Below are 144,179 nucleotides of genomic sequence, written 5' to 3'. Positions count from 1 at the left end.
TATCAGGGACACATGCAGCTGGATGCACCTCTTTCTGGTGTAATTATCAGGGTCACTTGCAGCTGGATGAACCTCTTGCCGGTATAATTATCAGGGACACGTGCAGCTGGATTCACCTCTTGCCAGTGTAATTATCAGGGTCACTTGCAGCTGGATACACCTCTTGCCGGAGTAATTATCAGGGTCCTGTGCAGCTGGATGCACCACTTGTCTTTGTAATTATCAGGGACACGTGCAGCTGGATGCACCTCTTGCCGGAGTAATTATCAGGGACGCATGCAGCTGGATGCACCTCTTGCCCGAGTAATTATGAGGGACACGTACAGCTGGATGCATCTCTTGGCGGAATAATTATCAGGGACACATGCAGCTGGATGCAACTCTTGCCGGAGTAATTATCAGGGTCACTTGCAGCTGGATGTAACCCTTGCCGCTGTAATTATAAGGTTCACTTGAAGCTGGATGCACCTCTGGCCAGGGTAATTATCAGGGTCACCTGCAGCTGGATGCACCATAGTAATGATCAGGGACAAGTGCAGCTGGATGCACTTCTTGCCAGAGTAATTATCAGGGACACGTGGAGATGGATGCAGCTCTTGTGTTTTTAATTATCAGGGACACGTGGAGCTGGATGTACCTCTTGCCAGTGTAATTATCATGGACACATACTGATGGATGCAACTCTTGCCAGTGTAATTATCAGCGATACTTGTAGTTGGATGCACCTCTTATCCAGAGTAATTATCAGGGACACATGCAGCTGGACGCACCTCTGGCTGATGTAATTATCAGGGTCACCTGCAGTGGATGCACCTCTTGCCAGAGTAATTATCAGGGACACTTGCAGCTGGATGCACCTCTTTCCGGAGTCATTATCAGGGACACGTGGAGCTGGATGCACCTCTTGCCACTGTAATTATCAGGGACACGTACAGCTGGATGCATCTCTTGCCGGAATAATTATCAGGGACACATGCAGCTGGATGCACCTCTTGCCGGAGTAATTATCAGGGTCACTTGCAGCTGGATGTAACTCTTGCCGCTGTAATTATAAGGTTCACTTGCAGCTGGATGCACCTCTGGCCAGTGCAATTATCAGGGTCACCTGCAGCTGGATGCACCTCTTACCATAGTAATGATCAGGGACACGTGCAGCTGGATGCACCTCTTGCCAGAGTAATTATCAGGAACACGTGCAGATTGATGCACCTCTTGTCTTTTTAATTATCAGGGACACGTGGAGCTGGATGCACCTCTTGCCAGTGTAATTATCATGGACACATACAGCTTCATTCAACTCTTGCCAGTGTAATTATCAGCGATACTTGAAGTTGGATGCACCTCTTATCCAGAGTAATTATCAGGGACACATGCAACTGGATGCACCTCTGGCTGATGTAATTATCAGGGTCACCTGCAGCTGGATGCACCTCTTGCCAGTGTAATTATCAGGGACACATGCAGCTAGATGCACCTCTTGCCGGAGTAATTATCAGGGAGACGTGCAGCTGGATGCAACTCTGGCCGGTGTAATTATATTGTTGACTTGCAGCTGGATGCACCTCTTGCCAGTGTAATTATCAGGGACACATGCAGCTAGATGCACCTCTTGCCGGAGTAATTATCAGGGACACATGCAGCTGGATGCACCTCTGGCCGGTGTAATTGTCAGGGTGGAGTAATTATCAGGGACAAGTGTAGGTGGATTCACCTCTTGCCAGTGTAATTATCAGGGTCACTTGCAGCTGGATGCACCTCTTGCCGGAGTAATTATCAGGGAACCGTGCAGCTCGATGCACCTCTTGCCAGAGTACTTATCAGGGATACGTGCAGCTGGATGCACCTCTTGCCAGTGTAATTATCATGGACACATACAGCTGGATACAACTCTTGCCAGTGTAATTATCAGCGATACTTGAAGTTGGATGCATCTCTTGCCAGAGTAATTATCAGGGACACATGCAGCTGGATGCACCTCTGGCTGATGTAATTATCTGGGTCACCTGCAGCTGGATGCAAATCTTGCCAGTGTAATTATCAGGGACACATGCAGCTGGATGCACCTCTGGCCGGTGTAATTATCAGGGCGGAGTAATTATCAGGGACACGTGTAGATGGATGCACCTCTTGCCGGAGTAATTATCAGGGACATGTGCAGCTGGATGCACCTCTTGCCACTGTAATTATCAGGGACACGTGTAGCTGGATGCACCTCTTGCCGGAGTAATTATCAGGGACATGTGCAGCTGGATGCATCTCTTGCCGGAATAATTATCAGGGACACATGTAGCTGGATGCACCTCTTGCCGGAGTAATTCTCAGGGTCACTTGCAGCTGGATGTAACTCTTGCCGCTGCAATTATAAGGTTCACTTGCAGCTGGATGCACCTCTGGCCAGTGTAATTATCAGGGTCACCTGCAGCTGGATGCACTTCTTTCCATAGTAATGATCAGGGACACGTGCAGCTGGATGCACCTCTTGCTAGAGTAATTATCAGGGACACGTGCAGATGGATGCACCTCTTTCCGGAGTAATTATCAGGGACACGTTCAGCTGGATGCAAATATTGCCAGATTAATTATCAGGGACACATGCAGCTGGATGCACCTCTGGCCGGTGTAATTATCAGGGTCACTTGCAGCTGGATGCACCTCTTGCCAGAGTAATTATCAGGTTCCCGTGCAGCTGGATGCACCTCTTGCCGGAGTAATTATCAGGGACACGTGCAGCTGGATCCACCTCTTGCCGGAGTAATTATCAGGGACACGTTCAGCTGGATGCAAATCTTGCCAGATTAATTATCAGGGACACATGCAGCTGGATGCACCTCTGGCCGGTGTAATTATCAGGGTCACTTGCAGCTGGATGTAATTCTTGCCAGAGTAATTATCTGGGAATCGTGTAGCTGGATGTTCCTCTTGCCGGAGTAATTATCAGGGACACGTGCAGCTGGATACACCTCTTGCCAGAGTACTTATCAGGGATACGTGCAGCTGGATGCACCTCTTGCCAGTGTAATTATCATGGACACATACAGCTGGATACAACTCTTGCCAATGTAATTATCAGCAATACTTGAAGTTGGATGCACCTCTTGCCACTGTAAATATCAGGGACACATGCAGCTGGATGCACCTCTTTCTGGTGTAATTATCAGGGTCACTTGCAGCTGGATGAACCTCTTGCCGGTATAATTATCAGGGACACGTGCAGCTGGATTCACCTCTTGCCAGTGTAATTATCAGGGTCACTTGCAGCTGGATACACCTCTTGCCGGAGTAATTATCAGGGTCCTGTGCAGCTGGATGCACCACTTGTCTTTGTAATTATCAGGGACACGTGCAGCTGGATGCACCTCTTGCCGGAGTAATTATCAGGGACGCATGCAGCTGGATGCACCTCTTGCCCGAGTAATTATGAGGGACCATTACAGCTGGATGCATCTCTTGGCGGAATAATTATCAGGGACACATGCAGCTGGATGCAACTCTTGCCGGAGTAATTATCAGGGTCACTTGCAGCTGGATGTAACCCTTGCCGCTGTAATTATAAGGTTCACTTGAAGCTGGATGCACCTCTGGCCAGGGTAATTATCAGGGTCACCTGCAGCTGGATGCACCATAGTAATGATCAGGGACAAGTGCAGCTGGATGCACTTCTTGCCAGAGTAATTATCAGGGACACGTGGAGATGGATGCAGCTCTTGTGTTTTTAATTATCAGGGACACGTGGAGCTGGATGTACCTCTTGCCAGTGTAATTATCATGGACACATACTGATGGATGCAACTCTTGCCAGTGTAATTATCAGCGATACTTGTAGTTGGATGCACCTCTTATCCAGAGTAATTATCAGGGACACATGCAGCTGGACGCACCTCTGGCTGATGTAATTATCAGGGTCACCTGCAGTGGATGCACCTCTTGCCAGAGTAATTATCAGGGACACTTGCAGCTGGATGCACCTCTTTCCGGAGTCATTATCAGGGACACGTGGAGCTGGATGCACCTCTTGCCACTGTAATTATCAGGGACACGTACAGCTGGATGCATCTCTTGCCGGAATAATTATCAGGGACACATGCAGCTGGATGCACCTCTTGCCGGAGTAATTATCAGGGTCACTTGCAGCTGGATGTAACTCTTGCCGCTGTAATTATAAGGTTCACTTGCAGCTGGATGCGCCTCTGGCCAGTGTAATTATCAGGGTCACCTGCAGCTGGATGCACCTCTTACCATAGTAATGATCAGGGACACGTGCAGATTGATGCACCTCTTGTCTTTTTAATTATCAGGGACACGTGGAGCTGGATGCACCTCTTGCCAGTGTAATTATCATGGACACATACAGCTTCATTCAACTCTTGCCAGTGTAATTATCAGCGATACTTGAAGTTGGATGCACCTCTTATCCAGAGTAATTATCAGGGACACATGCAACTGGATGCACCTCTGGCTGATGTAATTATCAGGGTCACCTGCAGCTGGATGCACCTCTTGCCAGTGTAATTATCAGGGACACATGCAGCTAGATGCACCTCTTGCCGGAGTAATTATCAGGGACACGTGCAGCTGGATGCAACTCTGGCCGGTGTAATTATATTGTTGACTTGCAGCTGGATGCACCTCTTGCCAGTGTAATTATCAGGGACACATGCAGCTAGATGCACCTCTTGCCGGAGCAATTATCAGGGACACATGCAGCTGGATGCACCTCTGGCCGGTGTAATTGTCAGGGTGGAGTAATTATCAGGGACAAGTGTAGGTGGATTCACCTCTTGCCAGTGTAATTATCAGGGTCACTTGCAGCTGGATGCACCTCTTGCCGGAGTAATTATCAGGGAACCGTGCAGCTCGATGCACCTCTTGCCAGAGTACTTATCAGGGATACGTGCAGCTGGATGCACCTCTTGCCAGTGTAATTATCATTGACACATACAGCTGGATACAACTCTTGCCAGTGTAATTATCAGCGATACTTGAAGTTGGATGCATCTCTTGCCAGAGTAATTATCAGGGACACATGCAGCTGGATGCACCTCTGGCTGATGTAATTATCTGGGTCACCTGCAGCTGGATGCAAATCTTGCCAGTGTAATTATCAGGGACACATGCAGCTGGATGCACCTCTGGCCGGTGTAATTATCAGGGCGGAGTAATTATCAGGGACACGTGTAGATGGATGCACCTCTTGCCGGAGTAATTATCAGGGACATGTGCAGCTGGATGCACCTCTTGCCACTGTAATTATCAGGGACACGTGTAGCTGGATGCACCTCTTGCCGGAGTAATTATCAGGGACATGTGCAGCTGGATGCATCTCTTGCCGGAATAATTATCAGGGACACATGTAGCTGGATGCACCTCTTGCCGGAGTAATTCTCAGGGTCACTTGCAGCTGGATGTAACTCTTGCCGCTGCAATTATAAGGTTCACTTGCAGCTGGATGCACCTCTGGCCAGTGTAATTATCAGGGTCACCTGCAGCTGGATGCACTTCTTACCATAGTAATGATCAGGGACACGTGCAGCTGGATGCACCTCTTGCTAGAGTAATTATCAGGGACACGTGCAGATGGAAGCACCTCTTTCCGGAGTAATTATCAGGGACACGTTCAGCTGGATGCAAATATTGCCAGATTAATTATCAGGGACACATGCAGCTGGATGCACCTCTGGCCGGTGTAATTATCAGGGTCACTTGCAGCTGGATGAACCTCTTGCCAGAGTAATTATCAGGGACCCGTGCAGCTGGATGCACCTCTTGCCGGAGTAATTATCAGGGACACATGCAGCTGGATCCACCTCTTGCCGGAGTAATTATCAGGGAAACGTTCAGCTGGATGAAAATCTTGCCAGATTAATTATCAGGGACACATGCAGCTGGATGCACCTCTGGCCGGTGTAATTTCTGGGTCACTTGCAGCTGGATGTAATTCTTGCCAGAGTAATTATCTGGGACACGTGTAGCTGGATTCACCTCTTGCCAGTGTAATTATCAGGGTCACTTGCAGCTGGATACACCTCTTGCCGGAGTAATTATCAGGGACATGTGCAGCTGTATACACCTCTTGTCTTTGTATTTATCAGGGACACGTGCAGCTGGATGCACCTCTTGCCGGAGTAATTATCAGGGTCACTTGCAGCCTGATGCAGCTCTGGCTGACGTAATTATCAGGGTCACCTGCAGCTGGATGCACCTCTTGCCACTGTAATTATCAGGGACACATGCAGCTGGATGCTCCTCTTGCTGGTGTAATTATCAGGGTCACTTGCAGCTGGATGAACCTCTTGCCGGTATAATTATCAGGGACACGTGCAGCTGGATTCACCTCTTGCCAGTGTAATTATCAGGGTCACTTGCAGCTGGATACACTTCTTGCCGGAGTAATTATCAGGGACATGTGCAGCTGGATGCACCTCTTGTCTTTGTAATTATCAGGGACACGTGCAGCTGGATGCACCTCTTGCCGGAGTAATTATCAGGGTCACTTGCAGCTGGATGCACCTCTTGCCAGTGTAATTATCATGGACACATACAGCTTCATGCAACTCTTGCCAGTGTAATTATCAGCGATACTTGAAGTTGGATGCACCTCTTATCAAGAGTAATTATCAGGGACACATGCAGCTGGATGCACCTCTGGCTGATGTAATTATCAGGGTCACCTGCAGCTGGATGCACCTCTTGCCAGTGTAATTATCAGGGACACATGCAGCTGGATGCACCTCTGGCCGGTGTAATTATCAGGGTCACTTGCAGCTGGATGCACCTCTTGCCAGAGTAATTATCAGGGACCCGTGCAGCTGGATGCACCTCTTGCCAGAGTAATTATCAGGGACACGTTCAGCTGGATGCAAATCTTGCCAGATTAATTATCAGGGACACATGCAGCTGGATGCACCTCTGCCCGGTGTAATTATCAGGGTCACTTGCAGCTGGATGTAATTCTTGCCAGTGTAATTATCTGCGACACGTGTAGCTGAATGTTCCTCTTGCCGGAGTAATTATCAGGGATACGTGCAGCTGGATACACCTTTTGCCAGAGTACTTATCAGGGATACGTGCAGCTGGATGCACCTCTTGCCAGTGTAATTATCATGGACACATACAGCTGGATACAACTCTTGCCAATGCAATTATCAGCAATACTTGAAGTTGGATGCACCTCTTGCCAGAGTAATTATCAGGGACACATGCAGCTGGATGCACCTCTGGCCGGTGTAATTATCAGGGTCACTTGCAGCTGGATGAACCTCTTGCCAGAGTAATTATCAGGGACCCGTGCAGCTGGATGCACCTCTTGCCGGAGTAATTATCAGGGACACGTGCAGCTGGATCCACCTCTTGCCGGAGTAATTATCAGGGAAACGTTCAGCTGGATGAAAATCTTGCCAGATTAATTATCAGGGACACATGCAGCTGGATGCACCTCTGGCCGGTGTAATTTCTGGGTCACTTGCAGCTGGATGTAATTTTTGCCAGAGTAATTATCTGGGACACGTGTAGCTGGATTCACCTCTTGCCAGTGTAATTATCAGGGTCACTTGCAGCTGGATACACCTCTTGCCGGAGTAATTATCAGGGACATGTGCAGCTGTATACACCTCTTGTCTTTGTATTTATCAGGGACACGTGCAGCTGTATGCACCTCTTTCCGGAGTAATTATCAGGGTCACTTGCAGCTGGATGCAGCTCTGGCTGACGTAATTATCAGGGTCACCTGCAGCTGGATGCACCTCTTGCCACTGTAATTATCAGGGACACATGCAGCTGGATGCTCCTCTTGCTGGTGTAATTATCAGGGTCACTTGCAGCTGGATGAACCTCTTGCCGGTATAATTATCAGGGACACGTGCAGCTGGATTCACCTCTTGCCAGTGTAATTATCAGGGTCACTTGCAGCTGGATACACTTCTTGCCGGAGTAATTATCAGGGACATGTGCAGCTGGATGCACCTCTTGTCTTTGTAATTATCAGGGACACGTGCAGCTGGATGCACCTCTTGCCGGAGTAATTATCAGGGTCACTTGCAGCTGGATGCACCTCTTGCCAGTGTAATTATCATGGACACATACAGCTTCATGCAACTCTTGCCAGTGTAATTATCAGCGATACTTGAAGTTGGATGCACCTCTTATCAAGAGTAATTATCAGGGACACATGCAGCTGGATGCACCTCTGGCTGATGTAATTATCAGGGTCACCTGCAGCTGGATGCACCTCTTGCCAGTGTAATTATCAGGGACACATGCAGCTGGATGCACCTCTGGCCGGTGTAATTATCAGGGTCACTTGCAGCTGGATGCACCTCTTGCCAGAGTAATTATCAGGGACCCGTGCAGCTGGATGCACCTCTTGCCAGAGTAATTATCAGGGACACGTTCAGCTGGATGCAAATCTTGCCAGATTAATTATCAGGGACACATGCAGCTGGATGCACCTCTGGCCGGTGTAATTATCAGGGTCACTTGCAGCTGGATGTAATTCTTGCCAGTGTAATTATCTGCGACACGTGTAGCTGAATGTTCCTCTTGCCGGAGTAATTATCAGGGATACGTTCAGCTGGATACACCTTTTGCCAGAGTACTTATCAGGGATACGTGCAGCTGGATGCACCTCTTGCCAGTGTAATTATCATGGACACATACAGCTGGATACAACTCTTGCCAATGCAATTATCAGCAATACTTGAAGTTGGATGCAACTCTTGCCAGAGTAATTATCAGGGACACATGCAGCTGGATGCACCTCTGGCCGGTGTAATTATCAGGGTCACTTGCAGCTGGATGAACCTCTTGCCAGAGTAATTATCAGGGACCCGTGCAGCTGGATGCACCTCTTGCCGGAGTAATTATCAGGGACACGTGCAGCTGGATCCACCTCTTGCCGGAGTAATTATCAGGGAAACGTTCAGCTGGATGAAAATCTTGCCAGATTAATTATCAGGGACACATGCAGCTGGATGCACCTCTGGCCGGTGTAATTTCTGGGTCACTTGCAGCTGGATGTAATTCTTGCCAGAGTAATTATCTTGGACACGTGTAGCTGGATTCACCTCTTGCCAGTGTATTTATCAGGGACACGTGCAGCTGGATCCACCTCTTGCCGGAGTAATTATCAGGGACACGTTCAGCTGGATGCAAATCTTGCCAGATTAATTATCAGGGGCACATGCAGCTGGATGCACCTCTGGCCGGTGTAATTATCAGGGTCACTTGCAGCTGGATGTAATTCTTGCCAGAGTAATTATCTGGGACACGTGTAGCTGGATGTTCCTCTTGCCGGAGTAATTATCAGGGACACGTGCAGCTGGATACACCTCTTGCCAGAGTAATTATCAGGGAAACGTTCAGCTGGATGAAAATCTTGCCAGATTAATTATCAGGGACACATGCAGCTGGATGCACCTCTGGCCGGTGTAATTTCTGGGTCACTTGCAGCTGGATGTAATTTTTGCCAGAGTAATTATCTGGGACACGTGTAGCTGGATTCACCTCTTGCCAGTGTAATTATCAGGGTCACTTGCAGCTGGATACACCTCTTGCCGGAGTAATTATCAGGGACATGTGCAGCTGTATACACCTCTTGTCTTTGTATTTATCAGGGACACGTGCAGCTGTATGCACCTCTTGCCGGAGTAATTATCAGGGTCACTTGCAGCTGGATGCAGCTCTGGCTGACGTAATTATCAGGGTCACCTGCAGCTGGATGCACCTCTTGCCACTGTAATTATCAGGGACACATGCAGCTGGATGCTCCTCTTGCTGGTGTAATTATCAGGGTCACTTGCAGCTGGATGAACCTCTTGCCGGTATAATTATCAGGGACACGTGCAGCTGGATTCACCTCTTGCCAGTGTAATTATCAGGGTCACTTGCAGCTGGATACACTTCTTGCCGGAGTAATTATCAGGGACATGTGCAGCTGGATGCACCTCTTGTCTTTGTAATTATCAGGGACACGTGCAGCTGGATGCACCTCTTGCCGGAGTAATTATCAGGGTCACTTGCAGCTGGATGCACCTCTTGCCAGTGTAATTATCATGGACACATACAGCTTCATGCAACTCTTGCCAGTGTAATTATCAGCGATACTTGAAGTTGGATGCACCTCTTATCAAGAGTAATTATCAGGGACACATGCAGCTGGATGCACCTCTGGCTGATGTAATTATCAGGGTCACCTGCAGCTGGATGCACCTCTTGCCAGTGTAATTATCAGGGACACATGCAGCTGGATGCACCTCTGGCCGGTGTAATTATCAGGGTCACTTGCAGCTGGATGCACCTCTTGCCAGAGTAATTATCAGGGACCCGTGCAGCTGGATGCACCTCTTGCCAGAGTAATTATCAGGGACACGTTCAGCTGGATGCAAATCTTGCCAGATTAATTATCAGGGACACATGCAGCTGGATGCACCTCTGGCCGGTGTAATTATCAGGGTCACTTGCAGCTGGATGTAATTCTTGCCAGTGTAATTATCTGCGACACGTGTAGCTGAATGTTCCCCTTGCCGGAGTAATTATCAGGGATACGTGCAGCTGGATACACCTTTTGCCAGAGTACTTATCAGGGATACGTGCAGCTGGGTGCACCTCTTGCCAGTGTAATTATCATGGACACATACAGCTGGATACAACTCTTGCCAATGCAATTATCAGCAATACTTGAAGTTGGATGCAACTCTTGCCAGAGTAATTATCAGGGACACATGCAGCTGGATGCACCTCTGGCCGGTGTAATTATCAGGGTCACTTGCAGCTGGATGAACCTCTTGCCAGAGTAATTATCAGGGACCCGTGCAGCTGGATGCACCTCTTGCCGGAGTAATTATCAGGGACACGTGCAGCTGGATCCACCTCTTGCCGGAGTAATTATCAGGGAAACGTTCAGCTGGATGAAAATCTTGCCAGATTAATTATCAGGGACACATGCAGCTGGATGCACCTCTGGCCGGTGTAATTTCTGGGTCACTTGCAGCTGGATGTAATTCTTGCCAGAGTAATTATCTTGGACACGTGTAGCTGGATTCACCTCTTGCCAGTGTATTTATCAGGGACACGTGCAGCTGGATCCACCTCTTGCCGGAGTAATTATCAGGGACACGTTCAGCTGGATGCAAATCTTGCCAGATTAATTATCAGGGACACATGCAGCTGGATGCACCTCTGGCCGGTGTAATTATCAGGGTCACTTGCAGCTGGATGTAATTCTTGCCAGAGTAATTATCTGGGACACATGCAGCTGGATGCACCTCTTTCTGGTGTAATTATCAGGGTCACTTGCAGCTGGATGAACCTCTTGCCGGTATAATTATCAGGGACACGTGCAGCTGGATTCACCTCTTGCCAGTGTAATTATCAGGGTCACTTGCAGCTGGATAAACCTCTTGCCGGAGTAATTATCAGGGTCCTGTGCAGCTGGATGCACCACTTGTCTTTGTAATTATCAGGGACACGTGCAGCTGGATGCACCTCTTGCCGGAGTAATTATCAGGGACGCATGCAGCTGGATGCACCTCTTGCCCGAGTAATTATGAGGGACACGTACAGCTGGATGCATCTCTTGGCGGAATAATTATCAGGGACACATGCAGCTGGATGCAACTCTTGCCGGAGTAATTATCAGGGTCACTTGCAGCTGGATGTAACTCTTGCCGCTGTAATTATAAGGTTCACTTGAAGCTGGATGCACCTCTGGCCAGGGTAATTATCAGGGTCACCTGCAGCTGGATGCACCATAGTAATGATCAGGGACAAGTGCAGCTGGATGCACCTCTTGCCAGAGTAATTATCAGGGACACGTGGATATGGATGCAGCTCTTGTGTTTTTAATTATCAGGGACACGTGGAGCTGGATGTACCTCTTGCCAGTGTAATTATCATGGACACATACTGATGGATGCAACTCTTGCCAGTGTAATTATCAGCGATACTTGTAGTTGGATGCACCTCTTATCCAGAGTAATTATCAGGGACACATGCAGCTGGACGCACCTCTGGCTGATGTAATTATCAGGGTCACCTGCAGTGGATGCACCTCTTGCCAGAGTAATTATCAGGGACACTTGCAGCTGGATGCACCTCTTTCCGGAGTCATTATCAGGGACACGTGGAGATGGATGCACCTCTTGCCACTGTAATTATCAGGGACACGTACAGCTGGATGCATCTCTTGCCGGAATAATTATCAGGGACACATGCAGCTGGATGCACCTCTTGCCGGAGTAATTATCAGGGTCACTTGCAGCTGGATGTAACTCTTGCCGCTGTAATTATAAGGTTCACTTGCAGCTGGATGCACCTCTGGCCAGTGTAATTATCAGGGTCACCTGCAGCTGGATGCACCTCTTACCATAGTAATGATCAGGGACACGTGCAGCTGGATGCACCTCTTGCCAGAGTAATTATCAGGAACACGTGCAGATTGATGCACCTCTTGTCTTTTTAATTATCAGGGACACGTGGAGCTGGATGCACCTCTTGCCAGTGTAATTATCATGGACACATACAGCTTCATTCAACTCTTGCCAGTGTAATTATCAGCGATACTTGAAGTTGGATGCACCTCTTATCCAGAGTAATTATCAGGGACACATGCAACTGGATGCACCTCTGGCTGATGTAATTATCAGGGTCACCTGCAGCTGGATGCACCTCTTGCCAGTGTAATTATCAGGGACACATGCAGCTAGATGCACCTCTTGCCGGAGTAATTATCAGGGACACGTGCAGCTGGATGCAACTCTGGCCGGTGTAATTATATTGTTGACTTGCAGCTGGATGCACCTCTTGCCAGTGTAATTATCAGGGACACATGCAGCTAGATGCACCTCTTGCCGGAGTAATTATCAGGGACACATGCAGCTGGATGCACCTCTGGCCGGTGTAATTATCAGGGTGGAGTAATTATCAGGGACAAGTGTAGGTGGATTCACCTCTTGCCAGTGTAATTATCAGGGTCACTTGCAGCTGGATGCACCTCTTGCCGGAGTAATTATCAGGGAACCGTGCAGCTCGATGCACCTCTTGCCAGAGTACTTATCAGGGATACGTGCAGCTGGATGCACCTCTTGCCAGTGTAATTATCATGGACACATACAGCTGGATACAACTCTTGCCAGTGTAATTATCAGCGATACTTGAAGTTGGATGCATCTCTTGCCAGAGTAATTATCAGGGACACATGCAGCTGGATGCACCTCTGGCTGATGTAATTATCTGGGTCACCTGCAGCTGGATGCAAATCTTGCCAGTGTAATTATCAGGGACACATGCAGCTGGATGCACCTCTGGCCGGTGTAATTATCAGGGCGGAGTAATTATCAGGGACACGTGTAGCTGGATGCACCTCTTGCCGGAGTAATTATCAGGGACATGTGCAGCTGGATGCACCTCTTGCCACTGTAATTATCAGGGACACGTGTAGCTGGATGCATCTCTTGCCGGAATAATTATCAGGGACACATGTAGCTGGATGCACCTCTTGCCGGAGTAATTCTCAGGGTCACTTGCAGCTGGATGTAACTCTTGCCGCTGCAATTATAAGGTTCACTTGCAGCTGGATGCACCTCTGGCCAGTGTAATTATCAGGGTCACCTGCAGCTGGATGCACTTCTTACCATAGTAATGATCAGGGACACGTGCAGCTGGATGCACCTCTTGCTAGAGTAATTATCAGGGACACGTGCAGATGGATGCACCTCTTTCCGGAGTAATTATCAGGGACACGTTCAGCTGGATGCAAATATTGCCAGATTAATTATCAGGGACACATGCAGCTGGATGCACCTCTGGCCGGTGTAATTATCAGGGTCACTTGCAGCTGGATGAATCTCTTGCCAGAGTAATTATCAGGGACCCGTGCAGCTGGATTCACCTCTTGCCGGAGTAATTATCAGGGACACGTGCAGCTGGATCCACCTCTTGCCGGAGTAATTATCAGGGAAACGTTCAGCTGGATGAAAATCTTGCCAGATTAATTATCAGGGACACATGCAGCTGGATGCACCTCTGGCCGGTGTAATTTCTGTGTCACTTGCAGCTGGATGTAATTCTTGCCAGAGTAATTATCTGGGACACGTGTAGCTGGATTCACCTCTTGCCAGTGTAATTATCAGGGTCACTTGCAGCTGGATACACCTCTTGCCGGAGTAATTATCAGGGACATGTGCAGCTGTATACACCTCTTGTCTTTGTATTTATCAGGGACACGTGCAGCTGGATGCACCTCTTGCCGGAGTAATTATCAGGGTCACTTGCAGCTGGATGCAGCTCTGGCTGACGTAATTATCAGGGTCACTTGCAGCTGGATGCACCTCTTGCCACTGTAATTATCAGGGACACATGCAGCTGGATGCTCCTCTTGCTGGTGTAATTATCAGGGTCACTTGCAGCTGGATGCACCTCTTGCCACTGTAATTATCAGGGACACGTGCAGCTGGATTCACCTCTTGCCAGTGTAATTATCAGGGTCACTTGCAGCTGGATACACTTCTTGCCGGAGTAATTATCAGGGACATGTGCAGCTGGATGCACCTCTTGTCTTTGTAATTATCAGGGACACGTGCAGCTGGATGCACCTCTTGCCGGAGTAATTATCAGGGTCACTTGCAGCTGGATGCACCTCTTGCCAGTGTAATTATCATGGACACATACAGCTTCATGCAATTCTTGCCAGTGTAATTATCAGCGATACTTGAAGTTGGATGCACCTCTTATCAAGAGTAATTATCAGGGACACATGCAGCTGGATGCACCTCTGGCTGATGTAATTATCAGGGTCACCTGCAGCTGGATGCACCTCTTGCCAGTGTAATTATCAGGGACACATGCAGCTGGATGCACCTCTGGCCGGTGTAATTATCAGGGTCACTTGCAGCTGGATGCACCTCTTGCCAGAGTAATTATCAGGGACCCGTGCAGCTGGATGCACCTCTTGCCAGAGTAATTATCAGGGACACGTTCAGCTGGATGCAAATCTTGCCAGATTAATTATCAGGGACACATGCAGCTGGATGCACCTCTGGCCGGTGTAATTATCAGGGTCACTTGCAGCTGGATGTAATTCTTGCCAGTGTAATTATCTGCGACACGTGTAGCTGACTGTTCCTCTTGCCGGAGTAATTATCAGGGATACGTGCAGCTGGATACACCTTTTGCCAGAGTACTTATCAGGGATACGTGCAGCTGGATGCACCTCTTGCCAGTGTAATTATCATGGACACATACAGCTGGATACAACTCTTGCCAATGCAATTATCAGCAATACTTGAAGTTGGATGCACCTCTTGCCAGAGTAATTATCAGGGACACATGCAGCTGGATGCACCTCTGGCCGGTGTAATTATCAGGGTCACTTGCAGCTGGATGAACCTCTTGCCAGAGTAATTATCAGGGACCCGTGCAGCTGGATGCACCTCTTGCCGGAGTAATTATCAGGGGCACGTGCAGCTGGATCCACCTCTTGCCGGAGTAATTATCAGGGAAACGTTCAGCTGGATGAAAATCTTGCCAGATTAATTATCAGGGACACATGCAGCTGGATGCACCTCTGGCCGGTGTAATTTCTGGGTCACTTGCAGCTGGATGTAATTCTTGCCAGAGTAATTATCTGGGACACGTGTAGCTGGATTCACCTCTTGCCAGTGTAATTATCAGGGTCACTTGCAGCTGGATACACCTCTTGCCGGAGTAATTATCAGGGACATGTGCAGCTGTATACACCTCTTGTCTTTGTATTTATCAGGGACACGTGCAGCTGGATGCACCTCTTGCCGGAGTAATTATCAGGGTCACTTGCAGCTGGATGCAGCTCTGGCTGACGTAATTATCAGGGTCACCTGCAGCTGGATGCACCTCTTGCCACTGTAATTATCAGGGACACATGCAGCTGGATGCTCCTCTTGCTGGTGTAATTATCAGGGTCACTTGCAGCTGGATGAACCTCTTGCCGGTATAATTATCAGGGACACGTGCAGCTGGATTCACCTCTTGCCAGTGTAATTATCAGGGTCACTTGGAGCTGGATACACTTCTTGCCGGAGTAATTATCAGGGACATGTGCAGCTGGATGCACCTCTTGTCTTTGTAATTATCAGGGACACGTGCAGCTGGATGCACCTCTTGCCGGAGTAATTATCAGGGTCACTTGCAGCTGGATGCACCTCTTGCCAGTGTAATTATCATGGACACATACAGCTTCATGCAACTCTTGCAAGTGTAATTATCAGCGATACTTGAAGTTGGATGCACCTCTTATCAAGAGTAATTATCAGGGACACATGCAGCTGGATGCACCTCTGGCTGATGTAATTATCAGGGTCACCTGCAGCTGAATGCACCTCTTGCCAGTGTAATTATCAGGGACACATGCAGCTGGATGCACCTCTGGCCGGTGTAATTATCAGGGTCACTTGCAGCTGGATGCACCTCTTGCCAGAGTAATTATCAGGGACACATGCAGCTGGATGCACCTCTGGCCGGTGTAATTATCAGGGTCACTTGCAGCTGGATGAATCTCTTGCCAGAGTAATTATCAGGGACCCGTGCAGCTGGATTCACCTCTTGCCGGAGTAATTATCAGGGACACGTGCAGCTGGATCCACCTCTTGCCGGAGTAATTATCAGGGAAACGTTCAGCTGGATGAAAATCTTGCCAGATTAATTATCAGGGACACATGCAGCTGGATGCACCTCTGGCCGGTGTAATTTCTGGGTCACTTGCAGCTGGATGTAATTCTTGCCAGAGTAATTATCTGGGACACGTGTAGCTGGATTCACCTCTTGCCAGTGTAATTATCAGGGTCACTTGCAGCTGGATACACCTCTTGCCGGAGTAATTATCAGGGACATGTGCAGCTGTATACACCTCTTGTCTTTGTATTTATCAGGGACACGTGCAGCTGGATGCACCTCTTGCCGGAGTAATTATCAGGGTCACTTGCAGCTGGATGCAGCTCTGGCTGACGTAATTATCAGGGTCACCTGCAGCTGGATGCACCTCTTGCCACTGTAATTATCAGGGACACATGCAGCTGGATGCTCCTCTTGCTGGTGTAATTATCAGGGTCACTTGCAGCTGGATGCACCTCTTGCCACTGTAATTATCAGGGACACGTGCAGCTGGATTCACCTCTTGCCAGTGTAATTATCAGGGTCACTTGCAGCTGGATACACTTCTTGCCGGAGTAATTATCAGGGACATGTGCAGCTGGATGCACCTCTTGTCTTTGTAATTATCAGGGACACGTGCAGCTGGATGCACCTCTTGCCGGAGTAATTATCCGGGTCACTTGCAGCTGGATGCACCTCTTGCCAGTGTAATTATCATGGACACATACAGCTTCATGCAATTCTTGCCAGTGTAATTATCAGCGATACTTGAAGTTGGATGCACCTCTTATCAAGAGTAATTATCAGGGACACATGCAGCTGGATGCACCTCTGGCTGATGTAATTATCAGGGTCACCTGCAGCTGGATGCACCTCTTGCCAGTGTAATTATCAGGGACACATGCAGCTGGATGCACCTCTGGCCGGTGTAATTATCAGAGTCACTTGCAGCTGGATGCACCTCTTGCCAGAGTAATTATCAGGGACCCGTGCAGCTGGATGCACCTCTTGCCAGAGTAATTATCAGGGACACGTTCAGCTGGATGCAAATCTTGCCAGATTAATTATCAGGGACACATGCAGCTGGATGCACCTCTGGCCGGTGTAATTATCAGGGTCACTTGCAGCTGGATGTAATTCTTGCCAGTGTAATTATCTGCGACACGTGTAGCTGAATGTTCCTCTTGCCGGAGTAATTATCAGGGATACGTGCAGCTGGATACACCTTTTGCCAGAGTACTTATCAGGGATACGTGCAGCTGGATGCACCTCTTGCCAGTGTAATTATCATGGACACATACAGCTGGATACAACTCTTGCCAATGCAATTATCAGCAATACTTGAAGTTGGATGCACCTCTTGCCAGAGTAATTATCAGGGACACATGCAGCTGGATGCACCTCTGGCCGGTGTAATTATCAGGGTCACTTGCAGCTGGATGAACCTCTTGCCAGAGTAATTATCAGGGACCCGTGCAGCTGGATGCACCTCTTGCCGGAGTAATTATCAGGGGCACGTGCAGCTGGATCCACCTCTTGCCGGAGTAATTATCAGGGAAACGTTCAGCTGGATGAAAATCTTGCCAGATTAATTATCAGGGACACATGCAGCTGGATGCACCTCTGGCCGGTGTAATTTCTGGGTCACTTGCAGCTGGATGTAATTCTTGCCAGAGTAATTATCTGGGACACGTGTAGCTGGATTCACCTCTTGCCAGTGTAATTATCAGGGTCACTTGCAGCTGGATACACCTCTTGCCGGAGTAATTATCAGGGACATGTGCAGCTGTATACACCTCTTGTCTTTGTATTTATCAGGGACACGTGCAGCTGGATGCACCTCTTGCCGGAGTAATTATCAGGGTCACTTGCAGCTGGATGCAGCTCTGGCTCACGTAATTATCAGGGTCACCTGCAGCTGGATGCACCTCTTGCCACTGTAATTATCAGGGACACATGCAGCTGGATGCTCCTCTTGCTGGTGTAATTATCAGGGTCACTTGCAGCTGGATGAACCTCTTGCCGGTATAATTATCAGGGACACGTGCAGCTGGATTCACCTCTTGCCAGTGTAATTATCAGGGTCACTTGGAGCTGGATACACTTCTTGCCGGAGTAATTATCAGGGACATGTGCAGCTGGATGCACCTCTTGTCTTTGTAATTATCAGGGACACGTGCAGCTGGATGCACCTCTTGCCGGAGTAATTATCAGGGTCACTTGCAGCTGGATGCACCTCTTGCCAGTGTAATTATCATGGACACATACAGCTTCATGCAACTCTTGCAAGTGTAATTATCAGCGATACTTGAAGTTGGATGCACCTCTTATCAAGAGTAATTATCAGGGACACATGCAGCTGGATGCACCTCTGGCTGATGTAATTATCAGGGTCACCTGCAGCTGAATGCACCTCTTGCCAGTGTAATTATCAGGGACACATGCAGCTTGATGCACCTCTGGCCGGTGTAATTATCAGGGTCACTTGCAGCTGGATGCACCTCTTGCCAGAGTAATTATCAGGGACCCGTGCAGCTGGATGCACCTCTTGCCTGAGTAATTATCAGGGACACGTTCAGCTGGATGCAAATCTTGCCAGATTAATTATCAGGGACACATGCAGCTGGATGCACCTCTGGCCGGTGTAATTATCAGGGTCACTTGCAGCTGGATGTAATTCTTGCCAGTGTAATTATCTGCGACACGTGTAGCTGAATGTTCCTCTTGCCGGAGTAATTATCAGGGATACGTGCAGCTGGATACACCTTTTGCCAGAGTACTTATCAGGGATACGTGCAGCTGGATGCACCTCTTGCCAGTGTAATTATCATGGACACATACAGCTGGATACAACTCTTGCCAATGCAATTATCAGCAATACTTGAAGTTGGATGCACCTCTTGCCAGAGTAATTATCAGGGACACATGCAGCTGGATGCACCTCTGGCTGATGTAATTATCAGGGTCACCTGCAGCTGGATGAACCTCTTGCCGGTATAATTATCAGGGACACGTGCAGCTGGATTCACCTCTTGCCAGTGTAATTATCAGGGTCACTTGCAGCTAGATGCACCTCTTGCCGGAGTAATTATCAGGGACATGTGCAGCTGGATGCACCTCTTCTCTTTGTAATTATCAGGGACACGTGCAGCTGGATGCACCTCTTGCCGGAGTAATTATCAGGGTCACTTGCAGCTGGATGCACCTCTATCTGGTGTAATTATCAGGATCACCTGCAGCTGGATGCACCTCTTGCCAGAGTAATTATCAGGGACACTTGCAGCTGGATGCACCTCTTGCCGGAGTAATTATCAGGGACACGTTCAGCTGGATGCAAATCTTGCCAGTGTAATTATCAGGGACACATGTAGCTGGATGCACCTCTGGCCGGTGTAATTATCAGGGTGGAGTAATTATCAGGGACACGTGTAGCTGGATGCTCCTCTTGCCGGAGTAATTATCAGGGACACATGCAGCTGGATGCACCTCTTGCCGAGTAATTATCAGGGACACGTACAGCTGGATGTATCTCTTGCCGGAATAATTATCAGGGACACATGCAGCTGGATGCACCTCTTGCCGGAGTAATTATCAGGGTCACTTGCAGCTGGATGTAACTCTTGCCGCTGTAATTATAAGGTTCACTTGAAGCTGGATGCACCTCTGGCCAGGGTAATTATCAGGGTCACCTGCAGCTGGATGCACCTCTTACCATAGTAATGATCAGGGACACGTGCATCTGGATGCACCTCTTGCCAGAGTAATTATCAGGGACATGTGGAGATGGATGCAGCTCTTGTCTTTTTAATTATCAGGGACACGTGGAGCTGGATGTACCTCTTGCCAGTGTAATTATCATGGACACATACAGCTGGATGCAACTCTTGCCAGTGTAATTATCAGCGATACTTGTAGTTTGATGCACCTCTTATCCAGAGTAATTATCAGGGACACATGCAGCTGGACGCACCTCTGGCTGATGTAATTATAAGGGTCATCTGCAGTGGATGCACCTCTTGCCAGAGTAATTATCAGGGACACTTGCAGCTGGATGCACCTCTTGCCGGAGTCATTATCAGGGACACGTGGAGCTGGATGCACCTCTTGCCACTGTAATTATCATGGACACGTACAGCTGGATGCATCTCTTGCCGGAATAATTATCAGGGACACATGCAGCTGGATGCACCTCTTGCCAGAGTAATTATCAGGGTCACTTGCAGCTGGATGTAACTCTTGCCGCTGTAATTATAAGGTTCACTTGCAGCTGGATGCACCTCTGGCCAGTGTAATTATCAGGGTCACCTGCAGCTGGATGCACCTCTTACCATAGTAATGATCAGGGACACGTGCATCTGGATGCACCTCTTGCCAGAGTAATTATCAGGAACACGTGCAGATTGATGCACCTCTTGTCTTTTTTAATTATCAGGGACACGTGGAGCTGGATGCACCTCTTGCCAGTGTAATTATCATGGACACATACAGCTTCATGCAACTCTTGCCAGTGTAATTATCAGCGATACTTGAAGTTGGATGCACCTCTTATCCAGAGTAATTATCAGCGACACATGCAACTGGATGCACCTCTGGCTGATGTAATTATCAGGGTCACGTGCAGCTGGATGCACCTCTTGCCAGTGTAATTATCAGGGACACATGCAGCTAGATGCACCTCTTGCCGGAATAATTATCAGGGACACGTGCAGCTGGATGCAACTCTGGCCGGTGTAATTATAATGTTCACTTGCAGCTGGATGCACCTCTTACCAGAGTAATTATCAGGGACACTTGCAGCTGGATGCACCTTTTGCCGGAGTCATTATCAGGGACACGTGCAGCTGGATGCACCTCTTGCCGGAGTAATTATCAGGGTCACTTGCAGCTGGATGCAGCTCTGGCTGATGTAATTATCAGGGTCACCTGCAGCTGGATGCACCTCTTGCCACTGTAATTATCAGGGACACATGCAGCTGGATGCACCTCTTGCTGGTGTAATTATCAGGGTCACTTGCAGCTGGATGAACCTCTTGCCGGTATAATTATCAGGGACACGTTCAGCTGGATTCACCTCTTGCCAGTGTAATTATCAGGGTCACTTGCAGCTGGATACACCTCTTGCCGGAGTAATTATCAGGGACATCTGCAGCTGGATGCACCTCTTGTCTTTGTAATTATCAGGGACACGTGCAGCTGGATGCACCTCTTGCCGGAGTAATTATCAGGGTCACTTGCAGCTGGATGCACCTCTTGCCAGTGTAATTATCATGGACACATACAGATTCATGCAACTCTTGCCAGTGTAATTATCAGCGATACTTGAAGTTGGATGCACCTCTTATCAAGAGTAATTATCAGGGACACATGCAGCTGGATGCACCTCTGGCTGATGTAATTATCAGGGTCACCTGCAGCTGGATGCACCTCTTGCCAGTGTAATTATCAGGGACACATGCAGCTGGATGCCCCTCTGGCCGGTGTAATTATCAGGGTCACTTGCAGCTGGATGCACCTCTTGCCAGAGTAATTATCAGGGACCCGTGCAGCTGGATGCACCTCTTGCCAGAGTAATTATGAGGGACACGTTCAGCTGGATGCAAATCTTGCCAGATTAATTATCAGGGACACATGCAGCTGGATGCACCTCTGGCCGGTGTAATTATCAGGGTCACTTGCAGCTGGATGTAATACTTGCCAGTGTAATTATCTGCGACACGTGTAGCTGGATGTTCCTCTTGCCGGAGTAATTATCAGGGATACGTGCAGTGGATACACCTTTTGCCAGAGTACTTATCAGGGATACGTGCAGCTGGATGCACCTCTTGCCAGTGTAATTATCATGGACACATACAGCTGGATACAACTCTTGCCAATGCAATTATCAGCAATACTTGAATTTGGATGCACCTCTTGCCAGAGTAATTATCAGGGACACATGCAGCTGGATGCACCTCTGGCTGATGTAATTATCAGGGTCACCTGCAGCTGGATGCACCTCTTGCCACTGTAATTATCAGGGACACATGCAGCTGGATGCACCTTTTGCTGGTGTAATTATCAGGGTCACTTGCAGCTGGATGAACCTCTTGCCGGTATAATTATCAGGGACACGTGCAGCTGGATTCACCTCTTGCCAATGTAATTATCAGGGTCACTTGCAGCTGGATGCACCTCTTGCCGGAGTAATTATCAGGGACATGTGCAGCTGGACGCACCTCGTGTCTTTGTAATTATCAGGGACACGTGCAGCTGGATGCACCTCTTGCCGGAGTAATTATCAGGGTCACTTGCAGCTGGATGCACCTCTGTCTGGTGTAATTATCAGGATCACCTGCAGCTGGATGCACCTCTTGCCAGAGTAATTATCAGGGATACTTGCAGCTGGATGCACCTCTGGCCGGTGTAATTATCAGGGTGGAGTAATTATCAGGGACACGTGTAGCTGGATGCTCCTCTTGCCGGAGTAATTATCAGGGACACATGCAGCTGGATGCACCTCTTGCCGAGTAATTATCAGGGACACGTACAGCTGGATGCATCTCTTGCCGGAATAATTATCAGGGACACATGCAGCTGGATGCACCTCTTGCCGGAGTAATTATCAGGGTCACTTGCAGCTGGATGTAACTCTTGCCGCTGTAATTATAAGGTTCACTTGAAGCTGGATGCACCTCTGGCCAGGGTAATGATCAGGGTCACCTGCAGCTGGATGCACCTCTTACCATAGTAATGATCAGGGACACGTGCAGCTGGATGCACCTCTTGCCAGAGTAATTATCAGGGACACGTGGAGATGGATGCAGCTCTTGTCTTTTTAATTATCAGGGACACGTGGAGCTGGATGTACCTCTTGCCAGTGTAATTATCATGGACACATACAGCTGGATGCAACTCTTGCCAGTGTAATTATCAGCGATACTTGTAGTTTGATGCACCTCTTATCCAGAGTAATTATCAGGGACACATGCAGCTGGACGCACCTCTGGCTGATGTAATTATCAGGGTCACGTGCAGCTGGATGCACCTCTTGCCGGAGTAATTATCAGGGACATGTGCAGCTGGATGCACCTCTTGTCTTTGTAATTATCAGGGACACGTGCAGCTGGATGCACCTCTTGCCGGAGTAATTATCAGGGTCACTTGCAGCTGGATGCACCTCTGTCTGGTGTAATTATCAGGATCACCTGCAGTGGATGCACCTCTTGCCAGAGTAATTATCAGGGACACTTGCAGCTGGATGCACCTCTTGCCGGAGTCATTATCAGGGAAACGTGGAGCTGGATGCACCTCTTGCCACTGTAATTATCAGGGACACGTACAGCTGGATGCATCTCTTGCCGGAATAATTATCAGGGACACATGCAGCTGGATGCACCTCTTGCCGGAGTAATTATCAGGGTCACTTGCAGCTGGATGTAACTCTTGCCGCTGTAATTATAAGGTTCACTTGCAGCTGGATGCACCTCTGGCCAGTGTAATTATCAGGGTCACCTGCAGCTGGATGCACCTCTTACCATAGTAATGATCAGGGACACGTGCAGCTGGATGCACCTCTTGCCAGAGTAATTATCAGGAACACGTGCAGATTGATGCACCTCTTGTCTTTTTAATTATCAGGGACACGTGGAGCTGGATGCACCTCTTGCCAGTGTAATTATCATGGACACATACAGCTTCATGCAACTCTTGCCAGTGTAATTATCAGCGATACTTGAAGTTGGATGCACCTCTTATCCAGAGTAATTATCAGGGACACATGCAACTGGATGCACCTCTGGCTGATGTAATTATCAGGGTCACGTGCAGCTGGATGCACCTCTTGCCAGTGTAATTATCAGGGACACATGCAGCTAGATGCACCTCTTGCCGGAGTAATTATCAGGGACACGTGCAGCTGGATGCAACTCTGGCCGTTGTAATTATAATGTTCACTTGCAGCTGGATGCACCTCTTACCAGAGTAATTATCAGGGACACATGCAGCTGGATGCACCTCTTGCCGGAGTCATTATCAGGGACACGTGCAGCTGGATGCAATTCTTGCCAGTGTAATTATCAAGGACACATGCAGCTGGATGCACGCGTGGCCGGTGTAATTATCAGGGTGGAGTAATTATCAGGGACAAGTGTAGGTGGAAGCTCCTCTTGCCGGAGTAATTATCAGGGATACATGCAGCTGGATGCACCTCTTGCTGGTGTAATTATCAGGGTCACTTGCAGCTGGATGCACCTCTTGCCGGAGTAATTATCAGGGACACGTGCAGCTCGATGCACCTCTTGCCAGAGTACTTATCAGGGATACGTGCAGCTGGATGCACCTCTTGCCAGTGTAATTATCATGGACACATACAGCTGGATACAACTCTTGCCAGTGTAATTATCAGCGATACTTGAAGTTGGATGCATCTCTTGCCAGAGTAATTATCAGGGACACATGCAGCTGGATGCACCTCTGGCTGATGTAATTATCAGGGTCACCTGCAGCTGGATGCAAATCTTGCCAGTGTAATTTTCAGGGACACATGCAGCTGGATGCACCTCTGCCCGGTGTAATTATCAGGGTGGAATAATTATCAGGGACACGTGTAGCTGTATGCACCTCTTGCCGGAGTAATTATCAGGGACATGTGCAGCTGGATGCATCTCTTGCCGGAATAATTATCAGGGACACATGTAGCTGGATGCACCTCTTGCCGGAGTAATTCTCAGGGTCACTTGCAGCTGGATGTAACTCTTGCCGCTGTAATTATCAGGGTCACCTGCAGCTGGATGCACCTCTTACCATAGTAATGATCAGGGACACGTGCAGCTGGATGCACCTCTTGCCAGAGTAATTATCAGGGACACGTGCAGATGGATGCACCTCTTGCCGGAGTAATTATCAGGGACACGTTGAGCTGGATGCAAATATTGCCAGATTAATTATCAGTGACACATGCAGCTGGATGCACCTCTGGCCGGTGTAATTATCAGGGTCACTTGCAGCTGGATGCACCTCTTGCCAGAGTAATTATCACGGACCCATGCAGCTGGATGCACCTCTTGCCGGAGTAATTATCAGGGACACGTGCAGCTGGATCCACCTCTTGCCGGAGTAATTATCAGGGAAACGTTCAGCTGGATGCAAATCTTGCCAGATTAATTATCAGGGACACATGCAGCTGGATGCATCTCTGGCCGGTGTAATTATCAGGGTCACTTGCAGCTGGATGTAATTCTTGCCAGAGTAATTATCTGGGACACGTGTAGCTGGATTCACCTCTGGCCGGTGTAATTATCAGGGTGGAGTAATTATCAGGGACACGTGTAGCTGGATGCTCCTCTTGCCGGAGTAATTATCAGGGACACATGCAGCTGGATGCACCTCTTGCCGAGTAATTATCAGGGACACGTACAGCTGGATGCATCTCTTGCCGGAATAATTATCAGGGACACATGCAGCTGGATGGACCTCTTGCCGGAGTAATTATCAGGGTCACTTGCAGCTGGATGTAACTCTTGCCGCTGTAAATATAAGGTTCACTTGAAGCTGGATGCACCTCTGGCCAGGGTAATGATCAGGGTCACCTGCAGCTGGATGCACCTCTTACCATAGTAATGATCAGGGACACGTGCAGCTGGATGCACCTCTTGCCAGAGTAATTATCAGGGACACGTGGAGATGGATGCAGCTCTTGTCTTTTTAATTATCAGGGACACGTGGTGCTGGATGTACCTCTTGCCAGTGTAATTATCATGGACACATACAGCTGGATGCAACTCTTGCCAGTGTAATTATCAGCGATACTTGTAGTTTGATGCACCTCTTATCCAGAGTAATTATCAGGGACACATGCAGCTGGACGCACCTCTGGCTGATGTAATTATCAGGGTCACGTGCAGCTGGATGCACCTCTTGCCGGAGTAATTATCAGGGACATGTGCAGCTGGATGCACCTCTTGTCTTTGTAATTATCAGGGACACGTGCAGCTGGATGCACCTCTTGCCGGAGTAATTATCAGGGTCACTTGCAGCTGGATGCACCTCTGTCTGGTCTAATTATCAGGATCACCTGCAGTGGATGCACCTCTTGCCAGAGTAATTATCAGGGACACTTGCAGCTGGATGCACCTCTTGCCGGAGTCATTATCAGGGAAACGTGGAGCTGGATGCACCTCTTGCCACTGTAATTATCAGGGACACGTACAGCTGGATGCATCTCTTGCCGGAATAATTATCAGGGACACATGCAGCTGGATGCACCTCTTGCCGGAGTAATTATCAGGGTCACTTGCAGCTGGATGTAACTCTTGCCGCTGTAATTATAAGGTTCACTTGCAGCTGGATGCACCTCTGGCCAGTGTAATTATCAGGGTCACCTGCAGCTGGATGCACCTCTTACCATAGTAATGATCAGGGACACGTGCAGCTGGATGCACCTCTTGCCAGAGTAATTATCAGGAACACGTGCAGATTGATGCACCTCTTGTCTTTTTAATTATCAGGGACACGTTGAGCTGGATGCACCTCTTGCCAGTGTAATTATCATGGACACATACAGCTTCATGCAACTCTTGCCAGTGTAATTATCAGCGATACTTGAAGTTGGATGCACCTCTTATCCAGAGTAATTATCAGGGACACATGCAACTGGATGCACCTCTGGCTGATGTAATTATCAGGGTCACGTGCAGCTGGATGCACCTCTTGCCAGTGTAATTATCAGGGACACATGCAGCTAGATGCACCTCTTGCCGGAGTAATTATCAGGGACACGTGCAGCTGGATGCAACTCTGGCCGTTGTAATTATAATGTTCACTTGCAGCTGGATGCACCTCTTACCAGAGTAATTATCAGGGACACTTGCAGCTGGATGCACCTCTTGCCGGAGTCATTATCAGGGACACGTGCAGCTGGATGCAATTCTTGCCAGTGTAATTATCAAGGACACATGCAGCTGGATGCACCTCTGGCCGGTGTAATTATCAGGATGGAGTAATTATCAGGGACAAGTGTAGGTGGAAGCTCCTCTTGCCGGAGTAATTATCAGGGACACATGCAGCTGGATGCACCTCTTGCTGGTGTAATTATCAGGGTCACTTGCAGCTGGATGAACCTCTTGCCGGAGTAATTATCAGGGACACATGTAGGTGGATTCACCTCTTGCCAGTGTAATTATCAGGGTCACTTGCAGCTGGATGCACCTCTTGCCGGAGTAATTATCAGGGACACGTGCAGCTCGATGCACCTCTTGCCAGAGTACTTATCAGGGATACGTGCAGCTGGATGCACCTCTTGCCAGTGTAATTATCATGGACACATACAGCTGGATACAACTCTTGCCAGTGTAATTATCAGCGATACTTGAAGTTGGATGCATCTCTTGCCAGAGTAATTATCAGGGACACATGCAGCTGGATGCACCTCTGGCTGATGTAATTACCAGGGTCACCTGCAGCTGGATGCAAATCTTGCCAGTGTAATTATCAGGGACACATGCAGCTGGATGCACCTCTGCCCGGTGTAATTATCAGGGTGGAATAATTATCAGGGACACGTGTAGCTGTATGCACCTCTTGCCGGAGTAATTATCAGGGACATGTGCAGCTGGATGCATCTCTTGCCGGAATAATTATCAGGGACACATGTAGCTGGATGCACCTCTTGCCGGAGTAATTCTCAGCGTCACTTGCAGCTGGATGTAACTCTTGCCGCTGTAATTATCAGGGTCACGTGCAGCTGGATGCACCTCTTACCATAGTAATGATCAGGGACACGTGCAGCTGGATGCACCTCTTGCCAGAGTAATTATCAGGGACACGTGCAGATGGATGCACCCCTTGCCGGTGTTATTATCAGGGACACGTTGAGCTGGATGCAAATATTGCCAGATTAATTATCAGTGACACATGCAGCTGGATGCACCTCTGGCCGGTGTAATTATCAGGGTCACTTGCAGCTGGATGCACCTCTTGCCAGAGTAATTATCACGGACCCATGCAGCTGGATGCACCTCTTGCCGGAGTAATTATCAGGGACACGTGCAGCTGGATCCACCTCTTGCCGGAGTAATTATCAGGGAAACGTTCAGCTGGATGCAAATCTTGCCAGATTAATTATCAGGGACACATGCAGCTGGATGCATCTCTGGCCGGTGTAATTATCAGGGTCACTTGCAGCTGGATGTAATTCTTGCCAGAGTAATTATCTGGGACACGTGTAGCTGGATTCACCTCTTGCCAGTGTAATTATCAGGGTCACTTGCAGCTGGATACACCTCTTGCCGGAGTAATTATCAGGGACATGTGCAGCTGTATACACCTCTTGTCTTTGTAATTATCAGGGACACGTGCAGCTGGATGCAGCTCTGGCTGATGTAATTATCAGGGTCACCTGCAGCTGGATGCTCCTCTTGCCAGAGTAATTATCAGGGACACGTTCAGCTGGATGCAAATCTTGCCAGTGTAATTATCAGGGACACATGCAGCTGGATGCTCCTCTGGCCAGTGTAATTATCAGGGTGGAGTAATTATCAGGGACACGTGGAGCTGGATGCTCCTCTTGCCGGAGTAATTATCAGGGACACATGCAGGTGGATGCACCTCTTGCCGGAGTAATTATCAGGGACATGTGCAGCTGGATGCAACTCTTGCCGGAGTAATTATCAGGGATACATGCAGCTGGATGCACCTCTTGCCGGAGTAATTATCAGGGTCACGTACAGCTGGATGCATCTCTTGCCGGAATAATTAACAGGGATAAATGCAGCTGGATGCACCTCTTGCCGGAGTAATTATCAGGGTCACTTGCAGCTGGATCCACCTCTTGCCGGAGTAATTATCAGGGACACGTTCAGCTGGATGCAAATCTTGCCAGATTAATTATCAGGGACACATGCAGCTGGATGCACCTCTGGCCGGTGTAATTATCAGTGTCACTTGCAGCTGGATGTAATTCTTGCCAGAGTAATTATCTGGGACACGTGTAGCTGGATGTTCCTCTTGCCGGAGTAATTATCAGGGACACGTGCAGCTGGATACACCTCTTGCCAGAGTACTTATCAGGGATACGTGCAGCTGGATGCACCTCTTGCCAGTGTAATTATCATGGACACATACAGCTGGATACAACGCTTGCCAATGTAATTATCAGCAATACTTGAAGTTGGATGCACCTCTTGCCAGAGTAATTATCAGGGACACATGCAGCTGGATGCACCTCTGGCTGATGTAATTATCAGGGTCACCTGCAGCTGGATGCACCTCTTGCCACTGTAATTATCTGGGACACATGCAGCTGGATGCACCTCTTGCTGGTGTAATTATCAGGGTCACTTGCAGCTAGATGAACTCTTGCCGGTATAATTATCAGGGACACGTGCAGCTGGATTCACCTCTTGCCAGTGTAATTATCAGGGTCACTTGCAGCTGGATACACCTCTTGCCGGAGTAATTATCAGGGACATGTGCAGCTGGATGCACCTCTTGTCTTTGTAATTATCAGGGACACGTGCAGCTGGATGCACCTCTTGCCGGAGTAATTATCAGGGTCACTTGCAGCTGGATGCACCTCTGGCCGGTGTAATTATCAGGGTGGAGTAATTATCAGGGACAAGTGTAGGTGGAAGCTCCTCTTGCCGGAGTAATTATCAGGGACACATGCAGCTGGATGCACCTCTTGCTGGTGTAATTATCAGGGTCACTTGCAGCTGGATAAACCTCTTGCCGGTGTAATTATCAGGGACACATGTAGGTGGATTCACCTCTTGCCAGTGTAATTATCAGGGTCACTTGCAGCTGGATGCACCTCTTGCCGGAGTAATTATCAGGGACACGTGCAGCTCGATGCACCTCTTGCCAGAGTACTTATCAGGGATACGTGCAGCTGGATGCACCTCTTGCCAGTGTAATTATCATGGACACATACAGCTGGATACAACACTTGCCAGTGTAATTATCAGCGATACTTGAAGTTGGATGCATCTCTTGCCAGAGTAATTATCAGGGACACATGCAGCTGGATGCACCTCTGGCTGATGTAATTATCAGGGTCACCTGCAGCTGGATGCAAATCTTGCCAGTGTAATTATCAGGGACACATGCAGCTGGATGCACCTCTGCCCGGTGTAATTATCAGGGTGGAATAATTATCAGGGACACGTGTAGCTGTATGCACCTCTTGCCGGAGTAATTATCAGGGACATGTGCAGCTGGATGCATCTCTTGCCGGAATAATTATCAGGGACACATGTAGCTGGATGCACCTCTTGCCGGAGTAATTCTCAGGGTCACTTGCAGCTGGATGTAACTCTTGCCGCTGTAATTATCAGGGTCACCTGCAGCTGGATGCACCTCTTACGATAGTAATGATCAGGGACACGTGCAGCTGGATGCACCTCTTGCCAGAGTAATTATCATGGACACGTGCAGATGGATGCACCTCTTGCCGGAGTAATTATCAGGGACACGTTGAGCTGGATGCAAATATTGCCAGATTAATTATCAGTGACACATGCAGCTGGATGCACCTCTGGCCGGTGTAATTATCAGGGTCACTTGCAGCTGGATGCACCTCTTGCCAGAGTAATCATCACGGACCCATGCAGCTGGATGCACCTCTTGCCGGAGTAATTATCAGGGACACGTGCAGCTGGATCCACCTCTTGCCGGAGTAATTATCAGGGAAACGTTCAGCTGGATGCAAATCTTGCCAGATTAATTATCAGGGACACATGCAGCTGGATGCATCTCTGGCCGGTGTAATTATCAGGGTCACTTGCAGCTGGATGTAATTCTTGCCAGAGTAATTATCTGGGACACGTGTAGCTGGATTCACCTCTTGCCAGTGTAATTATCAGGGTCACTTGCAGCTGGATACACCTCTTGCCGGAGTAATTATCAGGGACATGTGCAGCTGTATACACCTCTTGTCTTTGTAATTATCAGGGACACGTGCAGCTGGATGCACCTCTTGCCGTAGTAATTATCAGGGTCACTTGCAGCTGGATGCAGCTCTGGCTGATGTAATTATCAGGGTCACCTGCAGCTGGATGCACCTCTTGCCAGAGTAATTATCAGGGTCACTTGCAGCTGGATGCACCTCTTGCCGGAGTAATTATCAGGGACACGTGCAGCTCGATGCACCTCTTGCCAGAGTACTTATCAGGGATACGTGCAGCTGGATGCACCTCTTGCCAGTGTAATTATCATGGACACATACAGCTGGATACAACACTTGCCAGTGTAATTATCAGCGATACTTGAAGTTGGATGCATCTCTTGCCAGAGTAATTATCAGGGACACATGCAGCTGGATGCACCTCTGGCTGATGTAATTATCAGGGTCACCTGCAGCTGGATGCAAATCTTGCCAGTGTAATTATCAGGGACACATGCAGCTGGATGCACCTCTGCCCGGTGTAATTATCAGGGTGGAATAATTATCAGGGACACGTGTAGCTGTATGCACCTCTTGCCGGAGTAATTATCAGGGACATGTGCAGCTGGATGCATCTCTTGCCGGAATAATTATCAGGGACACATGTAGCTGGATGCACCTCTTGCCGGAGTAATTCTCAGGGTCACTTGCAGCTGGATGTAACTCTTGCCGCTGTAATTATCAGGGTCACCTGCAGCTGGATGCACCTCTTACGATAGTAATGATCAGGGACACGTGCAGCTGGATGCACCTCTTGCCAGAGTAATTATCATGGACACGTGCAGATGGATGCACCTCTTGCCGGAGTAATTATCAGGGACACGTTGAGCTGGATGCAAATATTGCCAGATTAATTATCAGTGACACATGCAGCTGGATGCACCTCTGGCCGGTGTAATTATCAGGGTCACTTGCAGCTGGATGCACCTCTTGCCAGAGTAATCATCACGGACCCATGCAGCTGGATGCACCTCTTGCCGGAGTAATTATCAGGGACACGTGCAGCTGGATCCACCTCTTGCCGGAGTAATTATCAGGGAAACGTTCAGCTGGATGCAAATCTTGCCAGATTAATTATCAGGGACACATGCAGCTGGATGCATCTCTGGCCGGTGTAATTATCAGGGTCACTTGCAGCTGGATGTAATTCTTGCCAGAGTAATTATCTGGGACACGTGTAGCTGGATTCACCTCTTGCCAGTGTAATTATCAGGGTCACTTGCAGCTGGATACACCTCTTGCCGGAGTAATTATCAGGGACATGTGCAGCTGTATACACCTCTTGTCTTTGTAATTATCAGGGACACGTGCAGCTGGATGCACCTCTTGCCGTAGTAATTATCAGGGTCACTTGCAGCTGGATGCAGCTCTGGCTGATGTAATTATCAGGGTCACCTGCAGCTGGATGCACCTCTTGCCAGAGTAATTATCAGGGACACGTTCAGCTGGATGCAAATCTTGCCAGTGTAATTATCAGGGACACATGCAGCTGGATGCTCCTCTGGCCAGTGTAATTATCAGGGTGGAGTAATTATCAGGGACACGTGGAGCTGGATGCTCCTCTTGCCGGAGTAATTATCAGGGACACATGCAGGTGGATGCACCTCTTGCCGGAGTAATTATCAGGGACATGTGCAGCTGGATGCAACTCTTGCCGGAGTAATTATCAGGGATACATGCAGCTGGATGCACCTCTTGCCGCAGTAATTATCAGGGTCACGTACAGCTGGATGCATCTCTTGCCGGAATAATTAACAGGGATAAATGCAGCTGGATGCACCTCTTGCTGGAGTAATTATCAGGGTCACTTGCAGCTGGATCCACCTCTTGCCGGAGTAATTATCAGGGACACGTTCAGCTGGATGCAAATCTTGCCAGATTAATTATCAGGGATACATGCAGCTGGATGCACCTCTGGCCGGTGTAATTATCAGGGTCACTTGCAGCTGGATGTAATTCTTGCCAGAGTAATTATCTGGGACACGTGTAGCTGGATGTTCCTCTTGCCGGAGTAATTATCAGGGACACGTGCAGCTGGATACACCTCTTGCCAGAGTACTTATCAGGGATACGTGCAGCTGGATGCACCTCTTGCCAGTGTAATTATCATGGACACATACAGCTGGATACAACGCTTGCCAATGTAATTATCAGCAATACTTGAAGTTGGATGCACCTCTTGCCAGAGTAATTATCAGGGACACATGCAGCTGGATGCACCTCTGGCTGATGTAATTATCAGGGTCACCTGCAGCTGGATGCACCTCATGCCACTGTAATTATCTGGGACACATGCAGCTGGATGCACCTCTTGCTGGTGTAATTATCAGGGTCACTTGCAGCTGGATGAACTCTTGCCGGTATAATTATCAGGGACACGTGCAGCTGGATTCACCTCTTTCCAGTGTAATTATCAGGGTCACTTGCAGCTGGATACACCTCTTGCCGGAGTAATTATCAGGGACATGTGCAGCTGGATGCACCTCTTGTCTTTGTAATTATCAGGGACACGTGCAGCTGGATGCACCTCTTGCCGGAGTAATTATCAGGGTCACTTGCAGCTGGATGCACCTCTGGCCGGTGTAATTATCAGGGTGGAGTAATTATCAGGGACAAGTGTAGGTGGAAGCTCCTCTTGCCGGAGTAATTATCAGGGACACATGCAGCTGGATGCACCTCTTGCTGGTATAATTATCAGGGTCACTTGCAGCTGGATAAACCTCTTGCCGGTGTAATTATCAGGGACACATGTAGGTGGATTCACCTCTTGCCAGTGTAATTATCAGGGTCACTTGCAGCTGGATGCACCTCTTGCCGGAGTAATTATCAGGGACACGTGCAGCTCGATGCACCTCTTGCCAGAGTACTTATCAGGGATACGTGCAGCTGGATGCACCTCTTGCCAGTGTAATTATCATGGACATATACAGCTGGATACAACTCTTGCCAATGTAATTATCAGCAATACTTGAAGTTGGATGCACCTATTGCCAGAGTAATTATCAGGGACACATGCAGCTGGATGCACCTCTGGCTGATGTAATTATCAGGGTCACCTGCAGCTGGATGCAAATCTTGCCAGTGTAATTATCAGGGACACATGCAGCTGGATGCACCTCTGCCCGGTGTAATTATCAGGGTGGAATAATTATCAGGGACACATGTAGCTGTATGCACCTCTTGCCGGAGTAATTATCAGGGACATGTGCAGCTGGATGCATCTCTTGCCGGAATAATTATCAGGGACACATGTAGCTGGATGCACCTCTTGCCGGAGTAATTCTCAGGGTCACTTGCAGCTGGATGTAACTCTTGCCGCTGTAATTATCAGGGTCACCTGCAGCTGGATGCACCTCTTACGATAGTAATGATCAGGGACACGTGCAGCTGGATGCACCTCTTGCCAGAGTAATTATCAGGTACACGTGCAGATGGATGCACCTCTTGCCGGAGTAATTATCAGGGACACGTTGAGCTGGATGCAAATATTGCCAGATTAATTATCAGTGACACATGCAGCTGGATGCACCTCTGGCCGGTGTAATTATCAGGGTCACTTGCAGCTGGATGCACCTCTTGCCAGAGTAATTATCACGGACCCATGCAGCTGGATGCACCTCTTGCCGGAGTAATTATCAGGGACACGTGCAGCTGGATCCACCTCTTGCCGGAGTAATTATCAGGGAAACGTTCAGCTGGATGCAAATCTTGCCAGATTAATTATCAGGGACACATGCAGCTGGATGCATCTCTGGCCGGTGTAATTATCAGGGTCACTTGCAGCTGGATGTAATTCTTGCCAGAGTAATTATCAGGGACACTTGCAGATGGATGCACCTCTTGTCTTTTTAATTATCAGGGACACGTGGTGCTGGATGCACCTCTTGCCAGTGTAATTATCATGGACACATACAGCTTCATGCAACTCTTGCCAGTGTAATTATCAGCGATACTTGAAGTTGGATGCACCTCTTATCCAGAGTAATTATCAGGGACACATGCAGCTGGATGCACCTCTGGCTGATGTAATTATCAGGGTCACCTGCAGCTGGATGCACCTCTTGCCAGTGTAATTATCAGGGACACATGCAGCTAGATGCACCTCTTGCCGCAGTAATTATCAGGGACACGTGCAGCTGGATGCACCTCCGGCCGGTGTAATTATAATGTTCACTTGCAGCTGGATGCACCTCTTCTCAGAGTAATTATCAGGGACACTTGCAGCTGGATGCACCTCTTGCCGGAGTCATTATCAGGGACACGTTCAGCTGGATGCAAATCTTGCCAGTGTAATTATCAAGGACACATGCAACTGGATGCAGCTCTGGCCGGTGTAATTATCAGGGTGGAGTAATTATAAGCGACAAGTGTAGGTGGATGCTCCTCTTGCCGGAGTAATTATCAGGGACGCATGCAGCTGGATGCACCTCTTGCCGGAGTAATTATCAGGGACACGTGCAGCTCGATGCACATCTTGCCAGAGGACTTATCAGGGATACGTGCAGCTGGATGCACCTCCTGCCAGTGTAATTATCATGGACACATACAGCTGGATACAACTCTTGCCAGTGTAATTATCAGCGATACTTGAAGTTGGATGCACCTCTTGCCAGAGTAATTATCAGGGACACATGCAGCTGGATGCACCTCTGGCTGATGTAATTATCAGGGTCACCTGCAGCTGGATGCAAATCTTGCCAGTGTAATTTTCAGGGACACATGCAGCTGGATGCACCTCTGGCCGTTGTAATTATCAGGGTGGAGTAATTATCAGGGACACGTGTAGCTGGTTGCTCCTCTTGCCTGAGGAATTATCAGGGACGCATGCAGCTGGATGCACCTCTTGCCGGAGTAATTATCAGGGACATGTGCAGCTGGATGCACCTCTTGCCACTGTAATTATCAGGGACACGCACAGCTGGATGCATCTCTTGCCGGAATAATTAACAGGGATAAATGCAGCTGGATGGACCTCTTGCCGGAGTAATTATCAGGGACACTTGCAGCTGGATGCACCTCTTTCCGGAGTCATTATCAGGGACACGTGGAGCTGGATGCACCTCTTGCCACTGTAATTATCAGGGACACGTACAGCTGGATGCATCTCTTGCCGGAATAATTATCAGGGATACATGCAGCTGGATGCACCTCTTGCCGGAGTAATTATCAGGGACACTTGCAGCTGGATGTAACTCTTGCCGCTGTAATTATAAGGTTCACTTGCAGCTGGATGCACCTCTGGCCAGTGTAATTATCAGGGTCACCTGCAGCTGGATGCACCTCTTACCATAGTAATGATCAGGGACACGTGCAGCTGGATGCACCTCTTGCCAGAGTAATTATCAGGAACACGTGCAGATTGATGCACCTCTTGTCTTTTTAATTATCAGGGACACGTGGAGCTGGATGCACCTCTTGCCAGTGTAATTATCATGGACACATACAGCTTCATGCAACTCTTGCCAGTGTAATTATCAGCGATACTTGAAGTTGGATGCACCTCTTATCCAGAGTAATTATCAGGGACACATGCAACTGGATGCACCTCTGGCTGATGTAATTATCAGGGTCACCTGCAGCTGGATGCACCTCTTGCCAGTGTAATTATCAGGGACACATGCAGCTAGATGCACCTCTTGCCGGAGTAATTATCAGGAACACGTGCAGCTGGATGCAACTCTGGCCGGTGTAATTATAATGTTCACTTGCAGCTGGATGCACCTCTTACCAGAGTAATTATCAGGGACACTTGCAGCTGGATGCACCTCTTGCCGGAATCATTATCAGGGACACGTGCAGCTGGATGCAAATCTTGCCAGTGTAATTATCAAGGACACATGCAGCTGGATGCACCTCTGGCCGGTGTAATTATCAGGGTGGACTAATTATCAGGGACAAGTGTAGGTGGATGCTCCTCTTGCCGGAGTAATTATCAGGGACACATGCAGCTGGATGCACTTGCCGGTGTAATTATCAGGGACACGTGTAGTTGGATTCACCTCTTGCCAGTGTAATTATCAGGGTCACTTGCAGCTGGATGCACCTCTTGCCGGAGTAATTATCAGGGAAACGTGCAGCTCGATGCACCTCTTGCCAGAGTACTTATCAGGGATACGTGCAGCTGGATGCACCTCTTGCCAGTGTAATTATCATGGACACATACAGCTGGATACAACTCTTGCCAGTGTAATTATCAGCGATACTTGAAGTTGGATGCATCTCTTGCCAGAGTAATTATCAGGGACACATGCAGCTGGATGCACCTCTGGCTGATGTAATTATCTGCGTCACCTGCAGCTCGATGCAAATCTTGCCAGTGTAATTATCAGGGACACATGCAGCTGGATGCACCTCTGGCCGGTGTAATTATCAGGTCGGAGTAATTATCAGGGACACGTGTAGCTGGATGCACCTCTTGCCGGAGTAATTATCAGGGACATGTGCAGCTGGATGCACCTCTTGCCACTGTAATTTTCAGGGTGGACTAATTATCAGGGACACGTGTAGCTGGATGCACCTCTCGCCGGAGTATTATCAGGGACATGTGCGGCTGGATGCATCTCTTGCCGGAATAATTATCAGGGACACATGTAGCTGGATGCACCTCTTGCCGGAGTAATTCTCAGGGTCACTTGCAGCTGGATGTAACTCTTGTCGCTGCAATTATAAGGTTCACTTGCAGCTGGATGCACCTCTGGCCAGTGTAATTATCAGGGTCACCTGCAGCTGGATGCACTTCTTACCATAGTAATGAGCAGAGACAAGTGCAGCTGGATGCACCTCTTGCCAGAGTAATTATCAGGGACACATGCAGCTGGACGCACCTCTGGCTGATGTAATTATCAGGGTCACCTGCAGTGGATGCACCTCTTGCCACTGTAATTATCAGGGACACGTACAGCTGGATGCATCTCTTGCCGGAATAATTATCAGGGACACATGCAGATGGATGCACCTCTTGCCGGAGTAATTATCAGGGTCACTTGCAGCTGGATGTAACTCTTGCCGCTGTAATTATAAGGTTCACTTGCAGCTGGACGCACCTCTGGCCAGTGTAATTATCAGGGTCACTTGCAGCTGGATGCACCTCTGGCCAGTGTAATTATCAGGGTCACCTGCAGCTGGATGCACCTCTTACCATAGTAATGATCAGGGACACGTGCAGCTGGATGCACCTCTTGCCAGAGTAATTATCAGGGACACGTGCAGCTGGATGCACCTCTTGCCGGAGTAATTATCAGCGACACGTTCAGCTGGATGCAAATCTTGCCAGATTAATTATCAGGGACACATGCAGCTGGATGCACCTCTGGCCGGTGTAATTATCAGGGTCACTTGCAGCTGGATGTAATTCTTGCCAGTGTAATTATCTGCGACACGTGTAGCTGGATGTTCCTCTTGCCGGAGTAATTATCAGGGATACGTGCAGTGGATACACCTTTTGCCAGAGTACTTATCAGGGATACGTGCAGCTGGATGCACCTCTTGCCAGTGTAATTATCATGGACACATACAGCTGGATACAACTCTTGCCAATGCAATTATCAGCAATACTTGAATTTGGATGCACCTCTTGCCAGAGTAATTATCAGGGACACATGCAGCTGGATGCACCTCTGGCTGATGTAATTATCAGGGTCACCTGCAGCTGGATGCACCTCTTGCCACTGTAATTATCAGGGACACATGCAACTGGATGCACCTTTTGCTGGTGTAATTATCAGGGTCACTTGCAGCTGGATGAACCTCTTGCCGGTATAATTATCAGGGACACGTGCAGCTGGATTCACCTCTTGCCAGTGTAATTATCAGGGTCACTTGCAGATGGATGCACCTCTTGCCGGAGTAATTATCAGGGACATGTGCAGCTGGACGCACCTCGTGTCTTTGTAATTATCAGGGACACGTGCAGCTGGATGCACCTCTTGCCGGAGTAATTATCAGGGTCACTTGCAGCTGGATGCACCTCTGTCTGGTGTAATTATCAGGATCACCTGCAGCTGGATGCACCTCTTCAAGAGTAATTATCAGGGACACTTGCAGCTGGATGCACCTCTGGCCGGTGTAATTATCAGGGTGGAGTAATTATCAGGGACACGTGCAGCTGGATGCTCCTCTTGCCGGAGTAATTATCAGGGACACATGCAGCTGGATGCACCTCTTGCCGAGTAATTATCAGGGACACGTACAGCTGGATGCATCTCTTGCCGGAATAATTATCAGGGACACATGCAGCTGGATGCACCTCTTGCCGGAGTAATTATCAGGGTCACTTGCAGCTGGATGTAACCCTTGCCGCTGTAATTATAAGGTTCACTTGAAGCTGGATGCACCTCTGGCCAGGGTAATGATCAGGGTCACCTGCAGCTGGATGCACCTCTTACCATAGTAATGATCAGGGACACGTGCAGCTGGATGCACCTCTTGCAAGAGTAATTATCAGGGACACGTGGAGATGGATGCAGCTCTTGTCTTTTTAATTATCAGGGACACGTGGAGCTGGATGTACCTCTTGCCAGTGTAATTATCATGGACACATACAGCTGGATGCAACTCTTGCCAGTGTAATTATCAGCGATACTTGTAGTTTGATGCACCTCTTATCCAGAGTAATTATCAGGGACACATGCAGCTGGACGCACCTCTGGCTGATGTAATTATCAGGGTCACGTGCAGCTGGATGCACCTCTTGCCGGAGTAATTATCAGGGACATGTGCAGCTGGATGCACCTCTTGTCTTTGTAATTATCAGGGACACGTGCAGCTGGATGCACCTCTTGCCGGAGTAATTATCAGGGTCACTTGCAGCTGGATGCACCTCTGTCTGGTGTAATTATCAGGATCACCTGCAGTGGATGCACCTCTTGCCAGAGTAATTATCAGGGACACTTGCAGCTGGATGCACCTCTTGCCGGAGTCATTATCAGGGAAACGTGGAGCTGGATGCACCTCTTGCCACTGTAATTATCAGGGACACGTACAGCTGGATGCATCTCTTGCCGGAATAATTATCAGGGACACATGCAGCTGGATGCACCTCTTGCCGGAGTAATTATCAGGGTCACTTGCAGCTGGATGTAACTCTTGCCGCTGTAATTATAAGGTTCACTTGCAGCTGGATGCACCTCTGGCCAGTGTAATTATCAGGGTCACCTGCAGCTGGATGCACCTCTTACCATAGTAATGATCAGGGACACGTGCAGCTGGATGCACCTCTTGCCAGAGTAATTATCAGGAACACGTGCAGATTGATGCACCTCTTGTCTTTTTAATTATCAGGGACACGTGGAGCTGGATGCACCTCTTGCCAGTGTAATTATCATGGACACATACAGCTTCATGCAACTCTTGCCAGTGTAATTATCAGCGATACTTGAAGTTGGATGCACCTCTTATCCAGAGTAATTATCAGGGACACATGCAACTGGATGCACCTCTGGCTGATGTAATTATCAGGGTCACGTGCAGCTGGATGCACCTCTTGCCAGTGTAATTATCAGGGACACATGCAGCTAGATGCACCTCTTGCCGGAGTAATTATCAGGGACACGTGCAGCTGGATGCAACTCTGGCCGTTGTAATTATAATGTTCACTTGCAGCTGGATGCACCTCTTACCAGAGTAATTATCAGGGACACTTGCAGCTGGATGCACCTCTTGCCGGAGTCATTATCAGGGACACGTGCAGCTGGATGCAATTCTTGCCAGTGTAATTATCAAGGACACATGCAGCTGGATGCACCTCAGGCCGGTGTAATTATCAGGGTGGAGTAATTATCAGGGACAAGTGTAGGTGGAAGCTCCTCTTGCCGGAGTAATTATCAGGGATACATGCAGCTGGATGCACCTCTTGCTGGTGTAATTATCAGGGTCACTTGCAGCTGGATAAACCTCTTGCCGGTGTAATTATCAGGGACACATGTAGGTGGATTCACCTCTTGCCAGTGTAATTATCGGGGTCACTTGCAGCTGGATGCACCTCTTGCCGGAGTAATTATCAGGGACACGTGCAGCTCGATGCACCTCTTGCCAGAGTACTTATCAGGGATACGTGCAGCTGGATGCACCTCTTGCCAGTGTAATTATCATGGACACATACAGCTGGATACAACTCTTGCCAGTGTAATTATCAGCGATACTTGAAGTTGGATGCATCTCTTGCCAGAGTAATTATCAGGGACACATGCAGCTGGATGCACCTCTGGCTGATTAATTATCAGGGTCACCTGCAGCTGGATGCAAATCTTGCCAGTGTAATTATCAGGGACACATGCAGCTGGATGCACCTCTGCCCGGTGTAATTATCAGGGTGGAATAATTATCAGGGACACGTGTAGCTGTATGCACCTCTTGCCGGAGTAATTATCAGGGACATGTGCAGCTGGATGCATCTCTTGCCGGAATAATTATCAGGGACACATGTAGCTGGATGCACCTCTTGCCGGAGTAATTCTCAGGGTCACTTGCAGCTGAATGTAACTCTTGCCGCTGTAATTATCAGGGTCACCTGCAGCTGGATGCACCTCTTACCATAGTAATGATCAGGGACACGTGCAGCTGGATGCACCTCTTGCCAGAGTAATTATCAGGGACACGTGCAGATGGATGCACCTCTTGCCGGAGTAATTATCAGGGACACGTTGAGCTGGATGCAAATATTGCCAGATTAATTATCAGTGACACATGCAGCTGGATGCACCTCTGGCCGGTGTAATTATCAGGGTCACTTGCAGCTGGATGCACCTCTTGCCAGAGTAATTATCACGGACCCATGCAGCTGGATGCACCTCTTGCCGGAGTAATTATCAGGGACACGTGCAGCTGGATCCACCTCTTGCCGGAGTAATTATCAGGGAAACGTTCAGCTGGATGCAAATCTTGCCAGATTAATTATCAGGGACACATGCAGCTGGATGCATCTCTGGCCGGTGTAATTATCAGGGTCACTTGCAGCTGGATGTAATTCTTGCCAGAGTAATTATCTGGGACACGTGTAGCTGGATTCACCTCTGGCCGGTGTAATTATCAGGGTGGAGTAATTATCAGGGACACGTGTAGCTGGATGCTCCTCTTGCCGGAGTAATTATCAGGGACACATGCAGCTGGATGCACCTCTTGCCGAGTAATTATCAGGGACACGTACAGCTGGATGCATCTCTTGCCGGAATAATTATCAGGGACACATGCAGCTGGATGGACCTCTTGCCGGAGTAATTATCAGGGTCACTTGCAGCTGGATGTAACTCTTGCCGCTGTAATTATAAGGTTCACTTGAAGCTGGATGCACCTCTGGCCAGGGTAATGATCAGGGTCACCTGCAGCTGGATGCACCTCTTACCATAGTAATGATCAGGGACACGTGCAGCTGGATGCACCTCTTGCCAGAGTAATTATCAGGGACACGTGGAGATGGATGCAGCTCTTGTCTTTTTAATTATCAGGGACACGTGTAGCTGGATGTACCTCTTGCCAGTGTAATTATCATGGACACATACAGCTGGATGCAACTCTTGCCAGTGTAATTATCAGCGATACTTGTAGTTTGATGCACCTCTTATCCAGAGTAATTATCAGGGACACATGCAGCTGGACGCACCTCTGGCTGATGTAATTATCAGGGTCACGTGCAGCTGGATGCACCTCTTGCCGGAGTAATTATCAGGGACATGTGCAGCTGGATGCACCTCTTGTCTTTGTAATTATCAGGGACACGTGCAGCTGGATGCACCTCTTGCCGGAGTAATTATCAGGGTCACTTGCAGCTGGATGCACCTCTGTCTGGTGTAATTATCAGGATCACCTGCAGTGGATGCACCTCTTGCCAGAGTAATTATCAGGGAGACTAGCAGCTGGATGCACCTCTTGCCGGAGTCATTATCAGGGAAACGTGGAGCTGGATGCACCTCTTGCCACTGTAATTATGAGGGACACGTACAGCTGGATGCATCTCTTGCCGGAATAATTATCAGGGACACATGCAGCTGGATGCACCTCTTGCCGGAGTAATTATCAGGGTCACTTGCAGCTGGATGTAACTCTTGCCGCTGTAATTATAAGGTTCACTTGCAGCTGGATGCACCTCTGGCCAGTGTAATTATCAGGGTCACCTGCAGCTGGATGCACCTCTTACCATAGTAATGATCAGGGACACGTGCAGCTGGAGGCACCTCTTGCCAGAGTAATTATCAGGAACACGTGCAGATTGATGCACCTCTTGTCTTTTTAATTATCAGGGACACGTGGAGCTGGATGCACCTCTTGCCAGTGTAATTATCATGGACACATACAGCTTCATGCAACTCTTGCCAGTGTAATTATCAGCGATACTTGAAGTTGGATGCACCTCTTATCCAGAGTAATTATCAGGGACACATGCAACTGGATGCACCTCTGGCTGATATAATTATCAGGGTCACGTGCAGCTGGATGCACCTCTTGCCAGTGTAATTATCAGGGACACATGCAGCTAGATGCACCTCTTGCCGGAGTAATTATCAGGGACACGTGCAGCTGGATGCAACTCTGGCCGTTGTAATTATAATGTTCACTTGAAGCTGGATGCACCTCTGGCCAGGGTAATGATCAGGGTCACCTGCAGCTGGATGCACCTCTTACCAGAGTAATTATCAGGGACACGTGCAGCTGGATGCACCTCTTGCCAGAGTAATTATCAGGGACACGTGGAGATGGATGCAGCTCTTGTATTTTTAATTATCAGGGACACGTGGAGCTGGATGTACCTCTTGCCAGTGTAATTATCATGGACACATACAGCTGGATGCAACTCTTGCCAGTGTAATTATCAGCGATACTTGTAGTTTGATGCACCTCTTATCCAGAGTAATTATCAGGGACACATGCAGCTGGACGCACCTCTGGCTGATGTAATTATCAGGGTCACGTGCAACTGGATGCACCTCTTGCCAGAGTAATTATCAGGGACACATGCAGCTGGATGCACCTCTGGCCGGTGTAATTATCAGGGTCACTTGCAGCTGGATGCACCTCTTGCCAGAGTAATTATCAGGGACACGTTCAGCTGGATGCAAATCTTGCCAGATTAATTATCAGGGACACATGCAGCTGGATGCACCTCTGGCCGGTGTAATTATCAGGGTCACTTGCAGCTGGATGTAATTCTTGCCAGTGTAATTATCTGCGACACGTGTAGCTGGATGTTCCTCTTGCCGGAGTAATTATCAGGGATACGTGCAGTGGATACACCTTTTGCCAGAGTACTTATCAGGGATACGTGCAGCTGGATGCACCTCTTGCCAGTGTAATTATCATGGACACATACAGCTGGATACAACTCTTGCCAATGCAATTATCAGCAATACTTGAATTTGGATGCACCTCTTGCCAGAGTAATTATCAGGGACACATGCAGCTGGATGCACCTCTGGCTGATGTAATTATCAGGGTCACCTGCAGCTGGATGCACCTCTTGACACTGTAATTATCAGGGACACATGCAGCTGGATGCACCTTTTGCTGGTGTAATTATCAGGGTCACTTGCAGCTGGATGAACCTCTTGCCGGTATAATTATCAGGGACACGTGCAGCTGGATTCACCTCTTGCCAGTGTAATTATCAGGGTCACTTGCAGCTGGATGCACCTCTTGCCGGAGTAATTATCAGGGACATGTGCAGCTGGACGCACCTCGTGTCTTTGTAATTATCAGGAACACGTGCAGCTGGATGCACCTCTTGCCGGAGTAATTATCAGGGTCACTTGCAGCTGGATGCACCTCTGTCTGGTGTAATTATCAGGATCACCTGCAGCTGGATGCACCTCTTGCCAGAGTAATTATCAGGGACACTTGCAGCTGGATGCACCTCTGGCCGGTGTAATTATCAGGGTGGAGTAATTATCAGCGACACGTGTAGCTGGATGCTCCTCTTGCCGGAGTAATTATCAGGGACACATGCAGCTGGATGCACCTCTTGCCGAGTAATTATCAGGGACACGTACAGCTGGATGCATCTCTTGCCAGAATAATTATCAGGGACACATGCAGCTGGATGCACCTCTTGCCGGAGTAATTATCAGGGTCACTTGCAGCTGGATGTAACTCTTGCCGCTGTAATTATAAGGTTCACTTGAAGCTGGATGCACCTCTGGCCAGGGTAATGATCAGGGTCACCTGCAGCTGGATGCACCTCTTACCATAGTAATGATCAGGGACACGTGCAGCTGGATGCACCTCTTGCCAGAGTAATTATCAGGGACACGTGGAGATGGATGCAGCTCTTGTCTTTTTAATTATCAGGGACACGTGGAGCTGGATGTACCTCTTGCCAGTGTAATTATCATGGACACATACAGCTGGATGCAACTCTTGCCAGTGTAATTATCAGCGATACTTGTAGTTTGATGCACCTCTTATCCAGAGTAATTATCAGGGACACATGCAGCTGGACGCACCTCTGGCTGATGTAATTATCAGGGTCACGTGCAGCTGGATGCACCTCTTGCCGGAGTAATTATCAGGGACATGTGCAGCTGGATGCACCTCTTGTCTTTGTAATTATCAGGGACACGTGCAGCTGGATGCACCTCTTGCCGGAGTAATTATCAGGGTCACTTGCAGCTGGATGCACCTCTGTCTGGTGTAATTATCAGGATCACCTGCAGTGGATGCACCTCTGGCCAGAGTAATTATCAGGGACACTTGCAGCTGGATGCACCTCTTGCCGGAGTCATTATCAGGGAAACGTGGAGCTGGATGCACCTCTTGCCACTGTAATTATCAGGGACACGTACAGCTGGATGCATCTCTTGCCGGAATAATTATCAGGGACACATGCAGCTGGATGCACCTCTTGCCGGAGTAATTATCAGGGTCAATTGCAGCTGGATGTAACTCTTGCCGCTGTAATTATAAGGTTCACTTGCAGCTGGATGCACCTCTGGCCAGTGTAATTATCAGGGTCACCTGCAGCTGGATGCACCTCTTACCATAGTAATGATCAGGGACACGTGCAGCTGGATGCACCTCTTGCCAGAGTAATTATCAGGAACACGTGCAGATTGATGCACCTCTTGTCTTTTTAATTATCAGGGACACGTGGAGCTGGATGCACCTCTTGCCAGTGTAATTATCATGGACACATACAGCTTCATGCAACTCTTGCCAGTGTAATTATCAGCGATACTTGAAGTTGGATGCACCTCTTATCCAGAGTAATTATCAGGGACACATGCAACTGGATGCACCTCTGGCTGATGTAATTATCAGGGTCACGTGCAGCTGGATGCACCTCTTGCCAGTGTAATTATCAGGGACACATGCAGCTAGATGCACCTCTTGCCGGAGTAATTATCAGGGACACGTGCAGCTGGATGCAACTCTGGCCGTTGTAATTATAATGTTCACTTGCAGCTGGATGCACCTCTTACCAGAGTAATTATCAGGGACACTTGCAGCTGGATGCACCTCTTGCCGGAGTCATTATCAGGGACACGTGCAGCTGGATGCAATTCTTGCCAGTGTAATTATCAAGGACACATGCAGCTGGATGCACCTCTGGCCGGTGTAATTATCAGGGTGGAGTAATTATCAGGGACAAGTGTAGGTGGAAGCTCCTCTTGCCGGAGTAATTATCAGGGATACATGCAGCTGGATGCACCTCTTGCTGGTGTAATTATCAGGGTCACTTGCAGCTGGATAAACCTCTTGCCGGTGTAATTATCAGGGACACATGTAGGTGGATTCACCTCTTGCAAGTGTAATTATCGGGGTCACTTGCAGCTGGATGCACCTCTTGCCGGAGTAATTATCAGGGACACGTGCAGCTCGATGCACCTCTTGCCAGAGTACTTATCAGGGATACGTGCAGCTGGATGCACCTCTTGCCAGTGTAATTATCATGGACACATACAGCTGGATACAACTCTTGCCAGTGTAATTATCAGCGATACTTGAAGTTGGATGCATCTCTTGCCAGAGTAATTATCAGGGACACATGCAGCTGGATGCACCTCTGGCTGATGTAATTATCAGGGTCACCTGCAGCTGGATGCAAATCTTTCCAGTGTAATTATCAGGGACACATGCAGCTGGATGCACATCTGCCCGGTGTAATTATCAGGGTGGAATAATTATCAGGGACACGTGTAGCTGTATGCACCTCTTGCCGGAGTAATTATCAGGGACATGTGCAGCTGGATGCATCTCTTGCCGGAATAATTATCAGGGACACATGTAGCTGGATGCACCTCTTGCCGGAGTAATTCTCAGGGTCACTTGCAGCTGGATGTAACTCTTGCCGCTGTAATTATCAGGGTCACCTGCAGCTGGATGCACCTCTTACCATAGTAATGATCAGGGACACGTGCAGCTGGATGCACTTCTTGCCAGAGTAATTATCAGGGACACGTGCAGATGGATGCACCTCTTGCCGGAGTAATTATCAGGGACACGTTGAGCTGGATGCAAATATTGCCAGATTAATTATCAGTGACACATGCAGCTGGATGCACCTCTGGCCGGTGTAATTATCAGGGTCACTTGCAGCTGGATGCAACTCTTGCCAGAGTAATTATCACGGACCCATGCAGCTGGATGCACCTCTTGCCGGAGTAATTATCAGGGACACGTGCAGCTGGATCCACCTCTTGCCGGAGTAATTATCAGGGAAACGTTCAGCTGGATGCAAATCTTGCCAGATTAATTATCAGGGACACATGCAGCTGGATGCATCTCTGGCCGGTGTAATTATCAGGGTCACTTGCAGCTGGATGTAATTCTTGCCAGAGTAATTATCTGGGACACGTGTAGCTGGATTCACCTCTGGCCGGTGTAATTATCAGGGTGGAGTAATTATCAGGGACACGTGTAGCTGGATGCTCCTCTTGCCGGAGTAATTATCAGGGACACATGCAGCTGGATGCACCTCTTGCCGAGTAATTATCAGGGACACGTACAGCTGGATGCATCTCTTGCCGGAATAATTATCAGGGACACATGCAGCTGGATGGACCTCTTGCCGGAGTAATTATCAGGGTCACTTGCAGCTGGATGTAACTCTTGCCGCTGTAATTATAAGGTTCACTTGAAGCTGGATGCACCTCTGGCCAGGGTAATGATCAGGGTCACCTGCAGCTGGATGCACCTCTTACCATAGTAATGATCAGGGACACGTGCAGCTGGATGCACCTCTTGCCAGAGTAATTATCAGGGACACGTGGAGATGGATGCAGCTCTTGTGTTTTTAATTATCAGGGACACGTGGAGCTGGATGTACCTCTTGCCAGTGTAATTATCATGGACACATACAGCTGGATGCAACTCTTGCCAGTGTAATTATCAGCGATACTTGTAGTTTGATGCACCTCTTATCCAGAGTAATTATCAGGCACACATGCAGCTGGACGCACCTCTGGCTGATGTAATTATCAGGGTCACGTGCAGCTGGATGCACCTCTTGCCGGAGTAATTATCAGGGACATGTGCAGCTGGATGCACCTCTTGTCTTTGTAATTATCAGGGACACGTGCAGCTGGATGCACCTCTTGCCGGAGTAATTATCAGGGTCACTTGCAGCTGGATGCACCTCTGTCTGGTCTAATTATCAGGATCACCTGCAGTGGATGCACCTCTTGCCAGAGTAATTATCAGGGACACTTGCAGCTGGATGCACCTCTTGCCGGAGTCATTATCAGGGAAACGTGGAGCTGGATGCACCTCTTGCCACTGTAATTATCAGGGACACGTACAGCTGGATGCATCTCTTGCCGGAATAATTATCAGGGACACATGCAGCTGGATGCACCTCTTGCCGGAGTAATTATCAGGGTCACTTGCAGCTGGATGTAACTCTTGCCGCTGTAATTATAAGGTTCACTTGCAGCTGGATGCACCTCTGGCCAGTGTAATTATCAGGGTCACCTGCAGCTGGATGCACCTCTTACCATGGTAATGATCAGGGACACGTGCAGCTGGATGCACCTCTTGTCTTTTTAATTATCAGGGACACGTGGAGCTGGATGCACCTCTTGCCAGTGTAATTATCATGGACACATACAGCTTCATGCAACTCTTGCCAGTGTAATTATCAGCGATACTTGAAGTTGGATGCACCTCTTATCCAGAGTAATTATCAGGGACACATGCAACTGGATGCACCTCTGGCTGATGTAATTATCAGGGTCACGTGCAGCTGGATGCACCTCTTGCCAGTGTAATTATCAGGGACACATGCAGCTAGATGCACCTCTTGCCGGAGTAATTATCAGGGAGACGTGCAGCTGGATGCAACTCTGGCCGTTGTAATTATAATGTTCACTTGCAGCTGGATGCACCTCTTACCAGAGTAATTATCAGGGACACTTGCAGCTGGATGCACCTCTTGCCGGAGTCATTATCAGGGACACGTGCAGCTGGATGCAATTCTTGCCAGTGTAATTATCAAGGACACATGCAGCTGGATGCACCTCTGGCCGGTGTAATTATCAGGGTGGAGTAATTATCAGGGACAAGTGTAGGTGGAAGCTCCTCTTGCCGGAGTAATTATCAGGGACACATGCAGCTGGATGCACCTCTTGCTGGTGTAATTATCAGGGTCACTTGCAGCTGGATAAACCTCTTGCCGGTGTAATTATCAGGGACACATGTAGGTGGATTCACCTCTTGCCAGTGTAATTATCAGGGTCACTTGCAGCTGGATGCACCTCTTGCCGGAGTAATTATCAGGGACACGTGCAGCTCGATGCACCTCTTGCCAGAGTACTTATCAGGGATACGTGCAGCTGGATGCACCTCTTGCCAGTGTAATTATCATGGACACATACAGCTGGATACAACTCTTGCCAGTGTAATTATCAGCGATACTTGAAGTTGGATGCATCTCTTGCCAGAGTAATTATCAGGGACACATGCAGCTGGATGCACCTCTGGCTGATGTAATTACCAGGGTCACCTGCAGCTGGATGCAAATCTTGCCAGTGTAATTATCAGGGACACATGCAGCTGGATGCACCTCTGCCCGGTGTAATTATCAGGGTGGAATAATTATCAGGGACACGTGTAGCTGTATGCACCTCTTGCCGGAGTAATTATCAGGGACATGTGCAGCTGGATGCATCTCTTGCCGGAATAATTATCAGGGACACATGTAGCTGGATGCACCTCTTGCCGGAGTAATTCTCAGGGTCACTTGCAGCTGGATGTAACTCTTGCCGCTGTAATTATCAGGGTCACCTGCAGCTGGATGCACCTCATACCATAGTAATGATCAGGGACACGTGCAGCTGGATGCACCTCTTGCCAGAGTAATTATCAGGAACACGTGCAGATTGATGCACCTCTTGTCTTTTTAATTATCAGGGACACGTGGAGCTGGATGCACCTCTTGCCAGTGTAATTATCATGGACACATACAGCTTCATGCAACTCTTGCCAGTGTAATTATCAGCGATACTTGAAGTTGGATGCACCTCTTATCCAGAGTAATTATCAGGGACACATGCAACTGGATGCACCTCTGGCTGATGTAATTATCAGGGTCACGTGCAGCTGGATGCACCTCTTGCCAGTGTAATTATCAGGGACACATGCAGCTAGATGCACCTCTTGCCGGAGTAATTATCAGGGACACGTGCAGCTGGATGCAACTCTGGCCGTTGTAATTATAATGTTCACTTGCAGCTGGATGCACCTCTTACCAGAGTAATTATCAGGGACACTTGCAGCTGGATGCACCTCTTGCCGGAGTCATTATCAGGGACACGTGCAGCTGGATGCAATTCTTGCCAGTGTAATTATCAAGGACACATGCAGCTGGATGCACCTCTGGCCGGTGTAATTATCAGGGTGGAGTAATTATCAGGGACAAGTGTAGGTGGAAGCTCCTCTTGCCGGAGTAATTATCAGGGATACATGCAGCTGGATGCACCTCTTGCTGGTGTAATTATCAGGGTCACTTGCAGCTGGATAAACCTCTTGCCGGTGTAATTATCAGGGACACATGTAGGTGGATTCACCTCTTGCCAGTGTAATTATCGGGGTCACTTGCAGCTGGATGCACCTCTTGCCGGAGTAATTATCAGGGACACGTGCAGCTCGATGCACCTCTTGCCAGAGTACTTATCAGGGATACGTGCAGATGGATGCACCTCTTGCCAGTGTAATTATCATGGACACATACAGCTGGATACAACTCTTGCCAGTGTAATTATCAGCGATACTTGAAGATGGATGCATCTCTTGCCAGAGTAATTATCAGGGACACATGCAGCTGGATGCACCTCTGGCTGATGTAATTATCAGGGTCACCTGCAGCTGGATGCAAATCTTGCCAGTGTAATTATCAAGGACACATGCAGCTGGATGCACATCTGCCCGGTGTAATTATCAGGGTGGAATAATTATCAGGGACACGTGTAGCTGTATGCACCTCTTGCCGGAGTAATTATCAGGGACATGTGCAGCTGGATGCATCTCTTGCCGGAATAATTATCAGGGACACATGTAGCTGGATGCACCTCTTGCCGGAGTAATTCTCAGGGTCACTTGCAGCTGGATGTAACTCTTTCCGCTGTAATTATCAGGGTCACCTGCAGCTGGATGCACCTCTTACCATAGTAATGATCAGGGACACGTGCAGCTGGATGCACCTCTTGCCAGAGTAATTATCAGGGACACGTGCAGATGGATGCACCTCTTGCCGGAGTAATTATCAGGGACACGTTGAGCTGGATGCAAATATTGCCAGATTAATTATCAGTGACACATGCAGCTGGATGCACCTCTGGCCGGTGTAATTATCAGGGTCACTTGCAGCTGGATGCACCTCTTGCCAGAGTAATTATCACGGACCCATGCAGCTGGATGCACCTCTTGCCGGAGTAATTATCAGGGACACGTGCAGCTGGATCCACCTCTTGCCGGAGTAATTATCAGGGAAACGTTCAGCTGGATGCAAATCTTGCCAGATTAATTATCAGGGACACATGCAGCTGGATGCATCTCTGGCCGGTGTAATTATCAGGGTCACTTGCAGCTGGATGTAATTCTTGCCAGAGTAATTATCTGGGACACGTGTAGCTGGATTCACCTCTGGCCGGTGTAATTATCAGGGTGGAGTAATTATCAGGGACACGTGTAGCTGGATGCTCCTCTTGCCGGAGTAATTATCAGGGACACATGCAGCTGGATGCACCTCTTGCCGAGTAATTATCAGGGACACGTAGAGCTGGATGCATCTCTTGCCGGAATAATTATCAGGGACACATGCAGCTGGATGGACCTCTTGCCGGAGTAATTATCAGGGTCACTTGCAGCTGGATGTAACTCTTGCCGCTGTAATTATAAGGTTCACTTGAAGCTGGATGCACCTCTGGCCAGGGTAATGATCAGGGTCACCTGCAGCTGGATGCACCTCTTACCATAGTAATGATCAGGGACACGTGCAGCTGGATGCACCTCTTGCCAGAGTAATTATCAGGGACACGTGGAGATGGATGCAGCTCTTGTCTTTTTAATTATCAGGGACACGTGGAGCTGGATGTACCTCTTGCCAGTGTAATTATCATGGACACATACAGCTGGATGCAACTCTTGCCAGTGTAATTATCAGCGATACTTGTAGTTTGATGCACCTCTTATCCAGAGTAATTATCAGGGACACATGCAGCTGGACGCACCTCTGGCTGATGTAATTATCAGGGTCACGTGCAGCTCGATGCACCTCTTGCCGGAGTAATTATCAGGGACATGTGCAGCTGGATGCACCTCTTGTCTTTGTAATTATCAGGGACACGTGCAGCTGGATGCACCTCTTGCCGGAGTAATTATCAGGGTCACTTGCAGCTGGATGCACCTCTGTCTCGTCTAATTATCAGGATCACCTGCAGTGGATGCACCTCTTGCCAGAGTAATTATCAGGGACACTTGCAGCTGGATGCACCTCTTGCCGGAGTCATTATCAGGGAAACGTGGAGCTGGATGCACCTCTTGCCACTGTAATTATCAGGGACACGTACAGCTGGATGCATCTCTTGCCGGAATAATTATCAGGGACACATGCAGCTGGATGCACCTCTTGCCGGAGTAATTATCAGGGTCACTTGCAGCTGGATGTAACTCTTGCCGCTGTAATTATAAGGTTCACTTGCAGCTGGATGCACCTCTGGCCAGTGTAATTATCAGGGTCACCTGCAGCTGGATGCACCTCTTACCATAGTAATGATCAGGGACACGTGCAGCTGGATGCACCTCTTGCCAGAGTAATTATCAGGAACACGTGCAGATTGATGCACCTCTTGTCTTTTTAATTATCAGGGACACGTGGAGCTGGATGCACCTCTTGCCAGTGTAATTATCATGGACACATACAGATTCATGCAACTCTTGCCAGTGTAATTATCAGCGATACTTGAAGTTGGATGCACCTCTTATCAAGAGTAATTATCAGGGACACATGCAGCTGGATGCACCTCTGGCTGATGTAATTATCAGGGTCACCTGCAGCTGGATGCACCTCTTGGCAGAGTAATTATCAGGGACACATGCAGCTGGATGCACCTCTGGCCGGTGTAATTATCAGGGTCACTTGCAGCTGGATGCACCTCTTGCCAGAGTAATTATCAGGGACCCGTGCAGCTGGATGCACCTCTTGCCAGAGTAATTATCAGGGACACGTTCAGCTGGATGCAAATCTTGCCAGATTAATTATCAGGGACACATGCAGCTGGATGCACCTCTGGCCGGTGTAATTATCAGGGTCACTTGCAGCTGGATGTAATTCTTGCCAGTGTAATTATCTGCGACACGTGTAGCTGGATGTTCCTCTTGCCGGAGTAATTATTAGGGATACGTGCAGTGGATACACCTTTTGCCAGAGTACTTATCAGGGATACGTGCAGCTGGATGCACCTCTTGCCAGTGTAATTATCATGGACACATACAGCTGGATACAACTCTTGCCAATGCAATTATCAGCAATACTTGAATTTGGATGCACCTCTTGCCAGAGTAATTATCAGGGACACATGCAGCTGGATGCACCTCTGGCTGATGTAATTATCAGGGTCACCTGCAGCTGGATGCACCTCTTGCCACTGTAATTATCAGGGACACATGCAGCTGGATGCACCTTTTGCTGGTGTAATTATCAGGGTCACTTGCAGCTGGATGAACCTCTTGCCGGTATAATTATCAGGGACACGTGCAGCTGGATTCACCTCTTGCCAGTGTAATTATCAGGGTCACTTGCAGCTGGACGCACCTCTTGCCGGAGTAATTATCAGGGACATGTGCAGCTGGACGCACCTCGTGTCTTTGTAATTATCAGGGACACGTGCAGCTGGATGCACCTCTTGCTGGAGTAATTATCAGGGTCACTTGCAGCTGGATGCACCTCTGTCTGGTGTAATTATCAGGATCACCTGCAGCTGGATGCACCTCTTGCCAGAGTAATTATCAGGGACACTTGCAGCTGGATGCACCTCTGGCCGGTGTAATTATCAGGGTGGAGTAATTATCAGGGACACGTGTAGCTGGATGCTCCTCTTGCCGGAGTAATTATCAGGGACACATGCAGCTGGATGCACCTCTTGCCGAGTAATTATCAGGGACACGTACAGCTGGATGCATCTCTTGCCGGAATAATTATCAGGGACACATGCAGCTGGATGCACCTCTTGCCGCTGTAATTATAAGGTTCACTTGAAGCTGGATGCACCTCTGGCCAGGGTAATGATCAGGGTCACCTGCAGCTGGATGCACCTCTTACCATAGTAATGATCAGGGACACGTGCAGCTGGATGCACCTCTTGCCAGAGTAATTATCAGGGACACGTGGAGATGGATGCAGCTCTTGTCTTTTTAATTATCAGGGACACGTGGAGCTGGATGTACCTCTTGCCAGTGTAATTATCATGGACACATACAGCTGGATGCAACTCTTGCCAGTGTAATTATCAGCGATACTTGTAGTTTGATGCACCTCTTATCCAGAGTAATTATCAGGGACACATGCAGCTGGACGCACCTCTGGCTGATGTAATTATCAGGGTCACGTGCAGCTGGATGCACCTCTTGCCAGAGTAATTATCAGGGACACATGCAGCTGGATGCACCTCTGGCCGGTGTAATTATCAGGGTCACTTGCAGCTGGATGCACCTCTTGCCAGAGTAATTATCAGGGACACGTTCAGCTGGATGCAAATCTTGCCAGATTAATTATCAGGGACACATGCAGCTGGATGCACCTCTGGCCGGTGTAATTATCAGGGTCACTTGCAGCTGGATGTAATTCTTGCCAGTGTAATAATCTGCGACACGTGTAGCTGGATGTTCCTCTTGCCGGAGTAATTATCAGGGATACGTGCAGTGGATACACCTTTTGCCAGAGTACTTATCAGGGATACGTGCAGCTGGATGCACCTCTTGCCAGTGTAATTATCATGGACACATACATAGATACAACTCTTGCCAATGCAATTATCAGCAATACTTGAATTTGGATGCACCTCTTGCCAGAGTAATTATCAGGGACACATGCAGCTGGATGCACCTCTGACTGATGTAATTATCAGGGTCACCTGCAGCTGGATGCACCTCTTGCCACTGTAATTATCAGGGACACATGCAGCTGGATGCACCTTTTGCTGGTGTAATTATCAGGGTCACTTGCAGCTGGATGAACCTCTTGCCGGTATAATTATCAGGGACACGTGCAGCTGGATTCACCTCTTGCCAGTGTAATTATCAGGGTCACTTGCAGATGGATGCACCTCTTGCCGGAGTAATTATCAGGGACATGTGCAGCTGGACGCACCTCGTGTCTTTGTAATTATCAGGGACACGTGCAGCTGGATGCACCTCTTGCCGGAGTAATTATCAGGGTCACTTGCAGCTGGATGCACCTCTGTCTGGTGTAATTATCAGGATCACCTGCAGCTGGATGCACCTCTTGCCAGAGTAATTATCAGGGACACTTGCAGCTGGATGCACCTCTGGCCGGTGTAATTATCAGGGTGGAGTAATTATCAGGGACACGTGTAGCTGGATGTTCCTCTTGCCGGAGTAATTATCAGGGACACATGCAGCTGGATGCACCTCTTGCCGAGTAATTATCAGGGACACGTACAGCTGGATGCATCTCTTGCCGGAATAATTATCAGGGACACATGCAGCTGGATGCACCTCTTGCCGGAGTAATTATCAGGGTCACTTGCAGCTGGATGTAACTCTTGCCGCTGTAATTATAAGGTTCACTTGAAGCTGGATGCACCTCTGGCCAGGGTAATGATCAGGGTCACCTGCAGCTGGATGCACCTCTTACCATAGTAATGATCAGGGACACGTGCAGCTGGATGCAGCTCTTGTCTTTTTAATTATCAGGGACACGTGGAGCTGGATGTACCTCTTGCCAGTGTAATTATCATGGACACATACAGCTGGATGCAACTCTTGCCAGTGTAATTATCAGCGATACTTGTAGTTTGATGCACCTCTTATCCAGAGTAATTATCAGGGACACATGCAGCTGGACGCACCTCTGGCTGATGTAATTATCAGGGTCACGTGCAGCTGGATGCACCTCTTGCCGGAGTAATTATCAGGGACATGTGCAGCTGGATGCACCTCTTGTCTTTGTAATTATCAGGGACACGTGCAGCTGGATGCACCTCTTGCCGGAGTAATTATCAGGGTCACTTGCAGCTGGATGCACCTCTGTCTGGTGTAATTATCAGGATCACCTGCAGTGGATGCACCTCTTGCCAGAGTAATTATCAGGGACACTTGCAGCTGGATGCACCTCTTGCCGGAGTCATTATCAGGGAAACGTGGAGCTGGATGCACCTCTTGCCACTGTAATTATCAGGGACACGTACAGCTGGATGCATCTCTTGCCGGAATAATTATCAGGGACACATGCAGCTGGATGCACCTCTTGCCGGAGTAATTATCAGGGTCACTTGCAGCTGGATGTAACTCTTGCCGCTGTAATTATAAGGTTCACTTGCAGCTGGATGCACCTCTGGCCAGTGTAATTATCAGGGTCACCTGCAGCTGGATGCACCTCTTACCATAGTAATGATCAGGGACACGTGCAGCTGGATGCACCTCTTGCCAGAGTAATTATCAGGAACACGTGCAGATTGATGCACCTCTTGTCTTTTTAATTATCAGGGACACGTGGAGCTGGATGCACCTCTTGCCAGTGTAATTATCATGGACACATACAGCTTCATGCAACTCTTGCCAGTGTAATTATCAGCGATACTTGAAGTTGGATGCACCTCTTATCCAGAGTAATTATCAGGGACACATGCAACTGGATGCACCTCTGGCTGATGTAATTATCAGGGTCACGTGCAGCTGGATGCACCTCTTGCCAGTGTAATTATCAGGGACACATGCAGCTAGATGCACCTCTTGCCGGAGTAATTATCAGGGACACGTGCAGCTGGATGCAACTCTGGCCGTTGTAATTATAATGTTCACTTGCAGCTGGATGCACCTCTTACCAGAGTAATTATCAGGGACACTTGCAGCTGGATGCACCTCTTGCCGGAGTCATTATCAGGGACACGTGCAGCTGGATGCAATTCTTGCCAGTGTAATTATCAAGGACACATGCAGCTGGATGCACCTCTGGCCGGTGTAATTATCAGGGTGGAGTAATTATCAGGGACAAGTGTAGGTGGAAGCTCCTCTTGCCGGAGTAATTATCAGGGATACATGCAGCTGGATGCACCTCTTGCTGGTGTAATTATCAGGGTCACTTGCAGCTGGATAAACCTCTTGCTGGTGTAATTATCAGGGACACATGTAGGTGGATTCACCTCTTGCCAGTGTAATTATCAGGGTCACTTGCAGCTGGATGCACCTCTTGCCGGAGTAATTATCAGGGACACGTGCAGCTCGATGCACCTCTTGCCAGAGTACTTATCAGGGATACGTGCAGCTGGATGCACCTCTTGCCAGTGTAATTATCATGGACACATACAGCTGGATACAACTCTTGCCAGTGTAATTATCAGCGATACTTGAAGTTGGATGCATCTCTTGCCAGAGTAATTATCAGGGACACATGCAGCTGGATGCACCTCTGGCTGATGTAATTATCAGGGTCACCTGCAGCTGGATGCAAATCTTGCCAGTGTAATTATCAGGGACACATGCAGCTGGATGCACCTCTGCCCGGTGTAATTATCAGGGTGGAATAATTATCAGGGACACGTGTAGCTGTATGCACCTCTTGCCGGAGTAATTATCAGGGACATGTGCAGCTGGATGCATCTCTTGCCGGAATAATTATCAGGGACACATGTAGCTGGATGCACCTCTTGCCGGAGTAATTCTCAGGGTCACTTGCAGCTGGATGTAACTCTTGCCGCTGTAATTATCAGGGTCACCTGCAGCTGGATGCACCTCTTACCATAGTAATGATCAGGGACACGTGCAGCTGGATGCACCTCTTGCAAGAGTAATTATCAGGGACACGTGCAGATGGATGCACCTCTTGCCGGAGTAATTATCAGGGACACGTTGAGCTGGATGCAAATATTGCCAGATTAATTATCAGTGACACATGCAGCTGGATGCACCTCTGGCCGGTGTAATTATCAGGGTCACTTTCAGCTGGATGCACCTCTTGCCAGAGTAATTATCACGGACCCATGCAGCTGGATGCACCTCTTGCCGGAGTAATTATCAGGGACACGTGCAGCTGGATCCACCTCTTGCCGGAGTAATTATCAGGGAAACGTTCAGCTGGATGCAAATCTTGCCAGATTAATTATCAGGGACACATGCAGCTGGATGCATCTCTGGCCGGTGTAATTATCAGGGTCACTTGCAGCTGGATGTAATTCTTGCCAGAGTAATTATCTGGGACACGTGTAGCTGGATTCACCTCTGGCCGGTGTAATTATCAGGGTGGAGTAATTATCAGGGACACGTGTAGCTGGATGCTCCTCTTGCCGGAGTAATTATCAGGGACACATGCAGCTGGATGCACCTCTTGCCGAGTAATTATCAGGGACACGTACAGCTGGATGCATCTCTTGCCGGAATAATTATCAGGGACACATGCAGCTGGATGGACCCCTTGCCGGAGTAATTATCAGGGTCACTTGCAGCTGGATGTAACTCTTGCCGCTGTAATTATAAGGTTCACTTGAAGCTGGATGCACCTCTGGCCAGGGTAATGATCAGGGTCACCTGCAGCTGGATGCACCTCTTACCATAGTAATGATCAGGGACACGTGCAGCTGGATGCACCTCTTGCCAGAGTAATTATCAGGGACACGTGGAGATGGATGCAGCTCTTGTCTTTTTAATTATCAGGGACACGTGGAGCTGGATGTACCTCTTGCCAGTGTAATTATCATGGACACATACAGCTGGATGCAACTCTTGCCAGTGTAATTATCAGCGATACTTGTAGTTTGATGCACCTCTTATCCAGAGTAATTATCAGGGACACATGCAGCTGGACGCACCTCTGTCTGATGTAATTATCAGGGTCACGTGCAGCTGGATGCACCTCTTGCCGGAGTAATTATCAGGGACATGTGCAGCTGGATGCACCTCTTGCCGGAGTAATTATCAGGGTCACTTGCAGCTGGATGCACCTCTGTCTGGTGTAATTATCAGGATCACCTGCAGTGGATGCACCTCTTGCCTGAGTAATTATCAGTGAGACTAGCAGCTGGATGCACCTCTTGCCGGAGTCATTATCAGGGACACGTGCAGCTGGATGCACCTCTTGCCAGAGTAATTATCAGGAACACGTGCAGATTGATGCACCTCTTGTCTTTTTAATTATCAGGGACACGTGGAGCTGGATGCACCTCTTGCCACTGTAATTATCATGGACACATACAGCTTCATGCAACTCTTGCCAGTGTAATTATCAGCGATACTTGAAGTTGGATGCACCTCTTATCCAGAGTAATTATCAGGGACACATGCAACTGGATGCACCTCTGGCTGATATAATTATCAGGGTCACGTGCAGCTGGATGCACCTCTTGCCAGTGTAATTATCAGGGACACATGCGGCAAGATGCACCTCTTGCCGGAGTAATTATCAGGGACACGTGCAGCTGGATGCAACTCTGGCCGTTGTAATTATAATGTTCACTTGAAGCTGGATGCACCTCTGGCCAGGGTAATGATCAGGGTCACCTGCAGCTGGATGCACCTCTTACCATAGTAATGATCAGGGACACGTGCAGCTGGATGCACCTCTTGCCAGAGTAATTATCAGGGACACGTGGAGATGGATGCAGCTCTTGTATTTTTAATTATCAGGGACACGTGGAGCTGGATGTACCTCTTGCCAGTGTAATTATCATGGACACATACAGCTGGATGCAACTCTTGCCAGTGTAATTATCAGCGATACTTGTAGTTTGATGCACCTCTTATCCAGAGTAATTATCAGGGACACATGCAGCTGGACGCACCTCTGGCTGATGTAATTATCAGGGTCACGTGCAGCTGGATGCACCTCTTGCCAGAGTAATTATCAGGGACACATGCAGCTGGATGCACCTCTGGCCGGTGTAATTATCAGGGTCACTTGCAGCTGGATTCACCTCTTGCCAGAGTAATTATCAGGGACACGTTCAGCTGGATGCAAATCTTGCCAGATTAATTATCAGGGACACATGCAGCTGGATGCACCTCTGGCCGGTGTAATTATCAGGGTCACTTGCAGCTGGATGTAATTCTTGCCAGTGTAATTATCTGCGACACGTGTAGCTGGATGTTCCTCTTGCCGGAGTAATTATCAGGGATACGTGCAGTGGATACACCTTTTGCCAGTGTAATTATCATGGACACATACAGCTGGATACAACTCTTGCCAATGCAATTATCAGCAATACTTGAATTTGGATGCACCTCTTGCCAGAGTAATTATCAGGGACACATGCAGCTGGATGCACCTCTGGCTGATGTAATTATCAGGGTCACCTGCAGCTGGATGCACCTCTTGCCACTGTAATTATCAGGGACACATGCAGCTGGATGCACCTTTTGCTGGTGTAATTATCAGGGTCACTTGCAGCAGGATGAACCTCTTGCCGGTATAATTATCAGGGACACGTGCAGCTGGATTCACCTCTTGCCAGTGTAATTATCAGGGTCACTTGCAGCTGGATGCACCTCTTGCCGGAGTAATTATCAGGGACATGTGCAGCTGGACGCACCTCGTGTCTTTGTAATTATCAGGGACACGTGCAGCTGGATGCACCTCTTGCCGGAGTAATTATCAGGGTCACTTGCAGCTGGATGCACCTCTGTCTGGTGTAATTATCAGGATCACCTGCAGCTGGATGCACCTCTTGCCAGAGTAATTATCAGGGACACATGCAGCTGGATGCACCTCTGGCCGGTGTAATTATCAGGGTGGAGTAATTATCAGGGACACGTGTAGCTGGATGCTCCTCTTGCCGGAGTAATTATCAGGGACACATGCAGCTGGATGCACCTCTTGCCGAGTAATTATCAGGGACACGTACAGCTGGATGCATCTCTTGCCGGAATAATTATCAGGGACACATGCAGCTGGATGCACCTCTTGCCGGAGTAATTATCAGGGTCACTTGCAGCTGGATGTAGCTCTTGCCGCTGTAATTATAAGGTTCACTTGAAGCTGGATGCACCTCTGGCCAGGGTAATGATCAGGGTCACCTGCAGCTGTATGCACCTCTTACCATAGTAATGATCAGGGACACGTGCAGCTGGATGCACCTCATGCCAGAGTAATTATCAGGGACACGTGGAGATGGATGCAGCTCTTGTCTTTTTAATTATCAGCGACACGTGGAGCTGGATGTACCTCTTGCCAGTGTAATTATCATGGACACATACAGCTGGATGCAACTCTTGCCAGTGTAATTATCAGCGATACTTGTAGTTTGATGCACCTCTTATCCAGAGTAATTATCAGGGACACATGCAGCTGGACGCACCTCTGGCTGATGTAATTATCAGGGTCACGTGCAGCTGGATGCACCTCTTGCCGGAGTAATTATCAGGGACATGTGCAGCTGGATGCACCTCTTGTCTTTGTAATTATCAGGGACACGTGCAGCTGGATGCACCTCTTGCCGGAGTAATTATCAGGGTCACTTGCAGCTGGATGCACCTCTGTCTGGTGTAATTATCAGGATCACCTGCAGTGGATGCACCTCTTGCCAGAGTAATTATCAGGGACACTTGCAGCTGGATGCACCTCTTGCCGGAGTCATTATCAGGGAAACGTGGAGCTGGATGCACCTCTTGCCACTGTAATTATCAGGGACACGTACAGCTGGATGCATCTCTTGCCGGAATAATTATCAGGGACACATGCAGCTGGATGCACCTCTTGCCGGAGTAATTATCAGGGTCACTTGCAGCTGGATGTAACTCTTGCCGCTGTAATTATAAGGTTCACTTGCAGCTGGATGCACCTCTGGCCAGTGTAATTATCAGGGTCACCTGCAGCTGGATGCACCTCTTACCATAGTAATGATCAGGGACACGTGCAGCTGGATGCACCTCTTGCCAGAGTAATTATCAGGAACACGTGCAGATTGATGCACCTCTTGTCTTTTTAATTATCAGGGACACGTGGAGCTGGATGCACCTCTTGCCAGTGTAATTATCATGGACACATACAGCTTCATGCAACTCTTGCCAGTGTAATTATCAGCGATACTTGAAGTTGGATGCACCTCTTATCCAGAGTAATTATCAGGGACACATGCAACTGGATGCACCTCTGGCTGATGTAATTATCAGGGTCACGTGCAGCTGGATGCACCTCTTGCCAGTGTAATTATCAGGGACACATGCAACTAGATGCACCTCTTGCCGGAGTAATTATCATGGACACGTGCAGCTGGATGCAACTCTGGCCGTTGTAATTATAATGTTCACTTGCAGCTGGATGCACCTCTTACCAGAGTAATTATCAGGGACACTTGCAGCTGGATGCACCTCTTGCCGGAGTCATTATCAGGGACACGTGCAGCTGGATGCAATTCTTGCCAGTGTAATTATCAAGGACACATGCAGCTGGATGCACCTCTGGCCGGTGTAATTATCAGGGTGGAGTAATTATCAGGGACAAGTGTAGGTGGAAGCTCCTCTTGCCGGAGTAATTATCAGGGATACATGCAGCTGGATGCACCTCTTGCTGGTGTAATTATCAGGGTCACTTGCAGCTGGATAAACCTCTTGCCGGTGTAATTATCAGGGACACATGTAGGTGGATTCACCTCTTGCCAGTGTAATTATCGGGGTCACTTGCAGCTGGATGCACCTCTGTCTGGTGTAATTATCAGGATCACCTGCAGTGGATGCACCTCTTGCCAGAGTAATTATCAGGGACACTTGCAGCTGGATGCACCTCTTGCCGGAGTCATTATCAGGGAAACGTGGAGCTGGATGCACCTCTTGCCACTGTAATTATCAGGGACACGTACAGCTGGATGCATCTCTTGCCGGAATAATTATCAGGGACACATGCAGCTGGATGCACCTCTTGCCGGAGTAATTATCAGGGTCACTTGCAGCTGGATGTAACTCTTGCCGCTGTAATTATAAGGTTCACTTGCAGCTGGATGCACCTCTGGCCAGTGTAATTATCAGGGTCACCTGCAGCTGGATGCACCTCTTACCATAGTAATGATCAGGGACACGTGCAGCTGGATGCACCTCTTGCCAGAGTAATTATCAGGAACACGTGCAGATTGATGCACCTCTTGTCTTTTTAATTATCAGGGACACGTGGAGCTGGATGGACCTCTTGCCGGAGTAATTATCAGGGTCACTTGCAGCTGGATGTAACTCTTGCCGCTGTAATTATAAGGTTCACTTGAAGCTGGATGCACCTCTGGCCAGGGTAATGATCAGGGTCACCTGCAGCTGGATGCACCTCTTACCATAGTAATGATCAGGGACACGTGCAGCTGGATGCACCTCTTGCCAGAGTAATTATCAGGGACACGTGGAGATGGATGCAGCTCTTGTGTTTTTAATTATCAGGGACACGTGGAGCTGGATGTACCTCTTGCCAGTGTAATTATCATGGACACATACAGCTGGATGCAACTCTTGCCAGTGTAATTATCAGCGATACTTGTAGTTTGATGCACCTCTTATCCAGAGTAATTATCAGGCACACATGCAGCTGGACGCACCTCTGGCTGATGTAATTATCAGGGTCACGTGCAGCTGGATGCACCTCTTGCCGGAGTAATTATCAGGGACATGTGCAGCTGGATGCACCTCTTGTCTTTGTAATTATCAGGGACACGTGCAGCTGGATGCACCTCTTGCCGGAGTAATTATCAGGGTCACTTGCAGCTGGATGCACCTCTGTCTGGTCTAATTATCAGGATCACCTGCAGTGGATGCACCTCTTGCCAGAGTAATTATCAGGGACACTTGCAGCTGGATGCACCTCTTGCCGGAGTCATTATCAGGGAAACGTGGAGCTGGATGCACCTCTTGCCACTGTAATTATCAGGGACACGTACAGCTGGATGCATCTCTTGCCGGAATAATTATCAGGGACACATGCAGCTGGATGCACCTCTTGCCGGAGTAATTATCAGGGTCACTTGCAGCTGGATGTAACTCTTGCCGCTGTAATTATAAGGTTCACTTGCAGCTGGATGCACCTCTGGCCAGTGTAATTATCAGGGTCACCTGCAGCTGGATGCACCTCTTACCATGGTAATGATCAGGGACACGTGCAGCTGGATGCACCTCTTGTCTTTTTAATTATCAGGGACACGTGGAGCTGGATGCACCTCTTGCCAGTGTAATTATCATGGACACATACAGCTTCATGCAACTCTTGCCAGTGTAATTATCAGCGATACTTGAAGTTGGATGCACCTCTTATCCAGAGTAATTATCAGGGACACATGCAACTGGATGCACCTCTGGCTGATGTAATTATCAGGGTCACGTGCAGCTGGATGCACCTCTTGCCAGTGTAATTATCAGGGACACATGCAGCTAGATGCACCTCTTGCCGGAGTAATTATCAGGGAGACGTGCAGCTGGATGCAACTCTGGCCGTTGTAATTATAATGTTCACTTGCAGCTGGATGCACCTCTTACCAGAGTAATTATCAGGGACACTTGCAGCTGGATGCACCTCTTGCCGGAGTCATTATCAGGGACACGTGCAGCTGGATGCAATTCTTGCCAGTGTAATTATCAAGGACACATGCAGCTGGATGCACCTCTGGCCGGTGTAATTATCAGGGTGGAGTAATTATCAGGGACAAGTGTAGGTGGAAGCTCCTCTTGCCGGAGTAATTATCAGGGACACATGCAGCTGGATGCACCTCTTGCTGGTGTAATTATCAGGGTCACTTGCAGCTGGATAAACCTCTTGCCGGTGTAATTATCAGGGACACATGTAGGTGGATTCACCTCTTGCCAGTGTAATTATCAGGGTCACTTGCAGCTGGATGCACCTCTTGCCGGAGTAATTATCAGGGACACGTGCAGCTCGATGCACCTCTTGCCAGAGTACTTATCAGGGATACGTGCAGCTGGATGCACCTCTTGCCAGTGTAATTATCATGGACACATACAGCTGGATACAACTCTTGCCAGTGTAATTATCAGCGATACTTGAAGTTGGATGCATCTCTTGCCAGAGTAATTATCAGGGACACATGCAGCTGGATGCACCTCTGGCTGATGTAATTACCAGGGTCACCTGCAGCTGGATGCAAATCTTGCCAGTGTAATTATCAGGGACACATGCAGCTGGATGCACCTCTGCCCGGTGTAATTATCAGGGTGGAATAATTATCAGGGACACGTGTAGCTGTATGCACCTCTTGCCGGAGTAATTATCAGGGACATGTGCAGCTGGATGCATCTCTTGCCGGAATAATTATCAGGGACACATGTAGCTGGATGCACCTCTTGCCGGAGTAATTCTCAGGGTCACTTGCAGCTGGATGTAACTCTTGCCGCTGTAATTATCAGGGTCACCTGCAGCTGGATGCACCTCATACCATAGTAATGATCAGGGACACGTGCAGCTGGATGCACCTCTTGCCAGAGTAATTATCAGGAACACGTGCAGATTGATGCACCTCTTGTCTTTTTAATTATCAGGGACACGTGGAGCTGGATGCACCTCTTGCCAGTGTAATTATCATGGACACATACAGCTTCATGCAACTCTTGCCAGTGTAATTATCAGCGATACTTGAAGTTGGATGCACCTCTTATCCAGAGTAATTATCAGGGACACATGCAACTGGATGCACCTCTGGCTGATGTAATTATCAGGGTCACGTGCAGCTGGATGCACCTCTTGCCAGTGTAATTATCAGGGACACATGCAGCTAGATGCACCTCTTGCCGGAGTAATTATCAGGGACACGTGCAGCTGGATGCAACTCTGGCCGTTGTAATTATAATGTTCACTTGCAGCTGGATGCACCTCTTACCAGAGTAATTATCAGGGACACTTGCAGCTGGATGCACCTCTTGCCGGAGTCATTATCAGGGACACGTGCAGCTGGATGCAATTCTTGCCAGTGTAATTATCAAGGACACATGCAGCTGGATGCACCTCTGGCCGGTGTAATTATCAGGGTGGAGTAATTATCAGGGACAAGTGTAGGTGGAAGCTCCTCTTGCCGGAGTAATTATCAGGGATACATGCAGCTGGATGCACCTCTTGCTGGTGTAATTATCAGGGTCACTTGCAGCTGGATAAACCTCTTGCCGGTGTAATTATCAGGGACACATGTAGGTGGATTCACCTCTTGCCAGTGTAATTATCGGGGTCACTTGCAGCTGGATGCACCTCTTGCCGGAGTAATTATCAGGGACACGTGCAGCTCGATGCACCTCTTGCCAGAGTACTTATCAGGGATACGTGCAGATGGATGCACCTCTTGCCAGTGTAATTATCATGGACACATACAGCTGGATACAACTCTTGCCAGTGTAATTATCAGCGATACTTGAAGATGGATGCATCTCTTGCCAGAGTAATTATCAGGGACACATGCAGCTGGATGCACCTCTGGCTGATGTAATTATCAGGGTCACCTGCAGCTGGATGCAAATCTTGCCAGTGTAATTATCAAGGACACATGCAGCTGGATGCACATCTGCCCGGTGTAATTATCAGGGTGGAATAATTATCAGGGACACGTGTAGCTGTATGCACCTCTTGCCGGAGTAATTATCAGGGACATGTGCAGCTGGATGCATCTCTTGCCGGAATAATTATCAGGGACACATGTAGCTGGATGCACCTCTTGCCGGAGTAATTCTCAGGGTCACTTGCAGCTGGATGTAACTCTTTCCGCTGTAATTATCAGGGTCACCTGCAGCTGGATGCACCTCTTACCATAGTAATGATCAGGGACACGTGCAGCTGGATGCACCTCTTGCCAGAGTAATTATCAGGGACACGTGCAGATGGATGCACCTCTTGCCGGAGTAATTATCAGGGACACGTTGAGCTGGATGCAAATATTGCCAGATTAATTATCAGTGACACATGCAGCTGGATGCACCTCTGGCCGGTGTAATTATCAGGGTCACTTGCAGCTGGATGCACCTCTTGCCAGAGTAATTATCACGGACCCATGCAGCTGGATGCACCTCTTGCCGGAGTAATTATCAGGGACACGTGCAGCTGGATCCACCTCTTGCCGGAGTAATTATCAGGGAAACGTTCAGCTGGATGCAAATCTTGCCAGATTAATTATCAGGGACACATGCAGCTGGATGCATCTCTGGCCGGTGTAATTATCAGGGTCACTTGCAGCTGGATGTAATTCTTGCCAGAGTAATTATCTGGGACACGTGTAGCTGGATTCACCTCTGGCCGGTGTAATTATCAGGGTGGAGTAATTATCAGGGACACGTGTAGCTGGATGCTCCTCTTGCCGGAGTAATTATCAGGGACACATGCAGCTGGATGCACCTCTTGCCGAGTAATTATCAGGGACACGTAGAGCTGGATGCATCTCTTGCCGGAATAATTATCAGGGACACATGCAGCTGGATGGACCTCTTGCCGGAGTAATTATCAGGGTCACTTGCAGCTGGATGTAACTCTTGCCGCTGTAATTATAAGGTTCACTTGAAGCTGGATGCACCTCTGGCCAGGGTAATGATCAGGGTCACCTGCAGCTGGATGCACCTCTTACCATAGTAATGATCAGGGACACGTGCAGCTGGATGCACCTCTTGCCAGAGTAATTATCAGGGACACGTGGAGATGGATGCAGCTCTTGTCTTTTTAATTATCAGGGACACGTGGAGCTGGATGTACCTCTTGCCAGTGTAATTATCATGGACACATACAGCTGGATGCAACTCTTGCCAGTGTAATTATCAGCGATACTTGTAGTTTGATGCACCTCTTATCCAGAGTAATTATCAGGGACACATGCAGCTGGACGCACCTCTGGCTGATGTAATTATCAGGGTCACGTGCAGCTCGATGCACCTCTTGCCGGAGTAATTATCAGGGACATGTGCAGCTGGATGCACCTCTTGTCTTTGTAATTATCAGGGACACGTGCAGCTGGATGCACCTCTTGCCGGAGTAATTATCAGGGTCACTTGCAGCTGGATGCACCTCTGTCTCGTCTAATTATCAGGATCACCTGCAGTGGATGCACCTCTTGCCAGAGTAATTATCAGGGACACTTGCAGCTGGATGCACCTCTTGCCGGAGTCATTATCAGGGAAACGTGGAGCTGGATGCACCTCTTGCCACTGTAATTATCAGGGACACGTACAGCTGGATGCATCTCTTGCCGGAATAATTATCAGGGACACATGCAGCTGGATGCACCTCTTGCCGGAGTAATTATCAGGGTCACTTGCAGCTGGATGTAACTCTTGCCGCTGTAATTATAAGGTTCACTTGCAGCTGGATGCACCTCTGGCCAGTGTAATTATCAGGGTCACCTGCAGCTGGATGCACCTCTTACCATAGTAATGATCAGGGACACGTGCAGCTGGATGCACCTCTTGCCAGAGTAATTATCAGGAACACGTGCAGATTGATGCACCTCTTGTCTTTTTAATTATCAGGGACACGTGGAGCTGGATGCACCTCTTGCCAGTGTAATTATCATGGACACATACAGATTCATGCAACTCTTGCCAGTGTAATTATCAGCGATACTTGAAGTTGGATGCACCTCTTATCAAGAGTAATTATCAGGGACACATGCAGCTGGATGCACCTCTGGCTGATGTAATTATCAGGGTCACCTGCAGCTGGATGCACCTCTTGGCAGAGTAATTATCAGGGACACATGCAGCTGGATGCACCTCTGGCCGGTGTAATTATCAGGGTCACTTGCAGCTGGATGCACCTCTTGCCAGAGTAATTATCAGGGACCCGTGCAGCTGGATGCACCTCTTGCCAGAGTAATTATCAGGGACACGTTCAGCTGGATGCAAATCTTGCCAGATTAATTATCAGGGACACATGCAGCTGGATGCACCTCTGGCCGGTGTAATTATCAGGGTCACTTGCAGCTGGATGTAATTCTTGCCAGTGTAATTATCTGCGACACGTGTAGCTGGATGTTCCTCTTGCCGGAGTAATTATTAGGGATACGTGCAGTGGATACACCTTTTGCCAGAGTACTTATCAGGGATACGTGCAGCTGGATGCACCTCTTGCCAGTGTAATTATCATGGACACATACAGCTGGATACAACTCTTGCCAATGCAATTATCAGCAATACTTGAATTTGGATGCACCTCTTGCCAGAGTAATTATCAGGGACACATGCAGCTGGATGCACCTCTGGCTGATGTAATTATCAGGGTCACCTGCAGCTGGATGCACCTCTTGCCACTGTAATTATCAGGGACACGTGCAGCTGGATGCACCTTTTGCTGGTGTAATTATCAGGGTCACTTGCAGCTGGATGAACCTCTTGCCGGTATAATTATCAGGGACACGTGCAGCTGGATTCACCTCTTGCCAGTGTAATTATCAGGGTCACTTGCAGCTGGACGCACCTCTTGCCGGAGTAATTATCAGGGACATGTGCAGCTGGACGCACCTCGTGTCTTTGTAATTATCAGGGACACGTGCAGCTGGATGCACCTCTTGCTGGAGTAATTATCAGGGTCACTTGCAGCTGGATGCACCTCTGTCTGGTGTAATTATCAGGATCACCTGCAGCTGGATGCACCTCTTGCCAGAGTAATTATCAGGGACACTTGCAGCTGGATGCACCTCTGGCCGGTGTAATTATCAGGGTGGAGTAATTATCAGGGACACGTGTAGCTGGATGCTCCTCTTGCCGGAGTAATTATCAGGGACACATGCAGCTGGATGCACCTCTTGCCGAGTAATTATCAGGGACACGTACAGCTGGATGCATCTCTTGCCGGAATAATTATCAGGGACACATGCAGCTGGATGCACCTCTTGCCGCTGTAATTATAAGGTTCACTTGAAGCTGGATGCACCTCTGGCCAGGGTAATGATCAGGGTCACCTGCAGCTGGATGCACCTCTTACCATAGTAATGATCAGGGACACGTGCAGCTGGATGCACCTCTTGCCAGAGTAATTATCAGGGACACGTGGAGATGGATGCAGCTCTTGTCTTTTTAATTATCAGGGACACGTGGAGCTGGATGTACCTCTTGCCAGTGTAATTATCATGGACACATACAGCTGGATGCAACTCTTGCCAGTGTAATTATCAGCGATACTTGTAGTTTGATGCACCTCTTATCCAGAGTAATTATCAGGGACACATGCAGCTGGACGCACCTCTGGCTGATGTAATTATCAGGGTCACGTGCAGCTGGATGCACCTCTTGCCAGAGTAATTATCAGGGACACATGCAGCTGGATGCACCTCTGGCCGGTGTAATTATCAGGGTCACTTGCAGCTGGATGCACCTCTTGCCAGAGTAATTATCAGGGACACGTTCAGCTGGATGCAAATCTTGCCAGATTAATTATCAGGGACACATGCAGCTGGATGCACCTCTGGCCGGTGTAATTATCAGGGTCACTTGCAGCTGGATGTAATTCTTGCCAGTGTAATAATCTGCGACACGTGTAGCTGGATGTTCCTCTTGCCGGAGTAATTATCAGGGATACGTGCTGTGGATACACCTTTTGCCAGAGTACTTATCAGGGATACGTGCAGCTGGATGCACCTCTTGCCAGTGTAATTATCATGGACACATACATAGATACAACTCTTGCCAATGCAATTATCAGCAATACTTGAATTTGGATGCACCTCTTGCCAGAGTAATTATCAGGGACACATGCAGCTGGATGCACCTCTGACTGATGTAATTATCAGGGTCACCTGCAGCTGGATGCACCTCTTGCCACTGTAATTATCAGGGACACATGCAGCTGGATGCACCTTTTGCTGGTGTAATTATCAGGGTCACTTGCAGCTGGATGAACCTCTTGCCGGTATAATTATCAGGGACACGTGCAGCTGGATTCACCTCTTGCCAGTGTAATTATCAGGGTCACTTGCAGATGGATGCACCTCTTGCCGGAGTAATTATCAGGGACATGTGCAGCTGGACGCACCTCGTGTCTTTGTAATTATCAGGGACACGTGCAGCTGGATGCACCTCTTGCCGGAGTAATTATCAGGGTCACTTGCAGCTGGATGCACCTCTGTCTGGTGTAATTATCAGGATCACCTGCAGCTGGATGCACCTCTTGCCAGAGTAATTATCAGGGACACTTGCAGCTGGATGCACCTCTGGCCGGTGTAATTATCAGGGTGGAGTAATTATCAGGGACACGTGTAGCTGGATGTTCCTCTTGCCGGAGTAATTATCAGGGACACATGCAGCTGGATGCACCTCTTGCCGAGTAATTATCAGGGACACGTACAGCTGGATGCATCTCTTGCCGGAATAATTATCAGGGACACATGCAGCTGGATGCACCTCTTGCCGGAGTAATTATCAGGGTCACTTGCAGCTGGATGTAACTCTTGCCGCTGTAATTATAAGGTTCACTTGAAGCTGGATGCACCTCTGGCCAGGGTAATGATCAGGGTCACCTGCAGCTGGATGCACCTCTTACCATAGTAATGATCAGGGACACGTGCAGCTGGATGCAGCTCTTGTCTTTTTAATTATCAGGGACACGTGGAGCTGGATGTACCTCTTGCCAGTGTAATTATCATGGACACATACAGCTGGATGCAACTCTTGCCAGTGTAATTATCAGCGATACTTGTAGTTTGATGCACCTCTTATCCAGAGTAATTATCAGGGACACATGCAGCTGGACGCACCTCTGGCTGATGTAATTATCAGGGTCACGTGCAGCTGGATGCACCTCTTGCCGGAGTAATTATCAGGGACATGTGCAGCTGGATGCACCTCTTGTCTTTGTAATTATCAGGGACACGTGCAGCTGGATGCACCTCTTGCCGGAGTAATTATCAGGGTCACTTGCAGCTGGATGCACCTCTGTCTGGTGTAATTATCAGGATCACCTGCAGTGGATGCACCTCTTGCCAGAGTAATTATCAGGGACACTTGCAGCTGGATGCACCTCTTGCCGGAGTCATTATCAGGGAAACGTGGAGCTGGATGCACCTCTTGCCACTGTAATTATCAGGGACACGTACAGCTGGATGCATCTCTTGCCGGAATAATTATCAGGGACACATGCAGCTGGATGCACCTCTTGCCGGAGTAATTATCAGGGTCACTTGCAGCTGGATGTAACTCTTGCCGCTGTAATTATAAGGTTCACTTGCAGCTGGATGCACCTCTGGCCAGTGTAATTATCAGGGTCACCTGCAGCTGGATGCACCTCTTACCATAGTAATGATCAGGGACACGTGCAGCTGGATGCACCTCTTGCCAGAGTAATTATCAGGAACACGTGCAGATTGATGCACCTCTTGTCTTTTTAATTATCAGGGACACGTGGAGCTGGATGCACCTCTTGCCAGTGTAATTATCATGGACACATACAGCTTCATGCAACTCTTGCCAGTGTAATTATCAGCGATACTTGAAGTTGGATGCACCTCTTATCCAGAGTAATTATCAGGGACACATGCAACTGGATGCACCTCTGGCTGATGTAATTATCAGGGTCACGTGCAGCTGGATGCACCTCTTGCCAGTGTAATTATCAGGGACACATGCAGCTAGATGCACCTCTTGCCGGAGTAATTATCAGGGACACGTGCAGCTGGATGCAACTCTGGCCGTTGTAATTATAATGTTCACTTGCAGCTGGATGCACCTCTTACCAGAGTAATTATCAGGGACACTTGCAGCTGGATGCACCTCTTGCCGGAGTCATTATCAGGGACACGTGCAGCTGGATGCAATTCTTGCCAGTGTAATTATCAAGGACACATGCAGCTGGATGCACCTCTGGCCGGTGTAATTATCAGGGTGGAGTAATTATCAGGGACAAGTGTAGGTGGAAGCTCCTCTTGCCGGAGTAATTATCAGGGATACATGCAGCTGGATGCACCTCTTGCTGGTGTAATTATCAGGGTCACTTGCAGCTGGATAAACCTCTTGCTGGTGTAATTATCAGGGACACATGTAGGTGGATTCACCTCTTGCCAGTGTAATTATCAGGGTCACTTGCAGCTGGATGCACCTCTTGCCGGAGTAATTATCAGGGACACGTGCAGCTCGATGCACCTCTTGCCAGAGTACTTATCAGGGATACGTGCAGCTGGATGCACCTCTTGCCAGTGTAATTATCATGGACACATACAGCTGGATACAACTCTTGCCAGTGTAATTATCAGCGATACTTGAAGTTGGATGCATCTCTTGCCAGAGTAATTATCAGGGACACATGCAGCTGGATGCACCTCTGGCTGATGTAATTATCAGGGTCACCTGCAGCTGGATGCAAATCTTGCCAGTGTAATTATCAGGGACACATGCAGCTGGATGCACCTCTGCCCGGTGTAATTATCAGGGTGGAATAATTATCAGGGACACGTGTAGCTGTATGCACCTCTTGCCGGAGTAATTATCAGGGACATGTGCAGCTGGATGCATCTCTTGCCGGAATAATTATCAGGGACACATGTAGCTGGATGCACCTCTTGCCGGAGTAATTCTCAGGGTCACTTGCAGCTGGATGTAACTCTTGCCGCTGTAATTATCAGGGTCACCTGCAGCTGGATGCACCTCTTACCATAGTAATGATCAGGGACACGTGCAGCTGGATGCACCTCTTGCAAGAGTAATTATCAGGGACACGTGCAGATGGATGCACCTCTTGCCGGAGTAATTATCAGGGACACGTTGAGCTGGATGCAAATATTGCCAGATTAATTATCAGTGACACATGCAGCTGGATGCACCTCTGGCCGGTGTAATTATCAGGGTCACTTTCAGCTGGATGCACCTCTTGCCAGAGTAATTATCACGGACCCATGCAGCTGGATGCACCTCTTGCCGGAGTAATTATCAGGGACACGTGCAGCTGGATCCACCTCTTGCCGGAGTAATTATCAGGGAAACGTTCAGCTGGATGCAAATCTTGCCAGATTAATTATCAGGGACACATGCAGCTGGATGCATCTCTGGCCGGTGTAATTATCAGGGTCACTTGCAGCTGGATGTAATTCTTGCCAGAGTAATTATCTGGGACACGTGTAGCTGGATTCACCTCTGGCCGGTGTAATTATCAGGGTGGAGTAATTATCAGGGACACGTGTAGCTGGATGCTCCTCTTGCCGGAGTAATTATCAGGGACACATGCAGCTGGATGCACCTCTTGCCGAGTAATTATCAGGGACACGTACAGCTGGATGCATCTCTTGCCGGAATAATTATCAGGGACACATGCAGCTGGATGGACCCCTTGCCGGAGTAATTATCAGGGTCACTTGCAGCTGGATGTAACTCTTGCCGCTGTAATTATAAGGTTCACTTGAAGCTGGATGCACCTCTGGCCAGGGTAATGATCAGGGTCACCTGCAGCTGGATGCACCTCTTACCATAGTAATGATCAGGGACACGTGCAGCTGGATGCACCTCTTGCCAGAGTAATTATCAGGGACACGTGGAGATGGATGCATCTCTTGTCTTTTTAATTATCAGGGACACGTGGAGCTGGATGTACCTCTTGCCAGTGTAATTATCATGGACACATACAGCTGGATGCAACTCTTGCCAGTGTAATTATCAGCGATACTTGTAGTTTGATGCACCTCTTATCCAGAGTAATTATCAGGGACACATGCAGCTGGACGCACCTCTGTCTGATGTAATTATCAGGGTCACGTGCAGCTGGATGCACCTCTTGCCGGAGTAATTATCAGGGACATGTGCAGCTGGATGCACCTCTTGCCGGAGTAATTATCAGGGTCACTTGCAGCTGGATGCACCTCTGTCTGGTGTAATTATCAGGATCACCTGCAGTGGATGCACCTCTTGCCTGAGTAATTATCAGTGAGACTAGCAGCTGGATGCACCTCTTGCCGGAGTCATTATCAGGGACACGTGCAGCTGGATGCACCTCTTGCCAGAGTAATTATCAGGAACACGTGCAGATTGATGCACCTCTTGTCTTTTTAATTATCAGGGACACGTGGAGCTGGATGCACCTCTTGCCACTGTAATTATCATGGACACATACAGCTTCATGCAACTCTTGCCAGTGTAATTATCAGCGATACTTGAAGTTGGATGCACCTCTTATCCAGAGTAATTATCAGGGACACATGCAACTGGATGCACCTCTGGCTGATATAATTATCAGGGTCACGTGCAGCTGGATGCACCTCTTGCCAGTGTAATTATCAGGGACACATGCAGCAAGATGCACCTCTTGCCGGAGTAATTATCAGGGACACGTGCAGCTGGATGCAACTCTGGCCGTTGTAATTATAATGTTCACTTGAAGCTGGATGCACCTCTGGCCAGGGTAATGATCAGGGTCACCTGCAGCTGGATGCACCTCTTACCATAGTAATGATCAGGGACACGTGCAGCTGGATGCACCTCTTGCCAGAGTAATTATCAGGGACACGTGGAGATGGATGCAGCTCTTGTATTTTTAATTATCAGGGACACGTGGAGCTGGATGTACCTCTTGCCAGTGTAATTATCATGGACACATACAGCTGGATGCAACTCTTGCCAGTGTAATTATCAGCGATACTTGTAGTTTGATGCACCTCTTATCCAGAGTAATTATCAGGGACACATGCAGCTGGACGCACCTCTGGCTGATGTAATTATCAGGGTCACGTGCAGCTGGATGCACCTCTTGCCAGAGTAATTATCAGGGACACATGCAGCTGGATGCACCTCTGGCCGGTGTAATTATCAGGGTCACTTGCAGCTGGATTCACCTCTTGCCAGAGTAATTATCAGGGACACGTTCAGCTGGATGCAAATCTTGCCAGATTAATTATCAGGGACACATGCAGCTGGATGCACCTCTGGCCGGTGTAATTATCAGGGTCACTTGCAGCTGGATGTAATTCTTGCCAGTGTAATTATCTGCGACACGTGTAGCTGGATGTTCCTCTTGCCGGAGTAATTATCAGGGATACGTGCAGTGGATACACCTTTTGCCAGTGTAATTATCATGGACACATACAGCTGGATACAACTCTTGCCAATGCAATTATCAGCAATACTTGAATTTGGATGCACCTCTTGCCAGAGTAATTATCAGGGACACATGCAGCTGGATGCACCTCTGGCTGATGTAATTATCAGGGTCACCTGCAGCTGGATGCACCTCTTGCCACTGTAATTATCAGGGACACATGCAGCTGGATGCACCTTTTGCTGGTGTAATTATCAGGGTCACTTGCAGCAGGATGAACCTCTTGCCGGTATAATTATCAGGGACACGTGCAGCTGGATTCACCTCTTGCCAGTGTAATTATCAGGGTCACTTGCAGCTGGATGCACCTCTTGCCGGAGTAATTATCAGGGACATGTGCAGCTGGACGCACCTCGTGTCTTTGTAATTATCAGGGACACGTGCAGCTGGATGCACCTCTTGCCGGAGTAATTATCAGGGTCACTTGCAGCTGGATGCACCTCTGTCTGGTGTAATTATCAGGATCACCTGCAGCTGGATGCACCTCTTGCCAGAGTAATTATCAGGGACACATGCAGCTGGATGCACCTCTGGCCGGTGTAATTATCAGGGTGGAGTAATTATCAGGGACACGTGTAGCTGGATGCTCCTCTTGCCGGAGTAATTATCAGGGACACATGCAGCTGGATGCACCTCTTGCCGAGTAATTATCAGGGACACGTACAGCTGGATGCATCTCTTGCCGGAATAATTATCAGGGACACATGCAGCTGGATGCACCTCTTGCCGGAGTAATTATCAGGGTCACTTGCAGCTGGATGTAGCTCTTGCCGCTGTAATTATAAGGTTCACTTGAAGCTGGATGCACCTCTGGCCAGGGTAATGATCAGGGTCACCTGCAGCTGTATGCACCTCTTACCATAGTAATGATCAGGGACACGTGCAGCTGGATGCACCTCATGCCAGAGTAATTATCAGGGACACGTGGAGATGGATGCAGCTCTTGTCTTTTTAATTATCAGCGACACGTGGAGCTGGATGTACCTCTTGCCAGTGTAATTATCATGGACACATACAGCTGGATGCAACTCTTGCCAGTGTAATTATCAGCGATACTTGTAGTTTGATGCACCTCTTATCCAGAGTAATTATCAGGGACACATGCAGCTGGACGCACCTCTGGCTGATGTAATTATCAGGGTCACGTGCAGCTGGATGCACCTCTTGCCGGAGTAATTATCAGGGACATGTGCAGCTGGATGCACCTCTTGTCTTTGTAATTATCAGGGACACGTGCAGCTGGATGCACCTCTTGCCGGAGTAATTATCAGGGTCACTTGCAGCTGGATGCACCTCTGTCTGGTGTAATTATCAGGATCACCTGCAGTGGATGCACCTCTTGCCAGAGTAATTATCAGGGACACTTGCAGCTGGATGCACCTCTTGCCGGAGTCATTATCAGGGAAACGTGGAGCTGGATGCACCTCTTGCCACTGTAATTATCAGGGACACGTACAGCTGGATGCATCTCTTGCCGGAATAATTATCAGGGACACATGCAGCTGGATGCACCTCTTGCCGGAGTAATTATCAGGGTCACTTGCAGCTGGATGTAACTCTTGCCGCTGTAATTATAAGGTTCACTTGCAGCTGGATGCACCTCTGGCCAGTGTAATTATCAGGGTCACCTGCAGCTGGATGCACCTCTTACCATAGTAATGATCAGGGACACGTGCAGCTGGATGCACCTCTTGCCAGAGTAATTATCAGGAACACGTGCAGATTGATGCACCTCTTGTCTTTTTAATTATCAGGGACACGTGGAGCTGGATGCACCTCTTGCCAGTGTAATTATCATGGACACATACAGCTTCATGCAACTCTTGCCAGTGTAATTATCAGCGATACTTGAAGTTGGATGCACCTCTTATCCAGAGTAATTATCAGGGACACATGCAACTGGATGCACCTCTGGCTGATGTAATTATCAGGGTCACGTGCAGCTGGATGCACCTCTTGCCAGTGTAATTATCAGGGACACATGCAACTAGATGCACCTCTTGCCGGAGTAATTATCAGGGACACGTGCAGCTGGATGCAACTCTGGCCGTTGTAATTATAATGTTCACTTGCAGCTGGATGCACCTCTTACCAGAGTAATTATCAGGGACACTTGCAGCTGGATGCACCTCTTGCCGGAGTCATTATCAGGGACACGTGCAGCTGGATGCAATTCTTGCCAGTGTAATTATCAAGGACACATGCAGCTGGATGCACCTCTGGCCGGTGTAATTATCAGGGTGGAGTAATTATCAGGGACAAGTGTAGGTGGAAGCTCCTCTTGCCGGAGTAATTATCAGGGATACATGCAGCTGGATGCACCTCTTGCTGGTGTAATTATCAGGGTCACTTGCAGCTGGATAAACCTCTTGCCGGTGTAATTATCAGGGACACATGTAGGTGGATTCACCTCTTGCCAGTGTAATTATCGGGGTCACTTGCAGCTGGATGCACCTCTGTCTGGTGTAATTATCAGGATCACCTGCAGTGGATGCACCTCTTGCCAGAGTAATTATCAGGGACACTTGCAGCTGGATGCACCTCTTGCCGGAGTCATTATCAGGGAAACGTGGAGCTGGATGCACCTCTTGCCACTGTAATTATCAGGGACACGTACAGCTGGATGCATCTCTTGCCGGAATAATTATCAGGGACACATGCAGCTGGATGCACCTCTTGCCGGAGTAATTATCAGGGTCACTTGCAGCTGGATGTAACTCTTGCCGCTGTAATTATAAGGTTCACTTGCAGCTGGATGCACCTCTGGCCAGTGTAATTATCAGGGTCACCTGCAGCTGGATGCACCTCTTACCATAGTAATGATCAGGGACACGTGCAGCTGGATGCACCTCTTGCCAGAGTAATTATCAGGAACACGTGCAGATTGATGCACCTCTTGTCTTTTTAATTATCAGGGACACGTGGAGCTGGATGCACCTCTTGCCAGTGTAATTATCATGGACACATACAGCTTCATGCAACTCTTGCCAGTGTAATTATCAGCGATACTTGAAGTTGGATGCACCTCTTATCCAGAGTAATTATCAGGGACACATGCAACTGGATGCACCTCTGGCTGATGTAATTATCAGGGTCACGTGCAGCTGGATGCACCTCTTGCCAGTGTAATTATCAGGGACACATGCAGCTAGATGCACCTCTTGCCGGAGTAATTATCAGGGACACGTGCAGCTGGATGCAACTCTGGCCGTTGTAATTATAATGTTCACTTGCAGCTGGATGCACCTCTTACCAGAGTAATTATCAGGGACACTTGCAGCTGGATGCACCTCTTGCCGGAGTCATTATCAGGGACACGTGCAGCTGGATGCAATTCTTGCCAGTGTAATTATCAAGGACACATGCAGCTGGATGCACCTCTGGCCGGTGTAATTATCAGGGTGGAGTAATTATCAGGGACAAGTGTAGGTGGAAGCTCCTCTTGCCGGAGTAATTATCAGGGATACATGCAGCTGGATGCACCTCTTGCTGGTGTAATTATCAGGGTCACTTGCAGCTGGATAAACCTCTTGCCGGTGTAATTATCAGGGACACATGTAGGTGGATTCACCTCTTGCCAGTGTAATTATCGGGGTCACTTGCAGCTGGATGCACCTCTTGCCAGAGTACTTATCAGGGATACGTGCAGCTGGATGCACCTCTTGCCAGTGTAATTATCATGGACACATACAGCTGGATACAACTCTTGCCAGTGTAATTATCAGCGATACTTGAAGTTGGATGCATCTCTTGCCAGAGTAATTATCAGGGACACATGCAGCTGGATGCACCTCTGGCTGATGTAATTATCAGGGTCACCTGCAGCTGGATGCAAATCTTGCCAGTGTAATTATCAGGGACACATGCAGCTGGATGCACATCTGCCCGGTGTAATTATCAGGGTGGAATAATTATCAGGGACACGTGTAGCTGTATGCACCTCTTGCCGGAGTAATTATCAGGGACATGTGCAGCTGGATGCATCTCTTGCCGGAATAATTATCAGGGACACATGTAGCTGGATGCACCTCTTGCCGGAGTAATTCTCAGGGTCACTTGCAGCTGGATGTAACTCTTGCCGCTGTAATTATCAGGGTCACCTGCAGCTGGATGCACCTCTTACCATAGTAATGATCAGGGACACGTGCAGCTGGATGCACCTCTTGCCAGAGTAATTATCAGGGACACGTGCAGATGGATGCACCTCTTGCCGGAGTAATTATCAGGGACACGTTGAGCTGGATGCAAATATTGCCAGATTAATTATCAGTGACACATGCAGCTGGATGCACCTCTGGCCGGTGTAATTATCAGGGTCACTTGCAGCTGGATGCACCTCTTGCCAGAGTAATTATCACGGACCCATGCAGCTGGATGCACCTCTTGCCGGAGTAATTATCAGGGACACGTGCAGCTGGATCCACCTCTTGCCGGAGTAATTATCAGGGAAACGTTCAGCTGGATGCAAATCTTGCCAGATTAATTATCAGGGACACATGCAGCTGGATGCATCTCTGGCCGGTGTAATTATCAGGGTCACTTGCAGCTGGATGTAATTCTTGCCAGAGTAATTATCTGGGACACGTGTAGCTGGATTCACCTCTGGCCGGTGTAATTATCAGGGTGGAGTAATTATCAGGGACACGTGTAGCTGGATGCTCCTCTTGCCGGAGTAATTATCAGGGACACATGCAGCTGGATGGACCTCTTGCCGGAGTAATTATCAGGGTCACTTGCAGCTGGATGTAACTCTTGCCGCTGTAATTATAAGGTTCACTTGAAGCTGGATGCACCTCTGGCCAGGGTAATGATCAGGGTCACCTGCAGCTGGATGCACCTCTTACCATAGTAATGATCAGGGACACGTGCAGCTGGATGCACCTCTTGCCAGAGTAATTATCAGGGACACGTGGAGATGGATGCAGCTCTTGTCTTTTTAATTATCAGGGACACGTGGAGCTGGATGTACCTCTTGCCAGTGTAATTATCATGGACACATACAGCTGGATGCAACTCTTGCCAGTGTAATTATCAGCGATACTTGTAGTTTGATGCACCTCTTATCCAGAGTAATTATCAGGGACACATGCAGCTGGACGCACCTCTGGCTGATGTAATTATCAGGGTCACGTGCAGCTGGATGCACCTCTTGCCGGAGTAATTATCAGGGACATGTGCAGCTGGATGCACCTCTTGTCTTTGTAATTATCAGGGACACGTGCAGCTGGATGCACCTCTTGCCGGAGTAATTATCAGGGTCACTTGCAGCTGGATGCACCTCTGTCTGGTCTAATTATCAGGATCACCTGCAGTGGATGCACCTCTTGCCAGAGTAATTATCAGGGACACTTGCAGCTGGATGCACCTCTTGCCGGAGTCATTATCAGGGAAACGTGGAGCTGGATGCACCTCTTGCCACTGTAATTATCAGGGACACGTACAGCTGGATGCATCTCTTGCCGGAATAATTATCAGGGACACATGCAGCTGGATGCACCTCTTGCCGGAGTAATTATCAGGGTCACTTGCAGCTGGATGTAACTCTTGCCGCTGTAATTATAAGGTTCACTTGCAGCTGGATGCACCTCTGGCCAGTGTAATTATCAGGGTCACCTGCAGCTGGATGCACCTCTTACCATAGTAATGATCAGGGACACGTGCAGCTGGATGCACCTCTTGCCAGAGTAATTATCAGGAACACGTGCAGATTGATGCACCTCTTGTCTTTTTAATTATCAGGGACACGTGGAGCTGGATGCACCTCTTGCCAGTGTAATTATCATGGACACATACAGCTTCATGCAACTCTTGCCAGTGTAATTATCAGCGATACTTGAAGTTGGATGCACCTCTTATCCAGAGTAATTATCAGGGACACATGCAACTGGATGCACCTCTGGCTGATGTAATTATCAGGGTCACGTGCAGCTGGATGCACCTCTTGCCAGTGTAATTATCAGGGACACATGCAGCTAGATGCACCTCTTGCCGGAGTAATTATCAGGGACACGTGCAGCTGGATGCAACTCTGGCCGTTGTAATTATAATGTTCACTTGCAGCTGGATGCACCTCTTACCAGAGTAATTATCAGGGACACTTGCAGCTGGATGCACCTCTTGCCGGAGTCATTATCAGGGACACGTGCAGCTGGATGCAATTCTTGCCAGTGTAATTATCAAGGACACATGCAGCTGGATGCACCTCTGGCCGGTGTAATTATCAGGGTGGAGTAATTATCAGGGACAAGTGTAGGTGGAAGCTCCTCTTGCCGGAGTAATTATCAGGGACACATGCAGCTGGATGCACCTCTTGCTGGTGTAATTATCAGGGTCACTTGCAGCTGGATAAACCTCTTGCCGGTGTAATTATCAGGGACACATGTAGGTGGATTCACCTCTTGCCAGTGTAATTATCAGGGTCACTTGCAGCTGGATGCACCTCTTGCCGGAGTAATTATTAGGGACACGTGCAGCTCGATGCACCTCTTGCCAGAGTACTTATCAGGGATACGTGCAGCTGGATGCACCTCTTGCCAGTGTAATTATCATGGACACATACAGCTGGATACAACTCTTGCCAGTGTAATTATCAGCGATACTTGAAGTTGGATGCATCTCTTGCCAGAGTAATTATCAGGGACACATGCAGCTGGATGCACCTCTGGCTGATGTAATTACCAGGGTCACCTGCAGCTGGATGCAAATCTTGCCAGTGTAATTATCAGGGACACATGCAGCTGGATGCACCTCTGCCCGGTGTAATTATCAGGGTGGAATAATTATCAGGGACACGTGTAGCTGTATGCACCTCTTGCCGGAGTAATTATCAGGGACATGTGCAGCTGGATGCATCTCTTGCCGGAATAATTATCAGGGACACATGTAGCTGGATGCACCTCTTGCCGGAGTAATTCTCAGGGTCACTTGCAGCTGGATGTAACTCTTGCCGCTGTAATTATCAGGGTCACCTGCAGCTGGATGCACCTCATACCATAGTAATGATCAGGGACACGTGCAGCTGGATGCACCTCTTGCCAGAGTAATTATCAGGAACACGTGCAGATTGATGCACCTCTTGTCTTTTTAATTATCAGGGACACGTGGAGCTGGATGCACCTCTTGCCAGTGTAATTATCATGGACACATACAGCTTCATGCAACTCTTGCCAGTGTAATTATCAGCGATACTTGAAGTTGGATGCACCTCTTATCCAGAGTAATTATCAGGGACACATGCAACTGGATGCACCTCTGGCTGATGTAATTATCAGGGTCACGTGCAGCTGGATGCACCTCTTGCCAGTGTAATTATCAGGGACACATGCAGCTAGATGCACCTCTTGCCGGAGTAATTATCAGGGACACGTGCAGCTGGATGCAACTCTGGCCGTTGTAATTATAATGTTCACTTGCAGCTGGATGCACCTCTTACCAGAGTAATTATCAGGGACACTTGCAGCTGGATGCACCTCTTGCCGGAGTCATTATCAGGGACACGTGCAGCTGGATGCAATTCTTGCCAGTGTAATTATCAAGGACACATGCAGCTGGATGCACCTCTGGCCGGTGTAATTATCAGGGTGGAGTAATTATCAGGGACAAGTGTAGGTGGAAGCTCCTCTTGCCGGAGTAATTATCAGGGATACATGCAGCTGGATGCACCTCTTGCCAGTGTAATTATCAGGGTCACTTGCAGCTGGATGCACCTCTTGCCGGAGTAATTATCAGGGACATGTGCAGCTGGACGCACCTCGTGTCTTTGTAATTATCAGGGACACGTGCAGCTGGATGCACCTCTTGCTGGAGTAATTATCAGGGTCACTTGCAGCTGGATGCACCTCTGTCTGGTGTAATTATCAGGATCACCTGCAGCTGGATGCACCTCTTGCCAGAGTAATTATCAGGGACACTTGCAGCTGGATGCACCTCTGGCCGGTGTAATTATCAGGGTGGAGTAATTATCAGGGACACGTGTAGCTGGATGCTCCTCTTGCCGGAGTAATTATCAGGGACACATGCAGCTGGATGCACCTCTTGCCGGAGTAATTATCAGGGTCACTTGCAGCTGGATGTAACTCTTGCCGCTGTAATTATAAGGTTCACTTGCAGCTGGATGCACCTCTGGCCAGTGTAATTATCAGGGTCACCTGCAGCTGGATGCACCTCTTACCATAGTAATGATCAGGGACACGTGCAGCTGGATGCACCTCTTGCCAGAGTAATTATCAGGAACACGTGCAGATTGATGCACCTCTTGTCTTTTTAATTATCAGGGACACGTGGAGCTGGATGCACCTCTTGCCAGTGTTATAATCATGGACACATACAGCTTCATGCAACTCTTGCCAGTGTAATTATCAGCGATACTTGAAGTTGGATGCACCTCTTATCCAGAGTAATTATCAGCGACACATGCAACTGGATGCACCTCTGGCTGATGTAATTATCAGGGTCACGTGCAGCTGGATGCACCTCTTGCCAGTGTAATTATCAGGGACACATGCAGCTAGATGCACCTCTTGCCGGAGTAATTATCAGGGACACGTGCAGCTGGATGCAACTCTGGCCGGTGTAATTATAATGTTCACTTGCAGCTGGATGCACCTCTTACCAGAGTAATTATCAGGGACACTTGCAGCTGGATGCACCTTTTGCCGGAGTCATTATCAGGGACACGTGCAGCTGGATGCACCTCTTGCCGGAGTAATTAACAGGGTCACTTGCAGCTGGATGCAGCTCTGGCTGATGTAATTATCAGGGTCACCTGCAGCTGGATGCACCTCTTGCCACTGTAATTATCAGGGACACATGCAGCTGGATGCACCTCTTGCTGGTGTAATTATCAGGGTCACTTGCAGCTGGATGAACCTCTTGCCGGTATAATTATCAGGGACACGTGCAGCTGGATTCACCTCTTGCCAGTGTAATTATCAGGGTCACTTGCAGCTGGATACACCTCTTGCCGGAGTAATTATCAGGGACATGTGCAGCTGGATGCACCTCTTGTCTTTGTAATTATCAGGGACACGTGCAGCTGGATGCACCTCTTGCCGGAGTAATTATCAGGGTCACTTGCAGCTGGATGCACCTCTTGCCAGTGTAATTATCATGGACACATACAGATTCATGCAACTCTTGCCAGTGTAATTATCAGCGATACTTGAAGTTGGATGCACCTCTTATCAAGAGTAATTATCAGGGACACATGCAGCTGGATGCACCTCTGGCTGATGTAATTATCAGGGTCACCTGCAGCTGGATGCACCTCTTGCCAGAGTAATTATCAGGGACACATGCAGCTGGATGCACCTCTGGCCGGTGTAATTATCAGGGTCACTTGCAGCTGGATGCACCTCTTGCCAGAGTAATTATCAGGGACCCGTGCAGCTGGATGCACCTCTTGCCAGAGTAATTATCAGGGACACGTTCAGCTGGATGCAAATCTTGCCAGATTAATTATCAGGGACACATGCAGCTGGATGCACCTCTGGCCGGTGTAATTATCAGGGTCACTTGCAGCTGGATGTAATTCTTGCCAGTGTAATTATCTGCGACACGTGTAGCTGGATGTTCCTCTTGCCGGAGTAATTATCAGGGATACGTGCAGTGGATACACCTTTTGCCAGAGTACTTATCAGGGATACGTGCAGCTGGATGCACCTCTTGCCAGTGTAATTATCATGGACACATACAGCTGGATACAACTCTTGCCAATGCAATTATCAGCAATACTTGAATTTGGATGCACCTCTTGCCAGAGTAATTATCAGGGACACATGCAGCTGGATGCACCTCTGGCTGATGTAATTATCAGGGTCACCTGCAGCTGGATGCACCTCTTGCCACTGTAATTATCAGGGACACATGCAGCTGGATGCACCTTTTGCTGGTGTAATTATCAGGGTCACTTGCAGCTGGATGAACCTCTTGCCGGTATAATTATCAGGGACACGTGCAGCTGGATTCACCTCTTGCCAGTGTAATTATCAGGGTCACTTGCAGCTGGATGCACCTCTTGCCGGAGTAATTATCAGGGACATGTGCAGCTGGACGCACCTCGTGTCTTTGTAATTATCAGGGACACGTGCAGCTGGATGCACCTCTTGCTGGAGTAATTATCAGGGTCACTTGCAGCTGGATGCACCTCTGTCTGGTGTAATTATCAGGATCACCTGCAGCTGGATGCACCTCTTGCCAGAGTAATTATCAGGGACACCTGCAGCTGGATGCACCTCTGGCCGGTGTAATTATCAGGGTGGAGTAATTATCAGGGACACGTGTAGCTGGATGCTCCTCTTGCCGGAGTAATTATCAGGGACACATGCAGCTGGATGCACCTCTTGCCGAGTAATTATCAGGGACACGTACAGCTGGATGCATCTCTTGCCGGAATAATTATCAGGGACACATGCAGCTGGATGCACCTCTTGCCGGAGTAATTATCAGGGTCACTTGCAGCTGGATGTAACTCTTGCCGCTGTAATTATAAGGTTCACTTGAAGCTGGATGCACCTCTGGCCAGGGTAATGATCAGGGTCACCTGCAGCTGGATGCACCTCTTACCATAGTAATGATCAGGGACACGTGCAGCTGGATGCACCTCTTGCCAGAGTAATTATCAGGGACACGTGGAGATGGATGCAGCTCTTGTCTTTTTAATTATCAGGGACACGTGGAGCTGGATGTACCTCTTGCCAGTGTAATTATCATGGACACATACAGCTGGATGCAACTCTTGCCAGTGTAATTATCAGCGATACTTGTAGTTTGATGCACCTCTTATCCAGAGTAATTATCAGGGACACATGCAGCTGGACGCACCTCTGGCTGATGTAATTATCAGGGTCACGTGCAGCTGGATGCACCTCTTGCCAGAGTAATTATCAGGGACACATGCAGCTGGATGCACCTCTGGCCGGTGTAATTATCAGGGTCACTTGCAGCTGGATGCACCTCTTGCCAGAGTAATTATCAGGGACACGTTCAGCTGGATGCAAATCTTGCCAGATTAATTATCAGGGACACATGCAGCTGGATGCACCTCTGGCCGGTGTAATTATCAGGGTCACTTGCAGCTGGATGTAATTCTTGCCAGTGTAATTATCTGCGACACGTGTAGCTGGATGTTCCTCTTGCCGGAGTAATTATCAGGGATACGTGCAGTGGATACACCTTTTGCCAGAGTACTTATCAGGGATACGTGCAGCTGGATGCACCTCTTGCCAGTGTAATTATCATGGACACATACAGCTGGATACAACTCTTGCCAATGCAATTATCAGCAATACTTGAATTTGGATGCACCTCTTGCCAGAGTAATTATCAGGGACACATGCAGCTGGATGCACCTCTGGCTGATGTAATTATCAGGGTCACCTGCAGCTGGATGCACCTCTTGCCACTGTAATTATCAGGGACACATGCAGCTGGATGCACCTCTGGCCGGTGTAATTATCAGGGTCACTTGCAGCTGGATGCACCTCTTGCCAGAGTAATTATCACGGACCCATGCAGCTGGATGCACCTCTTGCCGGAGTAATTATCAGGGACACGTGCAGCTGGATCCACCTCTTGCCGGAGTAATTATCAGGGAAACGTTCAGCTGGATGCAAATCTTGCCAGATTAATTATCAGGGACACATGCAGCTGGATGCATCTCTGGCCGGTGTAATTATCAGGGTCACTTGCAGCTGGATGTAATTCTTGCCAGAGTAATTATCTGGGACACGTGTAGCTGGATTCACCTCTGGCCGGTGTAATTATCAGGGTGGAGTAATTATCAGGGACACGTGTAGCTGGATGCTCCTCTTGCCGGAGTAATTATCAGGGACACATGCAGCTGGATGGACCTCTTGCCGGAGTAATTATCAGGGTCACTTGCAGCTGGATGTAACTCTTGCCGCTGTAATTATAAGGTTCACTTGAAGCTGGATGCACCTCTGGCCAGGGTAATGATCAGGGTCACCTGCAGCTGGATGCACCTCTTACCATAGTAATGATCAGGGACACGTGCAGCTGGATGCACCTCTTGCCAGAGTAATTATCAGGGACACGTGGAGATGGATGCAGCTCTTGTCTTTTTAATTATCAGGGACACGTGGAGCTGGATGTACCTCTTGCCAGTGTAATTATCATGGACACATACAGCTGGATGCAACTCTTGCCAGTGTAATTATCAGCGATACTTGTAGTTTGATGCACCTCTTATCCAGAGTAATTATCAGGGACACATGCAGCTGGACGCACCTCTGGCTGATGTAATTATCAGGGTCACGTGCAGCTGGATGCACCTCTTGCCGGAGTAATTATCAGGGACATGTGCAGCTGGATGCACCTCTTGTCTTTGTAATTATCAGGGACACGTGCAGCTGGATGCACCTCTTGCCGGAGTAATCATCAGGGTCACTTGCAGCTGGATGCACCTCTGTCTGGTCTAATTATCAGGATCACCTGCAGTGGATGCACCTCTTGCCAGAGTAATTATCAGGGACACTTGCAGCTGGATGCACCTCTTGCCGGAGTCATTATCAGGGAAACGTGGAGCTGGATGCACCTCTTGCCACTGTAATTATCAGGGACACGTACAGCTGGATGCATCTCTTGCCGGAATAATTATCAGGGACACATGCAGCTGGATGCACCTCTTGCCGGAGTAATTATCAGGGTCACTTGCAGCTGGATGTAACTCTTGCCGCTGTAATTATAAGGTTCACTTGCAGCTGGATGCACCTCTGGCCAGTGTAATTATCAGGGTCACCTGCAGCTGGATGCACCTCTTACCATAGTAATGATCAGGGACACGTGCAGCTGGATGCACCTCTTGCCAGAGTAATTATCAGGAACACGTGCAGATTGATGCACCTCTTGTCTTTTTAATTATCAGGGACACGTGGAGCTGGATGCACCTCTTGCCAGTGTAATTATCATGGACACATACAGCTTCATGCAACTCTTGCCAGTGTAATTATCAGCGATACTTGAAGTTGGATGCACCTCTTATCCAGAGTAATTATCAGGGACACATGCAACTGGATGCACCTCTGGCTGATGTAATTATCAGGGTCACGTGCAGCTGGATGCACCTCTTGCCAGTGTAATTATCAGGGACACATGCAGCTAGATGCACCTCTTGCCGGAGTAATTATCAGGGACACGTGCAGCTGGATGCAACTCTGGCCGTTGTAATTATAATGTTCACTTGCAGCTGGATGCACCTCTTACCAGAGTAATTATCAGGGACACTTGCAGCTGGATGCACCTCTTGCCGGAGTCATTATCAGGGACACGTGCAGCTGGATGCAATTCTTGCCAGTGTAATTATCAAGGACACATGCAGCTGGATGCACCTCTGGCCGGTGTAATTATCAGGGTGGAGTAATTATCAGGGACAAGTGTAGGTGGAAGCTCCTCTTGCCGGAGTAATTATCAGGGACACATGCAGCTGGATGCACCTCTTGCTGGTGTAATTATCAGGGTCACTTGCAGCTGGATAAACCTCTTGCCGGTGTAATTATCAGGGACACATGTAGGTGGATTCACCTCTTGCCAGTGTAATTATCAGGGTCACTTGCAGCTGGATGCACCTCTTGCCGGAGTAATTATTAGGGACACGTGCAGCTCGATGCACCTCTTGCCAGAGTACTTATCAGGGATACGTGCAGCTGGATGCACCTCTTGCCAGTGTAATTATCATGGACACATACAGCTGGATACAACTCTTGCCAGTGTAATTATCAGCGATACTTGAAGTTGGATGCATCTCTTGCCAGAGTAATTATCAGGGACACATGCAGCTGGATGCACCTCTGGCTGATGTAATTACCAGGGTCACCTGCAGCTGGATGCAAATCTTGCCAGTGTAATTATCAGGGACACATGCAGCTGGATGCACCTCTGCCCGGTGTAATTATCAGGGTGGAATAATTATCAGGGACACGTGTAGCTGTATGCACCTCTTGCCGGAGTAATTATCAGGGACATGTGCAGCTGGATGCATCTCTTGCCGGAATAATTATCAGGGACACATGTAGCTGGATGCACCTCTTGCCGGAGTAATTCTCAGGGTCACTTGCAGCTGGATGTAACTCTTGCCGCTGTAATTATCAGGGTCACCTGCAGCTGGATGCACCTCATACCATAGTAATGATCAGGGACACGTGCAGCTGGATGCACCTCTTGCCAGAGTAATTATCAGGAACACGTGCAGATTGATGCACCTCTTGTCTTTTTAATTATCAGGGACACGTGGAGCTGGATGCATCTCTTGCCAGTGTAATTATCATGGACACATACAGCTTCATGCAACTCTTGCCAGTGTAATTATCAGCGATACTTGAAGTTGGATGCACCTCTTATCCAGAGTAATTATCAGGGACACATGCAACTGGATGCACCTCTGGCTGATGTAATTATCAGGGTCACGTGCAGCTGGATGCACCTCTTGCCAGTGTAATTATCAGGGACACATGCAGCTAGATGCACCTCTTGCCGGAGTAATTATCAGGGACACGTGCAGCTGGATGCAACTCTGGCCGTTGTAATTATAATGTTCACTTGCAGCTGGATGCACCTCTTACCAGAGTAATTATCAGGGACACTTGCAGCTGGATGCACCTCTTGCCGGAGTCATTATCAGGGACACGTGCAGCTGGATGCAATTCTTGCCAGTGTAATTATCAAGGACACATGCAGCTGGATGCACCTCTGGCCGGTGTAATTATCAGGGTGGAGTAATTATCAGGGACAAGTGTAGGTGGAAGCTCCTCTTGCCGGAGTAATTATCAGGGATACATGCAGCTGGATGCACCTCTTGCCAGTGTAATTATCAGGGTCACTTGCAGCTGGATGCACCTCTTGCCGGAGTAATTATCAGGGACATGTGCAGCTGGACGCACCTCGTGTCTTTGTAATTATCAGGGACACGTGCAGCTGGATGCACCTCTTGCTGGAGTAATTATCAGGGTCACTTGCAGCTGGATGCACCTCTGTCTGGTGTAATTATCAGGATCACCTGCAGCTGGATGCACCTCTTGCCAGAGTAATTATCAGGGACACTTGCAGCTGGATGCACCTCTGGCCGGTGTAATTATCAGGGTGGAGTAATTATCAGGGACACGTGTAGCTGGATGCTCCTCTTGCCGGAGTAATTATCAGGGACACATGCAGCTGGATGCACCTCTTGCCGGAGTAATTATCAGGGTCACTTGCAGCTGGATGTAACTCTTGCCGCTGTAATTATAAGGTTCACTTGCAGCTGGATGCACCTCTGGCCAGTGTAATTATCAGGGTCACCTGCAGCTGGATGCACCTCTTACCATAGTAATGATCAGGGACACGTGCAGCTGGATGCACCTCTTGCCAGAGTAATTATCAGGAACACGTGCAGATTGATGCACCTCTTGTCTTTTTAATTATCAGGGACACGTGGAGCTGGATGCACCTCTTGCCAGTGTTATAATCATGGACACATACAGCTTCATGCAACTCTTGCCAGTGTAATTATCAGCGATACTTGAAGTTGGATGCACCTCTTATCCAGAGTAATTATCAGCGACACATGCAACTGGATGCACCTCTGGCTGATGTAATTATCAGGGTCACGTGCAGCTGGATGCACCTCTTGCCAGTGTAATTATCAGGGACACATGCAGCTAGATGCACCTCTTGCCGGAGTAATTATCAGGGACACGTGCAGCTGGATGCAACTCTGGCCGGTGTAATTATAATGTTCACTTGCAGCTGGATGCACCTCTTACCAGAGTAATTATCAGGGACACTTGCAGCTGGATGCACCTTTTGCCGGAGTCATTATCAGGGACACGTGCAGCTGGATGCACCTCTTGCCGGAGTAATTATCAGGGTCACTTGCAGCTGGATGCAGCTCTGGCTGATGTAATTATCAGGGTCACCTGCAGCTGGATGCACCTCTTGCCACTGTAATTATCAGGGACACATGCAGCTGGATGCACCTCTTGCTGGTGTAATTATCAGGGTCACTTGCAGCTGGATGAACCTCTTGCCGGTATAATTATCAGGGACACGTGCAGCTGGATTCACCTCTTGCCAGTGTAATTATCAGGGTCACTTGCAGCTGGATACACCTCTTGCCGGAGTAATTATCAGGGACATGTGCAGCTGGATGCACCTCTTGTCTTTGTAATTATCAGGGACACGTGCAGCTGGATGCACCTCTTGCCGGAGTAATTATCAGTGTCACTTGCAGCTGGATGCACCTCTTGCCAGTGTAATTATCATGGACACATACAGATTCATGCAACTCTTGCCAGTGTAATTATCAGCGATACTTGAAGTTGGATGCACCTCTTATCAAGAGTAATTATCAGGGACACATGCAGCTGGATGCACCTCTGGCTGATGTAATTATCAGGGTCACCTGCAGCTGGATGCACCTCTTGCCAGAGTAATTATCAGGGACACATGCAGCTGGATGCACCTCTGGCCGGTGTAATTATCAGGGTCACTTGCAGCTGGATGCACCTCTTGCCAGAGTAATTATCAGGGACCCGTGCAGCTGGATGCACCTCTTGCCAGAGTAATTATCAGGGACACGTTCAGCTGGATGCAAATCTTGCCAGATTAATTATCAGGGACACATGCAGCTGGATGCACCTCTGGCCGGTGTAATTATCAGGGTCACTTGCAGCTGGATGTAATTCTTGCCAGTGTAATTATCTGCGACACGTGTAGCTGGATGTTCCTCTTGCCGGAGTAATTATCAGGGATACGTGCAGTGGATACACCTTTTGCCAGAGTACTTATCAGGGATACGTGCAGCTGGATGCACCTCTTGCCAGTGTAATTATCATGGACACATACAGCTGGATACAACTCTTGCCAATGCAATTATCAGCAATACTTGAATTTGGATGCACCTCTTGCCAGAGTAATTATCAGGGACACATGCAGCTGGATGCACCTCTGGCTGATGTAATTATCAGGGTCACCTGCAGCTGGATGCACCTCTTGCCACTGTAATTATCAGGGACACATGCAGCTGGATGCACCTTTTGCTGGTGTAATTATCAGGGTCACTTGCAGCTGGATGAACCTCTTGCCGGTATAATTATCAGGGACACGTGCAGCTGGATTCACCTCTTGCCAGTGTAATTATCAGGGTCACTTGCAGCTGGATGCACCTCTTGCCGGAGTAATTATCAGGGACATGTGCAGCTGGACGCACCTCGTGTCTTTGTAATTATCAGGGACACGTGCAGCTGGATGCACCTCTTGCTGGAGTAATTATCAGGGTCACTTGCAGCTGGATGCACCTCTGTCTGGTGTAATTATCAGGATCACCTGCAGCTGGATGCACCTCTTGCCAGAGTAATTATCAGGGACACCTGCAGCTGGATGCACCTCTGGCCGGTGTAATTATCAGGGTGGAGTAATTATCAGGGACACGTGTAGCTGGATGCTCCTCTTGCCGGAGTAATTATCAGGGACACATGCAGCTGGATGCACCTCTTGCCGAGTAATTATCAGGGACACGTACAGCTGGATGCATCTCTTGCCGGAATAATTATCAGGGACACATGCAGCTGGATGCACCTCTTGCCGGAGTAATTATCAGGGTCACTTGCAGCTGGATGTAACTCTTGCCGCTGTAATTATAAGGTTCACTTGAAGCTGGATGCACCTCTGGCCAGGGTAATGATCAGGGTCACCTGCAGCTGGATGCACCTCTTACCATAGTAATGATCAGGGACACGTGCAGCTGGATGCACCTCTTGCCAGAGTAATTATCAGGGACACGTGGAGATGGATGCAGCTCTTGTCTTTTTAATTATCAGGGACACGTGGAGCTGGATGTACCTCTTGCCAGTGTAATTATCATGGACACATACAGCTGGATGCAACTCTTGCCAGTGTAATTATCAGCGATACTTGTAGTTTGATGCACCTCTTATCCAGAGTAATTATCAGGGACACATGCAGCTGGACGCACCTCTGGCTGATGTAATTATCAGGGTCACGTGCAGCTGGATGCACCTCTTGCCAGAGTAATTATCAGGGACACATGCAGCTGGATGCACCTCTGGCCGGTGTAATTATCAGGGTCACTTGCAGCTGGATGCACCTCTTGCCAGAGTAATTATCAGGGACACGTTCAGCTGGATGCAAATCTTGCCAGATTAATTATCAGGGACACATGCAGCTGGATGCACCTCTGGCCGGTGTAATTATCAGGGTCACTTGCAGCTGGATGTAATTCTTGCCAGTGTAATTATCTGCGACACGTGTAGCTGGATGTTCCTCTTGCCGGAGTAATTATCAGGGATACGTGCAGTGGATACACCTTTTGCCAGAGTACTTATCAGGGATACGTGCAGCTGGATGCACCTCTTGCCAGTGTAATTATCATGGACACATACAGCTGGATACAACTCTTGCCAATGCAATTATCAGCAATACTTGAATTTGGATGCACCTCTTGCCAGAGTAATTATCAGGGACACATGCAGCTGGATGCACCTCTGGCTGATGTAATTATCAGGGTCACCTGCAGCTGGATGCACCTCTTGCCACTGTAATTATCAGGGACACATGCAGCTGGATGCACCTTTTGCTGGTGTAATTATCAGGGTCACTTGCAGCTGGATGAACCTCTTGCCGGTATAATTATCAGGGACACGTGCAGCTGGATTCACCTCTTGCCAGTGTAATTATCAGGGTCACTTGCAGATGGATGCACCTCTTGCCGGAGTAATTATCAGGGACATGTGCAGCTGGACGCACCTCGTGTCTTTGTAATTATCAGGGACACGTGCAGCTGGATGCACCTCTTGCCGGAGTAATTATCAGGGTCACTTGCAGCTGGATGCACCTCTGTCTGGTGTAATTATCAGGATCACCTGCAGCTGGATGCACCTCTTCAAGAGTAATTATCAGGGACACTTGCAGCTGGATGCACCTCTGGCCGGTGTAATTATCAGGGTGGAGTAATTATCAGGGACACGTGCAGCTGGATGCTCCTCTTGCCGGAGTAATTATCAGGGACACATGCAGCTGGATGCACCTCTTGCCGAGTAATTATCAGGGATACGTACAGCTGGATGCATCTCTTGCCGGAATAATTATCAGGGACACATGCAGCTGGATGCACCTCTTGCCGGAGTAATTATCAGGGTCACTTGCAGCTGGATGTAACTCTTGCCGCTGTAATTATAAGGTTCACTTGAAGCTGGATGCACCTCTGGCCAGGGTAATGATCAGGGTCACCTGCAGCTGGATGCACCTCTTACCATAGTAATGATCAGGGACACGTGCAGCTGGATGCACCTCTTGCCAGAGTAATTATCAGGGACACGTGGAGATGGATGCAGCTCTTGTCTTTTTAATTATCAGGGACACGTGGAGCTGGATGTACCTCTTGCCAGTGTAATTATCATGGACACATACAGCTGGATGCAACTCTTGCCAGTGTAATTATCAGCGATACTTGTAGTTTGATGCACCTCTTATCCAGAGTAATTATCAGGGACACATGCAGCTGGACGCACCTCTGGCTGATGTAATTATCAGGGTCACGTGCAGCTGGATGCACCTCTTGCCGGAGTAATTATCAGGGACATGTGCAGCTGGATGCACCTCTTGTCTTTGTATTTATCAGGGACACGTGCAGCTGGATGCACCTCTTGCCGGAGTAATTATCAGGGTCACTTGCAGCTGGATGCACCTCTGTCTGGTGTAATTATCAGGATCACCTGCAGTGGATGCACCTCTTGCCAGAGTAATTATCAGGGACACTTGCAGCTGGATGCACCTCTTGCCGGAGTCATTATCAGGGAAACGTGGAGCTGGATGCACCTCTTGCCACTGTAATTATCAGGGACACGTACAGCTGGATGCATCTCTTGCCGGAATAATTATCAGGGACACATGCAGCTGGATGCACCTCTTGCCGGAGTAATTATCAGGGTCACTTGCAGCTGGATGTAACTCTTGCCGCTGTAATTATAAGGTTCACTTGCAGCTGGATGCACCTCTGGCCAGTGTAATTATCAGGGTCACCTGCAGCTGGATGCACCTCTTACCATAGTAATGATCAGGGACACGTGCAGCTGGATGCACCTCTTGCCAGAGTAATTATCAGGAACACGTGCAGATTGATGCACCTCTTGTCTTTTTAATTATCAGGGACACGTGGAGCTGGATGCACCTCTTGCCAGTGTAATTATCATGGACACATACAGCTTCATGCAACTCTTGCCAGTGTAATTATCAGCGATACTTGAAGTTGGATGCACCTCTTATCCAGAGTAATTATCAGGGACACATGCAACTGGATGCACCTCTGGCTGATGTAATTATCAGGGTCACGTGCAGCTGGATGCACCTCTTGCCAGTGTAATTATCAGGGACACATGCAGCTAGATGCACCTCTTGCCGGAGTAATTATCAGGGACACGTGCAGCTGGATGCAACTCTGGCCGTTGTAATTATAATGTTCACTTGCAGCTGGATGCACCTCTTACCAGAGTAATTATCAGGGACACTTGCAGCTGGATGCACCTCTTGCCGGAGTCATTATCAGGGACACGTGCAGCTGGATGCAATTCTTGCCAGTGTAATTATCAAGGACACATGCAGCTGGATGCACCTCTGGCCGGTGTAATTATCAGGGTGGAGTAATTATCAGGGACAAGTGTAGGTGGAAGCTCCTCTTGCCGGAGTAATTATCAGGGATACATGCAGCTGGATGCACCTCTTGCTGGTGTAATTATCAGGGTCACTTGCAGCTGGATAAACCTCTTGCCGGTGTAATTATCAGGGACACATGTAGGTGGATTCACCTCTTGCCAGTGTAATTATCGGGGTCACTTGCAGCTGGATGCACCTCTTGCCGGAGTAATTATCAGGGACACGTGCAGCTCGATGCACCTCTTGCCAGAGTACTTATCAGGGATACGTGCAGCTGGATGCACCTCTTGCCAGTGTAATTATCATGGACACATACAGCTGGATACAACTCTTGCCAGTGTAATTATCAGCGATACTTGAAGTTGGATGCATCTCTTGCCAGAGTAATTATCAGGGACACATGCAGCTGGATGCACCTCTGGCTGATGTAATTATCAGGGTCACCTGCAGCTGGATGCAAATCTTGCCAGTGTAATCATCAGGGACACATGCAGCTGGATGCACCTCTGCCCGGTGTAATTATCAGGGTGGAATAATTATCAGGGACACGTGTAGCTGTATGCACCTCTTGCCGGAGTAATTATCAGGGACATGTGCAGCTGGATGCATCTCTTGCCGGAATAATTATCAGGGACACATGTAGCTGGATGCACCTCTTGCCGGAGTAATTCTCAGGGTCACTTGCAGCTGAATGTAACTCTTGCCGCTGTAATTATCAGGGTCACCTGCAGCTGGATGCACCTCTTACCATAGTAATGATCAGGGACACGTGCAGCTGGATGCACCTCTTGCCAGAGTAATTATCAGGGACACGTGCAGATGGATGCACCTCTTGCCGGAGTAATTATCAGGGACACGTTGAGCTGGATGCAAATATTGCCAGATTAATTATCAGTGACACATGCAGCTGGATGCACCTCTGGCCGGTGTAATTATCAGGGTCACTTGCAGCTGGATGCACCTCTTGCCAGAGTAATTATCACGGACCCATGCAGCTGGATGCACCTCTTACCGGAGTAATTATCAGGGACACGTGCAGCTGGATCCACCTCTTGCCGGAGTAATTATCAGGGAAACGTTCAGCTGGATGCAAATCTTGCCAGATTAATTATCAGGGACACATGCAGCTGGATGCATCTCTGGCCGGTGTAATTATCAGGGTCACTTGCAGCTGGATGTAATTCTTGCCAGAGTAATTATCTGGGACACGTGTAGCTGGATTCACCTCTGGCCGGTGTAATTATCAGGGTGGAGTAATTATCAGGGACACGTGTAGCTGGATGCTCCTCTTGCCGGAGTAATTATCAGGGACACATGCAGCTGGATGCACCTCTTGCCGAGTAATTATCAGGGACACGTACAGCTGGATGCATCTCTTGCCGGAATAATTATCAGGGACACATGCAGCTGGATGGACCTCTTGCCGGAGTAATTATCAGGGTCACTTGCAGCTGGATGTAACTCTTGCCGCTGTAATTATAAGGTTCACTTGAAGCTGGATGCACCTCTGGCCAGGGTAATGATCAGGGTCACCTGCAGCTGGATGCACCTCTTACCATAGTAATGATCAGGGACACGTGGAGATGGATGCAGCTCTTGTCTTTTTAATTATCAGGGACACGTGGAGCTGGATGTACCTCTTGCCAGTGTAATTATCATGGACACATACAGCTGGATGCAACTCTTGCCAGTGTAATTATCAGCGATACTTGTAGTTTGATGCACCTCTTATCCAGAGTAATTATCAGGGACACATGCAGCTGGACGCACCTCTGGCTGATGTAATTATCAGGGTCACGTGCAGCTGGATGCACCTCTTGCCGGAGTAATTATCAGGGACATGTGCAGCTGGATGCACCTCTTGTCTTTGTAATTATCAGGGACACGTGCAGCTGGATGCACCTCTTGCCGGAGTAATTATCAGGGTCACTTGCAGCTGGATGCACCTCTGTCTGGTGTAATTATCAGGATCACCTGCAGTGGATGCACCTCTTGCCAGAGTAATTATCAGGGAGACTAGCAGCTGGATGCACCTCTTGCCGGAGTCATTATCAGGGAAACGTGGAGCTGGATGCACCTCTTGCCACTGTAATTATCAGGGACACGTACAGCTGGATGCATCTCTTGCCGGAATAATTATCAGGGACACATGCAGCTGGATGCACCTCTTGCCGGAGTAATTATCAGGGTCACTTGCAGCTGGATGTAACTCTTGCCGCTGTAATTATAAGGTTCACTTGCAGCTGGATGCACCTCTGGCCAGTGTAATTATCAGGGTCACCTGCAGCTGGATGCACCTCTTACCATAGTAATGATCAGGGACACGTGCAGCTGGAGGCACCTCTTGCCAGAGTAATTATCAGGAACACGTGCAGATTGATGCACCTCTTGTCTTTTTAATTATCAGGGACACGTGGAGCTGGATGCACCTCTTGCCAGTGTAATTATCATGGACACATACAGCTTCATGCAACTCTTGCCAGTGTAATTATCAGCGATACTTGAAGTTGGATGCACCTCTTATCCAGAGTAATTATCAGGGACACATGCAACTGGATGCACCTCTGGCTGATATAATTATCAGGGTCACGTGCAGCTGGATGCACCTCTTGCCAGTGTAATTATCAGGGACACATGCAGCTAGATGCACCTCTTGCCGGAGTAATTATCAGGGACACGTGCAGCTGGATGCAACTCTGGCCGTTGTAATTATAATGTTCACTTGAAGCTGGATGCACCTCTGGCCAGGGTAATGATCAGGGTCACCTGCAGCTGGATGCACCTCTTACCATAGTAATGATCAGGGACACGTGCAGCTGGATGCACCTCTTGCCAGAGTAATTATCAGGGACACGTGGAGATGGATGCAGCTCTTGTATTTTTAATTATCAGGGACACGTGGAGCTGGATGTACCTCTTGCCAGTGTAATTATCATGGACACATACAGCTGGATGCAACTCTTGCCAGTGTAATTATCAGCGATACTTGTAGTTTGATGCACCTCTTATCCAGAGTAATTATCAGGGACACATGCAGCTGGACGCACCTCTGGCTGATGTAATTATCAGGGTCACGTGCAACTGGATGCACCTCTTGCCAGAGTAATTATCAGGGACACATGCAGCTGGATGCACCTCTGGCCGGTGTAATTATCAGGGTCACTTGCAGCTGGATGCACCTCTTGCCAGAGTAATTATCAGGGACACGTTCAGCTGGATGCAAATCTTGCCAGATTAATTATCAGGGACACATGCAGCTGGATGCACCTCTGGCCGGTGTAATTATCAGGGTCACTTGCAGCTGGATGTAATTCTTGCCAGTGTAATTATCTGCGACACGTGTAGCTGGATGTTCCTCTTGCCGGAGTAATTATCAGGGATACGTGCAGTGGATACACCTTTTGCCAGAGTACTTATCAGGGATACGTGCAGCTGGATGCACCTCTTGCCAGTGTAATTATCATGGACACATACAGCTGGATACAACTCTTGCCAATGCAATTATCAGCAATACTTGAATTTGGATGCACCTCTTGCCAGAGTAATTATCAGGGACACATGCAGCTGGATGCACCTCTGGCTGATGTAATTATCAGGGTCACCTGCAGCTGGATGCACCTCTTGACACTGTAATTATCAGGGACACATGCAGCTGGATGCACCTTTTGCTGGTGTAATTATCAGGGTCACTTGCAGCTGGATGAACCTCTTGCCGGTATAATTATCAGGGACACGTGCAGCTGGATTCACCTCTTGCCAGTGTAATTATCAGGGTCACTTGCAGCTGGATGCACCTCTTGCCGGAGTAATTATCAGGGACATGTGCAGCTGGACGCATCTCGTGTCTTTGTAATTATCAGGAACACGTGCAGCTGGATGCACCTCTTGCCGGAGTAATTATCAGGGTCACTTGCAGCTGGATGCACCTCTGTCTGGTGTAATTATCAGGATCACCTGCAGCTGGATGCACCTCTTGCCAGAGTAATTATCAGGGACACTTGCAGCTGGATGCACCTCTGGCCGGTGTAATTATCAGGGTGGAGTAATTATCAGGGACACGTGTAGCTGGATGCTCCTCTTGCCGGAGTAATTATCAGGGACACATGCAGCTGGATGCACCTCTTGCCGAGTAATTATCAGGGACACGTACAGCTGGATGCATCTCTTGCCGGAATAATTATCAGGGACACATGCAGCTGGATGCACCTCTTGCCGGAGTAATTATCAGGGTCACTTGCAGCTGGATGTAACTCTTGCCGCTGTAATTATAAGGTTCACTTGAAGCTGGATGCACCTCTGGCCAGGGTAATGATCAGGGTCACCTGCAGCTGGATGCACCTCTTACCATAGTAATGATCAGGGACACGTGCAGCTGGATGCACCTCTTGCCAGAGTAATTATCAGGGACACGTGGAGATGGATGCAGCTCTTGTCTTTTTAATTATCAGGGACACGTGGAGCTGGATGTACCTCTTGCCAGTGTAATTATCATGGACACATACAGCTGGATGCAACTCTTGCCAGTGTAATTATCAGCGATACTTGTAGTTTGATGCACCTCTTATCCAGAGTAATTATCAGGGACACATGCAGCTGGACGCACCTCTGGCTGATGTAATTATCAGGGTCACGTGCAGCTGGATGCACCTCTTGCCGGAGTAATTATCAGGGACATGTGCAGCTGGATGCACCTCTTGTCTTTGTAATTATCAGGGACACGTGCAGCTGGATGCACCTCTTGCCGGAGTAATTATCAGGGTCACTTGCAGCTGGATGCACCTCTGTCTGGTGTAATTATCAGGATCACCTGCAGTGGATGCACCTCTGGCCAGAGTAATTATCAGGGACACTTGCAGCTGGATGCACCTCTTGCCGGAGTCATTATCAGGGAAACGTGGAGCTGGATGCACCTCTTGCCACTGTAATTATCAGGGACACGTACAGCTGGATGCATCTCTTGCCGGAATAATTATCAGGGACACATGCAGCTGGATGCACCTCTTGCCGGAGTAATTATCAGGGTCACTTGCAGCTGGATGTAACTCTTGCCGCTGTAATTATCAGGGTCACCTGCAGCTGGATGCACCTCTTACCATAGTAATGATCAGGGACACGTGCAGCTGGATGCACCTCTTGCCAGAGTAATTATCAGGAACACGTGCAGATTGATGCACCTCTTGTCTTTTTAATTATCAGGGACACGTGGAGCTGGATGCACCTCTTGCCAGTGTAATTATCATGGACACATACAGCTTCATGCAACTCTTGCCAGTGTAATTATCAGCGATACTTGAAGTTGGATGCACCTCTTATCCAGAGTAATTATCAGGGACACATGCAACTGGATGCACCTCTGGCTGATGTAATTATCAGGGTCACGTGCAGCTGGATGCACCTCTTGCCAGTGTAATTATCAGGGACACATGCAGCTAGATGCACCTCTTGCCGGAGTAATTATCAGGGACACGTGCAGCTGGATGCAACTCTGGCCGTTGTAATTATAATGTTCACTTGCAGCTGGATGCACCTCTTACCAGAGTAATTATCAGGGACACTTGCAGCTGGATGCACCTCTTGCCGGAGTCATTATCAGGGACACGTGCAGCTGGATGCAATTCTTGCCAGTGTAATTATCAAGGACACATGCAGCTGGATGCACCTCTGGCCGGTGTAATTATCAGGGTGGAGTAATTATCAGGGACAAGTGTAGGTGGAAGCTCCTCTTGCCGGAGTAATTATCAGGGATACATGCAGCTGGATGCACCTCTTGCTGGTGTAATTATCAGGGTCACTTGCAGCTGGATAAACCTCTTGCCGGTGTAATTATCAGGGACACATGTAGGTGGATTCACCTCTTGCCAGTGTGATTATCGGGGTCACTTGCAGCTGGATGCACCTCTTGCCGGAGTAATTATCAGGGACACGTGCAGCTCGATGCACCTCTTGCCAGAGTACTTATCAGGGATACGTGCAGCTGGATGCACCTCTTGCCAGTGTAATTATCATGGACACATACAGCTGGATACAACTCTTGCCAGTGTAATTATCAGCGATACTTGAAGTTGGATGCATCTCTTGCCAGAGTAATTATCAGGGTCACCTGCAGCTGGATGCAAATCTTGCCAGTGTAATTATCAGGGACACATGCAGCTGGATGCACATCTGCCCGGTGTAATTATCAGGGTGGAATAATTATCAGGGACACGTGTAGCTGTATGCACCTCTTGCCGGAGTAATTATCAGGGACATGTGCAGCTGGATGCATCTCTTGCCGGAATAATTATCAGGGACACATGTAGCTGGATGCACCTCTTGCCGGAGTAATTCTCAGGGTCACTTGCAGCTGGATGTAACTCTTGCCGCTGTAATTATCAGGGTCACCTGCAGCTGGATGCACCTCTTACCATAGTAATGATCAGGGACACGTGCAGCTGGATGCACCTCTTGCCAGAGTAATTATCAGGGACACGTGCAGATGGATGCACCTCTTGCCGGAGTAATTATCAGGGACACGTTGAGCTGGATACAAATATTGCCAGATTAATTATCAGTGACACATGCAGCTGGATGCACCTCTGGCCGGTGTAATTATCAGGGTCACTTGCAGCTGGATGCACCTCTTGCCAGAGTAATTATCACGGACCCATGCAGCTGGATGCACCTCTTGCCGGAGTAATTATCAGGGACACGTGCAGCTGGATCCACCTCTTGCCGGAGTAATTATCAGGGAAACGTTCAGCTGGATGCAAATCTTGCCAGATTAATTATCAGGGACACATGCAGCTGGATGCATCTCTGGCCGGTGTAATTATCAGGGTCACTTGCAGCTGGATGTAATTCTTGCCAGAGTAATTATCTGGGACACGTGTAGCTGGATTCACCTCTGGCCGGTGTAATTATCAGGGTGGAGTAATTATCAGGGACACGTGTAGCTGGATGCTCCTCTTGCCGGAGTAATTATCAGGGACACATGCAGCTGGATGCACCTCTTGCCGAGTAATTATCAGGGACACGTACAGCTGGATGCATCTCTTGCCGGAATAATTATCAGGGACACATGCAGCTGGATGGACCTCTTGCCGGAGTAATTATCAGGGTCACTTGCAGCTGGATGTAACTCTTGCCGCTGTAATTATAAGGTTCACTTGAAGCTGGATGCACCTCTGGCCAGGGTAATGATCAGGGTCACCTGCAGCTGGATGCACCTCTTACCATAGTAATGATCAGGGACACGTGCAGCTGGATGCACCTCTTGCCAGAGTAATTATCAGGGACACGTGGAGATGGATGCAGCTCTTGTCTTTTTAATTATCAGGGACACGTGGAGCTGGATGTACCTCTTGCCAGTGTAATTATCATGGACACATACAGCTGGATGCAACTCTTGCCAGTGTAATTATCAGCGATACTTGTAGTTTGATGCACCTCTTATCCAGAGTAATTATCAGGGACACATGCAGCTGGACGCACCTCTGGCTGATGTAATTATCAGGGTCACGTGCAGCTCGATGCACCTCTTGCCGGAGTAATTATCAGGGACATGTGCAGCTGGATGCACCTCTTGTCTTTGTAATTATCAGGGACACGTGCAGCTGGATGCACCTCTTGCCGGAGTAATTATCAGGGTCACTTGCAGCTGGATGCACCTCTGTCTGGTCTAATTATCAGGATCACCTGCAGTGGATGCACCTCTTGCCAGAGTAATTATCAGGGACACTTGCAGCTGGATGCACCTCTTGCCGGAGTCATTATCAGGGAAACGTGGAGCTGGATGCACCTCTTGCCACTGTAATTATCAGGGACACGTACAGCTGGATGCATCTCTTGCCGGAATAATTATCAGGGACACATGCAGCTGGATGCACCTCTTGCCGGAGTAATTATCAGGGTCACTTGCAGCTGGATGTAACTCTTGCCGCTGTAATTATAAGGTTCACTTGCAGCTGGATGCACCTCTGGCCAGTGTAATTATCAGGGTCACCTGCAGCTGGATGCACCTCTTACCATAGTAATGATCAGGGACACGTGCAGCTGGATGCACCTCTTGCCAGAGTAATTATCAGGAACACGTGCAGATTGATGCACCTCTTGTCTTTTTAATTATCAGGGACACGTGGAGCTGGATGCACCTCTTGCCAGTGTAATTATCATGGACACATACAGCTTCATGCAACTCTTGCCAGTGTAATTATCAGCGATACTTGAAGTTGGATGCACCTCTTATCCAGAGTAATTATCAGGGACACATGCAACTGGATGCACCTCTGGCTGATGTAATTATCAGGGTCACGTGCAGCTGGATGCACCTCTTGCCAGTGTAATTATCAGGGACACATGCAGCTAGATGCACCTCTTGCCGGAGTAATTATCAGGGAGACGTGCAGCTGGATGCAACTCTGGCCGTTGTAATTATAATGTTCACTTGCAGCTGGATGCACCTCTTGCCGGAGTAATTATCAGGGTCACTTGCAGCTGGATGTAACTCTTGCCGCTGTAATTATAAGGTTCACTTGCAGCTGGATGCACCTCTGGCCAGTGTAATTATCAGGGTCACCTGCAGCTGGATGCACCTCTTACCATAGTAATGATCAGGGACACGTGCAGCTGGAGGCACCTCTTGCCAGAGTAATTATCAGGAACACGTGCAGATTGATGCACCTCTTGTCTTTTTAATTATCAGGGACACGTGGAGCTGGATGCACCTCTTGCCAGTGTAATTATCATGGACACATACAGCTTCATGCAACTCTTGCCAGTGTAATTATCAGCGATACTTGAAGTTGGATGCACCTCTTATCCAGAGTAATTATCAGGGACACATGCAACTGGATGCACCTCTGGCTGATATAATTATCAGGGTCACGTGCAGCTGGATGCACCTCTTGCCAGTGTAATTATCAGGGACACATGCAGCTAGATGCACCTCTTGCCGGAGTAATTATCAGGGACACGTGCAGCTGGATGCAACTCTGGCCGTTGTAATTATAATGTTCACTTGAAGCTGGATGCACCTCTGGCCAGGGTAATGATCAGGGTCACCTGCAGCTGGATGCACCTCTTACCATAGTAATGATCAGGGACACGTGCAGCTGGATGCACCTCTTGCCAGAGTAATTATCAGGGACACGTGGAGATGGATGCAGCTCTTGTATTTTTAATTATCAGGGACACGTGGAGCTGGATGTACCTCTTGCCAGTGTAATTATCATGGACACATACAGCTGGATGCAACTCTTGCCAGTGTAATTATCAGCGATACTTGTAGTTTGATGCACCTCTTATCCAGAGTAATTATCAGGGACACATGCAGCTGGACGCACCTCTGGCTGATGTAATTATCAGGGTCACGTGCAACTGGATGCACCTCTTGCCAGAGTAATTATCAGGGACACATGCAGCTGGATGCACCTCTGGCCGGTGTAATTATCAGGGTCACGTTCAGCTGGATGCAAATCTTGCCAGATTAATTATCAGGGACACATGCAGCTGGATGCACCTCTGGCCGGTGTAATTATCAGGGTCACTTGCAGCTGGATGTAATTCTTGCCAGTGTAATTATCTGCGACACGTGTAGCTGGATGTTCCTCTTGCCGGAGTAATTATCAGGGATACGTGCAGTGGATACACCTTTTGCCAGAGTACTTATCAGGGATACGTGCAGCTGGATGCACCTCTTGCCAGTGTAATTATCATGGACACATACAGCTGGATACAACTCTTGCCAATGCAATTATCAGCAATACTTGAATTTGGATGCACCTCTTGCCAGAGTAATTATCAGGGACACATGCAGCTGGATGCACCTCTGGCTGATGTAATTATCAGGGTCACCTGCAGCTGGATGCACCTCTTGACACTGTAATTATCAGGGACACATGCAGCTGGATGCACCTTTTGCTGGTGTAATTATCAGGGTCACTTGCAGCTGGATGAACCTCTTGCCGGTATAATTATCAGGGACACGTGCAGCTGGATTCACCTCTTGCCAGTGTAATTATCAGGGTCACTTGCAGCTGGATGCACCTCTTGCCGGAGTAATTATCAGGGACATGTGCAGCTGGACGCACCTCGTGTCTTTGTAATTATCAGGAACACGTGCAGCTGGATGCACCTCTTGCCGGAGTAATTATCAGGGTCACTTGCAGCTGGATGCACCTCTGTCTGGTGTAATTATCAGGATCACCTGCAGCTGGATGCACCTCTTGCCAGAGTAATTATCAGGGACACTTGCAGCTGGATGCACCTCTGGCCGGTGTAATTATCAGGGTGGAGTAATTATCAGGGACACGTGTAGCTGGATGCTCCTCTTGCCGGAGTAATTATCAGGGACACATGCAGCTGGATGCACCTCTTGCCGAGTAATTATCAGGGACACGTACAGCTGGATGCATCTCTTGCCGGAATAATTATCAGGGACACATGCAGCTGGATGCACCTCTTGCCGGAGTAATTATCAGGGTCACTTGCAGCTGGATGTAACTCTTGCCGCTGTAATTATAAGGTTCACTTGAAGCTGGATGCACCTCTGGCCAGGGTAATGATCAGGGTCACCTGCAGCTGGATGCACCTCTTACCATAGTAATGATCAGGGACACGTGCAGCTGGATGCACCTCTTGCCAGAGTAATTATCAGGGACACGTGGAGATGGATGCAGCTCTTGTCTTTTTAATTATCAGGGACACGTGGAGCTGGATGTACCTCTTGCCAGTGTAATTATCATGGACACATACAGCTGGATGCAACTCTTGCCAGTGTAATTATCAGCGATACTTGTAGTTTGATGCACCTCTTATCCAGAGTAATTATCAGGGACACATGCAGCTGGACGCACCTCTGGCTGATGTAATTATCAGGGTCACGTGCAGCTGGATGCACCTCTTGCCGGAGTAATTATCAGGGACATGTGCAGCTGGATGCACCTCTTGTCTTTGTAATTATCAGGGACACGTGCAGCTGGATGCACCTCTTGCCGGAGTAATTATCAGGGTCACTTGCAGCTGGATGCACCTCTGTCTGGTGTAATTATCAGGATCACCTGCAGTGGATGCACCTCTGGCCAGAGTAATTATCAGGGACACTTGCAGCTGGATGCACCTCTTGCCGGAGTCATTATCAGGGAAACGTGGAGCTGGATGCACCTCTTGCCACTGTAATTATCAGGGACACGTACAGCTGGATGCATCTCTTGCCGGAATAATTATCAGGGACACATGCAGCTGGATGCACCTCTTGCCGGAGTAATTATCAGGGTCACTTGCAGCTGGATGTAACTCTTGCCGCTGTAATTATAAGGTTCACTTGCAGCTGGATGCACCTCTGGCCAGTGTAATTATCAGGGTCACCTGCAGCTGGATGCACCTCTTACCATAGTAATGATCAGGGACACGTGCAGCTGGATGCACCTCTTGCCAGAGTAATTATCAGGAACACGTGCAGATTGATGCACCTCTTGTCTTTTTAATTATCAGGGACACGTGGAGCTGGATGCACCTCTTGCCAGTGTAATTATCATGGACACATACAGCTTCATGCAACTCTTGCCAGTGTAATTATCAGCGATACTTGAAGTTGGATGCACCTCTTATCCAGAGTAATTATCAGGGACACATGCAACTGGATGCACCTCTGGCTGATGTAATTATCAGGGTCACGTGCAGCTGGATGCACCTCTTGCCAGTGTAATTATCAGGGACACATGCAGCTAGATGCACCTCTTGCCGGAGTAATTATCAGGGACACGTGCAGCTGGATGCAACTCTGGCCGTTGTAATTATAATGTTCACTTGCAGCTGGATGCACCTCTTACCAGAGTAATTATCAGGGACACTTGCAGCTGGATGCACCTCTTGCCGGAGTCATTATCAGGGACACGTGCAGCTGGATGCAATTCTTGCCAGTGTAATTATCAAGGACACATGCAGCTGGATGCACCTCTGGCCGGTGTAATTATCAGGGTGGAGTAATTATCAGGGACAAGTGTAGGTGGAAGCTCCTCTTGCCGGAGTAATTATCAGGGATACATGCAGCTGGATGCACCTCTTGCTGGTGTAATTATCAGGGTCACTTGCAGCTGGATAAACCTCTTGCCGGTGTAATTATCAGGGACACATGTAGGTGGATTCACCTCTTGCCAGTGTAATTATCGGGGTCACTTGCAGCTGGATGCACCTCTTGCCGGAGTAATTATCAGGGACACGTGCAGCTCGATGCACCTCTTGCCAGAGTACTTATCAGGGATACGTGCAGCTGGATGCACCTCTTGCCAGTGTAATTATCATGGACACATACAGCTGGATACAACTCTTGCCAGTGTAATTATCAGCGATACTTGAAGTTGGATGCATCTCTTGCCAGAGTAATTATCAGGGACACATGCAGCTGGATGCACCTCTGGCTGATGTAATTATCAGGGTCACCTGCAGCTGGATGCAAATCTTGCCAGTGTAATTATCAGGGACACATGCAGCTGGATGCACATCTGCCCGGTGTAATTATCAGGGTGGAATAATTATCAGGGACACGTGTAGCTGTATGCACCTCTTGCCGGAGTAATTATCAGGGACATGTGCAGCTGGATGCATCTCTTGCCGGAATAATTATCAGGGACACATGTAGCTGGATGCACCTCTTGCCGGAGTAATTCTCAGGGTCACTTGCAGCTGGATGTAACTCTTGCCGCTGTAATTATCAGGGTCACCTGCAGCTGGATGCACCTCTTACCATAGTAATGATCAGGGACACGTGCAGCTGGATGCACCTCTTGCCAGAGTAATTATCAGGGACACGTGCAGATGGATGCACCTCTTGCCGGAGTAATTATCAGGGACACGTTGAGCTGGATGCAAATATTGCCAGATTAATTATCAGTGACACATGCAGCTGGATGCACCTCTGGCCGGTGTAATTATCAGGGTCACTTGCAGCTGGATGCACCTCTTGCCAGAGTAATTATCACGGACCCATGCAGCTGGATGCACCTCTTGCCGGAGTAATTATCAGGGACACGTGCAGCTGGATCCACCTCTTGCCGGAGTAATTATCAGGGAAACGTTCAGCTGGATGCAAATCTTGCCAGATTAATTATCAGGGACACATGCAGCTGGATGCATCTCTGGCCGGTGTAATTATCAGGGTCACTTGCAGCTGGATGTAATTCTTGCCAGAGTAATTATCTGGGACACGTGTAGCTGGATTCACCTCTGGCCGGTGTAATTATCAGGGTGGAGTAATTATCAGGGACACGTGTAGCTGGATGCTCCTCTTGCCGGAGTAATTATCAGGGACACATGCAGCTGGATGCACCTCTTGCCGAGTAATTATCAGGGACACGTACAGCTGGATGCATCTCTTGCCGGAATAATTATCAGGGACACATGCAGCTGGATGGACCTCTTGCCGGAGTAATTATCAGGGTCACTTGCAGCTGGATGTAACTCTTGCCGCTGTAATTATAAGGTTCACTTGAAGCTGGATGCACCTCTGGCCAGTGTAATTATCATGGACACATACAGCTTCATGCAACTCTTGCCAGTGTAATTATCAGCGATACTTGAAGTTGGATGCACCTCTTATCCAGAGTAATTATCAGGGACACATGCAACTGGATGCACCTCTGGCTGATATAATTATCAGGGTCACGTGCAGCTGGATGCACCTCTTGCCAGTGTAATTATCAGGGACACATGCAGCTAGATGCACCTCTTGCCGGAGTAATTATCAGGGACACGTGCAGCTGGATGCAACTCTGGCCGTTGTAATTATAATGTTCACTTGAAGCTGGATGCACCTCTGGCCAGGGTAATGATCAGGGTCACCTGCAGCTGGATGCACCTCTTACCATAGTAATGATCAGGGACACGTGCAGCTGGATGCACCTCTTGCCAGAGTAATTATCAGGGACACGTGGAGATGGATGCAGCTCTTGTATTTTTAATTATCAGGGACACGTGGAGCTGGATGTACCTCTTGCCAGTGTAATTATCATGGACACATACAGCTGGATGCAACTCTTGCCAGTGTAATTATCAGCGATACTTGTAGTTTGATGCACCTCTTATCCAGAGTAATTATCAGGGACACATGCAGCTGGACGCACCTCTGGCTGATGTAATTATCAGGGTCACGTGCAACTGGATGCACCTCTTGCCAGAGTAATTATCAGGGACACATGCAGCTGGATGCACCTCTGGCCGGTGTAATTATCAGGGTCACGTTCAGCTGGATGCAAATCTTGCCAGATTAATTATCAGGGACACATGCAGCTGGATGCACCTCTGGCCGGTGTAATTATCAGGGTCACTTGCAGCTGGATGTAATTCTTGCCAGTGTAATTATCTGCGACACGTGTAGCTGGATGTTCCTCTTGCCGGAGTAATTATCAGGGATACGTGCAGTGGATACACCTTTTGCCAGAGTACTTATCAGGGATACGTGCAGCTGGATGCACCTCTTGCCAGTGTAATTATCATGGACACATACAGCTGGATACAACTCTTGCCAATGCAATTATCAGCAATACTTGAATTTGGATGCACCTCTTGCCAGAGTAATTATCAGGGACACATGCAGCTGGATGCACCTCTGGCTGATGTAATTATCAGGGTCACCTGCAGCTGGATGCACCTCTTGACACTGTAATTATCAGGGACACATGCAGCTGGATGCACCTTTTGCTGGTGTAATTATCAGGGTCACTTGCAGCTGGATGAACCTCTTGCCGGTATAATTATCAGGGACACGTGCAGCTGGATTCACCTCTTGCCAGTGTAATTATCAGGGTCACTTGCAGCTGGATGCACCTCTTGCCGGAGTAATTATCAGGGACATGTGCAGCTGGACGCACCTCGTGTCTTTGTAATTATCAGGAACACGTGCAGCTGGATGCACCTCTTGCCGGAGTAATTATCAGGGTCACTTGCAGCTGGATGCACCTCTGTCTGGTGTAATTATCAGGATCACCTGCAGCTGGATGCACCTCTTGCCAGAGTAATTATCAGGGACACTTGCAGCTGGATGCACCTCTGGCCGGTGTAATTATCAGGGTGGAGTAATTATCAGGGACACGTGTAGCTGGATGCTCCTCTTGCCGGAGTAATTATCAGGGACACATGCAGCTGGATGCACCTCTTGCCGAGTAATTATCAGGGACACGTACAGCTGGATGCATCTCTTGCCGGAATAATTATCAGGGACACATGCAGCTGGATGCACCTCTTGCCGGAGTAATTATCAGGGTCACTTGCAGCTGGATGTAACTCTTGCCGCTGTAATTATAAGGTTCACTTGAAGCTGGATGCACCTCTGGCCAGGGTAATGATCAGGGTCACCTGCAGCTGGATGCACCTCTTACCATAGTAATGATCAGGGACACGTGCAGCTGGATGCACCTCTTGCCAGAGTAATTATCAGGGACACGTGGAGATGGATGCAGCTCTTGTCTTTTTAATTATCAGGGACACGTGGAGCTGGATGTACCTCTTGCCAGTGTAATTATCATGGACACATACAGCTGGATGCAACTCTTGCCAGTGTAATTATCAGCGATACTTGTAGTTTGATGCACCTCTTATCCAGAGTAATTATCAGGGACACATGCAGCTGGACGCACCTCTGGCTGATGTAATTATCAGGGTCACGTGCAGCTGGATGCACCTCTTGCCGGAGTAATTATCAGGGACATGTGCAGCTGGATGCACCTCTTGTCTTTGTAATTATCAGGGACACGTGCAGCTGGATGCACCTCTTGCCGGAGTAATTATCAGGGTCACTTGCAGCTGGATGCACCTCTGTCTGGTGTAATTATCAGGATCACCTGCAGTGGATGCACCTCTGGCCAGAGTAATTATCAGGGACACTTGCAGCTGGATGCACCTCTTGCCGGAGTCATTATCAGGGAAACGTGGAGCTGGATGCACCTCTTGCCACTGTAATTATCAGGGACACGTACAGCTGGATGCATCTCTTGCCGGAATAATTATCAGGGACACATGCAGCTGGATGCACCTCTTGCCGGAGTAATTATCAGGGTCACTTGCAGCTGGATGTAACTCTTGCCGCTGTAATTATAAGGTTCACTTGCAGCTGGATGCACCTCTGGCCAGTGTAATTATCAGGGTCACCTGCAGCTGGATGCACCTCTTACCATAGTAATGATCAGGGACACGTGCAGCTGGATGCACCTCTTGCCAGAGTAATTATCAGGAACACGTGCAGATTGATGCACCTCTTGTCTTTTTAATTATCAGGGACACGTGGAGCTGGATGCACCTCTTGCCAGTGTAATTATCATGGACACATACAGCTTCATGCAACTCTTGCCAGTGTAATTATCAGCGATACTTGAAGTTGGATGCACCTCTTATCCAGAGTAATTATCAGGGACACATGCAACTGGATGCACCTCTGGCTGATGTAATTATCAGGGTCACGTGCAGCTGGATGCACCTCTTGCCAGTGTAATTATCAGGGACACATGCAGCTAGATGCACCTCTTGCCGGAGTAATTATCAGGGACACGTGCAGCTGGATGCAACTCTGGCCGTTGTAATTATAATGTTCACTTGCAGCTGGATGCACCTCTTACCAGAGTAATTATCAGGGACACTTGCAGCTGGATGCACCTCTTGCCGGAGTCATTATCAGGGACACGTGCAGCTGGATGCAATTCTTGCCAGTGTAATTATCAAGGACACATGCAGCTGGATGCACCTCTGGCCGGTGTAATTATCAGGGTGGAGTAATTATCAGGGACAAGTGTAGGTGGAAGCTCCTCTTGCCGGAGTAATTATCAGGGATACATGCAGCTGGATGCACCTCTTGCTGGTGTAATTATCAGGGTCACTTGCAGCTGGATAAACCTCTTGCCGGTGTAATTATCAGGGACACATGTAGGTGGATTCACCTCTTGCCAGTGTAATTATCGGGGTCACTTGCAGCTGGATGCACCTCTTGCCGGAGTAATTATCAGGGACACGTGCAGCTCGATGCACCTCTTGCCAGAGTACTTATCAGGGATACGTGCAGCTGGATGCACCTCTTGCCAGTGTAATTATCATGGACACATACAGCTGGATACAACTCTTGCCAGTGTAATTATCAGCGATACTTGAAGTTGGATGCATCTCTTGCCAGAGTAATTATCAGGGACACATGCAGCTGGATGCACCTCTGGCTGATGTAATTATCAGGGTCACCTGCAGCTGGATGCAAATCTTGCCAGTGTAATTATCAGGGACACATGCAGCTGGATGCACATCTGCCCGGTGTAATTATCAGGGTGGAATAATTATCAGGGACACGTGTAGCTGTATGCACCTCTTGCCGGAGTAATTATCAGGGACATGTGCAGCTGGATGCATCTCTTGCCGGAATAATTATCAGGGACACATGTAGCTGGATGCACCTCTTGCCGGAGTAATTCTCAGGGTCACTTGCAGCTGGATGTAACTCTTGCCGCTGTAATTATCAGGGTCACCTGCAGCTGGATGCACCTCTTACCATAGTAATGATCAGGGACACGTGCAGCTGGATGCACCTCTTGCCAGAGTAATTATCAGGGACACGTGCAGATGGATGCACCTCTTGCCGGAGTAATTATCAGGGACACGTTGAGCTGGATGCAAATATTGCCAGATTAATTATCAGTGACACATGCAGCTGGATGCACCTCTGGCCGGTGTAATTATCAGGGTCACTTGCAGCTGGATGCACCTCTTGCCAGAGTAATTATCACGGACCCATGCAGCTGGATGCACCTCTTGCCGGAGTAATTATCAGGGACACGTGCAGCTGGATCCACCTCTTGCCGGAGTAATTATCAGGGAAACGTTCAGCTGGATGCAAATCTTGCCAGATTAATTATCAGGGACACATGCAGCTGGATGCATCTCTGGCCGGTGTAATTATCAGGGTCACTTGCAGCTGGATGTAATTCTTGCCAGAGTAATTATCTGGGACACGTGTAGCTGGATTCACCTCTGGCCGGTGTAATTATCAGGGTGGAGTAATTATCAGGGACACGTGTAGCTGGATGCTCCTCTTGCCGGAGTAATTATCAGGGACACATGCAGCTGGATGCACCTCTTGCCGAGTAATTATCAGGGACACGTACAGCTGGATGCATCTCTTGCCGGAATAATTATCAGGGACACATGCAGCTGGATGGACCTCTTGCCGGAGTAATTATCAGGGTCACTTGCAGCTGGATGTAACTCTTGCCGCTGTAATTATAAGGTTCACTTGAAGCTGGATGCACCTCTGGCCAGGGTAATGATCAGGGTCACCTGCAGCTGGATGCACCTCTTACCATAGTAATGATCAGGGACACGTGCAGCTGGATGCACCTCTTGCCAGAGTAATTATCAGGGACACGTGGAGATGGATGCAGCTCTTGTCTTTTTAATTATCAGGGACACGTGGAGCTGGATGTACCTCTTGCCAGTGTAATTATCATGGACACATACAGCTGGATGCAACTCTTGCCAGTGTAATTATCAGCGATACTTGTAGTTTGATGCACCTCTTATCCAGAGTAATTATCAGGGACACATGCAGCTGGACGCACCTCTGGCTGATGTAATTATCAGGGTCACGTGCAGCTGGATGCACCTCTTGCCGGAGTAATTATCAGGGACATGTGCAGCTGGATGCACCTCTTGTCTTTGTAATTATCAGGGACACGTGCAGCTGGATGTAACTCTTGCCGCTGTAATTATAAGGTTCACTTGAAGCTGGATGCACCTCTGGCCAGTGTAATTATCATGGACACATACAGCTTCATGCAACTCTTGCCAGTGTAATTATCAGCGATACTTGAAGTTGGATGCACCTCTTATCCAGAGTAATTATCAGGGACACATGCAACTGGATGCACCTCTGGCTGATATAATTATCAGGGTCACGTGCAGCTGGATGCACCTCTTGCCAGTGTAATTATCAGGGACACATGCAGCTAGATGCACCTCTTGCCGGAGTAATTATCAGGGACACGTGCAGCTGGATGCAACTCTGGCCGTTGTAATTATAATGTTCACTTGAAGCTGGATGCACCTCTGGCCAGGGTAATGATCAGGGTCACCTGCAGCTGGATGCACCTCTTACCATAGTAATGATCAGGGACACGTGCAGCTGGATGCACCTCTTGCCAGAGTAATTATCAGGGACACGTGGAGATGGATGCAGCTCTTGTATTTTTAATTATCAGGGACACGTGGAGCTGGATGTACCTCTTGCCAGTGTAATTATCATGGACACATACAGCTGGATGCAACTCTTGCCAGTGTAATTATCAGCGATACTTGTAGTTTGATGCACCTCTTATCCAGAGTAATTATCAGGGACACATGCAGCTGGACGCACCTCTGGCTGATGTAATTATCAGGGTCACGTGCAACTGGATGCACCTCTTGCCAGAGTAATTATCAGGGACACATGCAGCTGGATGCACCTCTGGCCGGTGTAATTATCAGGGTCACGTTCAGCTGGATGCAAATCTTGCCAGATTAATTATCAGGGACACATGCAGCTGGATGCACCTCTGGCCGGTGTAATTATCAGGGTCACTTGCAGCTGGATGTAATTCTTGCCAGTGTAATTATCTGCGACACGTGTAGCTGGATGTTCCTCTTGCCGGAGTAATTATCAGGGATACGTGCAGTGGATACACCTTTTGCCAGAGTACTTATCAGGGATACGTGCAGCTGGATGCACCTCTTGCCAGTGTAATTATCATGGACACATACAGCTGGATACAACTCTTGCCAATGCAATTATCAGCAATACTTGAATTTGGATGCACCTCTTGCCAGAGTAATTATCAGGGACACATGCAGCTGGATGCACCTCTGGCTGATGTAATTATCAGGGTCACCTGCAGCTGGATGCACCTCTTGACACTGTAATTATCAGGGACACATGCAGCTGGATGCACCTTTTGCTGGTGTAATTATCAGGGTCACTTGCAGCTGGATGAACCTCTTGCCGGTATAATTATCAGGGACACGTGCAGCTGGATTCACCTCTTGCCAGTGTAATTATCAGGGTCACTTGCAGCTGGATGCACCTCTTGCCGGAGTAATTATCAGGGACATGTGCAGCTGGACGCACCTCGTGTCTTTGTAATTATCAGGAACACGTGCAGCTGGATGCACCTCTTGCCGGAGTAATTATCAGGGTCACTTGCAGCTGGATGCACCTCTGTCTGGTGTAATTATCAGGATCACCTGCAGCTGGATGCACCTCTTGCCAGAGTAATTATCAGGGACACTTGCAGCTGGATGCACCTCTGGCCGGTGTAATTATCAGGGTGGAGTAATTATCAGGGACACGTGTAGCTGGATGCTCCTCTTGCCGGAGTAATTATCAGGGACACATGCAGCTGGATGCACCTCTTGCCGAGTAATTATCAGGGACACGTACAGCTGGATGCATCTCTTGCCGGAATAATTATCAGGGACACATGCAGCTGGATGCACCTCTTGCCGGAGTAATTATCAGGGTCACTTGCAGCTGGATGTAACTCTTGCCGCTGTAATTATAAGGTTCACTTGAAGCTGGATGCACCTCTGGCCAGGGTAATGATCAGGGTCACCTGCAGCTGGATGCACCTCTTACCATAGTAATGATCAGGGACACGTGCAGCTGGATGCACCTCTTGCCAGAGTAATTATCAGGGACACGTGGAGATGGATGCAGCTCTTGTCTTTTTAATTATCAGGGACACGTGGAGCTGGATGTACCTCTTGCCAGTGTAATTATCATGGACACATACAGCTGGATGCAACTCTTGCCAGTGTAATTATCAGCGATACTTGTAGTTTGATGCACCTCTTATCCAGAGTAATTATCAGGGACACATGCAGCTGGACGCACCTCTGGCTGATGTAATTATCAGGGTCACGTGCAGCTGGATGCACCTCTTGCCGGAGTAATTATCAGGGACATGTGCAGCTGGATGCACCTCATGTCTTTGTAATTATCAGGGACACGTGCAGCTGGATGCACCTCTTGCCGGAGTAATTATCAGGGTCACTTGCAGCTGGATGCACCTCTTGCCGGAGTCATTATCAGGGACACATACAGCTGGATGCAACTCTTGCCAGTGTAATTATCAGCGATACTTGTAGTTTGATGCACCTCTTATCCAGAGTAATTATCAGGGACACATGCAGCTGGACGCACCTCTGGCTGATGTAATTATCAGGGTCACGTGCAGCTGGATGCACCTCTTGCCGGAGTAATTATCAGGGACATGTGCAGCTGGATGCACCTCTTGTCTTTGTAATTATCAGGGACACGTGCAGCTGGATGCACCTCTTGCCGGAGTAATTATCAGGGTCACTTGCAGCTGGATGCACCTCTGTCTGGTGTAATTATCAGGATCACCTGCAGTGGATGCACCTCTGGCCAGAGTAATTATCAGGGACACTTGCAGCTGGATGCACCTCTTGCCGGAGTCATTATCAGGGAAACGTGGAGCTGGATGCACCTCTTGCCACTGTAATTATCAGGGACACGTACAGCTGGATGCATCTCTTGCCGGAATAATTATCAGGGACACATGCAGCTGGATGCACCTCTTGCCGGAGTAATTATCAGGGTCACTTGCAGCTGGATGTAACTCTTGCCGCTGTAATTATAAGGTTCACTTGCAGCTGGATGCACCTCTGGCCAGTGTAATTATCAGGGTCACCTGCAGCTGGATGCACCTCTTACCATAGTAATGATCAGGGACACGTGCAGCTGGATGCACCTCTTGCCAGAGTAATTATCAGGAACACGTGCAGATTGATGCACCTCTTGTCTTTTTAATTATCAGGGACACGTGGAGCTGGATGCACCTCTTGCCAGTGTAATTATCATGGACACATACAGCTTCATGCAACTCTTGCCAGTGTAATTATCAGCGATACTTGAAGTTGGATGCACCTCTTATCCAGAGTAATTATCAGGGACACATGCAACTGGATGCACCTCTGGCTGATGTAATTATCAGGGTCACGTGCAGCTGGATGCACCTCTTGCCAGTGTAATTATCAGGGACACATGCAGCTAGATGCACCTCTTGCCGGAGTAATTATCAGGGACACGTGCAGCTGGATGCAACTCTGGCCGTTGTAATTATAATGTTCACTTGCAGCTGGATGCACCTCTTACCAGAGTAATTATCAGGGACACTTGCAGCTGGATGCACCTCTTGCCGGAGTCATTATCAGGGACACGTGCAGCTGGATGCAATTCTTGCCAGTGTAATTATCAAGGACACATGCAGCTGGATGCACCTCTGGCCGGTGTAATTATCAGGGTGGAGTAATTATCAGGGACAAGTGTAGGTGGAAGCTCCTCTTGCCGGAGTAATTATCAGGGATACATGCAGCTGGATGCACCTCTTGCTGGTGTAATTATCAGGGTCACTTGCAGCTGGATAAACCTCTTGCCGGTGTAATTATCAGGGACACATGTAGGTGGATTCACCTCTTGCCAGTGTAATTATCGGGGTCACTTGCAGCTGGATGCACCTCTTGCCGGAGTAATTATCAGGGACACGTGCAGCTCGATGCACCTCTTGCCAGAGTACTTATCAGGGATACGTGCAGCTGGATGCACCTCTTGCCAGTGTAATTATCATGGACACATACAGCTGGATACAACTCTTGCCAGTGTAATTATCAGCGATACTTGAAGTTGGATGCATCTCTTGCCAGAGTAATTATCAGGGACACATGCAGCTGGATGCACCTCTGGCTGATGTAATTATCAGGGTCACCTGCAGCTGGATGCAAATCTTGCCAGTGTAATTATCAGGGACACATGCAGCTGGATGCACATCTGCCCGGTGTAATTATCAGGGTGGAATAATTATCAGGGACACGTGTAGCTGTATGCACCTCTTGCCGGAGTAATTATCAGGGACATGTGCAGCTGGATGCATCTCTTGCCGGAATAATTATCAGGGACACATGTAGCTGGATGCACCTCTTGCCGGAGTAATTCTCAGGGTCACTTGCAGCTGGATGTAACTCTTGCCGCTGTAATTATCAGGGTCACCTGCAGCTGGATGCACCTCTTACCATAGTAATGATCAGGGACACGTGCAGCTGGATGCACCTCTTGCCAGAGTAATTATCAGGGACACGTGCAGATGGATGCACCTCTTGCCGGAGTAATTATCAGGGACACGTTGAGCTGGATGCAAATATTGCCAGATTAATTATCAGTGACACATGCAGCTGGATGCACCTCTGGCCGGTGTAATTATCAGGGTCACTTGCAGCTGGATGCACCTCTTGCCAGAGTAATTATCACGGACCCATGCAGCTGGATGCACCTCTTGCCGGAGTAATTATCAGGGACACGTGCAGCTGGATCCACCTCTTGCCGGAGTAATTATCAGGGAAACGTTCAGCTGGATGCAAATCTTGCCAGATTAATTATCAGGGACACATGCAGCTGGATGCATCTCTGGCCGGTGTAATTATCAGGGTCACTTGCAGCTGGATGTAATTCTTGCCAGAGTAATTATCTGGGACACGTGTAGCTGGATTCACCTCTGGCCGGTGTAATTATCAGGGTGGAGTAATTATCAGGGACACGTGTAGCTGGATGCTCCTCTTGCCGGAGTAATTATCAGGGACACATGCAGCTGGATGCACCTCTTGCCGAGTAATTATCAGGGACACGTACAGCTGGATGCATCTCTTGCCGGAATAATTATCAGGGACACATGCAGCTGGATGGACCTCTTGCCGGAGTAATTATCAGGGTCACTTGCAGCTGGATGTAACTCTTGCCGCTGTAATTATAAGGTTCACTTGAAGCTGGATGCACCTCTGGCCAGGGTAATGATCAGGGTCACCTGCAGCTGGATGCACCTCTTACCATAGTAATGATCAGGGACACGTGCAGCTGGATGCACCTCTTGCCAGAGTAATTATCAGGGACACGTGGAGATGGATGCAGCTCTTGTCTTTTTAATTATCAGGGACACGTGGAGCTGGATGTACCTCTTGCCAGTGTAATTATCATGGACACATACAGCTGGATGCAACTCTTGCCAGTGTAATTATCAGCGATACTTGTAGTTTGATGCACCTCTTATCCAGAGTAATTATCAGGGACACATGCAGCTGGACGCACCTCTGGCTGATGTAATTATCAGGGTGACGTGCAGCTGGATGCACCTCTTGCCGGAGTAATTATCAGGGACATGTGCAGCTGGATGCACCTCTTGTCTTTGTAATTATCAGGGACACGTGCAGCTGGATGCACCTCTTGCCGGAGTAATTATCAGGGTCACTTGCAGCTGGATGCACCTCTGTCTGGTCTAATTATCAGGATCACCTGCAGTGGATGCACCTCTTGCCAGAGTAATTATCAGGGACACTTGCAGCTGGATGCACCTCTTGCCGGAGTCATTATCAGGGAAACGTGGAGCTGGATGCACCTCTTGCCACTGTAATTATCAGGGACACGTACAGCTGGATGCATCTCTTGCCGGAATAATTATCAGGGACACATGCAGCTGGATGCACCTCTTGCCGGAGTAATTATCAGGGTCACTTGCAGCTGGATGTAACTCTTGCCGCTGTAATTATAAGGTTCACTTGCAGCTGGATGCACCTCTGGCCAGTGTAATTATCAGGGTCACCTGCAGCTGGATGCACCTCTTACCATAGTAATGATCAGGGACACGTGCAGCTGGATGCACCTCTTGCCAGAGTAATTATCAGGAACACGTGCAGATTGATGCACCTCTTGTCTTTTTAATTATCAGGGACACGTGGAGCTGGATGCACCTCTTGCCAGTGTAATTATCATGGACACATACAGCTTCATGCAACTCTTGCCAGTGTAATTATCAGCGATACTTGAAGTTGGATGCACCTCTTATCCAGAGTAATTATCAGGGACACATGCAACTGGATGCACCTCTGGCTGATGTAATTATCAGGGTCACGTGCAGCTGGATGCACCTCTTGCCAGTGTAATTATCAGGGACACATGCAGCTAGATGCACCTCTTGCCGGAGTAATTATCAGGGAGACGTGCAGCTGGATGCAACTCTGGCCGTTGTAATTATAATGTTCACTTGCAGCTGGATGCACCTCTTACCAGAGTAATTATCAGGGACACTTGCAGCTGGATGCACCTCTTGCCGGAGTCATTATCAGGGACACGTGCAGCTGGATGCAATTCTTGCCAGTGTAATTATCAAGGACACATGCAGCTGGATGCACCTCTGGCCGGTGTAATTATCAGGGTGGAGTAGTTATCAGGGACAAGTGTAGGTGGAAGCTCCTCTTGCCGGAGTAATTATCAGGGACACATGCAGCTGGATGCACCTCTTGCTGGTGTAATTATCAGGGTCACTTGCAGCTGGATAAACCTCTTGCCGGTGTAATTATCAGGGACACATGTAGGTGGATTCACCTCTTGCCAGTGTAATTATCAGGGTCACTTGCAGCTGGATGCACCTCTTGCCGGAGTAATTATCAGGGACACGTGCAGCTCGATGCACCTCTTGCCAGAGTACTTATCAGGGATACGTGCAGCTGGATGCACCTCTTGCCAGTGTAATTATCATGGACACATACAGCTGGATACAACTCTTGCCAGTGTAATTATCAGCGATACTTGAAGTTGGATGCATCTCTTGCCAGAGTAATTATCAGGGACACATGCAGCTGGATGCACCTCTGGCTGATGTAATTACCAGGGTCACCTGCAGCTGGATGCAAATCTTGCCAGTGTAATTATCAGGGACACATGCAGCTGGATGCACCTCATACCATAGTAATGATCAGGGACACGTGCAGCTGGATGCACCTCTTGCCAGAGTAATTATCAGGAACACGTGCAGATTGATGCACCTCTTGTCTTTTTAATTATCAGGGACACGTGGAGCTGGATGCACCTCTTGCCAGTGTAATTATCATGGACACATACAGCTTCATGCAACTCTTGCCAGTGTAATTATCAGCGATACTTGAAGTTGGATGCACCTCTTATCCAGAGTAATTATCAGGGACACATGCAACTGGATGCACCTCTGGCTGATGTAATTATCAGGGTCACGTGCAGCTGGATGCACCTCTTGCCAGTGTAATTATCAGGGACACATGCAGCTAGATGCACCTCTTGCCGGAGTAATTATCAGGGACACGTGCAGCTGGATGCAACTCTGGCCGTTGTAATTATAATGTTCACTTGCAGCTGGATGCACCTCTTACCAGAGTAATTATCAGGGACACTTGCAGCTGGATGCACCTCTTGCCGGAGTCATTATCAGGGACACGTGCAGCTGGATGCAATTCTTGCCAGTGTAATTATCAAGGACACATGCAGCTGGATGCACCTCTGGCCGGTGTAATTATCAGGGTGGAGTAATTATCAGGGACAAGTGTAGGTGGAAGCTCCTCTTGCCGGAGTAATTATCAGGGATACATGCAGCTGGATGCACCTCTTGCTGGTGTAATTATCAGGGACACGTGCAGCTCGATGCACCTCTTGCCAGAGTACTTATCAGGGATACGTGCAGCTGGATGCACCTCTTGCCAGTGTAATTATCATGGACACATACAGCTGGATACAACTCTTGCCAGTGTAATTATCAGCGATACTTGAAGTTGGATGCATCTCTTGCCAGAGTAATTATCAGGGACACATGCAGCTGGATGCACCTCTGGCTGATGTAATTATCAGGGTCACCTGCAGCTGGATGCAAATCTTGCCAGTGTAATTATCAAGGACACATGCAGCTGGATGCACATCTGCCCGGTGTAATTATCAGGGTGGAATAATTATCAGGGACACGTGTAGCTGTATGCACCTCTTGCCGGAGTAATTATCAGGGACATGTGCAGCTCGATGCATCTCTTGCCGGAATAATTATCAGGGACACATGTAGCTGGATGCACCTCTTTCCGGAGTAATTCTCAGGGTCACTTGCAGCTGGATGTAACTCTTGCCGCTGTAATTATCAGGGTCACCTGCAGCTGGATGCACCTCTTACCATAGTAATGATCAGGGACACGTGCAGCTGGATGCACCTCTTGCCAGAGTAATTATCAGGGACACGTGCAGATGGATGCACCTCTTGCCGGAGTAATTATCAGGGACACGTTGAGCTGGATGCAAATATTGCCAGATTAATTATCAGTGACACATGCAGCTGGATGCACCTCTGGCCGGTGTAATTATCAGGGTCACTTGCAGCTGGATGCACCTCTTGCCAGAGTAATTATCACGGACCCATGCAGCTGGATGCACCTCTTGCCGGAGTAATTATCAGGGACACGTGCAGCTGGATCCACCTCTTGCCGGAGTAATTATCAGGGAAACGTTCAGCTGGATGCAAATCTTGCCAGATTAATTATCAGGGACACATGCAGCTGGATGCATCTCTGGCCGGTGTAATTATCAGGGTCACTTGCAGCTGGATGTAATTCTTGCCAGAGTAATTATCTGGGACACGTGTAGCTGGATTCACCTCTGGCCGGTGTAATTATCAGGGTGGAGTAATTATCAGGGACACGTGTAGCTGGATGCTCCTCTTGCCGGAGTAATTATCAGGGACACATGCAGCTGGATGCACCTCTTGCCGAGTAATTATCAGGGACACGTACAGCTGGATGCATCTCTTGCCGGAATAATTATCAGGGACACATGCAGCTGGATGGACCTCTTGCCGGAGTAATTATCAGGGTCACTTGCAGCTGGATGTAACTCTTGCCGCTGTAATTATAAGGTTCACTTGAAGCTGGATGCACCTCTGGCCAGGGTAATGATCAGGGTCACCTGCAGCTGGATGCACCTCTTACCATAGTAATGATCAGGGACACGTGCAGCTGGATGCACCTCTTGCCAGAGTAATTATCAGGGACACGTGGAGATGGATGCAGCTCTTGTCTTTTTAATTATCAGGGACACGTGGAGCTGGATGTACCTCTTGCCAGTGTAATTATCATGGACACATACAGCTGGATGCAACTCTTGCCAGTGTAATTATCAGCGATACTTGTAGTTTGATGCACCTCTTATCCAGAGTAATTATCAGGGACACATGCAGCTGGACGCACCTCTGGCTGATGTAATTATCAGGGTCACGTGCAGCTGGATGCACCTCTTGCCGGAGTAATTATCAGGGACATGTGCAGCTGGATGCACCTCTTGTCTTTGTAATTATCAGGGACACGTGCAGCTGGATGCACCTCTTGCCGGAGTAATTATCAGGGTCACTTGCAGCTGGATGCACCTCTGTCTCGTCTAATTATCAGGATCACCTGCAGTGGATGCACCTCTTGCCAGAGTAATTATCAGGGACACTTGCAGCTGGATGCACCTCTTGCCGGAGTCATTATCAGGGAAACGTGGAGCTGGATGCACCTCTTGCCACTGTAATTATCAGGGACACGTACAGCTGGATGCATCTCTTGCCGGAATAATTATCAGGGACACATGCAGCTGGATGCACCTCTTGCCGGAGTAATTATCAGGGTCACTTGCAGCTGGATGTAACTCTTGCCGCTGTAATTATAAGGTTCACTTGCAGCTGGATGCACCTCTGGCCAGTGTAATTATCAGGGTCACCTGCAGCTGGATGCACCTCTTACCATAGTAATGATCAGGGACACGTGCAGCTGGATGCACCTCTTGCCAGAGTAATTATCAGGAACACGTGCAGATTGATGCACCTCTTGTCTTTTTAATTATCAGGGACACGTGGAGCTGGATGCACCTCTTGCCAGTGTAATTATCATGGACACATACAGATTCATGCAACTCTTGCCAGTGTAATTATCAGCGATACTTGAAGTTGGATGCACCTCTTATCAAGAGTAATTATCAGGGACACATGCAGCTGGATGCACCTCTGGCTGATGTAATTATCAGGGTCACCTGCAGCTGGATGCACCTCTTGGCAGAGTAATTATCAGGGACACATGCAGCTGGATGCACCTCTGGCCGGTGTAATTATCAGGGTCACTTGCAGCTGGATGCACCTCTTGCCAGAGTAATTATCAGGGACCCGTGCAGCTGGATGCACCTCTTGCCAGAGTAATTATCAGGGACACGTTCAGCTGGATGCAAATCTTGCCAGATTAATTATCAGGGACACATGCAGCTGGATGCACCTCTGGCCGGTGTAATTATCAGGGTCACTTGCAGCTGGATGTAATTCTTGCCAGTGTAATTATCTGCGACACGTGTAGCTGGATGTTCCTCTTGCCGGAGTAATTATCAGGGATACGTGCAGTGGATACACCTTTTGCCAGAGTACTTATCAGGGATACGTGCAGCTGGATGCACCTCTTGCCAGTGTAATTATCATGGACACATACAGCTGGATACAACTCTTGCCAATGCAATTGTCAGCAATACTTGAATTTGGATGCACCTCTTGCCAGAGTAATTATCAGGGACACATGCAGCTGGATGCACCTCTGGCTGATGTAATTATCAGGGTCACCTGCAGCTGGATGCACCTCTTGCCACTGTAATTATCAGGGACATATGCAGCTGGATGCACCTTTTGCTGGTGTAATTATCAGGGTCACTTGCAGCTGGATGAACCTCTTGCCGGTATAATTATCAGGGACACGTGCAGCTGGATTCACCTCTTGCCAGTGTAATTATCAGGGTCACTTGCAGCTGGATGCACCTCTTGCCGGAGTAATTATCAGGGACATGTGCAGCTGGACGCACCTCGTGTCTTTGTAATTATCAGGGACACGTGCAGCTGGATGCACCTCTTGCTGGAGTAATTATCAGGGTCACTTGCAGCTGGATGCACCTCTGTCTGGTGTAATTATCAGGATCACCTGCAGCTGGATGCACCTCTTGCCAGAGTAATTATCAGGGACACTTGCAGCTGGATGCACCTCTGGCCGGTGTAATTATCAGGGTGGAGTAATTATCAGGGACACGTGTAGCTGGATGCTCCTCTTGCCGGAGTAATTATCAGGGACACATGCAGCTGGATGCACCTCTTGCCGAGTAATTATCAGGGACACGTACAGCTGGATGCATCTCTTGCCGGAATAATTATCAGGGACACATGCAGCTGGATGCACCTCTTGCCGGAGTAATTATCAGGGTCACTTGCAGCTGGATGTAACTCTTGCCGCTGTAATTATAAGGTTCACTTGAAGCTGGATGCACCTCTGGCCAGGGTAATGATCAGGGTCACCTGCAGCTGGATGCACCTCTTACCATAGTAATGATCAGGGACACGTGCAGCTGGATGCACCTCTTGCCAGAGTAATTATCAGGGACACGTGGAGATGGATGCAGCTCTTGTCTTTTTAATTATCAGGGACACGTGGAGCTGGATGTACCTCTTGCCAGTGTAATTATCATGGACACATACAGCTGGATGCAACTCTTGCCAGTGTAATTATCAGCGATACTTGTAGTTTGATGCACCTCTTATCCAGAGTAATTATCAGGGACACATGCAGCTGGACGCACCTCTGGCTGATGTAATTATCAGGGTCACGTGCAGCTGGATGCACCTCTTGCCAGAGTAATTATCAGGGACACATGCAGCTGGATGCACCTCTGGCCGGTGTAATTATCAGGGTCACTTGCAGCTGGATGCACCTCTTGCCAGAGTAATTATCAGGGACACGTTCAGCTGGATGCAAATCTTGCCAGATTAATTATCAGGGACACATGCAGCTGGATGCACCTCTGGCCGGTGTAATTATCAGGGTCACTTGCAGCTGGATGTAATTCTTGCCAGTGAAATTATCTGCGACACGTGTAGCTGGATGTTCCTCTTGCCGGAGTAATTATCAGGGATACGTGCAGTGGATACACCTTTTGCCAGAGTACTTATCAGGGATACGTGCAGCTGGATGCACCTCTTGCCAGTGTAATTATCATGGACACATACAGCTGGATACAAATCTTGCCAATGCAATTATCAGCAATACTTGAATTTGGATGCACCTCTTGCCAGAGTAATTATCAGGGACACATGCAGCTGGATGCACCTCTGGCTGATGTAATTATCAGGGTCACCTGCAGCTGGATGCACCTCTTGCCACTGTAATTATCAGGGACACATGCAGCTGGATGCACCTTTTGCTGGTGTAATTATCAGGGTCACTTGCAGCTGGATGAACCTCTTGCCGGTATAATTATCAGGGACACGTGCAGCTGGATTCACCTCTTGCCAGTGTAATTATCAGGGTCACTTGCAGATGGATGCACCTCTTGCCGGAGTAATTATCAGGGACATGTGCAGCTGGACGCACCTCGTGTCTTTGTAATTATCAGGGACACGTGCAGCTGGATGCACCTCTTGCCGGAGTAATTATCAGGGTCACTTGCAGCTGGATGCACCTCTGTCTGGTGTAATTATCAGGATCACCTGCAGCTGGATGCACCTCTTGCCAGAGTAATTATCAGGGACACTTGCAGCTGGATGCACCTCTGGCCGGTGTAATTATCAGGGTGGAGTAATTATCAGGGACACGTGTAGCTGGATGCTCCTCTTGCCGGAGTAATTATCAGGGACACATGCAGCTGGATGCACCTCTTGCCGAGTAATTATCAGGGACACGTACAGCTGGATGCATCTCTTGCCGGAATAATTATCAGGGACACATGCAGCTGGATGCACCTCTTGCCGGAGTAATTATCAGGGTCACTTGCAGCTGGATGTAACTCTTGCCGCTGTAATTATAAGGTTCACTTGAAGCTGGATGCACCTCTGGCCAGGGTAATGATCAGGGTCACCTGCAGCTGGATGCACCTCTTACCATAGTAATGATCAGGGACACGTGCAGCTGGATGCACCTCTTGCCAGAGTAATTATCAGGGACACGTGGAGATGGATGCAGCTCTTGTCTTTTTAATTATCAGGGACACGTGGAGCTGGATGTACCTCTTGCCAGTGTAATTATCATGGACACATACAGCTGGATGCAACTCTTGCCAGTGTAATTATCAGCGATACTTGTAGTTTGATGCACCTCTTATCCAGAGTAATTATCAGGGACACATGCAGCTGGACGCACCTCTGGCTGATGTAATTATCAGGGTCACGTGCAGCTGGATGCACCTCTTGCCGGAGTAATTATCAGGGACATGTGCAGCTGGATGCACCTCATGTCTTTGTAATTATCAGGGACACGTGCAGCTGGATGCACCTCTTGCCGGAGTAATTATCAGGGTCACTTGCAGCTGGATGCACCTCTTGCCGGAGTCATTATCAGGGAAACGTGGAGCTGGATGCACCTCTTGCCACTGTAATTATCAGGGACACGTACAGCTGGATGCATCTCTTGCCGGAATAATTATCAGGGACACATGCAGCTGGATGCACCTCTTGCCGGAGTAATTATCAGGGTCACTTGCAGCTGGATGTAACTCTTGCCGCTGTAATTATAAGGTTCACTTGCAGCTGGATGCACCTCTGGCCAGTGTAATTATCAGGGTCACCTGCAGCTGGATGCACCTCTTACCATAGTAATGATCAGGGACACGTGCAGCTGGATGCACCTCTTGCCAGAGTAATTATCAGGAACACGTGCAGATTGATGCACCTCTTGTCTTTTTAATTATCAGGGACACGTGGAGCTGGATGCACCTCTTGCCACTGTAATTATCATGGACACATACAGCTTCATGCAACTCTTGCCAGTGTAATTATCAGCGATACTTGAAGTTGGATGCACCTCTTATCCAGAGTAATTATCAGGGACACATGCAACTGGATGCACCTCTGGCTGATGTAATTATCAGGGTCACGTGCAGCTGGATGCACCTCTTGCCAGTGTAATTATCAGGGACACATGCAGCTAGATGCACCTCTTGCCGGAGTAATTATCAGGGACACGTGCAGCTGGATGCAACTCTGGCCGTTGTAATTATAATGTTCACTTGCAGCTGGATGCACCTCTTACCAGAATAATTATCAGGGACACTTGCAGCTGGATGCACCTCTTGCCGGAGTCATTATCGGGGACACGTGCAGCTGGATTGAATTCTTGCCAGTGTAATTATCAAGGACACATGCAGCTGGATGCACCTCTGGCCGGTGTAATTATCAGGGTGGAGTAATTATCAGGGACAAGTGTAGGTGGAAGCTCCTCTTGCCGGAGTAATTATCAGGGATACATGCAGCTGGATGCACCTCTTGCTGGTGTAATTATCAGGGTCACTTGCAGCTGGATAAACCTCTTGCTGGTGTAATTATCAGGGACACATGTAGGTGGATTCACCTCTTGCCAGTGTAATTATCAGGGTCACTTGCAGCTGGATGCACCTCTTGCCGGAGTAATTATCAGGGACACGTGCAGCTCGATGCACCTCTTGACAGAGTACTTATCAGGGATACGTGCAGCTGGATGCACCTCTTGCCAGTGTAATTATCATGGACACATACAGCTGGAAAAAACTCTTGCCAGTGTAATTATCAGCGATACTTGAAGTTGGATGCATCTCTTGCCAGAGTAATTATCAGGGACACATGCAGCTGGATGCACCTCTGGCTGATGTAATTATCAGGGTCACCTGCAGCTGGATGCAAATCTTGCCAGTGTAATTATCAGGGACACATGCAGCTGGATGCACCTCTGCCCGGTGTAATTATCAGGGTGGAATAATTATCAGGGACACGTGTAGCTGTATGCACCTCTTGCCAGAGTAATTATCAGGGACATGTGCAGCTGGATGCATCTCTTGCCGGAATAATTATCAGGGACACATGTAGCTGGATGCACCTCTTGCCGGAGTAATTCTCAGGGTCACTTGCAGCTGGATGTAACTCTTGCCGCTGTAATTATCAGGGTCACCTGCAGCTGGATGCACCTCTTACCATAGTAATGATCAGGGACACGTGCAGCTGGATGCACCTCTTGCCAGAGTAATTATCAGGGACACGTGCAGATGGATGCACCTCTTGCCGGAGTAATTATCAGGGACACGTTGAGCTGGATGCAAATATTGCCAGATTAATTATCAGTGACACATGCAGCTGGATGCACCTCTGGCCGGTGTAATTATCAGGGTCACTTGCAGCTGGATGCACCTCTTGCCAGAGTAATTATCACGGACCCATGCAGCTGGATGCACCTCTTGCCGGAGTAATTATCAGGGACACGTGCAGCTGGATCCACCTCTTGCCGGAGTAATTATCAGGGAAACGTTCAGCTGGATGCAAATCTTGCCAGATTAATTATCAGGGACACATGCAGCTGGATGCATCTCTGGCCGGTGTAATTATCAGGGTCACTTGCAGCTGGATGTAATTCTTGCCAGAGTAATTATCTGGGACACGTGTAGCTGGATTCACCTCTGGCCGGTGTAATTATCAGGGTGGAGTAATTATCAGGGACACGTGTAGCTGGATGCTCCTCTTGCCGGAGTAATTATCAGGGACACATGCAGCTGGATGCACCTCTTGCCGAGTAATTATCAGGGACACGTACAGCTGGATGCATCTCTTGCCGGAATAATTATCAGGGACACATGCAGCTGGATGGACCTCTTGCCGGAGTAATTATCAGGGTCACTTGCAGCTGGATGTAACTCTTGCCGCTGTAATTATAAGGTTCACTTGAAGCTGGATGCACCTCTGGCCAGGGTAATGATCAGGGTCACCTGCAGCTGGATGCACCTCTTACCATAGTAATGATCAGGGACACGTGCAGCTGGATGCACCTCTTGCCAGAGTAATTATCAGGGACACGTGGAGATGGATGCAGCTCTTGTCTTTTTAATTATCAGGGACACGTGGAGCTGGATGTACCTCTTGCCAGTGTAATTATCATGGACACATACAGCTGGATGCAACTCTTGCCAGTGTAATTATCAGCGATACTTGTAGTTTGATGCACCTCTTATCCAGAGTAATTATCAGGGACACATGCAGCTGGACGCACCTCTGGCTGATGTAATTATCAGGGTCACGTGCAGCTGGATGCACCTCTTGCCGGAGTAATTATCAGGGACATGTGCAGCTGGATGCACCTCTTGTCTTTGTAATTATCAGGGACACGTGCAGCTGGATGCACCTCTTGCCGGAGTAATTATCAGGGTCACTTGCAGCTGGATGCACCTCTGTCTGGTGTAATTATCAGGATCACCTGCAGTGGATGCACCTCTTGCCAGAGTAATTATCAGTGAGACTAGCAGCTGGATGCACCTCTTGCCGGAGTCATTATCAGGGACACGTGCAGCTGGATGCACCTCTTGCCAGAGTAATTATCAGGAACACGTGCAGATTGATGCACCTCTTGTCTTTTTAATTATCAGGGACACGTGGAGCTGGATGCACCTCTTGCCAGTGTAATTATCATGGACACATACAGCTTCATGCAACTCTTGCCAGTGTAATTATCAGCGATACTTGAAGTTGGATGCACCTCTTATCCAGAGTAATTATCAGCGACACATGCAACTGGATGCACCTCTGGCTGATATAATTATCAGGGTAACGTGCAGCTGGATGCACCTCTTGCCAGTGTAATTATCAGGGACACATGCAGCAAGATGCACCTCTTGCCGGAGTAATTATCAGGGACACGTGCAGCTGGATGCAACTCTGGCCGTTGTAATTATAATGTTCACTTGAAGCTGGATGCACCTCTGGCCAGGGTAATGATCAGGGTCACCTGCAGCTGGATGCACCTCTTACCATAGTAATGATCAGGGACACGTGCAGCTGGATGCACCTCTTGCCAGAGTAATTATCAGGGACACGTGGAGATGGATGCAGCTCTTGTATTTTTAATTATCAGGGACACGTGGAGCTGGATGTACCTCTTGCCAGTGTAATTATCATGGACACATACAGCTGGATGCAACTCTTGCCAGTGTAATTATCAGCGATACTTGTAGTTTGATGCACCTCTTATCCAGAGTAATTATCAGGGACACATGCAGCTGGACGCACCTCTGGCTGATGTAATTATCAGGGTCACGTGCAGCTGGATGCACCTCTTGCCAGAGTAATTATCAGGGACACATGCAGCTGGATGCACCTCTGGCCGGTGTAATTATCAGGGTCACTTGCAGCTGGATGCACCTCTTGCCAGAGTAATTATCAGGGACACGTTCAGCTGGATGCAAATCTTGCCAGATTAATTATCAGGGACACATGCAGCTGGATGCACCTCTGGCCGGTGTAATTATCAGGGTCACTTGCAGCTGGATGTAATTCTTGCCAGTGTAATTATCTGCGACACGTGTAGCTGGATGTTCCTCTTGCCGGAGTAATTATCAGGGATACGTGCAGTGGATACACCTTTTGCCAGTGTAATTATCATGGACACATACAGCTGGATAATACTCTTGCCAATGCAATTATCAGCAATACTTGAATTTGGATGCACCTCTTGCCAGAGTAATTATCAGGGACACATGCAGCTGGATGCACCTCTGGCTGATGTAATTATCAGGGTCACCTGCAGCTGGATGCACCTCTTGCCACTGTAATTATCAGGGACACATGCAGCTGGATGCACCTTTTGCTGGTGTAATTATCAGGGTCACTTGCAGCTGGATGAACCTCTTGCCGGTATAATTATCAGGGACACGTGCAGCTGGATTCACCTCTTGCCAGTGTAATTATCAGGGTCACTTGCAGCTGGATGCACCTCTTGCCGGAGTAATTATCAGGGACATGTGCAGCTGGACGCACCTCGTGTCTTTGTAATTATCAGGGACACGTGCAGCTGGATGCACCTCTTGCCGGAGTAATTATCAGGGTCACTTGCAGCTGGATGCACCTCTGTCTGGTGTAATTATCAGGATCACCTGCAGCTGGATGCACCTCTTGCCAGAGTAATTATCAGGGACACTTGCAGCTGGATGCACCTCTGGCCGGTGTAATTATCAGGGTGGAGTAATTATCAGGGACACGTGTAGCTGGATGCTCCTCTTGCCGGAGTAATTATCAGGGACACATGCAGCTGGATGCACCTCTTGCCGAGTAATTATCAGGGACACGTACAGCTGGATGCATCTCTTGCCGGAATAATTATCAGGGACACATGCAGCTGGATGCACCTCTTGCCGGAGTAATTATCAGGGTCACTTGCAGCTGGATGTAACTCTTGCCGCTGTAATTATAAGGTTCACTTGAAGCTGGATGTACCTCTGGCCAGGGTAATGATCAGGGTCACCTGCAGCTGGATGCACCTCTTACCATAGTAATGATCAGGGACACGTGCAGCTGGATGCACCTCTTGCCAGAGTAATTATCAGGGACACGTGGAGCTGGATGTACCTCTTGCCAGTGTAATTATCATGGACACATACAGCTGGATGCAACTCTTGCAGTGTAATTATCAGCGATACTTGTAGTTTGATGCACCTCTTATCCAGAGTAATTATCAGGGACACATGCAGCTGGACGCACCTCTGGCTGATGTAATTATCAGGGTCACGTGCAGCTGGATGCACCTCTTGCCGGAGTAATTATCAGGGACATGTGCAGCTGGATGCACCTCTTGTCTTTGTAATTATCAGGGACACGTGCAGCTGGATGCACCTCTTGCCGGAGTAATTATCAGGGTCACTTGCAGCTGGATGCACCTCTGTCTGGTGTAATTATCAGGATCACCTGCAGTGGATGCACCTCTTGCCAGAGTAATTATCAGGGACACTTGCAGCTGGATGCACCTCTTGCCGGAGTCATTATCAGGGAAACGTGGAGCTGGATGCACCTCTTGCCACTGTAATTATCAGGGACACGTACAGCTGGATGCATCTCTTGCCGGAATAATTATCAGGGACACATGCAGCTGGATGCACCTCTTGCCGGAGTAATTATCAGGGTCACTTGCAGCTGGATGTAACTCTTGCCGCTGTAATTATAAGGTTCACTTGCAGCTGGATGCACCTCTGGCCAGTGTAATTATCAGGGTCACCTGCAGCTGGATGCACCTCTTACCATAGTAATGATCAGGGACACGTGCAGCTGGATGCACCTCTTGCCAGAGTAATTATCAGGAACACGTGCAGATTGATGCACCTCTTGTCTTTTTAATTATCAGGGACACGTGGAGCTGGATGCACCTCTTGCCAGTGTAATTATCATGGACACATACAGCTTCATGCAACTCTTGCCAGTGTAATTATCAGCGATACTTGAAGTTGGATGCACCTCTTATCCAGAGTAATTATCAGGGACACATGCAACTGGATGCACCTCTGGCTGATGTAATTATCAGGGTCACGTGCAGCTGGATGCACCTCTTGCCAGTGTAATTATCAGGGACACATGCAGCTAGATGCACCTCTTGCCGGAGTAATTATCAGGGACACGTGCAGCTGGATGCAACTCTGGCCGTTGTAATTATAATGTTCACTTGCAGCTGGATGCACCTCTTACCAGAGTAATTATCAGGGACACTTGCAGCTGGATGCACCTCTTGCCGGAGTCATTATCAGGGACACGTGCAGCTGGATGCAATTCTTGCCAGTGTAATTATCAAGGACACATGCAGCTGGATGCACCTCTGGCCGGTGTAATTATCAGGGTGGAGTAATTATCAGGGACAAGTGTAGGTGGAAGCTCCTCTTGCCGGAGTAATTATCAGGGATACATGCAGCTGGATGCACCTCTTGCTGGTGTAATTATCAGGGTCACTTGCAGCTGGATAAACCTCTTACCGGTGTAATTATCAGGGACACATGTAGGTGGATTCACCTCTTGCCAGTGTAATTATCGGGGTCACTTGCAGCTGGATGCACCTCTGTCTGGTGTAATTATCAGGATCACCTGCAGTGGATGCACCTCTTGCCAGAGTAATTATCAGGGACACTTGTAGCTGGATGCACCTCTTGCCGGAGTCATTATCAGGGAAACGTGGAGCTGGATGCACCTCTTGCCACTGTAATTATCAGGGACACGTACAGCTGGATGCATCTCTTGCCGGAATAATTATCAGGGACACATGCAGCTGGATGCACCTCTTGCCGGAGTAATTATCAGGGTCACTTGCAGCTGGATGTAACTCTTGCCGCTGTAATTATAAGGTTCACTTGCAGCTGGATGCACCTCTGGCCAGTGTAATTATCAGGGTCACCTGCAGCTGGATGCACCTTTACCATAGTAATGATCAGGGACACGTGCAGCTGGATGCACCTCTTGCCAGAGTAATTATCAGGAACACGTGCAGATTGATGCACCTCTTGTCTTTTTAATTATCAGGGACACGTGGAGCTGGATGCACCTCTTGCCAGTGTAATTATCATGGACACATACAGCTTCATGCAACTCTTGCCAGTGTAATTATCAGCGATACTTGAAGTTGGATGCACCTCTTATCCAGAGTAATTATCAGGGACACATGCAACTGGATGCACCTCTGGCTGATGTAATTATCAGGGTCACGTGCAGCTGGATGCACCTCTTGCCAGTGTAATTATCAGGGACACATGCAGCTAGATGCACCTCTTGCCGGAGTAATTATCAGGGACACGTGCAGCTGGATGCAACTCTGGCCGTTGTAATTATAATGTTCACTTGCAGCTGGATGCACCTCTTACCAGAGTAATTATCAGGGACACTTGCAGCTGGATGCACCTCTTGCCGGAGTCATTATCAGGGACACGTGCAGCAGGATGCAATTCTTGCCAGTGTAATTATCAGGGACACATGCAGCTAGATGCACCTCTTGCCGGAGTAATTATCAGGGACACGTGCAGCTGGATGCAACTCTGGCCGTTGTAATTATAATGTTCACTTGCAGCTGGATGCACCTCTTACCAGAGTAATTATCAGGGACACTTGCAGCTGGATGCACCTCTTGCCGGAGTCATTATCAGGGACACGTGCAGCTGGATGCAATTCTTGCCAGTGTAATTATCAAGGACACATGCAGCTGGATGCACCTCTGGCCGGTGTAATTATCAGGGTGGAGTAATTATCAGGGACAAGTGTAGGTGGAAGCTCCTCTTGCCGGAGTAATTATCAGGGATACATGCAGCTGGATGCACCTCTTGCTGGTGTAATTATCAGGGTCACTTGCAGCTGGATAAACCTCTTACCGGTGTAATTATCAGGGACACATGTAGGTGGATTCACCTCTTGCCAGTGTAATTATCGGGGTCACTTGCAGCTGGATGCACCTCTTGCCAGAGTACTTATCAGGGATACGTGCAGCTGGATGCACCTCTTGCCAGTGTAATTATCATGGACACATACAGCTGGATACAACTCTTGCCAGTGTAATTATCAGCGATACTTGAAGTTGGATGCATCTCTTGCCAGAGTAATTATCAGGGACACATGCAGCTGGATGCACCTCTGGCTGATGTAATTATCAGGGTCACCTGCAGCTGGATGCAAATCTTGCCAGTGTAATTATCAGGGACACATGCAGCTGGATGCACATCTGCCCGGTGTAATTATCAGGGTGGAATAATTATCAGGGACACGTGTAGCTGTATGCACCTCTTGCCGGAGTAATTATCAGGGACATGTGCAGCTGGATGCATCTCTTGCCGGAATAATTATCAGGGACACATGTAGCTGGATGCACCTCTTGCCGGAGTAATTCTCAGGGTCACTTGCAGCTGGATGTAACTCTTGCCTCTGTAATTATCAGGGTCACCTGCAGCTGGATGCACCTCTTACCATAGTAATGATCAGGGACACGTGCAGCTGGATGCACCTCTTGCCAGAGTAATTATCAGGGACACGTGCAGATGGATGCACCTCTTGCCGGAGTAATTATCAGGGACACGTTGAGCTGGATGCAAATATTGCCAGATTAATTATCAGTGACACATGCAGCTGGATGCACCTCTGGCCGGTGTAATTATCAGGGTCACTTGCAGCTGGATGCACCTCTTGCCAGAGTAATTATCACGGACCCATGCAGCTGGATGCACCTCTTGCCGGAGTAATTATCAGGGACACGTGCAGCTGGATCCACCTCTTGCCGGAGTAATTATCAGGGAAACGTTCAGCTGGATGCAAATCTTGCCAGATTAATTATCAGGGACACATGCAGCTGGATGCATCTCTGGCCGGTGTAATTATCAGGGTCACTTGCAGCTGGATGTAATTCTTGCCAGAGTAATTATCTGGGACACGTGTAGCTGGATTCACCTCTGGCCGGTGTAATTATCAGGGTGGAGTAATTATCAGGGACACGTGTAGCTGGATGCTCCTCTTGCCGGAGTAATTATCAGGGACACATGCAGCTGGATGCACCTCTTGCCGAGTAATTATCAGGGACACGTAGAGCTGGATGCATCTCTTGCCGGAATAATTATCAGGGACACATGCAGCTGGATGGACCTCTTGCCGGAGTAATTATCAGGGTCACTTGCAGCTGGATGTAACTCTTGCCGCTGTAATTATAAGGTTCACTTGAAGCTGGATGCACCTCTGGCCAGGGTAATGATCAGGGTCACCTGCAGCTGGATGCACCTCTTACCATAGTAATGATCAGGGACACGTGCAGCTGGATGCACCTCTTGCCAGAGTAATTATCAGGGACACGTGGAGATGGATGCAGCTCTTGTCTTTTTAATTATCAGGGACACGTGGAGCTGGATGTACCTCTTGCCAGTGTAATTATCATGGACACATACAGCTGGATGCAACTCTTGCCAGTGTAATTATCAGCGATACTTGTAGTTTGATGCACCTCTTATCCAGAGTAATTATCAGGGACACATGCAGCTGGACGCTCCTCTGGCTGATGTAATTATCAGGGTCACGTGCAGCTGGATGCACCTCTTGCCGGAGTAATTATCAGGGACATGTGCAGCTGGATGCACCTCTTGTCTTTGTAATTATCAGGGACACGTGCAGCTGGATGCACCTCTTGCCGGAGTAATTATCAGGGTCACTTGCAGCTGGATGCACCTCTGTCTGGTCTAATTATCAGGATCACCTGCAGTGGATGCACCTCTTGCCAGAGTAATTATCAGGGACACTTGCAGCTGGATGCACCTCTTGCCGGAGTCATTATCAGGGAAACGTGGAGCTGGATGCACCTCTTGCCACTGTAATTATCAGGGACACGTACAGCTGGATGCATCTCTTGCCGGAATAATTATCAGGGACACATGCAGCTGGATGCACCTCTTGCCGGAGTAATTATCAGGGTCACTTGCAGCTGGATGTAACTCTTGCCGCTGTAATTATAAGGTTCACTTGCAGCTGGATGCACCTCTGGCCAGTGTAATTATCAGGGTCACCTGCAGCTGGATGCACCTCTTACCATAGTAATGATCAGGGACACGTGCAGCTGGATGCACCTCTTGCCAGAGTAATTATCAGGAACACGTGCAGATTGATGCACCTCTTGTCTTTTTAATTATCAGGGACACGTGGAGCTGGATGCACCTCTTGCCAGTGTAATTATCATGGACACATACAGCTTCATGCAACTCTTGCCAGTGTAATTATCAGCGATACTTGAAGTTGGATGCACCTCTTATCCAGAGTAATTATCAGGGACACATGCAACTGGATGCACCTCTGGCCAGTGTAATTATCAGGGTCACCTGCAGCTGGATGCACCTCTTACCATAGTAATGATCAGGGACACGTGCAGCTGGATGCACCTCTTGCCAGAGTAATTATCAGGAACACGTGCAGATTGATGCACCTCTTGTCTTTTTAATTATTAGGGACACATGCAGCTGGATGCTCCTCTTGCTGGTGTAATTATCAGGGTCACTTGCAGCTGGATGAACCTCTTGCCGGTATAATTATCAGGGACACGTGCAGCTGGATTCACCTCTTGCCAGTGTAATTATCAGGGTCACTTGCAGCTGGATACACTTCTTGCCGGAGTAATTATCAGGGACATGTGCAGCTGGATGCACCTCTTGTCTTTGTAATTATCAGGGACACGTGCAGCTGGATGCACCTCTTGCCGGAGTAATTATCAGGGTCACTTGCAGCTGGATGCACCTCTTGCCAGTGTAATTATCATGGACACATACAGCTTCATGCAACTCTTGCCAGTGTAATTATCAGCGATACTTGAAGTTGGATGCACCTCTTATCAAGAGTAATTATCAGGGACACATGCAGCTGGATGCACCTCTGGCTGATGTAATTATCAGGGTCACCTGCAGCTGGATGCACCTCTTGCCAGTGTAATTATCAGGGACACATGCAGCTGGATGCACCTCTGGCCGGTGTAATTATCAGGGTCACTTGCAGCTGGATGCACCTCTTGCCAGAGTAATTATCAGGGATCCGTGCAGCTGGATGCACCTCTTGCCAGAGTAATTATCAGGGACACGTTCAGCTGGATGCAAATCTTGCCAGATTAATTATCAGGGACACATGCAGCTGGATGCACCTCTGGCCGGTGTAATTATCAGGGTCACTTGCAGCTGGATGTAATTCTTGCCAGTGTAATTATCTGCGACACGTGTAGCTGAATGTTCCTCTTGCCGGAGTAATTATCAGGGATACGTGCAGCTGGATACACCTTTTGCCAGAGTACTTATCAGGGATACGTGCAGCTGGATGCACCTCTTGCCAGTGTAATTATCATGGACACATACAGCTGGATACAACTCTTGCCAATGCAATTATCAGCAATACTTGAAGTTGGATGCACCTCTTGCCAGAGTAATTATCAGGGACACATGCAGCTGGATGCACCTCTGGCCGGTGTAATTATCAGGGTCACTTGCAGCTGGATGAACCTCTTGCCAGAGTAATTATCAGGGACCCGTGCAGCTGGATGCACCTCTTGCCGGAGTAATTATCAGGGACACGTGCAGCTGGATCCACCTCTTGCCGGAGTAATTATCAGGGAAACGTTCAGCTGGATGAAAATCTTGCCAGATTAATTATCAGGGACACATGCAGCTGGATGCACCTCTGGCCGGTGTAATTTCTGGGTCACTTGCGGCTGGATGTAATTCTTGCCAGAGTAATTATCTGGGACACGTGTAGCTGGATTCACCTCTTGCCAGTGTAATTATCAGGGTCACTTGCAGCTGGATACACCTCTTGCCGGAGTAATTATCAGGGACATGTGCAGCTGTATACACCTCTTGTCTTTGTATTTATCAGGGACACGTGCAGCTGGATGCACCTCTTGCCGGAGTAATTATCAGGGTCACTTGCAGCTGGATGCAGCTCTGGCTGACGTAATTATCAGGGTCACCTGCAGCTGGATGCACCTCTTGCCACTGTAATTATCAGGGACACATGCAGCTGGATGCTCCTCTTGCTGGTGTAATTATCAGGGTCACTTGCAGCTGGATGAACCTCTTGCCGGTATAATTATCAGGGACACGTGCAGCTGGATTCACCTCTTGCCAGTGTAATTATCAGGGTCACTTGCAGCTGGATATAATTCTTGCCGGAGTAATTATCAGGGACATGTGCAGCTGGATGCACCTCTTGTCTTTGTAATTATCAGGGACACGTGCAGCTGGATGCACCTCTTGCCGGAGTAATTATCAGGGTCACTTGCAGCTGGATGCACCTCTTGCCAGTGTAATTATCATGGACACATACAGCTTCATGCAACTCTTGGCAGTGTAATTATCAGCGATACTTGAAGTTGGATGCACCTCTTATCAAGAGTAATTATCAGGGACACATGCAGCTGGATGCACCTCTGGCTGATGTAATTATCAGGGTCACCTGCAGCTGGATGCACCTCTTGCCAGTGTAATTATCAGGGACACATGCAGCTAGATGCACCTCTTGCCGGAGTAATTATCAGGGACACGTGCAGCTGGATGCAACTCTGGCCGGTGTAATTATAATGTTCACTTGCAGCTGGATGCACCTCTTACCAGAGTAATTATCAGGGACTCTTGCAGCTGGATGCACCTCTTGCCGGAGTCATTATCAGGGACACGTGCAGCTGGATGCAATTCTTGCCAGTGTAATTATCAAGGACACATGCAGCTGGATGCACCTCTGGCCGGTGTAATTATCAGGGTGGAGTAATTATCAGGGACAAGTGTAGGTGGAAGCTCCTCTTGCCGGAGTAATTATCAGGGACACATGCAGCTGGATGCACCTCTTGCTGGTGTAATTATCAGGGTCACTTGCAGCTGGATAAACCTCTTGCCGGTGTAATTATCAGGGACACATGTAGGTGGATTCACCTCTTGCCAGTGTAATTATCAGTGTCACTTGCAGCTGGATGCACCTCTTGCCGGAGTAATTATCAGGGACACGTGCAGCTCGATGCACCTCTTGCCAGAGTACTTATCAGGGATACGTGCAGCTGGATGCACCTCTTGCCAGTGTAATTATCATGGACACATACAGCTGGATACAACTCTTGCCAGTGTAATTATCAGCGATACTTGAAGTTGGATGCATCTCTTGCCAGAGTAATTATCAGGGACACATGCAGCTGGATGCACCTCTGGATGATGTAATTATCAGGGTCACCTGCAGCTGGATGCAAATCTTGCCAGTGTAATTATCAGGGACACATGCAGCTGGATGCACCTCTGCCCGGTGTAATTATCAGGGTGGAATAATTATCAGGGACACGTGTAGCTGTATGCACCTCTTGCCGGAGTAATTATCAGGGACATGTGCAGCTGGATGCATCTCTTGCCGGAATAATTATCAGGGACACATGTAGCTGGATGCACCTCTTGCCGGAGTAATTATCAGGGTCACTTGCAGCTGGATGTAACTCTTGCCGCTGTAATTATCAGGGTCACCTGCAGCTGGATGCACCTCTTACCATAGTAATGATCAGCGACACGTGCAGCTGGATGCACCTCTTGCCAGAGTAATTATCAGGGACACGTGCAGATGGATGCACCTCTTGCCGGAGTAATTATCAGGGACACGTTGAGCTGGATGCAAATATTGCCAGATTAATTATCAGTGACACATGCAGCTGGATGCACCTCTGGCCGGTGTAATTATCAGGGTCACTTGCAGCTGGATGCACCTCTTGTCAGAGTAATATTCACGGACCCATGCAGCTGGATGCACCTCTTGCCGGAGTAATTATCAGGGACACGTGCAGCTGGATCCACCTCTTGCCGGAGTAATTATCAGGGAAACGTTCAGCTGGATGCAAATCTTGCCAGATTAATTATCAGGGACACATGCAGCTGGATGCATCTCTGGCCGGTGTGATTATCAGGGTCACTTGCAGCTGGATGTAATTCTTGCCAGAGTAATTATCTGGGACACGTGTAGCTGGATTCACCTCTTGCCAGTGTAATTATCAGGGTCACTTGCAGCTGGATACACCTCTTGCCGGAGTAATTATCAGGGACATGTGCAGCTGTATACACCTCTTGTCTTTGTAATTATCAGGGTCACTTGCAGCTGGATGCAGCTCTGGCTGATGTAATTATCAGGGTCACCTGCAGCTGGATGCACCTCTTGCCAGAGTAATTATCAGGGACACGTTCAGCTGGATGCAAATCTTGCCAGTGTAATTATC

This window comes from Narcine bancroftii, chromosome 13, assembly GCF_036971445.1.
Source record: "Narcine bancroftii isolate sNarBan1 chromosome 13, sNarBan1.hap1, whole genome shotgun sequence".
NCBI classification, from domain to species: Eukaryota; Metazoa; Chordata; class Chondrichthyes; order Torpediniformes; family Narcinidae; genus Narcine; species Narcine bancroftii.
This window is presented reverse-complemented; position numbering follows the sequence as displayed.